At 35.2% G+C, this 144,179-nt stretch overlaps 6 protein-coding genes across 8 annotated transcripts; 5 read left to right on the top strand and 1 right to left on the bottom strand.

Annotated features, from left to right (window-relative positions):
• The first annotated feature begins 22,161 nt into the window (after nucleotides 1-22,161).
• On the top strand, nucleotides 22,162-30,175 carry LOC137387831 (WSCD family member CG9164-like). Its single transcript, XM_068074343.1, has 8 exons — nucleotides 22,162-22,282; nucleotides 22,851-22,955; nucleotides 24,032-24,190; nucleotides 24,574-24,811; nucleotides 25,410-25,510; nucleotides 26,942-27,122; nucleotides 28,014-28,089; nucleotides 29,593-30,175. Exons 1-8 carry the CDS (start codon nucleotides 22,222-22,224, stop codon nucleotides 29,710-29,712), a joined length of 1,041 nt encoding a protein of 346 aa, XP_067930444.1. The 5' UTR covers nucleotides 22,162-22,221; the 3' UTR covers nucleotides 29,713-30,175.
• A 4,051-nt stretch (nucleotides 30,176-34,226) lies between these two features.
• On the bottom strand, nucleotides 34,227-38,573 carry LOC137387746 (transmembrane protein 11, mitochondrial-like). Its single transcript, XM_068074248.1, has 2 exons — nucleotides 38,476-38,573; nucleotides 34,227-34,974 (listed from the first exon to the last, which is right to left on the bottom strand). The coding sequence occupies exons 1-2, from the start codon at nucleotides 38,481-38,483 to the stop codon at nucleotides 34,488-34,490; spliced, it is 495 nt and encodes a 164-aa protein (XP_067930349.1). The 5' UTR covers nucleotides 38,484-38,573; the 3' UTR covers nucleotides 34,227-34,487.
• Nucleotides 38,574-66,324: 27,751 nt separating this feature from the next.
• Nucleotides 66,325-90,997, top strand: LOC137387331 (dehydrogenase/reductase SDR family protein 7-like). Of its 3 annotated transcripts, none has more exons than XM_068073717.1 (8): nucleotides 66,325-66,348; nucleotides 75,396-75,473; nucleotides 77,956-78,118; nucleotides 78,816-78,919; nucleotides 80,941-81,157; nucleotides 84,863-84,955; nucleotides 87,245-87,412; nucleotides 90,565-90,997. In XM_068073717.1, exons 2-8 carry the CDS (start codon nucleotides 75,471-75,473, stop codon nucleotides 90,738-90,740), a joined length of 924 nt encoding a protein of 307 aa, XP_067929818.1. In that variant the 5' UTR covers nucleotides 66,325-66,348; nucleotides 75,396-75,470; the 3' UTR covers nucleotides 90,741-90,997. The 3 variants fall into 3 exon arrangements, with proteins under 3 accessions (XP_067929818.1, XP_067929817.1, XP_067929816.1); XM_068073716.1 differs by lacking the exon at nucleotides 66,325-66,348 and adding an exon at nucleotides 73,609-73,636; XM_068073715.1 differs by lacking the exon at nucleotides 66,325-66,348 and adding an exon at nucleotides 74,914-74,956.
• A 1,871-nt stretch (nucleotides 90,998-92,868) lies between these two features.
• LOC137388467 (chitin synthase chs-2-like) lies at nucleotides 92,869-117,935 on the top strand. The gene is made up of 13 exons (XM_068074952.1): nucleotides 92,869-93,012; nucleotides 95,206-95,300; nucleotides 98,720-98,916; nucleotides 99,516-99,642; nucleotides 100,045-100,189; nucleotides 103,235-103,362; nucleotides 105,516-105,670; nucleotides 108,702-108,883; nucleotides 110,304-110,453; nucleotides 113,026-113,247; nucleotides 114,248-114,417; nucleotides 116,896-116,980; nucleotides 117,720-117,935. The coding sequence occupies exons 1-13, from the start codon at nucleotides 92,869-92,871 to the stop codon at nucleotides 117,933-117,935; spliced, it is 2,016 nt and encodes a 671-aa protein (XP_067931053.1).
• Nucleotides 117,936-119,179: 1,244 nt separating this feature from the next.
• On the top strand, nucleotides 119,180-120,329 carry LOC137388466 (chitin synthase chs-2-like). Its single transcript, XM_068074951.1, has 3 exons — nucleotides 119,180-119,258; nucleotides 119,656-119,764; nucleotides 120,149-120,329. The coding sequence occupies exons 1-3, from the start codon at nucleotides 119,180-119,182 to the stop codon at nucleotides 120,327-120,329; spliced, it is 369 nt and encodes a 122-aa protein (XP_067931052.1).
• Nucleotides 120,330-121,091: 762 nt separating this feature from the next.
• Nucleotides 121,092-140,447, top strand: LOC137388464 (chitin synthase-like). The gene is made up of 15 exons (XM_068074950.1): nucleotides 121,092-121,305; nucleotides 123,395-123,595; nucleotides 124,316-124,511; nucleotides 125,938-126,136; nucleotides 127,687-127,848; nucleotides 128,592-128,820; nucleotides 129,646-129,772; nucleotides 130,151-130,347; nucleotides 130,592-130,761; nucleotides 132,383-132,504; nucleotides 133,788-133,960; nucleotides 135,237-135,395; nucleotides 136,842-137,011; nucleotides 140,062-140,156; nucleotides 140,357-140,447. Exons 1-15 carry the CDS (start codon nucleotides 121,095-121,097, stop codon nucleotides 140,445-140,447), a joined length of 2,502 nt encoding a protein of 833 aa, XP_067931051.1. The 5' UTR covers nucleotides 121,092-121,094.
• The last annotated feature ends 3,732 nt before the right edge of the window (nucleotides 140,448-144,179 follow it).

The following is a 144,179-nucleotide window of genomic DNA, read 5'->3' as shown; positions in this document are numbered from 1 at the left end:
GTTGACTACTGTGGATTATTAAAATGTATATTAACAATTGTCGTGAGAATTTAAAAAACCTTCATAAGAATGACTTCAAACTAAATGTGCTGTATGCTTTTAAAACTTATTAAAAATTTAGTTTGCATTTATTTTAAGTTAAAAGTTTCAAAATAAAAACTTTTAACAATAACTGCTTTGGAATTTTAGCCAATGTGAGTAAGTTTATTGCCTTAAACATTAGCAAAGTATATGAAAGAATTTTTCTTGTCACAACAACACTGCATAAAAATCATTTTAAAATTGTTTTCACACAAGTCAGTTTCTAGTTAAGGCAATTAAACAATTATAAACACATCTATAATTGCTAGCAAATAGTTGTGACCTTAACCTTAGTCTTGGTCTTGATACGGTTCATGGTGAATTTATTCTTAATGATGTTAATTTGCTCTTTGAATTACAGAGAACAAAAATGTTTCAAATGTTTAAAATGTTTACTCAGTATATAGTCTGGTACTACGACCAGCACTGCCCTATTATTCAGTAACCGTCCAACTCTCTAAAATTGCAGAGATCTTAACTTTTACAAGATTATTACTGAATGTTTCAAATTTTCATTTTTATTAACTAATCGTATGCCAGTATCTCAAGCAGTAATCAGGACTCTTTTAACTTTTGATGCAAATTGCTTTTTCAAGAACAATCTATGGCACATTCATGAAGGGCCATTGTTTCTAATGCATGCGATCTGTTTAGATAGATCATGGCATATTTATATTGAAAACAAAAGTTGTAAGGTCACCTATTGAGTCCGCCATTGTTTGGATTTAAACTGTTTTGTCACTTTTAATAAGCTGTAGGTATAGTATCATGCTCTGGCTATCTGCTTTCATAACTCTTTTCTCTAACGAAATTTTTTTAACATTGTTGAGCATCAATCTTATTATAGTACATAATATGTACTATAATAATAATACGTAATATGTACGATAATAATAATATTATTATCTACAAAACTGCAAGGTGGTTGTATTAGCTCAGTTAGTAGAGTGTGGGTGTCAATAGCTGAAGTTTTAGAGTTAGAGCGTTATACATAGCAATCTTTTTTAAGCATTTACATTACTTCTCGTATTAGTTCATCAGTGCGACGGTATCAAGCAATATCACACGACAATCAGTGTTTTGCAAATATATCTATTTTATTCAGAGAAACCAAAAACCCTTAAGCAATATCATCAAAAAAAGTAAAGAAATAAAAAGGTTACTAGCTTTGTTATTCATAGAGGTGTTGAAGAGTAGCTATAGCTATCTTAAGGAAGTTTACTGCATGGGAAGAAGACTCCAATTTTTTGGTTGCGTTTGCTCTATTAGTTATCTTGTCTTGTAACAAAGAGGCCATATAATAAAAAGTATTTTAAGAGAGAGAAAGTTTATTGTGCATAATATCAAGTAGACAAGCGATATAGAAGTTGAATTGCAACATTAGTTAATAATTCTTACTATAATAACAGCTGTGGCCATCTGTTGGTCCAAATTCACTGTTAGAGCTAAAAAAAAGATTGCATTGTACTAGGTTCGAACTCACATCCATTGTCTTTTTATTCCAACATTGACATCTGCTTCACGCAGTTTTTTTAAATATTGGTGAAGAAAGTGATTCTCTGTACTTTCCTGTCACACCTGACAATCTCTTATGGCATATCAGACTACAAAAATAATAGTTGAGATTAGTTTTCTGTTGTGGAAGCAATGGTTATTAATAAAATAGAACACGTGTTCTCCAATTTTCCACAATGGTTGGGCAAAAGACAGAGCCAACCAAATGCGAAGCTAAGAGTTTCAGTTCATGGATACCTATTTGTCAGCAACCGACTCAACTGAATATTCAAGGTCAGTGCAGGTTGAGTGACGCCAAATGCCAGACAAGCACTTTTCTGCCTTTTCTCTGCTAAAAGCATTCTTAAGGTTGGTTCACACTATACCAGCATATGTCGGGGTGTTCCTTCCAGCGTTCATTGTTGAATATGTGAACTGAGGACCAATAGCATCGACGAAGCAACATGGATACGTCAGGAAAGTTTGCAGCTGGCAAACTTTCCCGATATTTTGATGAGCATTAGACCATTTTGACGTGAACCATTTTGGCGACAGCAGTTCGCATTCGCAGATAGCGTGATTTATTGCCGATTATGCTAGTTGCTGCGAGATCAGTATTTGATTTGAGCACCCGAAAACAAAAAGGCTCCTTTGCAAAATATTAAAAAGAAAAAAGATAACACTACGTCACGGAGTATTTGCTGATGCGAACGTGGATTATCATGTGATAGTGTGAACATTGTTATCATCGACAATCAGGAAAGTATTGTGACAACAACATCGAAATACAGCGATACAGTGTGAACTAGCTTATAAATGTATCTGTAGGTTATGTACATGTAACTCCATTTTTTTTAAATTGTTGAAATTTGCCATTCTGAATAGCTGCTCTTCGCTGATTGATTCTCAATGATGCGCCGCAACACAACCACTTATAAAAATTGCTTGTATAATATAAGTTACACGATTTAACACAAAAAATTTTATTATCCCACTGACGGGATACATTTATCGTTCCATTCACTGGTTGTCATAGAGACTTCTCACTATCAAGATAGTAATGAGTAAAATAATGAAAACAGAAAATTTTTCTTGTGATATAATTGTATACTTTGGTATGTAAATTGGTGGAGGTGGGCTCCAGAACCTTCATGTCACAGCAGGCATGTATTCCCTGGTTGCAAGCTGGGGAGGCAAATGTTAGGCAACTAGTTATGAGCAACTAGGATTTGTGGGAGTGTAAGCACCCAACAGATTTCGGGGCAGCACCCCGAAGCTCTGGACCTTTAAAGCATCGGCAACCCTCAAAGTATACATAAATGCAATCAATTGTAAGCATCAAAATCTACATAAATATATTGTTTATGATTCATGGAAAGCAAAACTTTTTCTTTATTTAATGAACAATAAAAAAATAATGATATAAAACTCATGACCCTACAGATTCTGCCAAGGAACATTGACAGAACAAGAGTTATTAATTTTTTATTGCAACAGCTCTTGTTCTGTCAACGTGTCCATGGCAGAAATCTTTTACAACTGATTCTGTATCTATTTCAACATCTTTTTGTATGTGTAATGTTAGAAGATTATTTAGACGAGCCTGTACCATAGTGCTCCTCATTGATGTTTTGATTTGGTTATGTTATGATACGGAAAATGCAAGTTTGCTGAGGTCTTTTTCACACCCCCACTATAAGCAATAAAGTTCAGTTTCCAAGTTTTAACAAAGTCTCAGACAATCACTCATTTGGTGAGATCACCATGAAGCCAGTATAGAACGCTAATTGCTAGGAAATTAATTGTTGGAAATACCAAGTGAATGAACTTAGACTGAAACTCTTAGTACTTAGCCGCCAAAAATTGCTAAAAGGTTGGGGCGGCTCAGCCGGCCAGCCGCCTCAGGAAGTACGGGCCTGTGTCACACTATGGTGGTATGAGGCTTTTCTAATTTTACAGTTGGTTTGTTTTTTGCAGCACTTCTGCTAACTTGGACATAGTTCAAATTCTACCTGAGTTGATAAATGGTGAAGACATTTCTAACATTTCTTCCTTCTTCAGTATGATGTTGTAGTATTCACGGTATCTTGCTATTTTTATCTGGTTACGACTGCTGTATCTACACCAGCATTGGCATGCACACTTCACCTTTTGATAATGTAGGCTTTATTGTGGCTCAAAAGTATCTCTCCAGGCCATAAGTTAGGATTTTTTGAGCTCCTTGAACAATTTGCACACTAATAATCATACATTGGCTAAGAATCATCAAATTTAATTTGAGCACCATCGCCAAAATAGCTTTCTGCATTGCATCAACAAATCCTTTATTTGCTTTAATAGCGTTGCAATAATGTGCTTGAAAATTTGTTATCGATGTGTCTGCAAACATGCCTCTACCAGAAATAGAAGTTTTATTATTTTTGTATTCAGTTTTAAGTTCTTCAAGTGGGTTTTCTGAGGCTTTGCAACATGGTCGATGCGGTTGTCTTTTTTGACACCTACATTCCTATGAACATTCAACTTTTTATTGTAACTCTCTGCACTATCGCCATCACTAATCATATTTCCAGTTTACGATTGAATGCACTAATTTTTACTGAATGAGAAATGACAGAAGTAGGTGTAGATGGTGTCACAACAATATCAACAGTTTTCTACCAAAATTTGTTTCTTGACTGTTTTCATATATGCAGATTTGCTGTATTTGGTTACAGAGGCCGCATATACAAAAAATTGAAAACTTATCAACCATTACATAAAATACTGATTTTTAACAGGTTTATATTTGTAGAAAAAAGAGCAATAGTTTTATCAAAAAATGAAAAAAGAGCCACAGTAATACATAAAACTACATGAAAATGCATGATGGTACTTGAAGTCAATAAAATTAGTGAATTAATAAAATATACAGACATTTTTTAAGTTATTTTATACCATCACCTTGTTCCTTCTGCTTTTTTTACCTCAATCTCAGTTTCCCATTACATGTGAATGCTTTATTCATCAATTGACAGTTTTTTTTTAAATAAAATTACTAATGAGAAAGATGTCAATAATTCTTAATATATTAGAAGTAAGATCAGGCAACTTCCAATACACTGGATTAAGCATTATTTGTTGTACTGTATGTATCTATGTGTGTCTATTTAGCTATAAATATATTTTTAACAGCGGATTGAAGTACTCTATTAGCTTGTTTTGTTTTTCACAGATAGATGGACCTGGTTAAACAATTGAATACACTGGTATTGTAACGAACAATTGTAATTGAAACACTGTTTCATCAACGCATTGCCTAAATTAAATATATTAAAAACTAGCAAATTGAAAACCATAACAACAAGGAAGTCATAAGAAGCAAATCATAGCAACTAGCAAATTTAAAATCATAACATCGAGCAAATTATAACAAGAAAATCATAGCAGCTAGCAGGTTGAAACAAATAGCAAGCAAATTATAACAAACAATTCATAGCAACAAGCAAATTACAACAAGCAATTCATAGCAACAAGCAAATTATAACAAGCAATTCATTGCAACAAGCAAATTATAACAAGCAATTCATAGCAACAAGCATTTTGAATCAAAAATCTAAATAGAAGTCGGCCTAGTAGCAACACAGTAAAAAATGCTCGCTATTGCTCTTTTTGAATGAAAATATTATTTTTTGTCAAATTCTGGTAGTGAGGCAGTTTCTCCCATAATGATCAATTCAGCAACAGCTGCACCCATGTAATCTTTAAAAAATAAATAGCCAAAAAAACCCAAAAAAATAACCCAAAAATAAATAAATAACCCAAAAAATAAATAGCATGATTGTTTGTGTGTTTGTGTGTCATTTTTTCTGTTGCTGACAAAAGGAATGTTGACTACTATTGTTGTGCAATGCAGCAAGGTTACTAGCATGTAATTGATCAATTTGCAAAGTAAATATATTTTATTGGATAATGGTAAAAGTTACAACACACACAGAACAATAACTTCAGCCAACTCAAGACTAATAAATCTAGAGTCCTTCTTTTGAAGGGAATGTAGTTGTGCTTACTTTGGGAAAAACACAACTCCAAACAACTTTTTTATGCAGATGCAGGGCGATTGCTTGGTTGCTTGCTAATACTGTAAGTATTGCCGATTGCCTATTGCAGCAAAAACAGATACTTGCTTAAGTAGAAGCATATCTTGAGCAAAGTAGCTTATCAGCTAATTTTTGTCAGAAACTGAGTCAAATAACACATAAGAAAGGTTGGCGTTGTATAGGTCTATGCTGATGTTGTCATAGCTCTATGGCAGAGTAGACCAAAATCTAGCAGCATGGTGCCAGATTTTGGTTCAGTAATGTGTATTCACATTTAAATAAAGCTATAGGATGGTCTCTTGGCATGATAACCAGCCGAAAATTGCTTTTTGAATAAGACAAAAGGGCCTAAACATAGTAATGCGCGCCCTGCATAGGTGAACTGTGTACTAAATAGGTAGTATTTTACTTCATGGGAAAGTGACCAGCACTAAATATGAGTTCCAATATCACAAACTAGCCAGTGAGACTTCAAGAGAGCAGAAATGTTTATTAACCATCCATACCATGACAATAACTAGCTTTGCTTCTATGAGTAGAGTGGGTCATCTCTTACAATAGATATTTTCTCAAGCTACACCAAGATTGGCAGCTTTGTTATTTTCAAATTCCTGAGAATGCTTTTATTTCCTTCAGTATGTTTTGAAGATACAATACAAGCATATTATAAATTAATAGAGTTTTATATAATATCATGAATTACAACATAGTATAACAAAAAAGGGCTGTAATAAAATATAATTAAATTTAAAATAGAATAATATTCTAAGATATAATATAAGACACTACGCTATAGTACTATAAAGTGTAATATAATAAAATCTGATTTAAAATATTAAAATATACCTTAATATAATGTAAAAAATTACAATGTAAGACAACATAAATTACTATGATACCATGAAGGGAAGCATAATTTAATAAACATTTATAATATAATATACGATTATGCGAATACATATTTGTTATTTTAATTTTATTCAGTATGTCATATGCCTTAATTACTGCCTAGCACCTGTTCCATTTTTTATATAAAGAATTTCACATGGCCCTCTTTGCATAAATAGGTGAAAAGTAACAAAAGAGGTCTTCTAATTGCATAAAAAAGTATTAAATTAAAATTTCACTGTTCGTTCCTGCTTTGCAGGTTGCTCAGCGTAATAGTACACAGTATATAGTATGATTTAACATAGAAAATTACGATTTATTTTTAAAAAAGTGTAAGCTAATATCATTAAATAGTGCATGGCAAGATATAGTATAACATAGCTTAAGCAAAATAAAATAAAGTAATATAAGAATATGTAATACAATATATTATAACTTAACGTAAAGATTTATATAATACAATTAATATAATATAGGTTGCTTTTTATGCTCTTGGTAAATAAATCTCTGCATAATTAAAAGTATTTGATCACTTACGTAAAGCTTCTGCTATTCATAAAAAGTTTTTCAAAGAATCAGCTAAGCTGAAAATTTTTATTTGTTTTTTAAAAGTGAGTGTTTTAGTAGCTGTCACAGTCATGTAATACATATGTACTTTAATGTAGTATAATACAGCACAGTTTGCTATATTCTAGTATAAAATAATAAGATATAAATAACTACGTATCGTATTTTCCGCACAATAAGAAGCACTAAAGTCTAAACCAGCGGCCAAATGGCAGATCTAGATCCAGATAAGGATCTCTGTAGTTGTTTTGTGGATCTTTCACGTTGGCTTTCAAACAATTATTTTGAATTATTTTTTTAAAAATTTGGTTCACAAAAGATTTTTGTAAATATTTTTTAGAATTTTTGTAAATTCATCATTTTTCTCACTGATATCAGACATATTTATTATAGCATATTCATTCACTGACTTTTAGTCAAATTAGGCCTATGTATATTAATAAATTTTCAAAATCTTAATATATACTTTGTTTTAAGATGTACACAAATAATTGGAAGTTTATGTATGGTAAAAAAATGTACATCTTCAGCTCTTGTGGATCTTTAATTTGTCAGATTTGGCTGTAGTGGGTCATGACCAAAATCCTTTGGCCATTCTTGGTTTAAATCCTTCTGAAACCTTACTGTACTCATTTTAATATGTTGTGCCTTGTGTGTAGATTGAGTTCTAAAATCTGTAGTGCGCCTTTGGTAAGTACGCTAAGGTAACCGCTTCACAGAATATTTTTCACTAAAACAATGAAAATTCCTGCTGATGATACAGCAGAGGTCTGCTGCTAGTTGCCATTTGCTAAAATTTCATATGTAAAGCGACATGCTTATGAGGCTCTGTTTAACCTTGAGACACCATATGGTGGCATAACCAAGTTACGCCAGTTGGACAATAAAATAGTTCAATTCTGATATCTGCTAAATAAATTAGAATTCAAACATCAATAACAATAATAAATTTCAATTCTGATATCTGAATTTTAATTCAGATATCTATGACCAAAGCTTTGAGGGTTGTGCTGTGCGAAAGAAGATATTGATTGATTGATATTGATTGATATTGATTGATTATTTTACCCAATGAAGTTGACTAAACTCACTGCTTCTTCTTTATTGTTGCTTTTCATATAAGTTTTAAAATGCATAATTATTATAATATGGTGCACTTTATACTGTATATCGGTTAAGTACAGAAATATACCGTAGAATTGAGACAGTGCACTATGATATGGTACATGTACATCCTCTGGTTCAGAAAATACATACTCATAATAAAGGGCAGTACTATGGACTAAAATGGTGAAATATATCTTAATTTAAACAAATTTATATAGCATGCAAAAATATAGCACAAAATAATACAACATAACATAAAAATTTTAATAAAATACAATAAAACATGATATAATAACATTTAATTTGATCTCATCTAATATCATATAACACAGTTTAGCTCTATATAATAAAATTCAACATGATATAGTTAATGTTAAAGCAATATAGTACTTTATATTAAATGTAACTCAATGTAATTTGCAAATGTAGGAGCTTGATTAATTCTGTTAGTAGTGGTGTGATCTGCAATTACAATGTTGTCTTATGTTTAACAATATTCCATTCTGTTCTTCAAAAACAATTGTGAGGTTCTTCTGAGGGAGTTAGTTGCGAACGTGCATCTCTTTGGCTAACATTTTAGAAAATGGAGCATTCATGTATACCCAAAAGTGCAAAAATAAAACTAGTGTTTCGTCTGATGTGTTTCTCTATTTCTAAATTATTCTCAAGAAAACTTTGCAAATTTGGCCAAAATAACATCACAAACAAGATTTATATGGCAAAATTTTCAGTTTCACAAGATGTAACAGGAACAAAGAAAACAACATCAACAAAGTACCCTAAACTGTTATTGTGTAATTATAACTTACAAACGTCATATAGCTATATCTATTTGTTCCATTTGGTTGAATAGGGGTCCTTAGCATTCCGTGTCAGGACATCATATGAGAGGCATGTTAGTGTAAAATTTTACGATCAGAATAGGGAGTGAGAAACCGTCCCACACAGGATAGTTTTACGGCAAGGATTGCATGAATTATTAGGCCCCTATTATGTAATCAATAGAAAACATGGTTATACTGAGTTGAGTAAAAGCCTATTATTATCCACAACCAGTATTTAACACAGTTGCATTATTAATACTTTACAAAACTTACCAACATCGTATAGTTATATGTATTATAACTTCGTTTGGTTTAATAAGCACTATTAGGTGGTCATGAAGTAGGTCTGCTAGGGTGAGATCTTAAAATCAGAGAGGACAGTGAGAAACCGTCTTACACAGTATCGCTGTACTGCAAGGATTGCATGAACCATTGGGCATGTTATATAATCAATAGAAAATATTGTAAAGACTATACTGAGAGCTAATCTGCCCTGATCTGGCAAAACCCAATAATTGACATCTTTTTCAAAATTGACTTTTCTCTTGATTTGACCTGTTTTCTGGTTGAAAATTCATGTCACAAAATTTTAAATGTCAAATCCTACCAGAAGTGTGATTTTCTGGCATGGCATAACCCAATAATTCAATATCACCAATGGTATTCATCTGGCAAAACCCAACAATTGGGCTTGTTTGGTTATGATTGGATGACAGCATGCTGCCCATTGTAATTGTTGGGCTCTACCACAGTATAAAGCAAAATTCTCGTTTCAAACAGGGATTTCAAACATGTAGTTTATTTTGCCGATAACTGTTCAGCACAGAATAAGAATTGGTTTCTGCTGACAACACTTGTTGATATAGTGAACTCGTCAGATATCAGTGCAGAGACAGTGACATTAAAATTCCTAAAAGCAGGACATACGTTTATGTCTGCTGACAGCATTCACGTGGATGTGGAGAAACGCAAGACAAAGATGGGGCAGATACTAGATTTTGAGGATTTCAAATCGTGCATCGCTGCCAAAAGGGTAAACGTGATTCCGATGGGCTATCAGGACTTCGTATCAGTCAATAACCTTAAATCAACCACCAAAGTGCAGAAAGCTGGAATTTCGCTAGCAGATATTTGAGTTATCCCATTCCGCCACGGCAGCAGAGCAGTCTTTTACAAACTTTATCATAGTGATACTGTGTTCACCGAACTTGACTTTCTTTTGAAAAAAGCTACACTGCCTTTCGACAGACCCAGCCACAAGGCAGACTGCATAATCTCTGCCTCCAAAAAGGACAGCATCATCAAAAACCTGCTGCCAATGATGCCAAAAAGTCGCCGCCAATTCTGGCTGAACATCAGAATTGACGATGAGGCAGTGTGCCTGGCTTGCAACCAGGAGACAGACCTTGAGTAATGAGTTCAATTTGTGCTTTGGTTTTGAGTAATTCACTTTTTGTTTTAATAATATCTTGATATCCATCCGAATTTATTCAGTATTAATATCTTTGGCCGAAAGGTTGTTTGTGTTGTTTTTCATTTTCTAAATTTCAAAACGAAAGGTATCAACCAGTTTAATGTCCAACATATTTTATCATTTCCATTCATGCTAATAAAATATACACAATCCCACAAATTCCATCAGGTTGATTCACTATATATCAAATTCTGACTAATAAGTCACATTTCATGGGATTAGCAAGTTTAATCCCTTCAATTAGCAAAATGGGGGAATCAATTCATTGAATTGTTTGGTTATGCCTGCCTTTCAGGATGCTAACCACAAACAAGATAGTCATGCAAAACATAACAACTTCAATTGTTGGGTTTTGCCAGATCACTCTCACATGAAGCCAGTCGCATCAATGTTCTGTCAAAACCAAATAACTGACCCAAAATTCACTTTACTGAGCAAAAACAACTGTGATTTTTCAGTGGAGGTGAACAATGATATGTTCAAATATTTGTACCAAATATGAAGTGTTAAGTGCAATATTTCCAGGTTGGCACCAATGTAAACTTCGAAAGGCTGTACCGAAAACCTTTTGTTTAGGCAATTATTGGGTTTTGCCAGATCAGGGCAGTAATATTATACTGAGTTGGGTGAAGTATCAGTGACAAGAATGTAACACAGCTGTCGTAATTTTAATAATCAGAAGATAGTTTTGTTTCTCAGCTTGTACGGTTTTTTGCCACTTGAAAACAAATATAATCTATGCAAGGTCAAGTCAAGTGGGGCAGACCCCACCACAAACATGTCAAGTCATGCTTGTGGCATGTTAATCACCACAAGCATGTTGTTGTCTACCTACTAAGTAGATGCTTGTAGTAGTTATATGGTCCAACCCTTCTGTTCAAGAACTCTTCACTGTGCTAAAAGTGTTCATCTGTCTTCTGCTTAGGATAAAGAAAAATAATACATAACATAGAACTCAGACATGCAGCGTAGCGGCTAAGTACGCTAGTCCCTGTACCACTCGACTGTCATACTGCATTGCAGACAGAATATTTGTGCAATGCATGTATAATAATACTTATTATACATGACAATCTCTCACAGAGCACTAGACTGGAGGCATACTAGTGCTTGATTTAATATTTTTGTAAGAATTGTACTCATTGATAATAAACTATGGTTAGCACACTTGTTATCGTACGCCTTATAATAGCCATTATCTACAGTAAAATAATTGATTTGACAGAAGCAGCGGCTAATTGTCTTTAGGTATTAGGAATAGCTGTTTTTTGCTGCATTCGTGGGCTTTCTTGCTGGCAGTTGTTGTGCTGTCTAGGTGTGATTGGACACGGGAGTAGTGTCATCACCTGTTGACCAATAGAGTTCGTGTCCAGCTTTGACCTTTTGGCCGGTCCTGCGTGTTCTGTCAGCCCTAGTTAGTAGGTTTTTTAGAGCCCATAATGGAAGGCTACAATTTATCTGTTTATTTCCACTTTTAGGCAATAATATTACCTACTACATAGGTTACTACATTTTATCCAAAGAAGAAGCAAAGGTAAATTACATAATATTATATACAACAGTTGTTTAATTCTGCTATCACATATTTGCTGTTTATTGTGCTATTTTTTGTACTTGCTGAGTTATTTCTTGTGTCTTTACTCATGCATTATATTATGGCACACTATACCATATTGTATCATTGCGCATTATTATCGCGTTATATGTATGCATTTTAGATTTCACGGTGTTTAGCATTATGCAAATAAACAGCAGTGAACTTATAACTTCAAGTCTCTTTGGAAAATTATAACTTAACATACCAACGGCATAAAGAAATTTGCTACAATTTTTTATCAACTCTTTAAGTTTGACTGTTTTAGTTCTTTAACAGTAATTTTAGAAAGACAGCGTCAGCGCCCATCAAAACAGTCATTTTGGAAGTTTAATGTTTATATTTTTTTCAGAACCTGCTTAATAAACATTTTCGACAAAGATAAACTATTAAATAGTCTAGTATGTAGCTTTAGAAGGTAAATTTTACCTCCTAAAGCTACATACTTGGAGGTAAGGAATTTGAAAATGTTCTGCTACAAGTACGGTGAATTTTTAAAACCGCAATCAGTTGTGTGATACAACATATAATTAAAGTGAACATCATCAAAGTGCTTGCTGTCAGGGGCATAATCTGAATTGATAAGATGCAGCCAGTAAAGCAGTTTGTAGCTAGGTTTTTGTCACTAGTAGAATTGAGTGCTTTGTTGGCATTTAAATTTAGTGAGACTTTTTAGGATGATAGTAGAAGATGCATACAGAAAGTTAGCTATCATAACAAGAATGGCTAGATGTGAATTGGAAATTTTGAGCAGTTTTTCTCAGGGCACCTATTTGAGTACACTACCTATTGCAAACCTTAAGTCACTATTCTGTTGTTCTCGTCCTGAGGTACACCAACTTAACAAGCAATTTACACATAAATCAGCCAGTTTTACCCTGACCAAACTATCTGTATGGTAGGTCATCATCAGTATGACTAGCTGCCTTTGTAAAGCTTATCAATTAAAACTACAGTAGGCTCTTGCTATGAATGTAAAAACATGACTAAAGAAAGGCTTGAATAGGCTTCCAGCTGCATGATTGACCTCCAATACTAAATAATTATGTTTGGTAGTTTATATTTGACTGCAAAAGTTTATTAAACCAAATGGTAAATGTAACAAACAGTGCAAAAAGTTTTAGTAGATGTGAACTTTGCTCAATCTGTTTTTACAATGTCTATAATAGTGCCCACTATTCATAGCTATTAAACACTGTATACAAAGCATCCAACTAATTTTTATACTCAGCATCAGAAGTATTTGGTTTGAACTAAACTTCATTTCGTTAACCATTGCCAACAAAAACACTTCAGGCTATGTGCATATTTTTAAATTATCATTTAAAAATAAGAAATAAACTAACTGAATAAAACAAAGTAATAAAAATGAAATCCCATAGTATTTAAAAGAGAAATTTTCATGATATAAGGATGTTCTAGATATAGGACAGACAAGGTGTTAGTCTGGTGTATTTAGTTGTTTTTTGTTGTGTGTGCAGCTGTGAAGTAGGTGAGCATACAGGATAGTCTGCTATAGTACTTTAGACAGCATAGATTCAGATATACTAAAATGAGTTCTACACAACTGTAATGGCAGTAAACATGCCCTTCTTAATATTTGACCTTCACTGCTGATTACTCGCTTTGAGTTAAATTCTTAATGGTGAACTTGCACAGATTTTAGTAGATTTGGTGAGAAATTATCGGTATTTTTCTATCATTTTAGATTGCTTTTTATGTTTAAGCTGGTTGACTGCCAGGATGTTTCAAAATTAAAATTGACGATACTTCATCGCAATTAAAGCAATCAAAAGAAAAATTCGTGGGAAATGTTGTCACCGGTCTATATTGTTGCTATAGTTGGTCTCCGTAGCAACCATTAGTCAGATTGTTTTCAAGTTGCAGAGTTACGTGTCTCTATTCTGTTGGTCTTTATGAAACTACACATGTCATAATCACACTTTGGCTTGATTCGAGTATTTTAACCGCAATCAAGTTTTATCGATTTTAATCTTAAAACATCCTGACAAAAAGATCACCTCACAACATCAAAAACAACTGCAAAGAATAAAAAAATATGCTTACTTTCTCATGAGATTTACTAAAATTTTATGGAAGTTCACTTTTAGCTTTGGATGACAAAAAATATTGGTACTTTCTCATAAAATTTACTGATCTACATAAATTTACATAAAGGTACAAGCACATCTTTAACCTTGGGATAACTATTTAAACAAAATTCTACTGTTTGGTTCAACGCACTTCCCCGTCAGCTAAATGTAAATAAAATCTTGTCTGTCTCAAAATAAGGCATCATCACTCTAACCAAAAGTTTTGTAATCTTTGTAGTTTGCTATATTTCCATCTGATAATAATGAAAATCTGCAAGAAGCTGCATACAACAAGATATTGATAATACTCTTTACAAAAACCTAGTAACTATTTACTTGTGACTAGGGTCTAGTCTTAGAACTAGTCTTGACCGATTAAGAATGACTAGCTGGCCTAGTCTTACATATTATATTAAAAAAGCAACCCATATGATTAGCAAAAGAGCAGTTAAAATATTTGGCAACATTCATAAACAAATGCGTTGTCGAGTCGCCTGTGGGGCCCCCTAACTCTTGCTTACAACAGTTTTGGATTTAGTCGTTCTTGTTTAAAATATTAGTGTTTCATATTTTCACATTTTCAACCCAAAAGTTATTTACCATAAAAATCTAGAAAATAGAAAAAAAACGTCAACAGTTTTTTAATGAAATTATTACTGTTGAAGCTAATTTTTACAATTAAATTAGCTCACTTCATTGCTATTCTGAGTTAGTTCTAGTTATGGCAGCTCCGAGTTAAAGTATTAAAACACAAACATTTTTGGCCCGTATCTAAAACAGGAAATTTCAACTCAACGTTCTTGTAAATGGATTCACTGGCTAAATCTTTCTAGAGTCTGAACAAGAGCGAGTGTGTATGTATGAAAAGAGAAGGGTTTAAGAGCTCTTAATTTGTACTCTGCCTTTAATGATATGATACATGCCATAAATCACACACTTCATGTTAAGATAATATGATTGATAGCCCTGAGAGGCAGCCATTTATAGACCAGTCGACACTAGTCTGAGCTAGTAACCTTACTACTGTGCTAAATGGGGAGAGTGAAACATTTATGAGCTGCAGTATTTATGTTTGTAACTATATGATCTATTACATGCACGAGTTGTGTGGATCAGTGGAAAGAGACAAGATATATTCACCAAGTTCGGGTATGTGATTTTTATCTTTGCAATGTGTATGTTCAGTTTTGGTTGTTTTTGACATAATAAAATGACAAGTACTTTTGATCAGTACCGGTTGTCTATGAGTTCCGTACAGCAGATATTATTTACATATTAGAACAACTGAGTAAAAACAGGCATTTTAGAAACATTCGACATCTTGAATCAAGTTCAGGTATGCAGCTCCAGGGTTTCAATTACAGATGCTAAATAGATGCAGTTTTGTGTGTTTTTTATTTATGGGTAAAAAAAGGAAAATAACAGTTGACAAGTACTGTTGCTGTCTATGAATTCTGTACAGTAAACATTTGTACAGCCTGGAGTAGCCGCGGAAAAATAGTGATTAATTGTTCCTAAAAATGACCAGACACATCTAGTTTTGGACAAGTTAATTGTTGCACTAAGACTTTTAAATAACATAAAATTCAGTTGAGAGGCTGCTTTATGTGAATACAATTTTTCTTACAATAAGAGCTGTGACTCTCACATGCATCTGTCTCAAGCAATGTTTACAGGTTGAAAAAAAAGATTGTTTTCAATGGGATTTCAACTCGGAACTTTCAGCTTTGTTGATCACCATTCAACCACTGGCAAATATTGACCACTGAGCTATTTTTTAGAATAATTTGCAGTCGGTTATTAAACTGATGATCTCTCAGAGCACCTAGGATTGTCAAGGTGCTCGTGTAACTAAAACCAGAAGCAACCCGTATACATCTTAACCGGATATACACTTGAATGTTGAGAGTCTCTGTTAGCAATGTAGTATTGCAGTTGAATGACCTACATGTATATGTGAGAAGTAAATATGCTCTGATTGCAACTTTTTTCACAATCTATTTTAGATTTCAACAAACTTTTTTTCATATCTTATCATTTACTAAAATATATCGCTAAAGCGATATAGCTAAAAGGATTCAGTGAAATCTATTTTTGCATATAAAATATAACAAGTTTGTTTAAGGCAAACAAACTTATGTCCATGCCATTTACTTGGTACCTTTATTAAGAATTACTCATTATGTTAACTTAAAAAAAGCATGGCGTTGCCTAGTTACTTTTATGAAATGATACTTGGTTACTTTTATGAAATGATACTTTATGTGGTTTACTTTTCAACTTTATTTCTCAATCATATTCAAAAATAATTTACTATATTATATATATTATAACACAATATTTTAAAATAGTTTCACAATTTGCTAAAAATATTACTGGTTAGACATCATCAACAAAATCGATTGCTAAAATAGGCCTATAAAATAAAACAAGTTTTCTATAAAACTTTAAAAAATTTTTTTATATCAGTTACTAAGTCGCATATTTAAAAATTACTTGTTATATAAATATGAGTAAAAATTAAATAGATGTCATCATGTTTCTTAGAATGGTTTAATTACGCTGTACAAAATCATTTTATTAAACAGTTAGACTAACACCACTAAATTCAGATGCCATTGCATAATATAAACACTAAGTGAGGGACATGAATACATAATATAAAAAAGGCAAGTACACAAGTCTATCTATGCATGTCTTTATGAATTGACTAAAAAATTAGCATAAATTTTTACTTGCTATTCGGAAACAATTTATTGCTTGGAATCATGGGAAATGCTTCAATGAGCTACTTAGACAAAAATTTCGGTCATCTGGAATCAATAGCTTAGAATAATATATCCTACAAGCTCTTATTTTCCATCAACTAGTTTGTTTAAAAGATTTCGTGTTTTGCCTATACAACAACTATACCAACTAAGAATGTCTTTTAGTCTTCACACAAATTAAATCTCAAACTAACTTGTCAACACATTACAACACTTGTCATTCCTTATTTTCATTACCTTTTCCACCCTCCTCCTCTACTGGTGGCCATTGATGGGTTGCCTATTGTGTGTCATCAACATGGAACTCCTTGCCAATTTGGTCAAGGAAAATTGATAGTTAGAATGATTTTAGGGCTGCTTTGAAGCCGTACTTGCTGGACTCTCTAGATAGAATAGATTTGTTCTGATTTATTTTGCTTAGACAACTATGTTTTCTTCATTAACAATCTCGCCCGTTAACTTGGGCTCTGCATCTCGAACAGCCATGCTGCTGCGCATATGGGCCCTTGTTGCACTTTAAATTTTCTATCCCCTTGTTTTATGATTTAATGTAAAATAAAGCAAACAAACAGTAAGAGATAGAATAAAGGGTTTTGTAGTGGCAAGTGTTTAAAACTGGTCTTTGCTGATATGTTTCACATTTGGTAAAAAGATTTTGCAGTGTTTTTGTTCTAGTTGTATGGAAACTTGAGCTAGTATTAACATTTTGAGTGTCTGTTTATTTGACTATTTGCTCAGAAAGTAACATCAAAAGGCTACTCTATTTCACGCGCGAACTCTTTCTCATAGTTGTTGTCTGAATGCTATTATTTAGATATCGCGTGCATAAAACTATTAAAAAAGTAAATAAAGATTTTTTGGAACAATAGCTAGTTAATAAAAAGATGTTAACATAGTAGTATCATCTAGTGTAGGCCAAACTTAAAAGTTTTAAAACACATTTAAATACTTTAAAGTGTACTACTCAAACTTTTGCATAAAAATAAAAACTGCAGCGGCTACAGGTCAGCAAAAATGGAGTTATCTTATGCTGAATAATTTCATTCACCCAATAAACAAATCATATTATTCAGGTACTGGAGTAGGACAACTCCCAATCAAATATACTATTTTCTAGGTGAGTCAGCATTAAAAAAGTTTAAACTGACTTACCTAATGTCGGTTACTTAATAACAGGTGTTAGTACCTTATGCTGTCTTCCTTGGTTGGTCTCGTGTATTGTCAACATTGTCCAAATAATGTACATGTACATACTACGTTAGTCAGATCATGCATAGATGAAATTTATACAACCTTTACTATGTTTAAATTTGTACAAGTATTTTATTACCTGGGTAACAGTAAAAATTTAGTAGCCTGCTTTATAATAAACTTAGCTGACAGCTCTGCTAAACAAATTGTGCTGACCAACCAAAGTTGTTTTAAATCTATAAATATAAAGTTGAACTTTGAATAGAAAGTTATGTGCTAATAAATCATTTTTCAGACACAATTTTACTTGGCAATTTCAAATTAGAAAAGTAATTATTCGGGAAATTACTTGTATTATAGTATTATCATTATCACCAAGAAAGTTTATGTTTACCTTGAAATATGTTTATTACTTGAAACAAATAGTCAGAAATACACAAATATACATCTATGTGTAATTGTAGGAGCCGTGAAATAAAACTGTGTATTCTTAACAGCTCTGCATTTAAAAAAAAGAATTTTGAAAAAGCGGAATTTTTTATCAAAAAGTTTCATTAGTTTTGTCGCTTCTTTTATGTTTCACTTTTGAGTGGTTTCTATTTATTTTGCAAGCACTAAAATTATTAATATGCACATTTTTAGTGCTGACTTTTGTATCACAGACCATTTATTTCCTCAGTTAAGCATTTGTCTTTGAAAAGTTTTTTAACAGCTTTGAATATTTCAAATACTAGTACTCTGGCTGTCTCGTTTTCTGTGAGAGATCATCAAGCGAGCCAATGAAGTATAGAGAATACCTATGTGCACAAGTATTCCGTAATGTCTAATGTTGCAGACTGGGAAAAATGCTACTGCATTGGGTTATGAAACTTGAAGTCATGAGTTCAAATCCCAAATGATGCAATATTTTTTTAAAACCTCGGCCAATCATACAGATGGACGTAGCCATTATAGTAAAGATTCTAATCTGTATAGTTAGCGTACTCTGCTTTTGTTTAAATATTTTTCCTATTTCCAATAATGAGCTTGCAACAAGCCATATTCTGACCAAACTCTGTTTAATACAATGCTGCTATACTACGCTTCATATTAAGTATTTACGATTGAATAACAGTTGGTGTTTGTCAATAAATTATATTTGTTCTATAGCGTATGCTGCAGCATTTTTCTTTAACATAACACAGCAAATAAATATCGTTACACAGCGCTGTATCAGCCTGTTTACAAATGAGCCTGACCTAGCCGCCAAAAATCTTGAATGCATAAACTACTATTAGATTACCAATTTTTAAAACACTTTTGTTCAACTCACTCAATAATTCCTGATCTCTGTTTTCTCATAATTCTTGATTAATGTATTGTAATTTATTGTTATTGTTGGCATTTAACGAAGGACATAAATTTTTTGATAATAACTAATTTCAATAAAAATTTATTAATTTGTTATGGAATTATAAATTTATTTACGATATATAATATTTAATATAATATATAATCATAATTTAGTCAAATTTACTACAAATTATAAATTTAAAAAAGTTATGCGTACAAAATTATGAAAGCATTCTGATAGAAAGACTTCAACCTCGCAGGTTGGTGCACCAAACCTTTTCCAAAAACACCATGGGCTGGCCACAATGACATGACAATGGCATAACAATGGAAGGGCTGCGCAATAAAAACTAAGTGTTGCAACTGATAAAACTTTCTAGAAACCTGCCCTTAGCAATACTCTTTCAGCACTGCTGACATATTTATTAGACCACCAATCAAATTGTTGCTTTTGAATCAATATGACTGATAAATATTTTGCCCTTTTTAAAAAACAAGTGAAAATTACTTATAACGAAGATACAGCTAACCATAATGGTAAGAGCCAGCCATACCTGCATCTACCTTTTTAAAATTAATTGTCTTTTTGTTTAAATAATCTAATACAAATAACAACTCAATGAGTTAAATAAATCTTTGTGTAACATTCAAACTGGAAGTTCAGAAATTTATTTAAATAGGGCATAACCTTCGCTTCTTTCACTCTAACGTTAATCTCAAAACTACTTATCTGTTTTGGCTGTATTTATATCCAAACATAAAAATAGCTTTTGGTAACAATTGAAACACAGGATGAGGCAAGTGACAGAAAGAGTATAATTTTGGCCAGAAAAAAACCACTTCAATCATAGCCCAATTTTAACTTGTTTTTACAGCCTATAGGTAATAGCAAGTCTGCTTATAACAATCCCTTTATCAGAAAAACAAAGATATACTGCTGAGTTTAAAAAAGGAACTATAATCGGAGTAAAACATAAGTAAGATCATTTTTTTCTGCATGACAAAATTTATGACAAACTTTTCAAAAAGAATTTTATGTGTGGGTATTTAAAATAAATTCCAAAATAAAAGAAAAATAAAATAATTCCATTTTTGTTTTATTTGCTACTTGGATGAGTAATTTGGCTAATCAGCTATTAAGTAAATCAGATATTGAAGAATACTAAGTGATACTAAGATATCACTTAGTACTACGACCGACTGATGCTATAAAGGAAGTCTACTTAAAAATATTGATCACAAGGGAAGTGTATCAACATTAAGACTCTGGGTGCTCCAACTAATCAAACATTAGCAGCGAAGAGGTTTGCTTTGTATCAACAATATAAGAGCTTTTCGATGAGCTGTATTTAATAAACTAGAAGAGATGAAATATGCACAATTAAGCATGTCTATTATACAAGTATAAAAGTAAACCATCGCTTGTATAATAGTGTAATCAATACAGGTCAGTTCTTAAAAAGCAGTGCTTACAATCGGTAACTTTACACACAGGTCCACTAGTGTTCAGTGATAAACATAAAACTTTATACTATAAGAAAAGAACGCTATTCTAGTCTGTGAAGAAGCGCAACATGGCAAGACATGATTCTGTATCGAATAAATGCTAAGCTCTTAGGGAATAAAGCTGATGGAATACAATACAGTCTTCCAAAGAGGATTTATAATGTTTTTAAGGCAATAGAAGCTACAACGCAGTCTCTATCAAACTCTTCACTTAGTTTTTAACAACTAGAAATACATGTAGTTTGTTTAGCTAAATGCTAGCCACATTTACTCTAAACATATCCAGATCAAGTTTTGAATTAATTTGAATTGCAAGGTTCAGAAATAATGAGTGTTATAAACTATCACCAGATTTCACCAGTATAACGTATCAACTATTATATTGCAGTGTCCACTCGAGTAAACTATTCAAAGCAGTCCCCTTAAGATGCTTAAGTTTATTGACCTTATCTGATGAGTTTACACACACCCGTGTAGTCTTTTGTTGTTAGTAGCTTGTGTAAACTGTACATTTTGAAGCTATTACGCGATGTAACATTAGACGAGTAATTCTCTAAATGCATAGGTCAATATCACAGTAGGCCCTGTGCTTTGATATTAACACCATCTACTGTAGCACGTGTTAGATATACAGCTTTACCTCAGTTCTACTCATTAGTCAGTAAGTGGTACCTTTTGTTAAGCTTGATAATAATAATACATTATGTAACATGAGTAATGATCACTTCGTATACAAACATGCATTTGTTTAGGTCATAATCCTATTTATTTTAATAATTTCTAACATATTGTGTGCATTGAATGAGATATTTTCATTCATTCTTCATATATTTTCAACATGCTTTGTTGGCATCATATAGTATTAAATTTTTTAACTCTAAATTATCTTCATTGCAAGTATGAATGCATTCAGGTAATATCTACCGATATCTCGTTTGTGTCATCATGTACCAAAGATATCACTTACCTATTGCATGTTTATTATACATGTACATTATACAATTGTTGCTTAAAGCACACATAAAGTGTACAGGGTCACTACATAATCACATTTAGCTGAAGTTGGAAGGTGAGAATGTAATACTTTTTTATATTCTCAAGTCTTTCATTGCTACTAACTCCAAAATATTCTTTTTTACAGAAGACGTTTTACAAGAAGGAAAAGCTGGTATATCAAATTTTCCAATTTGTACGGATTGTAAAAAGAAGATATATTTACAAGTAACATGACACGATGTAGATTGGTTATGCTGATTCTATCCATTTGCTTTACTTCACTGTTGCTCTGTAAGTCGTCTGCGTTTGTATTAGCATCTGACCCTAGCTTTCAAGCGTCATTATACTGTGTACATGTAATGGTAAGTATTTTACCAAAAATGCTGAGGATATTTCAAGGTTCTTTCATAAAAAAATGTAAAAGTTTGAACAAATGACACAAAAAATGTGTAACTTTCAGGTTAGTAGTCAGGTAATGGTGAGATGCTTACAGCCATATCTAAACACTGTAGAATGCTTTGTCGATATTTACTTATATTGTCACAAGTGTTGTTTGGCATCAGCTATACTTGTAAGATACGGATATTTTCTTAAAGTATTCTAATAAAGTACAAGCCTAATAATAGATATGACTTATTGCTTCAAAGTCAATACCATTAGAAATGAAAGATACATGTATTCACTTAATTCTAGCGCCAACATGAATCACTGAAAACATCAAATTTAATAGCTGTTATAGTATGGGTCATTTTATGGGATTAGTATGGTCTAATTATGGTCATGGTTTGCAAACTTTTGTGTATGAGCAAACAGTTTTATATATAGGGTTTTTGTCTATGATTGTTTACTGGTTCTACAGATTGGATTACTATAAGCTCCCAGACAACAGAACTTTTGATTAAGAAGAACAGTATTCAGTTTTTTGCTTATACCAATGTATCCGATTCCAGCCAATCCAAAACAGGTAAAAACTCTTATACTTATTTGATAACATTTTCAATATATTATTTACACTTTTAAAAAATTAATTTTTTTAAAGAGATGTTGATTTTAATTTTGAAAAGTTTCAAACTTTAAGTAGTAGTTAGAAAATAAAACCTGTTAAAATTTGAACAAGCTGAAAGCAGTATTAGGTTAACACTTTTAGGTTGAGGGGATCTCAGGCTAACCTTCACTATCAACGAAATCTTCGTTAGATACATGTTCTATATTGTTTTATCATCAGACTGTAAGAGGACAAAATAGCATTAAGGTGTCAACATTTTCTCCAATCTTATTAGCCAAATTTTAAAATGTATTCTGATAATCTTTTTAAGCCTGTGGAAAATAGGCATTCTATTGATGGTGGGAGTTTACCAAAATGGTTTTTTTGTAATTACTAATTCTAGTTTTTGTCATTTCAAGTATTAACTCAATAAATAAAAATTTGCTATCTTAGTATTTTCACCAAAATATTATAGCTTAGTTTTCTAAAGCCTATTCTATAGACCTTATAATAGAGAACTGGTTAAAGCCATATATAATTTTGAAGCATTTAAAAAGTAGTATGAACTTTGTTTTTTTAGTATTTTTTGCATATCTTTGTGGTTGTGATGTTGTTTACTTGTTAAGTATAATTAACACAGCAGTAAATTTTATGTGGTAGTTAGCCAAGTGGATAAAAGCTCTATTACTATTATCTGCTCACTTAACAATCTTCTATTTCAGCTAACTAACTTTAGTTAACAAACACGGAATCCTGTACAATGAAAAAAGTCGATAAACCTTTATTAAGATTTAGAAAGGCAAAATAATTTTGATAACATATACTGACTCTTTTCTTGTTTAATATCTTAACTTTGTAATTATTGAGAGCCAACAGAGGTAAATCTAATAAAGCCTTGCAACTGTCCTCGATTTTATGTGTATTTCATGTGTGACTTTTTGATGCCTTAGTCATTGCATATGGTGCAGCTTGGAGTTGCGCCAAAATATATAATTTGATAAACTTTTTTGGCTATGAAAATGAGTATCACTTATTGATATTTAATGATATGACAGGGTGCCAACCAGTGTGTTGCAATATCTCCATCTCTGAGGCTGTGTGTAAAAGTGTCAAAGTTAACAAAGATAAATCGCCAACAGAATTTCCTCTACAGTTTGTTTCTGGCTCCCCAGGGAGTGGAAACGATTGGATACTCTGGCTTGCATCCTTAAATAGTGAGTATTGTCTGTCTGAATTTCTACCTTGTTAATCATCTGTTTATCAAGAATAATATTTGATAATCAGCTGGGTTCTCCAGTGTTAATAATAATTTAGAAACTTCATTCAAGATTATCTGAGTCATTTGATATAAAAACTCAAATTATTGGCTTTTTGCAATTTTACAAACCCTTGAAAGTATCTTGCACATTAAAAGGCTACACAAAACCCATTTCCTGATAATTGTATGATTATTGATTAATTATTATTGATAATTGTTGATTGTATGTTAATTGCTCATAATTGTATGCTGTCAAAAACATTCATTGATTACACTCAGATTAAGAGGATAAAGTCCAAAAGTTTTAGTTTCAGCAGTGAAAATGTAGCTATATTTTAGGCGACTATACTTGTGAAATCTACGGCAAACTGCAAAGAACCCACCATTTATGGATTGGTGAGAATTCTACGAAATTTAGTAATACTATGAATAAGATGAAAAGAGAAACATCCACGTGCCTGTTCCTTAAAACCCATGAGCCGTGGTACGCAAAGAATCCTTTGGCTTATAATTCTTCTGTAAGGGCAACCTTACTCTTGCGCCATCCATATGATGCTGCAGTTGCTGAATATAAAAGGTAAGTTTTTGAATATAAAAAGTAATTTAATTAATATGAGAGGTAGTTTGCTGAATATAAAAGCAAGCGTGAATGCAAAAATTAAGTCATCGAATAAGAGGTAAGTTTTTTAAGGTCAAATGTCAGCCTGGAATAGTTTAAATTGAATTATTCTCAAAAGTTTTGTTAACTCATTTTTAGTTAACTGTTTCTTTATACAATAAAGTATAACAAACTCTTTCAAATCGGTCAAGGTATGTCAAATTAAGGTCAAAGGTCAAATTATGACTAGGTACATACAGGTACACAAGATTAGCCAAGTTTATACGCTAACTAGTTTAGAATTTATAGCACTCCGATTATTGAGTTTTTGTGCATTTATCTTTATTAATTTAGTTGCTTTACAGTTTGTAAGTAGCACCACCAACATTACAGAAAACTTAAATACTATAGACGTAAATACTAAATTCCTGCCAGCCTTGAGTGCCATTAGAGATAATCAGAGGTGCTGAGAAAGTCTTTTCACATATTGTGATCTTTTGGCATCTATAAAAGCCTTGTGAAAACTACTGATTAATTTGTATTTTTATATCAGACTTAATAATTGTTGTCATTTTAGGCGCCTCGTTTCACAACAGTCAAGCAACAATACAAAGCTATCAATTGAGGGAGTGACAATAGACAAATTCTTTAACCCTCGTACCAATTCTACCAACCCTGGTTAGTAAGAGTTTAACCTCTACACTAGTAAACTAGTTTAAAGTGGCGATCCAAACAATTTAAATGAACTTCCTAATTTAAATAGGTTATTCAACCAGTTTAAACTAGTTATCCAACCGGTTTAAACTAGTTTACTAGTTTAAAATCGGTTGATCCTAAACTAGTTTACTAGCAAAGAATGTACTAATATACTTGTCAAAAGGTAACTCAGTGTTCACAATCTGATTATCAACAAATAGCTGGTAATTACTACTATTTAATGTAATTTTATATGTAATTTTATTTTTATATTATTTTTACATTCATTATATTGACTTGACAGAGGCAGCAGCCTAAAATTCACTTGTTCCGTATTCTGAAATGTAGACAGTAGAATTTACCTTTTTATGTTAATGAAAGATATGTAGCCGCAAGAATATTATATAATCATTTTTGATATCAATTGAAGCCAGACACTCACAAAACAAAGTTGTCTTCAGTAAGAAAAGTCTGGTATTACATAACAAAAATTTGCAGCATATAAATGCACTTTTCATGTTATTTACCAAGTACTTCTTTTAAACATCAATTTGGAAAGGTTTGTTTCAGGTTGAATTGGATAAATTCAGATAGTCAATCTATAGCAATGTTATAAACATGTTGTGTCACCTACATGCATGCGCTTCAAAAAGCACGTCAATAGCAATGCATTTAAATATTAACGGCTCATGATGTAAACAGATCACATTATTTCCACTGTTTGTGTTTACCTCCAAGCGATTTATGAAGTTATACAAATATTTTGTTAACACCTTTCTACATTTATTGGCTGCAAAAACCGTTTTTGGTTTAACTATTCGTGCTAGAACACTGGCAGTCTCATGCTATTGAGAGATCATCAAATTTAATAAACATATGCACAGTTATTCCGTGGTGCTGCGAGGTATTTGAGCTGGGCAGTTGGTAGTGCGCTTGGCTAGTAATCTGCATATCTGTGTTTTATTACCGGACACTCTTAGTGTGGCTTTAGACAAAACGGACAAACACAGCTATTATTATAGTAAAAACTATTTTCTTATTTCAAGCAGCAAAAAGAAAAACAACAAATGTAAACATATAAATATAATACTGTACATTAGTAAAAAGTTTATTCTGACAAAGTCAGATTAATAGAATCTCTTATTGATGGTCAGATCTACAAGCCAGGAAGAAAAATGTAATAAAATGGTTTGAAAGTACTTAAATTATAAGTCATTTTACAGGGATATAAGCGGTAGCATAACTAGAGTAGAGTTGATGTCATTGAAGCTGGTTATGATTTCATGTGCGGCTGGCTAGACATAAAAATTGACTGCCAAATAGTAAACTCCTTTAGTAGGCATCTAACCTTGTGAACCTTGGTAATGATTTTTGTAAACTCAACCATGTCTCAGTGTCACCTATTGTTTCCAGCTTACTTGAAATACCTCACCTCCTATGCCACGTCATGGTCACACCACATGCACTACTGGCTGGAAGCATACAATGGATCACTACATGTGATGATATATAATAACGTCAGAGCTGATACTGGGAGAGAAATTGAGGAGATGCAGAGATTTTTTGGTTACCGCTTCAATGATGCCAGTCTCAGGTGAATGGAAATGTTAAACTGCCAAGTTTCAAGTTTTATATATAGTTTTATGTCAAGTTTTTAATATATATATAAAAACATTTAAATAAATGTATGTAAATAAATAAACATATATACAAGTCTTAAAGAAATTAAGTTAAAAGAGAGAAATGCAAACTCCGCAAGATGAGTATATTAAAACTACACCATCTTTGATTAAAATCATTTTGCGACAACTACCACATTGTTTTGCGCTGGGCTATGACTGATGGTTTTGGAAAGATGGCCTGGTGATGGCAGTGTCTATTAAATTTTGGAGAAGATAACTCTGCGCATGCTTGCTTTTTGATGTCAAGTCGTTCCTTTTGTTTATTGCTGCCAGTTCTGGTTTGAACATTATGTAATATTTTTCTAATAGGGATAAGTTGCAGTGTTTTGTTCTGTTGTAGAATTGGGCATGCGCTTTAGTCTCTAAGTTGTCTCAAAGTTCTTTGTCTTTCAAATTCCATATATGTGTACTAAATTCTGTCTGAATGTGTTTACTTTTCTAATTGAGTGAATTTTTTTGGTTATGTAAACAAAAGTGGAAAATGTAACAAAGAAACAGAAAGTAGATTCTAGTAAAAATAAAAAAATAAGCTAAGATAGTAAAAATACGGCGTTAAGGAGGCGTTGTTATCATACTACATGTATACCAATGATAACCAAGGGAACATATAATATTATAACATTTAAGTTCTAAGTACTAGAGGAACAGTGTAGTCAATAGAATTCTTTGGTACAATTAAAGAAAAATACGAAAAATTTGTGCTTAGTTTTTCTCAAATATCCAGGTTAGCTATTAAGATGAGCCTTTGTCAAAAGTTAAGCATTTAGGTGGCACACCAACATTTATACTGTATTCTTTTCTAGAGATCATTGCTGTAAAATGAGGTACCCTTACAATAAAATTCTAAAAAGAAAACGAAGTGATGTTGACGCTTATAAGGTGAGGTTATGAAATACTTGACATGTGTTGCTTAGATTTACTGGTCTGTACACCTGATGTAGTTCTTCGAGGTGAGGTTATGAAATCGTTGGCATGTGTAACTTTGATTTAATGGTCTGTACACCTGATGCAGTTCTTTCTGTGCTTTTCCAAGTTGCTTCCTATTATATTGTGTAGAAACATGGGATCTGAATGGTCTTTCAAAAATTGTGGCATGTGTTAGAGTTTTGTTATCTATGTTGGGTTTGCAGTTTCACTACAGCTTTGAACTAAGATATTTTATGCCATTACATGGGGTCTTTTACTTATGACGTTGATACATTTAAAAAAGTTGCTGTGTGGCTCAAATTTCAGTGTGAGTTGGAACATTCTGGAAAAAATATGCTGTTCTCTCACTAATATCTAGTTTAACGTCTATGAAGACCTTTATTTTTCATGTATCTTTTTTTTTCTTTTTCATTTTTCCAGTTTTATTTTTCTTTATGCTTGTCTTTGGCTTTGGAGTCATAATAAAGGTTAAAAATAAAAAACCTCTAACCGGCGACAAAGTGAGAACTGTCCGGCACAACCACAACAGGTATCACTGAAACTAAGTTGTACCATTCCTTTCTTTGATTATTTCCATTAGAATAATCAGCTTTGCCCCTTGGAATCGTAATTAAAATCCACTCGAAAAGGCCAAATAATGAAAACCGTCAGGCATAATCAGAATAGTGCATACCTGAAATTAAATGACACACTGATGCTGTCTTCTACCATAAGGTCAATAAAGCGTATTGTTACAGGCAAAAATTGTTTGCGTCGCTTATGTCATAATTGAAGCTAAGACAAAACTACACAAAGTATTATTTTAGATATTTTCATCAGGTGTATTTGTAACTTCGAAACGGTGTAGGTCAAAATTTTTGTAGCCTGAGGACTCTCTGTTTAAAGTTCCATCAACATATATGAAGTTAGTACGATGGTGCTACACTAGCACAGTTAATGGCATTTTAGGCTAATACACCTTTCAAAAAGTGCATTCATATAAGCTAATTTTTGAATGATTGTTGAGAATTGATTTTTAAAAATTATTCGCAATGCACGCATATACATGTACCTTCCTTTTTTGGGTTAAGTGAAAACAGTGTCAGCAGTGTAAACACACTCTTTCACAAAAGCACATTTCAAAATTAAATGATTGAATGTGAACTGCGCCCATTAAGGCATGAATATCTTTTTTCTACTTGAATTTGCATTAATATTTTTGTTTCTTGTAATGCCTATGCTTTTCACTAAACTTTCTAACATTAGAAAATTCAGAAAAGCACACATTCTACTTCACAATTTACACAAAGTTCTGCAATTCTTCTACAAAAAAATTTGAAACAAATTTGCTTAAACTTAGTTCTTGGACAGAAATTGAGAAAGTAGCTTCATCTGTACAACTTACCACTCAGCAAATGTCAAACAGGGTGTTTTCAAGTAATAATAATAACAGTACAAACTTATCTGTTTCAACAGGAAAGAATATTCCAGAGCCTCGGAGGTGTGCGTCAGAAATTAGAAGCTATAGTCAAGAAGACAAATGTCCTGTTATCTGAGCGCTACCCAAACCAAGGTCTGATGTTAGATAGAGGGTAGATAGGCTGATAGAGAATCAGCATTAAGTCTTTTAAATGATAATGTGATATTATAGGCTAAATTATAAAAGTACAAATAGATACCTTGTGTAAATTTATATCAAAACTGTACTAATAACATTTTGTGTATATTCAAGTAACGTACCTAAGAATTAAAACCAAATACTTAATGTAAAATAAAAATCCAAACTTTCTATTTCTTGAATGCTAGCTAGTTGCCTTCTCGCAAATAACGATACTTGAAAAATCAATGCTAGTTATACTTTAGTATTTTATAGCTTGTTTTTAGATAATTCTGTTTTTTCCTCACACCTCGCCCAATGATTTTATATTGTGAACTTTTATACCAAAAACCAATTTTTTACAAAGCCACAATATGTCTTTTGGCTAATTCCAATACAATGACTTATCTTTAGTCAATTGAACACCTCAAGTTCTCAACCCGCATTTGAACAAGATTTGAATTTGACAATAAAGACAAACTACTATGACAAATGGTGTTGTTACTTTTCCGCTAGGAAAAAATTGGAGATTCTTGCTAGCAGTGGCTAGTAGGCTAGTACTTGTTGTTTGTTAGTGCTGTTCAGAGCGTTAATATTAATCGGTATGGTTTCACCTTTCTTGAACTCTGTTCCCTATTTTAACAAGCCAGGACTATTAAAAATATGAAAAGACAAAGCAGTCGCTCATCCCAACTAGTTAACAATGAAAGCAATTAAATATATTCATCAGGATTCTCTATTTATTATTAAAACATTAATAAACCCACGCAGAGTGTTGGACACAAAAAAAACATTTTGTCGTACTAAACTGTCAATTTTGTCATAAAACATTATTTCTGTGAAAAGCTAAACCAGAAATTGGTTGCGGATGCAAAACTTACAAAGAATTTGAGCTCAATGCCAATTTAGGTAAGCCGTGTGCTTTGACTTTAGCTTAAAAAGAGTTATGTTGTCTTAAATAATAAAATTATTGGCATTACTTTGTAGCGGATTTTGTCCTATTTTAAATGGTGTATACTGCAGTAATAAATTTTAGAGCCACTGAAAATGACAGTTACTTTAGCTAAAGTTAATGTTGTGGTCTCTCCATTGAAAATTATATACAAGTAAAAAGTCCTGTTTGTTTGGAAACTGGTGTTTTTGTTTCTGGTTTTGGTCACGAGACTCTCCACTACTTAGCACTGCAGAACCCTGGATAAAGCTAATAAATCCAACCAATACACTAGAAATTGCTAGATTTATTATTCCATAAATTTGTTATTACGTTCAAGTAGTACAATAGTTATAAGGAATGGTCCAAATTATTTTTTCGCTCTCAGTAAGTTACTAGCAGTAATATTGTATTAACGAATAGTAAACGATATTAAAGTGGTATTATAAAAGGCAGATAAACAAGTAATGAGCCTTCACTATAAACCCAAACACTGTCACATTTGTTTAAAATGATAATCAAAGAAGAAATGTCATCAAACAAACTTTCTAATCACTACTACTATCCTGTCAACTTCTCCCCTATGAGGTTGCAGTGTGGTAGCTTTTGAACATTTATGGACAGATACATGACCTGAATTTGAGTAAACCAGTTTGTTTTTTGAGAAATGATACTTTCTTGCAGGTACTTGCAATTTATTATGGTAAAGAAGCCAGTTGAAGCACGATAGTTATTGATTGTTTGACAAAAATCATAAGAGTTATAGAAAAGATACATTTAGACAATGCAGCTATAATTATGTTGATTTATTGCACAATTAACATGGAAAATCACTAGTAAACGCTGGTCTACCAAGAAATTGACAATAATGCGACAGCTACTATCAACACCTCAGTTCTGACTTGCTCAGTTTTTCAGTTACCGATTGTCTCTTTGAACTTCTGTTAAACTAGACGCTTATGTAGCAGATAGCAACACATCAACATTTATTAAAATAACAAGAAAAATAATTTTCTAAGTTCAAAGCACATCTTTCATGAATTGTGTTTCACATACACAACAAAGTAATTGGCCATATTTTTACAGTAGCCAGAAGTAGCTTACACATGTGTTGTTACTGATAGTACCATGATTGCTGATTTTGTATTATTTATTTGTTAATTGACCCTCTTTTTCAACTTCATCAGGAGCAACCTTATTTGATGGTTTCCTGATTCCTATTTTATTTTGTACAAAAGAAGTGAGTCCAACAACGAACGAGCAGTAGCCAGAAATAACCAGTAGTAGCTTTATCCAACCTCCATATGAGGCATAAAAAGGTTTTGTTTTTTCTTTAGGCTGAGTATGTTGTCTTGGAATATGGGTGACATCACAATTGTGTTGCAATTCACTGCTAAAGTTTGCCTTTAACGTTTTTCTAACGCATTCACCATATAAGCACCAGTGTTCACTGTCTCTGCATGGCATTCCGTTCAAAACCGGAGTAGATTTGCTGACTCTACATTTGGATCTTCTGCTACTACCAATGCATGGCACACCCTTACAAACATCAGCTTCATTATGATAGAAACAAGTCTGGTAGCCACTTCCTTCTGTGAATGCGCAAAACTCATCAGGTGTCAACAGTTCACCAAGTTTTTTTTCGTCAGCTAGTGGCAGCAGAGGGTCATTCCCTGTCGCATATGGTTTTAAAACGCATTGAGCAGAAAGAAGATGGTTATATATTTGTGAGAGGCTACAACATGAGAAAACAAATGCTAGCTCAGGATTATCTTTGTTAAAAGTCCAGCCCATAAGCATATTGGTGGTAGATCCACAATCCGCATAAACACCATCATGCTCCGACCCAAAAATATGCCCGAGTTCATGCGCTAATGTAAAGAAGGAGATGTATCCAAAACGTTCTTCGACCAGTCCTATTTTATACTTGGTGCACGCGCTAGCGGGAAAAGCACCACCTATTGTGGTAAGACCATTTTTGCCTTGAATATCATGACCAACAAAAGCAATAGTAGCAGCGAATGTTTGTTCTTTTTGTCCTTGTGCTTTTCTAGACAAGGTCAAAGCAGCAGTAATAGCCTCAGTTAGCTTTAGAACTAAGCCATTTTCTGTATTGTCTGTGTAGTTATGAAAATATGACTTATTTTTTATTTGTGGTATGACTTGCAGATCAACAAGTGAAAGATCTATACGAATCTGTTCGCTGTCTATATCTGCAAATAGCTGTCGTAGAGCATTCACCATATTTAAATAGTAATCTCGAATATTTTGACAAAGGTTCGTGGTTGTTATTGGCTTCTGACAACAGTTTGGATACTGTCTTCGACAAAGTTCTATCACTGTTTCGCTGTCAATCATAACCAGGAGCGATACATAAAAAGTTTGATTGTTATACGTTGATTTTGGAAAATTACTCCCAACTAATTCATCCGCTAGTGACCTTTTAGCAATATAACGTTCCAGTAGAAAGTGATCGAAGAGATCATAAGATGCAGCATAAGTCGGCAATGACCTCTCCATGAGTTGGCAAACATCCTTGTTACAGGAGAACTCTATTATTGTTTTATCAGTTGTAATGCGAAATCCTGTTGTGATAATCAAGTCATCTTCCCTAATGGCCATAAATGTCCTTCGTTCATCATCGTGACAATAAAGAACTCTTTGGCTCTCTCTAGCCGATCTGTTAGATGACCTAGATGATCGAACGACAAAAGCATATTTTATATCCTGTTTGTTCAACTCATAAATCTTAACGTAGAAAAGTAAGCGATGTAGAGCTTTCTCTGGTAAAACAGCCAGTTTTTCTACGTTCACCTTGTATGTGATCCAGGCTTTGATTAGATTCGAACTCAACAAAAGAGAGAGAAATACCAACACCTTAAACATCGTCGACAAGACACAAAACTATTATACAATAATTCCAAAATTGTGCAACAATGGGTGAATAAATCATTGTATACTGGTTGGCATATTTTTAATACAGTGCTGACTGTTGACAGCCATGAAGTATATTAGTTTATACACCTACTAGCTAAATCAAAAAGTTTTCGAACAAAAAACTTGTTTTTAATCGACATATACAACATTTACCTTTCTAACTTTTAAATGAAGGTGTTTATTTTTCTGTACACTATAAGTTTAATTAAGTTTATGCGAGATATACATATGTTTATAGCACAATTTGGGATGGTCTGGGCACTTATTTTTTAGCAGTTCAAGCGTGCAAGCTGAAGGTTGAAGACTGCGTATTTTGATCAATTGCTATGAAGGATTGTTAGGTGTTATAACTATGTAAACAATTATTTCGCACTATGGCAAGGTGACCGCATAGCGTAGGGGTTAGTGTGCCTGTCTGCCACAGTGAAGTTTTGTGCAAAAGTTTGAACAAGGCTGCTAAAGCTTAGCCAATGTATACGGTGAATATATGAAGAAGGCTGCTAAACACAAAACATGTAATGTTATCTCAAGGTTTCTAATTGGTCAGATTTTACTATTGCGAACTTATTATCCACATATACTACCAGTCCACTGTTAGAATGAATCATTCTTTTTCCTCCCATAATTCTTTGAAAAGAACCTGAATCAAATCTGTCATTCATCTTTATTGCACCATGTATCCAGACAAGATAAAGGGCAATAACGAGGGTGACAATAGCCGAGGATGTCCTCAAAAGTCATAAACAAGTTGAAACCCAAATCGCTGTTAACATGTTAACATTATCAACAATATTCATGCAGTATTGAAAAGTAACCAAGCTAAAGCATATTGATTTGAAACCCTCAAACCATAACTGGCTCGCACAACACTTTGGTTAATATCAAAGCCCTAAATCTGCAAAGTACTTATGAATATAAGCTATATACTTTCCAGCAACATATAGCAAAAGACATCAGTGCCAAAGAATTGTGCAAAATCTTTCTACGAGTATCATCTTTCCGTACCAAAACAATCGGAGAGGTTGAGGAAAGTTTATGCAGAGGCAGCCTGTCCATCATAGTGGGATCAGATTCTACTTGATATTTGCAACACGGATCTGGCTGCCAAGAGATCAAATATACACCAGCGCATACGAAGCTTGTGCAACCTAATGGAATAATTATATAGAGTTTGTCTGTACGAGTAGAGACAGCTAGGGTCGAGAGTCCGCACAAAACAGCAGTTTTATGTAGAAAGTTTCCAAGAGAAATCCAGCGCGCTGTTTCTAGTCCTAATTGTAAGGGTTCGATAACAATGGTGTTGGATTCCACCTCCAACGCATGATCAAGCTCCGCTTCAAATTCTTCATCACCTGATTGGTCATAGACCTCCCGGATAATGAGATATTCTGGCCTATATAAACAAAATGAATTTCTATTAATAAATCATTCAGGAGAGTAGGTTTGTTATCCAAAATAATAGTGTTAGAAACCAATGCGATACAACATTTTTACATCTACCCTGGGAGTTTAGCAAGCAGGCCCACAACAAATAACAGTATCACAACACAAATCACTTTCTCACAAAAATACTTTGCAGTATGTTTGTATATTTCATCAAGCTGAAGTGATAAAAGCAAAACTACTGTCATGCTCTCCAAATCAGCAGCCCATATGAAACTGCCTAAGCCGCGAACTACTTTATAGTATAAATTAGTATAGTATATAGCTAAATCGTAGAAAAATGTAGCCCATCGTACTCATGGCGTGTAACCAATAAATAAATAATATATCACTAATAAATAACCTTTACACAAATAAATAATTACGATTAACACAGCAGACTTGCATCTGAGTACCTTTAATTCTAAACAGCTATGAAGAAAGTGACGAACTCGTTTCTTTACATCTGCCAGTATTTAGAAAAATAAGATGACTCCCAAATGCAAATAATAAACCAAGAATTTTGTCAAAAATCAAACGAGCCCTAATTACTGATGAGCCCTAATTAAAATGTGACCAAGTACTAAACATCGTCTACATATAAAAATGTCCTAATTACCGGTCAAAATGCCAAGTATTTGTTATTCAACAAAATGATACGGAAATGGTACGCCAGATACTATGGTCTGTAAATTTCAATTTTTATGACTAATTTTGACAGAATTATTTGTTAATTTTATTCTTACAAGACAATTTCCTCGCATCAAAACACTGTGAATACAAGCATTATCATGAAACATTACATATGTTTTACTATAATATTATTAAATCTATCGATAATTTGGCAAAGAGGTAAACGATAGGATAAGTTCAAGAAGAGGACAAAGCATCTTAGTACTCTCTACATTTGTAGAAGTTTTTTTTTACAAAAGTCTACATATTTTGTAAAAACAATCTTCCTACTGAGTTCCATCTAATCTGCAGGAGTTGGGTTGGTAGGAATAGTAATTTAAGGTCGGATGGCCTTCCTGTCACCACCAGTGGTACTTTTTACAAAATGAATTGCAGCATGTTGTTCACAACTCAGGTGGTCTATATCACCAGCCTCAGCTGCCCACAAAAATGATTATGAGGGTGACAGCAATAATGACCACAGCTCTTGCTTTTCATCGACTTTTGCTACTGCCCATCCGCAAATGAGCCTCATGATTATAAAGTGTTTCAAGATGAAATTACTCTCATTGAATATGAAGTCTTCTGTTTTGGGTATATAAGACAGAAGACTTCGTATTCAACAAGAGTCATTGGCTTGTGAAACAAGTTATAATCGTACGACTCATTTGTGCATAAGATGCAGCAGAAGTCGATGACAACCAAGAGCTATGGTCTTTATAGTCGTAGCCAATTGTCTAATTGACTAACCAAAAGACTGAATACATGAGACAGGATGTTATTGCCACAGTTATTATTTGTTTGAAGCTTTGGTGAAATACTGCTCAAAATAGCTTAATATCCTTCATAAAACCATATCTTGCTATACCAATTTAAGTACGAACACATTGTCATTGTATCTAATTCCTCAAAAAAACTTTGCTAAGTGATGGCAGTCTAGAGGTGAAAAAGATTAGGGAAAATATAGTGACCCAGCTGTTGGATATGTGGGCCTATACCCGGGGCATCTGAGATTGAAAGACAAACCTTGCGGACATATCCAAAGCAGAAGGTCAAAAACTAGCAGTAAATAAAAAGATGAGTAATGACCCACAAAAACTTCAAAGATGTTAGCTCGTGATCCAAAATTATTTCAGTCATAGACAAGTGAAAGACTGTTGAAATTTGATATGTCACCAAGACTTCCCATTATAGTTGCTGCGATTGTACTATTTTATAGGTCATTTTATATGTTGTATGTAATAATATCTATCAATAATAGCGATTCTGGACAGTAAGTTGTAACTAATCGGCATTAGCAAGGCCAGTCTGGTAATTGTCGCCAGCAGTGCAGTAAGTCTGGGTGAAGACTCACTTCTGAGATCGACTTTCACCAGGCTCTCTCTCAGGAGAGCTATGGCCAAGTTGGTCACTCAAAGGCCACATGTATACATAGAACTCAAATTTATACCATTACATTTTGGCAAATATTGAACGGCTACTGTGATGAAATCAGATTGGACTTTAAAATCAAGGGGAATTTTTTACTTGGAAAAAATCCTTAATTGTCTTTTGCTGTCTTATAATTGGCCTCCTGATGCGATATTGTTTACAACACAAATTGTAACCCTTTGATTTAAACTGGAAAGCTACTCAAGTTCGACAAATCCAACATTTGAATAGCTGTAAGCAGAGATGTAATAGCCAGTTTGGGTTTCACTGCCGTTGATGTGACTTATAGCTAACTTCACAATTTGCCCTAAGCTTTTTTATTCCATTCCAGCAGATTTCCAACTTATGACGTTGATCTACGCCGAAAAAATGTAGTGAAACTCGCCCTTCAGTATGAGCAAGAACATCCTGCATACATTACTATGTTGTCATATTAGTATCTAGTTTTACCTCCATAATAATCGTCCTTTTATTCTTTGAGGCATTACCATTAAAAGACAAAACAAGTGCTGCTATGTATTTACTGTATATAAAACCTAAACATAATGATTTAACCGAATGCAGCCTCTTACAAAATAACATCCAGTAAATATGTATCAGTCTCTGTATGGAGTTTAAGCGAATGGTTGCGGCGCAAACCAAGTCTGAAAGTCTTTAGGTCCCTTGTTTATAATATAGTAAAACGGAATGGTAAGATGTGAGCATGCAAAAATCTATGTTGGAAAGATTCTTGATCTTGAACTATTCAACAAAAAGTAGTTTGGTGACTAAAATTATCACTAGTAGAATCAAACAAGCAATGATCAAATCTTTTAGGTTCCATTTATCATAATTGGTCAAACTAAAATCAATCAGTTTCGTTTCATCTTGAACCTGTCAATCAGTCCGAACTGAATAACTTATTCTTGATTAACTGGAATGTAGAGGCGCAGTGAGAAAATATTTGAATCCAAATGTGTAATTCTTTCAAAAAGTTATAACTGAGCGATTAATGGCACAAAACTTAAAGTGATAAATAACTTAAATGAACTATCGAGTCGACCTGAATCAATGTTTAAAACGGTAATTGTGCGAGCAAGATTCTGTGATTACTATTGTCGATTATGCTTATCGATGAGTAAATCGGAAAAAAATTAGAAGCCAAAAGTCTGCAACAACCTTCTGATATTTGAAACTATATAATTATATCAACTTGACAAAGTACAAATATTTATATAATCCTAAATAATAAATGGTTTCAAACTAAGCATTAGCAACTTGATAGCAAACTGATAGCAAATTGCATGCGTTTATTTCTCAAAAATTAACTATTGCCCAATATATCATTTGGACATCGATTGAATGCTCGATAAATAAAGTGAATACATACTTGGCCATGTAAACTATTGAGCATCAAACTAATTAAAACTGCGAGAGTGCAGTTCGATTTGCTAAACGTGTACCCTGCACACTAAAATTAACGGGTCGATTAAACAGCTTTATGATACGATTTTACAATGTAATAATCAGCATTTCGAACCGTGCGAAATCTTCTTTAGCCTTAGTTCTTTGTTGTCGGAGGAATGATTAGAAGAGCGGGTTGTGGTCCCATAATACGTTGTTGCTTCCATTTATGAAAAAATGGGACAACTAGTCCAGGCCATTGTCGGTGTAGCCAAAAGTCTCGCGAGCAAAACCGGAAACAAATGCAATAGTTTCCGAACAAACAGGCCGCTTCATACAATCTTTAATGGAGAGACCACAACATCAACAAACAAAAATCTTGTTGTATCATTGTAAACTTCTTGGTAGACCAGCTGCTCACTAGTGTTTTCCCTATATTAATTGTGTAATGTATCAACATAATTGTGACAGTATTGCCTAATTGTATCTCTTTTATTGCTCCTACGATTTTTACCAAACAGTCAAGAACTATAGTGCTTTCAACTGGCTTCTTTACCCTGATAAACTGCAAGTGTTGTATGGCAAGAAAGTACATCACTCAAAGAACAAACCGGTTTACTCACACTTAGATCATGTATCTGTATATAAATATCAAAAAGCTACCACTTTGCGACCTCATAGGGGAAAAGTTGACAGGATAGTAATAGAGATTAGAAAGTTTGTTTGATGACATTTCTTCTTTGATTATCATTCCAATCTGCTGGGACAAAGTTTGGGTTTATAGTGAAGGCTCATTACTTGCTTGTCTGCCTTTTGTAATACCACTTTAATATCATTTACTATTCGTTACTTCAAAATCACTACTAGTAACTTACTGAGAGTCAAAAAATAGCTTGGAGCTTTCCCTTTGACTCTTGCACTATCCAAACACATTAATAAGTTTATGGCTTAGAAAGTCTAGCAATTCTCAATGTATTCTATTTTGGTTTGAATTTTCAGTTTAATCTAGGGTCCTCGATTTTTCATTCTCCTATCAGCGAAACAGAAATTGAATAGCTTAGCGACCTTTTTTGCTAGAACTCACATGACTATTTTGTCGGGTCTGCCGGCTGCTTCAGTTATTTATTAGCGAGATTACTTATTATTTATTAACCTAGTTTGGGTAGCGCTCAGACAACAGGAAAGTTGTCTTTTTCACTATAGTGTCTATTTCTGACGCACGCCTGCAAGTCTCCAGAATATTTTCTCTTGTTGAAACAGATAAGCAAGTTTGCACTGTTATTATTATTACTTGTAAATACCCTGTTTGACATTTGCTGAGTGGTAAGTTGTACAGATGAAGCTGCTATCTCAGTTTTTGTCCCAAAATTTCAAGTTTACTCTATTTTGTTTCAACAATTCACTAGCGGAACACTTGTAGAAACTTCTGAAAATTTAGTAAAATATTTCCAACTTTGAGGTCACATTAGTTATAGATGCATAATAGGCGTGTATAACATATTGTTATTCATACACATGTACAATACATGTTATTACAAGTTATACATATTATGTATAACTGCTATCCGTAAATACTATGAGCTACATTTTTTCACGATTGCTTGGGCCGTTTCCTATAGGCTGCTGACTCTGGGAGCATGACAGTAGTTAGCTGTTTCAACTTCAGCTTGCTGAAATATACAAACATTCTGCAAACTATTTTTCAAGAGGTGAATTGATGTTTGACACTGTTATTTGTTGTGAATACAGGTGCGCTTGCCAAACTCTAAGTGCTAATGTGAAAGTTTTGTCTCACATTGACTGCTAACATTGGCATTTTGCGATAAAACCTGACATTCCTAAATAATGTGCAATTATTAATAGAATTAATAGAATAATAATGCACGTATTAATAGAAATTCGTTCTACTAGTGTTTATATAGACCAGAATATCTCATTATCCAGGAAGTCTATGACCAATCAGGTGATGAAAAATTTGAAGCAGAGCTTGATCATGCGTTGGAGGTGGAATCCAACACCATTGTTATCGAACCGTTACAATTAGGACTAGAAACAGCGCGTTGGATTTCTCTTGGAAACTTTCTACATAAAACTGCTGTTTTGTGCGGACTCTCGACCCTAGCTGTCTCTACTCGTACAGACAAACTCTATATAATTATTCCATTAGGTTGCGCAAGCTTCGTATGCGCTGGTGTATATTTGATATCTTGGCAGCCAGATCCGTGTTGCAAATATCAAGTAGAATCTGATCCCACTATGATGGACAGGCTGCCTCTGCATAAATTTTCCTCAACCTCTCCGATTGTTTGGTACGGAAAGATGATACTAGTAGAAAGATTTTGCACAATTCTTTGGCACTGATGTCTTTTGCTATATGTTGCTGGAAAGTATATAGCTTATATTCATAAGTGCTTTGCAGATTTAGGGCTTTGATATTAACCAAAGTGTTGTGCGGGCCAGTTATGGTTTGAGAGCCTCAAATCAATATGCTTTAGCTTGGTTACTTTTCAATACTGCATGAATATTGTTGATGATGTTAACATGTTAACAGCGCTGTTGGGGTTTCAACTTGTTTATGACTTTTGAGGACATCCTCGGCTGTTGTCACCCTTGTTATAGCCCTTTATCTTGTCTGAATACATGGTGCAATAAAGATGAATGACAGATTTGATTTAGGTTATTCAGGTTACTTTTTTAATGACATAAAATGATCAAATCCTTGTTTCTTGATATATTTTCTCCAGACACCACAAAATGACATGCATGAATATTGCTATTATTTGCCACTACTCATTCAGGAGGAAAGCTCATCTAAATGTTTGTTGGTCTGTCGTCTGCATGTCCAGTTATAACAATAAAGGTATGGGAATGAAAAAACTGCTTCACACTGAAATTGAACTTCCAAACTTCAGTGTGGCAGACAGGCACACTAGCCCCTACACCATGTGATCACCTTGCCAAACTATGAAGTAGTTGTGTACATACTTATAACACATAACAGTCTTTAATGGAAATTTATCAAAATACAGTTTTCAAGCTTCAGCTTGCACGCTTGAACTGCTCTAAAATACCTGCCCAGACCTTCACGAAGTGCTGTTAACATATGTCCTTCTGGCAAATCAAACTTATAGCGCACAGAAAAATTGACAAACACCTTCATTTAAAAGTTAGAATGGTAAATGTACTATACTTTGATTAAAAAAATTTTCAGTTCAACACATTTTGATTACCCGTGCAATGCTGGCATTTAGCTAGTAGGTGTATAAACTAATATACTTCATGGCTGTCAACAGTCAGCACTGTATTAAGAATATGCCAACCAGTATACAATTATTTATTCACCCATTGTTGCACAATTTTGGAATTATTGTAGAATAGTTTTGGGTCTTGTCGACAATGTTTAAGGTGTAGGTATTTCTCTCTCTTTTGTTGAGTTCGAATCTAATCGAAACCCGATCACATACAAGGTAGATGTTAGGAAATTGGCTGTTTTACCAGAGAAAGCCTTACATCGCTTGCTTTACTGCGTTGAGGTTTATGAGTTGAACAAACAAGATATAAAATACGCTTTTCTAATTCGATCATCTAGGTCATCTAACAGATTGGCTAGAGAAGGCCGAAGAGTTCTTTATTGTCATGATGATGAACGAAGGACATTTATGGCCATTAGGAAAGATGATTTGATTATTACAACAGGATTTCGCATCACACCCGATAAAACAATAATAGAGTTCTCCTGTAACAAGGGGGTTTGCCAACTCACGGAGAGGTCATTGCCAACTTATGCTGCATCTTATGATCTCTTCAATCACTTTCTACTGGAACGTTATATCGTTAAAAGGTCACTAGCAGATGGACTAGTTGGGAGTAATTTTCCAAAATCAACACATAGCAATCAGACTTTTATGTATCACTTCTGGTGATGAGTGACATCGAAACAGTGATAAGACTTTATCGAGATATATATATATATATAACTTAGTTACTTGTATTATATATATATATATATATATATATATATATATATATATTACGAGTAAATAAGTTTACATCACTATGTGGTATAAATGGACTAAATACTGGAGCAATATCCACTGTTCAAAAGTAACTTTAGCTCTCCATCCACTTGCAATGATAGGCGCTGAAAACAATTTTGTTTTTCAAGAGAGCAGAGACTTATTTCACGTTTTCACAACTTGTGTTAGTTGTTCTTTCGCACAGATTGCAGCGACCTTGTTGCAGGAGCTTTATTGGCCAACAAGCAAAGTTTTAATCCCGATTTTCATTACACAGGCCTTTTTGATTTTTGTAACTCATGTTGGGCACGAAGTAGCATCACCTGCTGCAAATGGTCGTTCTTGTTTGGCAGCAGCATTCACATGAATGAGACTGTCAGCAACTTCAGCTTGGAATTATCTTTATTTAATACTTCATTGTTGGTAGCTTGAGAAGGCGACTATCATGCCTGTAGATATTCCAAGCATTGATTACTGCTACCTTCAAAAAATGCCAATACAGGTAGAGATACTTTTACCGACTTTTTATGGCAAAACCATACTTTACTAAAAATGAATCCAACAAATCAATGCTTTCCATATTTTTGTTATTTGTCTGTATCACAGCAAGCTTGTTGTGGAAACGATGCTATTTTGATGGTTCGTTGTATCATTTGGCTTGAGCAAAGGGCTGTACACTACCTTCAATGAAAAGAGAAGGGTGACAGCTTTGTTGTCATACCATCTGACAGCAAGCGCATTGTTGACCTCTTCTACATAGCTTTCATAAGATCCTCTGCCTTCTCATTAGAGGAATTTTCATTCTTTGGCTTGCATTCTAAAACCCTGTTAGTTCAAACAGTAACTGTTTAGAACATCCCTTTTTACTTAGCTCAGAGATGAGGGGAAGATGATAAACAAGTTGTAGTCAAAGATTTTGTACCTCCTGTTCTCTTGCAGAGTAAATGTTAGCTTGAGTACAACATCAGCTTCTTAGCCCAACATCGTCTGCTCACCATCACCAATCTAGTATACTTCAAATTCATGCAACATGCCACTGATTCCCGAATGAACCTAGATCTTGAAGCCGCATGAGTGTGGCTTATTCTTAATGTATTGTCAGCAAAGGCTGGTCTTTCCAGTGTATTGAAACATCATTTCATCTATAGAATGACATCCCTCTTGTTCTATTTGCAGACAATGGTTCCAGATGACATCTATCCATGTTCAAATTTTCCACAGCTTGTCTTTTTTTTCTCATTTGAAGCTTGCAGATTCTTTACCAAGTGTGAATTTGCAACTAGGAGCTAAAATGGTTTTTCTTCATCACAGTAGATACTTGTAAGGAGGCTGTACCACTCTCCCAGTATTGGCTCCCACTCACCCACAAGGCTCATGCAAAAGTACATCCCCATCATCTGCTCAACTTCCTTTACAGTTGTATTTGCTGACTTTTCAGTTTCTTGAGTGCTGAAAAGTTATTGTTATGAACAATGCTATGAATGTTATTTACCATGCTGTCAGTAACAAATGCTCTAAAATGCCGGAGTGGAGACTTCAATGCCATATCTGTAAGGGGGTAATATCTCTCGGCCAAGTTATGTGCTGTACTTTAGAGTGAATTGATTTTTGTCTCCACCTGTAACCTCTTTTTCTACTGCATTGTGATGTTGATGGCTGCGCTATCTCAGTCAGTGGAACATCCTCATCACTGCTTTTACTGCTGTCAGACATCTAGAAATAAATGGGATGTTCAGCAAAAAACCAGACAAAATAATTGTACTAAACAATGCATTGCTCAATTGCATATACACCAGTACCTAAAATATTATAAAATAAAAAGTATGAAAGCATAAACTCTACACACGTGTATTTGAGCTATAGCTTCTGTATTGTTTCAATCATCTCTTTCATTGCCAGTCAAAAAATTTAACAAATTTGTCACATCAACTCTGCTTCTTGTTCAAAGGCGATTACTATTGTCATATGAAATGGATGGATTTGAAACCATATTGTATCTACAAACTGAGACAATCTATCTTGCAATATCATTCATCTAACACTTTACAATTGCCCAACAGGAAGCCTGCTGATCATGCTGATCAAGTGTAGTGATTGCCTGATTTTGTATCATTATACCAATTTGCTTTGGTAGTAAATAATTATAGTTATAGCAGTAGTACTAGTAGTAGCAGTGGAGGTAACCTGGTAATAGTGCTTCTGCTGCTTCAATGGTGGTCAGTGTGCATCTACCACCATCTTCACTGCACTAAATATTATGCATATCAACAAAAACGAAGATCATTAGTCTTAACAATGGTCAATTGAAATGTACTATATTACATGTAATCATTTGGATAGCTGCTTAGCTATGCAGAGCCCAATGTTGCACTCCTCCCAATTTTGCACATATCTTGGGTTTATATAAATAGCAGTAAATATATTGTTTCGCAAAAACCTTTTAGGTGTGTAAAAGTATAGTCAACATACTTTTACACTCATAAAATAACCACAGAAAATGCGGTATTTCAACTTACCTCAAAAAGCTAAAAATCCTTGATTAGAATGTTTTTTTCACATGTGGTCAACTCTCAATGCAATAGTATGTTATAGAGTTCTGTGATGACATCACAAACATGAAAGCTACTCAAATTAGAATTTGGAGTTGCAAGGATATGTAAGAAGTCACTCGAGAATAACACATGTACAAGTATTTGGTTATAAAGCATTTGTAGTTGCTCAATTCAGTTTTGGAATTTATGTTAAAACCGTGCAACATGGGGCCTCAGATAAAAAAAATTCCTAATTTAAATTTTAATGCAAATTTTTTTCAAGCTAATTTAATAACTCATTGCATAATTTAGCTTCTACTGACAGTAGCCTGTCTTGACAAACTGTTGTTTTTGCGGAGTTGCCCCTTTCGAGCGGAGCGAGCAAAACAACAGCTTGTCACAATACGCGCTGCACCTGATGCATCAGCTGCATTGAAAAAGAGTTGTCCACTTCCGTCTATGCAGCTTGGCTGTGATGTTATGTCGGTCGCTCCATTGGTAGTCATAACGGATTCAGCCCAAAGATTTATGTAGAAGCAAAAAGATAAAAACGTTTAACCAGAGACAAGTCTCTGCGGTAAACCTTAGTAGAACTTAAGAATAGAATAAATTAAAAATAAATAAGAACAAATAAAACTGACTGATACAAAAATTCAAATAAAACTGACTGAGCGCACAAATAATAACATGTTTAGTTGCTGTTGTTGCCTAAGTTCTTAAGTTCTACTAAAGTTTACCGCATAGACTGGTCTTTGGTTAAACGATTTTATCATATTTTTTTCTACATACATTTTTGGGCTAAATGCGTTACGATTACCAATGGAGCGACCGACATAACATCGCAGCCAAGCCACATAGACGGAAGAGAACAACTCCCTTTAAGTGCAGCTTATGCATCAGGTGCAGTGCGTATTTTGACGAGCTGTTGTTTTGCTTGCTCCCCTCGCCAGGGTACAACTTCGCAAAAACCAACTGTTTGTCAAGACAGGCTACTACTACAGATGTTTATTCATTAATTTAATTAGTTGGCAGGCAGAGAATGGAGCTATGCAAGGGAAGCTGTTTTTCATATTTACAATTCCAACTCTCATCTGGTTGGATTTCTATTTTTTTGTAATTGAAGTCTATATCATTATGTACTCAAAGTTTTTGAGATGATGCGTCAAGTGCAATTGCTGCTGTGCTTTTGCTTGAGCTGATAAATTCCTTGTGCGCTTGTGAGACGGACAGTTTATAGAAAAGCTTTTGCATACAGTATTCAAATGAATATTGCCATCAGCGGCCATGTTGTTATAACTGTTGACTGTTTAGCAGCAGAAAAGGGAATTTGTTTAAATTCAGAGATTTGGCTCCAACCTTCATGGAAATTAGCCAGCAAGCATAGGCATACCTGCCAACTCTCACGCATTGGGTGTGAGACTCACGCAATCACCCAAAAAAAGGAAATGATACATCAATTGCCCCAAAACCAAATCTCACGCATTGTCCCTGTCACATGAGAAAAAATAAAAATAATATATTTAAGTAATATATTTAAAGTTATTGTTGTATTATGTACTTTAGAGTTATCTTCCCACTACTGTATCAATATTATATTCGCATACCTTGTCTGTCCCACTTTGTGTTTCCTGTCAATAAACAGTTTCCTGTCACCTACCGAATGGATCGCATCACGCTTACTATTACCAAACTCTTACGTTATCAGAAGCACCTACCAACAATACCACATGGTGGCCAGTACTAATATTACATCGTGAGAACATTTATGTTAATTCTTTGCTAGAAAGTTTTGGTCTAATCTTCTTTCAATCGACGCTAAATATGGCAAAGTTTAACCCACCGGCAGAATTTGACTTGGTACTGGAGAAGTGGGCTGAGTGGTCCACCAGGTGTGGTAGATTTTGTAGCCTGTCACAGCTAGATAAGCAAGAAAATCAGCTGCAGATCAATAGTTTGCTATATACAATGGGATCTAAAAGTGAGACAATCTTCAATTGCCTGGGACTGTCTACAGAAGACAAACAAAATTACACAAAGGTGAAAGAGGGTTTCGACAAATACTTTTCCCCAAGGAAATACGTTAAATTTGAGAGAGCAACTTTCTTCAGACGTGACAAGCTTTCCGGTGAGTCTGTTGAAGAATTTATTTGTGCAATAAACCACGTGGCGGATAGATGTGACTTTGGAGTTGTAGATCAGAGCAGATTAGAGATTGGATCATAGTGGGAATTGCGGACAAGGATGTTAGCAGAGAGATGCAAAAAATGGAGCTGGACCAGCTTACTGAGGAGAAGGTAGTTGCCATGGCGAGGCAAGCTGAACAAGTTGAGTGTCAGATGAAATTGTTGAGTCGCGGTGAGGATAACACCTCTGTCGCCGCTATCCATGGCGATAATCATCAGAGACGTGAGCCAAGTCGCAATAGCCATCGCCTGCCTCCGGCCTCTGGCTATCAGCGTCAAAGGCAACATCAACCGTGTAGAAACTGTGGGTACTACCAGCATTCGAGAGGAAGCTGTCCTGCTCTGCGTGCTGTTTGCTGGAAATGTTCGAAAATAGGATATTTTTCGAAAGTATGCTTGTTGTCAGCCGGTAAGCCTAAGCCAGATTCCAACAGACGTACATCAGTCAATGAGGTAGAGGCAGAGATAGAGAGGGTCTTCCTAGGTGAAGTCTAGAATAACCAAAAATACAGTAGCCTATGGATGAAAAGTATTGATGTGTACATGGGTGAGCCAGAGTCCAAACCTGTGTCCGTGAAGTTTAAACTTGACACTGGTGCTGACGTTTCTGTTATACCTTGTAGCTTGTGTTCTGGTCAAAGTTTAAAACCAAATTGACAAGATTTTAGTAGGCCCTGGAAATAGTCGAGTACCTGTGCTAGGTTATTTTTCAGCAAGATTGTGTGTAAATAATGCTGAACACTATGAGCGTCTATATGTAGTCAACCAGACAAAAGCGTTGCTAAGTAGAAATGCATGCATTGAGTTAGGTCTGTTAAAAGTCAGTTGTAATGTCGATCATGTGCATACTATTAACCGTTTTAAATGTGAATTTCCTAAGCTGTTTCAGGGTCTGGGCTGTATGAAGCAGGAGGCTGATATCACGCTGCGAGCAGGTTGTTAACCGTACGCCATAAACACGCCAAGAACTGTGCCTTATCCGTTGCTCGACCACGTCAAGTCAGAACTCGAGACGATGGTTAAGGACAATGTAATCTTCCCAGTCGATATACCCAGTGACTGGTGCTCTCCGATGGTAGTTGTGCCAAAGCCGAACTCCCGTGTCCGTATTTGTGTTGACTACACTAAGTTAAACAGAGATGTCAAAAGGGAGATCTATCCAATGGCCCATGTCAAGTCGAGCCTGGCAAAGCTAGGCACTGGTAAACTGTTTACCAAGCTAGATGCAAATTCAGGATTCTACCAGATTCCGTTGACCCCTAAAGCCAGAATGCTGACTACATTCCTCACTCCATTTGGCCGTTTTGCTTTTAACCGGTTACCATTTAGGTTGTCGTCCAGCCCTGAGATTTACTCAAAGATTATATCAAGCATACTGAATGGCCTTGAGGGAGTAATTTGCCACATGGATGATGTGTGGATATGGGGAAACGACCAACAAGAACACGATAATAAAGTCCGTGCTGTGTTAGATCGAATGGTATGAGCCGGTATGACACTAAATGAATCCAAATGTCAGTTTGCCTGTCAGAGCATCAAATTTTTAGGCCACGTAATAAGCTCCACTGGCGTTAAACCTAACCCCGACGCCATCCAGGGCATCCGAGATTTTGGGATGCCGAAAAATGTGAGTGATGTGCAAAGTTTTCTTGGCATGGCCAACCAACTCAGTAAGTTCACTCTGCGTCTAGGTGATCTCAGTACACAGCTCAGGGACTTGCTCTGCAAAATCTGTCCGTGGTACTGGAGAGACCGGCAAGCTAAAGCCTTCACCAACATCAAAGATGAGCTGTCCCAATCTGTAGAGCTAGCGGTATACAACCCAACTCGCAAAACTATCATCCAGTCAGATGCATGTAGGAATGGCATTGGTGCTGCATTACTACAAGTACAGCCCAATGGTACGCTTTGTTTAGTCTACGCTGCGTCACGGGCACTCACTGACACTGAGCAACGATATGCCACGATTGAACAGGAAACCCTCGCCATTTTATGGGCATGTGAAAAGTTCAGAAATTGCATTATAGGCATGACTGTTAGTATTCAAACCGATCACAAACCGCTCGTCTCTTTATTTGGTGACACAGAACTCAGCAAAATGCCTGCTCGCATTCAACGATTTGGCATGCGCGTGTTACGCTTCCAGTACCGGATGGAACACATTCCTGGGAAGCAAAATATTGTTGCTGATGCACTTTCCCGTTCAAAGGCCATTCCTACTGTAGAGGACATAGCATTCTTGGAGGATGTAGAAAATCATGCTTGCAGTACTCTGCTTTACTCCGCCTCCAATGAGAGACTCAGCAAAGTCATAGAGTCACAGTAAAATGATGAGGTATTGGCGAAAATTCACCACTTTGTTAATACGTCGTGGCCTGCGTATATGACCTCCAATGGCTCATTAGTACGTCCTTTCTTTGAGAATCGCTCTAGGATAACCATAATTCATAGAGTACTCGTCTTCGACAATCGAATAATCATTCCGCTCGCTGACTGTCTCGAAGTGCTACAGCAAGTTCATCAAGGCCACCTAGGCATTACTAAGTGCAGAGATCGAGCAAGGAAGTCAATTTGGTGGCTCGGTATGTCACAACAAATTGCGGAAATGGTACGCTCATGTGAATTGTGTCAAAAAGTAGCTCGAGTTCCTCCAGAGCCACTGATGAAATCAGAGTTCCCTTGTTGCCCATGGGAGCCTGTTGGTAGTGATCTATTTTATTTTAAAGACTGTTGGTATCTATTGCTAGTTGATTATTATTCTCGTTATGTCGAGGTCGCTATGCTGAAAGAGCTCAACAGCCTGGAGACCATTGGTCACATGAAAAGCATTTTTGCACGCCACGGAATTCCTGAGCTACTGGTTTCAAATAATGGGCCGCAGTACTCTTCAATAGAGTTTTAAAAATTTGTCACCGGCTATGGTTTTAAACACATCACTAGTTCGCCACAGCACTCGCAATCGAACGGCGCAGCCGAGAGAGCCGTTCAAACCATAAAGTCCATGCTGAAAAAGAGATCGACCCTTATCTTGCATTGTTGGCGTATCGTTCATCACCCATTGAGAATGGATTATCTCCTGCAGAGTTGCTTATGGGCCGACAACTCCGAACAACTGTACCAGCACTTCCCGTCACGCTGGAGGCCTCTAAGCCTAACCTCCAAAGCATTCGTGCTCAGGAGGACCAGAGAAAAAAAAGCAAGATCTCCTATGCAGAGCTGTGCTCAAGTACTTTTTTTCAGTTCAAGTAGAGTAAGCGAGTACTCAAAACAAAATCGAGTACAAGTACAAGTATACACATGTTTCTGCCTTTCGAGTACAAGTAGAGTATCACAACTTGATTCCGAGTACAAGTAGAGTATCACAACTTGGTTCCGAGTACAAGTAGAGTTATCTCTCAAATTTCAAGTTCAAGTAGAGTTTTCCTTTTGAATTTCAAGTACAAGTATAGAGTACATTAATCAAATATCAAGTACTTGTTATTAAATTAAAGTAAAATGAACAAACAAGTAAAACAGCCAAATTAACCAGTACAGGTAGGCCTACATATATAATATGATAATGATTAGGGTATGATAATAATATGATAAAATAATATGATAATATAAAAGTATTATATCCAACTATCCCCGGGTTCTAGTTTTCTTTATTTATACTAGGCCCTGCAGCCTGTTGCATTTGCAGAAAATGAGGTTCTCCAGAACGGCATCGCTCATTGAGGCGTGATGTGGCCTCACCAAGATGTCACCACTGCCTCTGCCATTGTTAAAATAAATCTCTCCTCACATTTTATTTTTCTGAATTCTCACAGACACTTAACTATCATACCATGTTACTTACACAACATTTCAGTAGTCTATGTGACCTTGGATTGACATTTCAATAAGAAAAAGCCCTTGTTCCAACATACATTACACATGTACAGAGTACAAACAGAGAAATTGTGGTGCTGAACAAAGCAGGTAGTACACAATACAAATTGGATCACAGTCTAGGTAAAGTAAAGAGAAATATTATGTGTCAACAGGGAGTTGACAACTCCCTGGTGCAAGTAAGAGTAGAGTATATTTGATGTAGAGTAAAGTAGAGTAGAGTATTTTGATGTAGAGTAAAGTAGAGTATATTTGATGTAGAGTAGAGTATTTAAGTTTGCAAGTAGATTCCGAGTACTTTCTTCTCAAGGGAGTACAAGTTGAGTATATTTATTCCATATTATGGCCCCTTCGAGTAGAGTAGAGAGTAGTTGAAATCAGTACTCGAGTAGTACTTTTACTCGAATTTGTACTCGAGTAGAACAGCACAGCTCCTATGACAAACGACACCACGCCAGAGAACTACCACCGCTTGACCCTGGACAACAGGTCTTTGTTCCAGATTTAAACCGTGAAGCTGTAGTAGCAGCAGCTGCCCCAAATGCTCCTCGGTCCTGTCTTCTCCAAAAATCAGGTGGAACTTCAATTTGTCGTAACCGAATCGACATACGACTGATCAAAAATATAGCTGACGATGTTAACTCCCCACCGAACAGTCCAAAGGGGCACTATATATCGAGGTCTGGTCGTACGGTTAGGCAGCCTGTGAAGCTCGACTTATGAATCCAACAGCATGGTGTCAGCCCCCTGGTTCAGACTCTAGCACTCAAGGTTCTGTAACTTTTGTAGGTCGTTGCACTTTTGTTAATATTAATGTGACAATCATTTCCCAATCAATATGTCTTCATGTAAATGTCACGCTTTCAATGTTCATCGGAGAAAGAGAGATGTTGTATTATGTACTTTAGAGTTATCTTCCCATTATTGTATCAATATTATATTCGCATACCTTGTCTGTCCCACTTTGTGTTTCCTGTCAATAAACAGTTTCCTGTCACCTACCACATGGATCACGTCACGCTTACTATTACCAAACTCTTACGTTATCAGAAGCACCTACAAACAATACCACATTTATTATAAATATTTTTTTGATATAATGTATTTCTAAATTACTCGTAGCGCAGTGCAAAGCTCCAGCTTTGTCACTGGAGAAAATTTAATAATATTTTATAAATATGTATATAATTATTTAAACTAAATGAAAGTTTCAAAATTTAATAAAATGTAACTTATAAATGCAATCGTGTTTTTGTGTGGTTCTATATAATGTTGTGTAAGGTAGCACTCCTGACTGATTTTCTCACGTAACAAATAAATTTTTCAACCTGGCAAAGTGGCTCTTCCTGCCAGGCAAAGAAATTTTCTCTATATCAATCAACTTTCAAATCAATCCTGCGAATTTGTGTATGATCTGTTACCGTATTTGCATTTCTGACACAAGTTGTCTTCTCCTGAATATTTTATACTTATCTGCCAGCTCAGTAGTTGTCTTGCCTCGCTTGGGCACCAATGTATGTTCCTCTGTAGAATGAGTGTTAGCCACTGTTGTTTTATCAGTATATAGCCTCTCTCGAGCGTCAATTTCAAATGCTGGTTGCAAACTTAAATATCGTTGTCGTATCAATATTCGATTGGCCTATCTCAGGCTTTGATATGAAGTATATTTATCAATAACAAGTTTTACTCGGGCATAAATCGAATGAAGAAAATCGTTCAAATAGTTCGTAATATAATAAATGTATATCTCATCAAAATGAGCAAAAAAAAGTGTCCTCAGAAATGTACAAGTATTATCATAGTATTCAGCCAAATGACTTTATCTCAAGGTAAAACAGTAGTAAAAGGGGTATACAATTTCACCCACTTGGCCTCCCTGGCTCGCTCTCTCTGGCCTGTCCTATCTTCTCTCTCTCCCCTCTAGCTAATCACTTTCAAAGGCTCCTTATATACATGCTGTCTGAGAATAACAACTTTTAATTGGCTTCTAGTCAGCATTTTGCAAACTTTGTGCAATTGCTAACTGTGCATATCGCAACAGATCAGCTGTGGTGGAGCGTCTGAGCTCATCTTTCTGGGAAGCCCATGATGTTTGAAAAACTTAGCCAATTTTCTGAGTGTGGAATTTATAAAAGTGTCTCCATCTTTTTTGTTTTTAGCTTTAAAAATCTAAAAAAGTTCTGGAGTATGTATTTTGCTCCATTCTTTTCATTACTATAAATGTCATATTTTAAAAAAAAATTATTTTGGCTGTGAAAATTATTAAAGCTTATTTTTAGAGGCTCTGCTTGCTGCTAGAAGCCAGCTCCTTGGGAAATTCCATGATTAAATGGAATCCCATGGAGACAGTTGACAGGACTATTTTTTATGAGTTTGATAGTTTCTGAGGACTGCTTTGACATTTACAGTGTATAATAAAACAAAAATTAGCATAACACTTAAAACTAACATAGAGTAAAAGCATAAAATACAAAGATTAAAGTGTAAGCTCAGATCATGCAGCTATTGTATACCGTATGTAACATACTCAATCTTTTTGTTGTAGCTCGGAGAATAGCCTGTCTTAACAAACTGTTGTTTTTGCGGAGTTGTCCCCGTCGTGCGGGCGAGCAACACAATACCTGTAACCTCAACACCCCATTGGTAATCATTACGGATTTCGCGCAAAATTTATGTAGAAAAAAATAAGATTACAACGTTTAACCAAAGACTGTTGGTTGTTTACAACTCTGTTGTAAACTTTAGTAGAACTTATGAATAAAATAAATTGAAAATAAAATCAATAAGAACAAATAAAACTGACTGATAAAAAAATAGAAAATAAACTGACTGAGCGCACAAATAGCGACATGTTTAGTCGCTGTTGTTGCCTAAGTTCTCAAGTTCTACTAAAGTTTACCGCAGAGACTAGTCGCTGATTAAACGTTGTAATCTTATTTTGTGCTACATAAATTTTTGCGCGCAGTCCGTTATGATTACCAATGGAGCGACCGACATAATATCGCAACCAAGCCACATAGACAGAATAAAACAACTCCCTATAAGTGCAGCTGATGCATCAGGTGCAGTACGTCTTGTGACAAGCTGTTGCGTTGCTCGCCCGCTCGACGGGAGACAACTCCGCAAAAACAACAGTTTGTCAAGACAGGCTACTCGGAGATGTACGCATGGAGGCTTTCTTCTACTCTGTATTGGCCCTTAATAGGATTGGATGGCTGCTCAGCTCTCACGTCTCTCCTTCCGATGTTTATGCAATATTTTGATGAGTTGTGTTGAATCTGAATAAGTATATAAATAAATGTATATATTACGGTGCGATACAGTGATTTGTGGTTTTTCTGTCAAGTTAGCATCTGACATCCTTTGGGGTGGTCTGTGTGTTGTGTTAAGATGAATAGGTCATGAAATTTCCTTGCTGCGTGTATTGTTGTCATCATAGGTCATTGTAGTTTCTGGTTTCCTTGGCAAAATAGATTCTCCTGTTTTCTTCCAGAACTGATATCTGACACCTCACTCTTGGGTTGGCAGGCCTGAGCGTAGGCAGTGTTTTGTATAGAAGCGAGATAATATTTGTATTATGAATAACACAATTGCAGTAATGATAATAACATTGTTATATAGGTACGACCGTAGTAATGCAATAAGAATATGATATGTGTTAGTTGTGCTATATTCGTGTTATGTTACAGTGCATTGTATAATACTAGGAGTTGTGTACCTCCGGTTTTTGTGTTAACGGACGTCAATTAAATATAGACAGCTGCGCTCGTTACAACGGCAATGGCTACTTCTTTATTATCAGTGTTCATGTGCAGAATAAATAATCTCCTACCATCTAACTAGTAACAACTACACAGTAGTGTGGCATTCATATATATCGTATATATTCCTGTGTGATCTATGAGTGACTTTTGCAAAAGTGTTGGCCACTGGAAAGTAGCATGCCGTAAAGCTAATCGTAACGTGACAGAGGTAACCACAATTGACAATTCAACCGACTTCCTGGGAGAGGTGAAGAACCTTAGTCAATCAAGTAAACCATGGACTTCAACACTAGACATTACACTAGACAATGGTCAGGTATTAAAACGAACTTTTAAACTTGATACTGTCGCTGATGTTTCAGTTTGCAGTAAAATGGGGTGGCATAATAATCAGCTAACCCAGTCAGATCGTCGTCTCATAGCCCCTGGTACCGTTGCATTACCTGTTGTTGGAAAGGTAGAAGCAAAGTTGAGCGTTGGTAATAGACACGCTAACAAGGTCATTTATATAGTTGAGAATCAAACTACTGACCTTTTAAGTAGATCTGCATGCATTTCCTTAGGTTTAGTGCATTATGATGCTGATTATGTAATGAATGTTTCGTGTGATAGATCAATTTCTGATTCTAAATGCAGAGTTTTTGATGAATATCTCGAAGTTTTCAAAGGCCTAGGTAAGCTAACTGAGCCTTATACGATAGAGGTCAGAGGCGACGCCAAACCGGTCGCATTACACGTCCCATATGAGGTTTCACAACCGAGGTTACCCATAGTTAAGAGACAGCTAGAGGATCTAGAGTCGAAAGGCATAATTTCTAGGGTTACGACACCGACTGACTGGTGCGCAGAGATGGTCCTGGTGCCAAAGGATGACCCGATTCAAATCCGCATATGCGGCGATCTAACTAACCTGAACCATGCTGTAAGACGAGATACGCACCCGAGTAGCTCAGTCAACAGTACATTAGCTAAAGTATCCGGCGCAGTTTTTAACCAAACTAGACGCAAACTCGGGTTACCATCAAATACCATTAGCTGAGAATTCACGACTACTCACAACATTGATCACCCCCTTCGGAAGATACTGCTATAACAGAGTGCCCTTCGGTCTAGTCAGTGCGGGTGACATATTTCAGCGTTGTATGAGAGACATATTCGAGGGAATTGATGGTGTTGTTTGCCATATGGACGATTTTTTAGTGTACAGCACCGTTAGCAGAACCGAACACGATGCTCGTGTACGTCGCGTATTAGAATGATAAAGATCTGTAGGTATGACTTTAAACCACAAAAAGTGCAAATTCAGACAAACTTCGTTAAAGTTCTTTGGTCATTATGTAGGAGCCGAAGGCGTTAGCGCCAATCCCGACCATATACAGGGCATCCTCGCAATACCCGACCCGACTAACAAAACACAACTACAGTCATTTCTGGGATCTGTCAATCAACTCGGAAAGTTCTCACCCAGAATAACTGAATTGACTCTTCTTTTAAGAGCATTGCTTAGAAAGGATTCGCCTTGGACCTGTGACATTACACAAAAACAAGCCGTGATAGACATTAAAACAGAGCTCAATGCTACACCATGCTTAGCTTGGTACAGCCCAACAAGGCGCACAGTCATCATGTGTGACGCATCTAACGAAGGTTTAGGAGCTGTGCTGTTCCAAATACAAAATGATGGCACTCGACGCTTGGTAGCAGCTAAATATACATCCTTGACCGACACAGAAAAGACATGGTTGCCTATCGAAAAAGAAGCTCTCGGCATTGCATGGGCTTGCATGAAATTCGAGATGTACATCCTTGGTCATCCAAAGGTGACAATTGAGACCGACCACAAGCCGTTGGTATCGATATTTAATTCAAAAGCCGTCAATGACCTGACACTGCGAATTCAGAGACAAAGACTCAGAACTATGAAGTATGCAATTACAGTAGAGCATATTTCAGGCAAAACCAACTACATAGCTGATTTATTGGCGCGACAACCTTCCGGAAGACCGAGCCAAGACGATGGTGAGCTAGCAAAAGATGTTGACGTGAGCGCAATTACTGACATAGCGAATCTACCAGCAACTGAACAACGACTAGTTGAGCTTAGGAACAAGCAACAGGAGGACACAATTCTCCAATCTGTGATTGAGTACACCCAACGAGGTTGGCCAGCATATTTATCTGACGTTGACACACATCTCAAGCCATACTGGCATGCTCAGTCTCAACTCACACTCATCGATGGTTTATTGCTGTATGCTAAACGTATCGAGATACCTCCGTCGGAACGCCTGAGTATTCTTCGACGTTTACATGGTGGACATTTAGGCATACAGAAGTGTAGGGAGCGGGCCTGCCAAGCTGTTCGGTGGCCTGGTATATCCGCCAAAATGGCAGAGATGGTCAAATCATGTCACACATGTCAAGTAAACGAAGACGAACATCGAGAACCCTTGAAACCTAGCAGTTTGCCGGACAGACCGTGGCAACGAGTTGGAACCGACTTGTTCTATTGGAATCAATTGAATTACGTCATTGTAACAGACTATTTTTTCAAGGTATGTTGAAATCAGCAAGCTGTCGAACCTAGACAGCAAATCGACTATAACATCACTCAAATCGATCTTCGCCCGTCATGGCATTCCAGAAATCGTTGTTTCCGATAATGGACTACAGTACGCAAGTCAAGAATTCTGTCAATTTGCCAAATATTACTCGTTTCAGAGTGTCACAAGCTCACCACATTATCCTCAAGAAAATGGAGCTGCCAAACGCGCTGTTAGAACAGTCAAAAATCTTCTCAAGAAATCTACAGATCCATACAAAGCTTTACTTGCATACCGAAATACACCTATTCGAAATGGATATTCCCTGGCTGAACTACTCATGTGTAGACGACTCCGTTGTGCTTTACCCGTAGATCCTTCTTCATTAAACCCGATGATACCAAACTATGACTTAGTTAAAGACCGTGAACACACTTATAAACAACAAATGAGATACAACTACGATCGCCGACACAATACACTACCACCCATAGAACCTGACGACAATGTTTACATCCAAGACTTAGGTAGGACAGGTACCGTAAGACAGAGACTTCCCAACAATTCATTTGCGATTCAGACTAGTTCACACGAGGTACGACGTAACTGACATTCACTCACCCCGTTACCTGACAACCATACTTTTGATAACCAACCAGCTAGACCTACAACTCCCACGCTTAGCAGTCCACAGCCGATCAAGCAAACTGTTCTGAGATCTCAGATTGCTCCATCTCTACGCCGTAGCAACCGGGCGCGTAGACCTCCAAACCGCCTCGACCTCTAGGCTTGGTTAGTTTGCGTAGGTCTGCATTATATTGTATTTCATGCTTATACTTGCTTACAGTTATCCCTTTATTATACTCATACATATTGTCCGCTTACTCAGTTGGCCTTTTGGATAAAAAGGGAGATGTGGCATTCATATATATATATATCGTATATATTCGTACATATACAATGCGGAATTATCATTATATGCATGCATTGATATTGGCAATAAAACACTTATCTCCTCGCCTCCTACACGCGGCAGTTGTACAATTTATCTTCTACATTCGCAATCTTAAACAATCAATCATGTGAAGCTAAGTAACACTACAAGTAGTTGTGATAACATCGGTGTAAGCTGGCGATAAAAATCTAAAGTTACTCAAAAATGGCGCTTTTCTGTATATCCGGTCTTGAGCTCTTCAGGCCGGGTGTATAAATGTAGGTAGATTAAATACGAGTGGATATAATGCGCTAAATACGAGAGTAATGCGTTGAGAAATTGCCATCGCCAGATTAAAAATAATTACAGTGCACCCTCGAGATACAATTACCCTGATATACGATTTTTTCATCTTACGAAGTCAAACATTGTGATATCTTCACCTCGCTATACGAATTTTATTTCACCATACGAATTTGAGAAAAGTTTCGCCCGAGTTAAAATTTGGCCGTCGGTGTGCTCATAGCACATGGCGAAATAAAAAAGACACCGAAATATAGTTTGCCGATAACATTCTTAGAATGTTTAGAAGAGACACGATGATCGACTTCTCTCATGTCCGCGTGGAAAATTTCGTGTAAAATACACAAGCGAGAGCATATATTCATTTGTAGCATTATTATAGCTTTTGCTATAAACTTTCAAGTCAGCATACATATATAACTACAACTATCTACATTTAATTCGTTATCTATGGAACCTGAGACCGTTACAAAACGAAGAAAAAATGATTTCTAAGTCAACAAAGTTGGATGCCATAAATAAGAAGGGACCCGTATTATTAACATTGTCAAGGAATATGATCGCAACCAATCAGCATTTGCAATTATTATTAAAACAAGAACTCCATTAAAGCAAGCACAAGAAAGAGCTTCCGACTGAAGATTTGAAAGAGTTTTTTGAGCTAGGTCATGCACGCGATCAGCATCCAAAAGGAGCAACCATTTAGTAAAGGCGAAGATATGGAAGATACAGAAAGTCCCACATTCGCAGAAATATTTCAAGTGTTCAATTTACTGATGTGGACTGGTACATTAAAACAATGCATGTATAATATATATTATTTATCTCTTGTGTGGCATGTTTTTCATATTTTATTCATTTTGTTTCCTTTTGATTTTATGTTATATTTTCTTGTTTAACCATGTCTTTGCATGTGGGCTTGTTATCTTCTACGTGAATACAATTCATTATATGTATGTATGTAACTCATATAACTAGCTACTCAAGATAGTTGATGCATCCACATTACTTTCTGAAACTTGCTAAAGGCCTGTCCCCCCCCATAAGGTATAAATACATACAAACTTTGTATGTATGGTTACATTGATTCTTGTGCACATTTCATACAAGACAAACTACTGTACCACATTCTCTGGATCCTTTTACAAGCGCTAGCTAGCAATTTTCTGCATTGCACCATCAATTTTTTCGTAGAAAAAGTGGGCAAGAATGGACAATATCTTTTAGCCTGCTAAAAAATTCCAAGTCATTACGTTTCAAATTTATTTTCAAGTGTACAGCACCACAATTAGCATTGATACGTTTTTGCCTCCTCTCTGCTTTACCGGCTACATGTACCAGCTAAAGCCACGTTACTCCAAAGGTATGTACGCCCAGTATAAAAAATATAATATTATTTTTCATTTCGGTAGCCATTAAATGGTCAAGTGTGCAAGATGTGGTAGTCCCGGAAGTGTGACGCAGCGGGGGACGATTCAAGAGGTTCCAGCTCGCTCTCTCTGATCTGCTAGCGATCGAGAAGGACGTGCCTTGACCGACGCTACGGCTACAATCAGCTATACTGCAACGCACTACCAGGTATAGTACATGGTATTAGATAGCGGACTTCAATTATACTTACGCGTGTAAAGAAAGACGAGGCAGCCGAGGTTTGGTTGAACCTGTGTTTTCGAACAATAGTATTAGCATTTAGGTTAAGGATTAAACAATAATATACACTAGCTAGTGTGGTCCTTTCTCAATTCAGAGAGTGCATTGTTTATTTACGCAGCACTGGGTTGAGTAACTGGCAAAAAAATACATTGTTGTAATTGCAACAAGTTTGATTGTTCTAATACTTATAATCCATTGTTGATCTGCATTTTCTCTGTGGTACGTCAGTGTCCATCTGTTAGGTTGAGTTTGGTTGAACTCCCTGGTCACTGGTGAGCGTTGAACATCCACAATAATGGCCGAAGACAATCACTCTAAGGATGACCAGTTTGTGCAGAGATTGAGATGGGCTGATGGACATTTAGCAGCAAGTTAGAAGGTTTTCAAGGGACAACTGTCAATTTACATGATTGCAAAGAAATTCAGTACAATGGATGAAGATGAGAAAATTGCCAATGTATTGTTGTTGATGGGTCCGGAGAGCGTTCCTATTTATGATCAGTTTGTGTTTAATGAGGAACAAGAGGCACAGAAGAGGACCTTGACGAATGTGTTACGTTACTTTGATGCGCATTTCGAACCTGTAAAAAGCATTATATATGAACGGGTCAAGTTTAACAGTCTGGTTCAAGGAGACTTATCAATACACAAATTTATTACTACGATTCAATCTCAAGCTGATGTATGTGAATACGGCACCATGCGGGAAGAATTAATTCGTGACCGCATCATAGTGGGTGTCAGTGACAACCGTTTGAGAGAATACTTGATCGACTTTGAAAATAATGACCTGCAAAAATGTATCAGTAAAGCTAAACAATATGTCAGTCATCATGAGCAATCAGCTAAGATGAGTAGACAGACTGAGGTCAACCTAGACATGATAGCCAAAAGGAAGTCTGAATATCAGCCTAGGGGTCAACAACAACAGCAAAGAAAGCATCAAAAAGAAACTGCAAAATGTTTTTACTGTCCGAGAGGAAACCACAAGGCAGAGTTCTGCCCTGCTCGTAAATCAGTTTGTAGAGTATGACAGAAGGGACATTTGGCCAATTCACAGGCATGAAGAGGTAAGCAGGGAAAGCAAAGAGCAGCTCGTGAAGTTGAAGACATTGATGTAGATGGCTTATATCTCGGATCAGAATCAGATTGACTAGAGGTGATAAACGCGAGCCCCATGACAGAAACTAATAAGGCATGGTTCATTGAGATATTAGTCAACAAACAGCCGATTAGATTTAAGGTAGATACTGGAGCAGCAGTGACCGCAGTCCCAAGTTCATTGTCTAGTATGTTCCCAGAAATGGAGGAGTTGTCCAAAACTTTGAGGGGAGCAGGCAACTACAAGTTAAGCATAGCCGGAAAAACAACTGCCGAGCTTCACCTACGAGATAAGCAGGTGATGGAGACAATCTATATAGTTGAGGGGTTGGTTACACCGTTGTTGGGGAAACCAGCTATCTCTAAACTAGGGCTGATAAAGTTTCTGCATGAAATACAGGAAGACAGGTCCTGGGTTGAGAAATTTCCGGAAGTCTTCACAAGACTAGGCGCAATGCAAAATGAAGTTGTGGTCACACTTTAAGATGATGTCAAGCCCTTTGCCCAAACAGTTCCCCGAAGAGTGGCAGCTGCAAGGAGAAAACCTCTCAAGCAAGAGTTGCTGCGAATGGAGAAACTCGGGGTAATCCAGCGTATAGAGGAGCCGACAGATTGGTGTGCATCGTGTATTGTTGTGCCAAAAAAGAATGGAAAGATCAGGGTATGCATCGATTTCACCCGATTGAATGAGGCAGTAAAAAGGGAGCTTCACCCATTACCCAAAACAGAGGAGACGCTGAGTGAGCTTGGGTCAGCAGTAAAATTTTCAAAGTTGGATGCAAACTGTGGATACTGGCAAATGAAGCTCAGCCCAGAGAGTCAAAAGCTTACCACCTTTATAACGCCATTCGGCAGATACAAATGCAAACGCTTACCGTTTGGGATTAGTTCTGCACCAGAGATCTTCCAGCGGGAAATGCAGAAAGCATTAGTGGACAGCGAAGGCATAATCTGTCAAATGGATGATATTCTGGTTTATGGTGCTAGCCAACAAGAGCATGACAAAAGAGTAGAAGCCGTCCTGCAGAAGCTGAAATTAGCTGGAATTACCTTAAACAGTGACAAATGCCAATTTAACACACCAGAGGTGGTCTTTCTGGACCATGTTGTTTCTAAAGAGGGTATTAAAGCAGACCCGGAGAAAACTGAAGCAGTGCGAAGTTTTAAGGCACCTACCAACAAGAAAGAGTTAAGGCGGTTTTTCGGAGTCCTGAATTACCTCGGAAAATTTTTTTCTACATTGTCTCGAGGAACGCACAATCTACGGCAATTGCTACAGAAAGACAAGGAATGGGTCTGGGAAAGTGCGCAAGCTAATGAGTTCGATCAGTTGAGACAGACGATCTCCAAGACACCCACGTTAACACCTTTCTGTTTGGAGGCACCAACAAGACTGAGTACAGATGCTTCTTCATATGGGCTTGGAGCCGCTGTCCTACAGCTGGTCAATGGGGAGTAGCGACCGGTGGCATATGCATCGCGCAGTCTCACTGCAGCAGAGCAAAGATATGCTCAAATAGAGAAGGAAGCACTCGCAATCTGTTGGGGATGTGAGAAGTTCCATTACTATTTTGCGGGTCGTGAGTTTGAGATAGAAACAGATCACAAGCCACTCATATCAATCCTCGGAGACAAGGAACTATCCAAGCTGCCATTACGTGTTCAGAGGTTTAGACTCCGAATGATGGCTTACAGCTACAAAATTATGTATACACCAGGGGCAAAGCTAGTTTTGGCAGATGCGCTGTCTAGGTCTCCATTGAGTGTAGCTGAAGTTGAGGGGGACGCAGATTTGGTTGAATCTCTTGTTGTGTGTGAGTTGGTTGACTCACTGGCTATATCTCCTAATCGACTTGAAAGGATCAAGGCATCTCTTCTGGAGGATGCTGCGGGGATGAGATTGTTGAAATACTTTGCAGAAGGCTGGCCGCAATACAAGGATGTAGACCCGACTATGCGCAGCTTTTACACTTTCAAGGATTTCCTCTCAGTAGTACAGGGGATTGTGTTTTACAACAGCAGGGTGTTCATCCCGGAGCTGAAAAGACAGTCAGTACTGGCCTCAGTGCACAAGGGCCATCAGGGGGAAACGAAGTGTATACGCCGGGCTGTGGAACTAGTCTGGTGGCCAGGAATGACCACTGAGATCCGGGAACTGGTTAAAACGTGTCTTGAGTGTGCAGAGTTCCGTAGACGGCCCAGAGAACCGCTGATGTGCGCAGAACTGCCTGAGAGACCATGGTGGAGGTTGGCTGTGGACATAATGGAGAAAGAGTCTTGGTCATACTTGGTAGTAGTGGACTACTTCAGCAGATTTATCACAGTGCATGAGTTGGTTGACTCAACCTCGTCAGAAGTCATCGTTAAAATTCTCCAAAAGTTGTTCTGTCTGATTGGAGTACCAAATTCGGTTATGAGTGACAACGGTCCACAGTTTAGTTCTGAGAGTTTCAAAAAGTTCATGAGAAAGTGGGACATACAGCATATCACAAGTTCACCTAGATACCCTTAAAGTAACGGTGAGGCTGAGCGGGCGGTACAAACTGTAAAAGCTCTGATGAACAAGAATTCAGTTTTGATGCGGCACTCTGTTCATACCGAGACACACCATTAGCCAGTGGCTACTCCCCTGCACAACTGTTGTTCGGAAGAGGGCTAAATTCGATGGGATTTTTGAATGGCCGCAAGATCGACTATGTGAGGCTACTGGAGACAGAGAAGTTGAAACGAAACTACCAAATGTATCAGTATAATCGAAGGTACAGGACTAAGGCACAAGAATCAGTCCCGATTGGACAAGATGTAGCCATACAAGACCCAGGTAAAAAGCCAGTGAGGGCAAAAGTTATGGCGGCACAGGGGCGTGAGGTTGTAGCCATAGGAAAATCAGAAAGGCTGTGGAGGCGAAATCGGCATTTAACCAAACCTTGTAGGGATTCAGAAGCATCGGTTCCAGGTGTGGTAGCACCTCGTGGTGAAAACTCAAGTCCACAGTCAGAGTCAGGTGTGGTTGCACCCGCGGTTCAAGCTGAGTTCAACACAGGGGTGGATGTAGAGGTACCAGCGGTACCCGACTCTAGACAGGTACCGACAATTGCTGAACCGGAGCCATTGACGGGTCATGACAGTGGTACAACGCAGAGATGGTCAGAAGAGAGTCAACGAAGATTTGAGGTTCAACCCTGTGACCGTCGTGCCTCACCAACAGTGACCAGGAGGGTGACAACCAGAAGTGGCCGGGTAAGTAGGGCACCTGAGAGACTGAATATATAACTTTGGTGTGTGGGTTTTTTTAGCATGAGAAATAGAGGTTATTATCGCTTTCGGCTTAGATTTTTGAAGGATGGCCTTCACCCAACCCGAGAAATTGTGAGGCAGTGGGTGAGGGAGCTTAGGGAAGTCGTGATGCTGAATAATGCTAAATGGAGTGGTCTCCATTAGATTTTAATTATATCGCTGATAGGACAGCTAATTAGTTAAGTGTACCAGGAAAGACCTTTCGTTTTTCCTTCAGTTTCCTGAGACTGACAGTTCATAAATGATGAAAAAAAAATACTAATAATGTAACTCCATGCACTACTCAACTCGTGATACTGCACCCGTGTTTGGATTGTCGGTTTTAGGTGTGGTTGCACCTTCACTAACACTGGATTGGAAAAGAGCTTAAGAGGGAGGTGTGGTAGTCCCGGAAGTGTGACGCAGCGGGTGACGATTCAAGACGCTCCAGCTCGCGCTCTCTGATCTGCTAGCGACCGAGAAGGACGTGCCTTGACCTACAATCAGCTATACTGCAACGCACTACCAGGTATAGTACACGAGAGGCCGCTTTCTATAACTGCATCGCTCGGCCTTATTGATTTGGGTTGAAAAAGGTTTCAACCGGATAGGCTAAAGTTTATAGTGAAAGTGAAGATAGGTACTGCTGAAGGACAAAATTTCGTGATAAAAAGTTGACATTCAGTAAAATAGTTAAAAATACATACTAAAACTTAGTTTTATGTGTAGGCTTAGCAAGCTAAAGTTACTTGAAGTGAATTCAAAGTTTATGTTATGCGTACCTTTTGAAGGCAAGAACTCCTTACCGTACGTACTACATTTGGTACACACATTATAATTTTGCGTTTTATTGCAGATCATTACCATTAAAATACACTAAATACAATACAGTTATTGTAGGTAACTATAATTACTAAAGTTAACATACCATTTTGTTGCTAATTCTCAATATGTAAACAATTTTATAAAAAAAATTGACGATTTTCACCAAGGGGTGTTTGCATTGTATAATTACAATGGTCTCTATACCCTGATATACGCTTTTTTCACCATACAATGCCAAACATGGAACAAATTAACATCGTATCTCGAGGGTGCACTGTATAAAAGTACTTACGGCTATACCAATTAAAATAATCAGCTGATAGCTGATACTATCTGATAGTCTAGGTCGAACAGTACCATCTAGCAGCCCAACCATATCGTTACTACTACATAATTGTTCGTTAAAGGACGATTTCCGGTAGATAGTCGCACGGTCTTCATCTATTTGACTTACGGTGTCTTCTGTTGCTCTCAAGGCAGCTCCTCTATCGAGAGTTGTCCTATCTCTTACCACTTCAGCAGCACCTAGGGTTTTTAAAGAGACATCGAAAAATAACACTTTTCCAGAAATGTAAGCAAAAAATCGGTTGCAGAGGCAATATTTTTTCAGAATTTGACATGAGCTTTAAAGCTCACGTCAAATTCTGAAAAAATATTGACGTAGAAGCAAAGTTGAGCGTTGGTAATAGACACGCTAACAAGGTCATTTATATAGTTGAGAATCAAACTACTGACCTTTTAAGTAGATCTGCATGCATTTCCTTAGGTTTAGTGCATTATGATGGCGAAGTAAAGGCGAAGATGTGGAAATGACGATGGAGTCATCTTATCTTAGATTATAAAGTTGTTGGCATCATCTGGTAAGGAGTTTTGTTCTCTTTCAAAAGCCGTATAACGCAACAATCAATTTTGGAGCAACCGCAAATGGAGTTGCAGTTGCTCCACTGATGTGATGTTGAATCACTTCAACATCTCTCTATTAGATGTTGAAGTGAAATTATATAGATGAAGACCGTTCGACCTAGACTGTCATATACTGTTCGGTACTGTTTGACCTAGACTATCAAATAATATCAGTTGCTTATTTTTATTGTAATAGTATAGCCGTAAGTACCTTTAATAATTGTTTTTAATCTGGCGATGGCAATTTCTTTACGCATTGCTCTCGTATTTAACGCATGATATCCTCTCGTATTTAATCTACATTTTATCCACCCGGACTGAAGAGCTCAAAACCGGATATAAGAAAAAGCGCGTTTTCTTGAGTAACTTTAGATTTTGATCACGCAGCTTACACCGACATTATCAACTACGAATCATATTCTTACTGCATCACCACGGTTATACCCATAATATTGTTATTATCGTTACTACAATTTTTACTCATACAAACATTATCGCTTCTATACAAGACACTGTCTACGCTTGCTGGCTAATTTCTGTGAAGGTTGGAGCAATTTCGCTGAATTTAAACAAATTCCCTTTATTGGTGGCAGCCTCGTGGGATAACGCTATCACGAACACACACCGAAAATGGCAGGAGAGGAGAATAAGGAAATACTAAAGTACTTGAAACAACAAGCGGAGAAAAATGCCCAACCAAAAGGGCAACAAATACAAGCACCAACCTACGATGGAGCAACAGATGTAGGGGAGTTCGTAGAAAATTTCAAGGAGATAGCTCAACACACCAAATGGAGCGAAGAAGAAACTAACTTACGTTATAAACTAGCATTGAAAGGAGACGCCGCAAAAGGCCTACCAGCCACAAACTACGAGGAAAAAAAAGCAAACTTTTGGTAAAATATGGAATAAAAGAAAAACAGGCTCATCAACTACTAAAAAGGATAAAGTATAGGCCAGGGGAAGACATATACACCTTCACCAGCCAGCTCCAGAAGGTCATAAGGATAGCACACCCCACGCTAAGCGACAAAGATAGGGAAGATATAGCTATCAAGGAAATTTTGGGAGTACTACCAACTAACCACCCGGCCACATGGGCCATAACCTTGGACCCACCCAAAAACTTAAAAGAAATCTAAAACAAGCTCAAGGCATTCGACAATAGTAGCCCCGGAGTGCTACACATAGATATAGCAACTGAAGAAGTGAAGAAAGAGGAGTCAGCCATACCAAAGGCCATGTATGAAAGCCTACTTAAAACACAACTACAAACACAAGAAGCACTACAAAAAGTGACGGCGTTAGTCAATCAAGTGACACAACTACCAGAGAGACGAAAGGAACCTCACAAAGAAACAAGGAGATGCTGGAGGTGCCACAAAGAGGGGCACTTGGCAAGACAGTGTAGTCTGCCTCCCCTAGCAACTCAAGGGAAGAGAGAGTACTCGGCGGGAAAAGATTATGTTCAGGGTTAAAACACCCAGAGGATCCTGGACAGAAATCGATACACCTGGGCATTCAACAAGCCACGCATACCGATAACACGGCCGCCTACTACATCACCGGTTGGGCGGGAACAGCAGAAGCCACCTTCGTACTAGATAGCGGCTGCTCTAAGTCGATACTGCCAACTAGCCTATTTAATCGCATACGGCAAAAACACGATAAGCCTATCAAACCTGTACACTGTCAAGGAATACTAGCGGATGGCAGTACGCTACCCCTAGAGGGGCTAACAACGATTACAATACAGCTTGGGCAACAAAAATTTGAACACAAATTTCTAATTGCTAACCTACAGGAAAACGTGTTGCTTGGCTTAGACTTTTTCACAGAAAAAGGGTGCCGCATAGATTTCAGAAAAGCGCAACTAGATCTATACGACGAGGTTATCAAATGCTGTGACCAATATGGCGGGCCACTACAAGTGGGAGTGCAAACAGTAGAAGCTACAGAGATCCCTTCATTTTCGGAAATACTCATCCCAGGCCGACTTAACCAGAATTGGAATGGACAGTTAGCCCTAATCGAAGGAAAAACACCAGACACTGATATACGAGTGGCCTCGTCAGTGCACCACCCACAGCAGGGAAAACTATGGATTAGAGTGTGCAATATTTCGGCGAATACCATCGAGTTACCGCCAGGAAAAAATATCGCGACTTGTAGCCAGGCGAGGCAAGCCTTAAAGCCAACAGCACCAATGCCACCTTCCACACAGCTACCCGAGATGTTAGAAACGTTACTCGACCAGAGCGGGTTACAAGGAAAAGACCATGCCAAAGCGAAACAAATGCTGACGCAAAACCAGGATGTGTTTAGCGTAGGAAAGTTTGATTTGGGGAGGACAGGTCTCACACGCCACCGGATTCCGTTAGCGAAAGGAGCTCAGCCAGTAAAACAGCGACCTTATAGGCATGGACCAGCACAGGAGGCCGAGATTGAAAAGCAAGTGGCCGAACTGCAACAACAGGGGCTAATCTCAGAGGAGAAAAGGGGCGTGGAGTTCCCCTGTAGTCCTAGTCCAGAAGAAGGATGGCAGCTGGCGCTTCTGCGTCGATTACCGGAAGCTGCATGCCGTGACGTCAAAGGACGCGTATCCACTACCGAGGATTGATGATAGCCTCGACACGCTGAGGAATAGCCGGGTATTCAGCACCTTAGATCTGACCAGTGGATACTGGCAGGTCGAGCTGGATGTGGATGCCAAGGAGAAGGCAGCTTTTGTGACGAGATCTGGCCTATACGAATGGGAGGTCATACCATTTGGCCTCACCTCGGCTCCCTCGACGTTTGAACGTCTCATGGAGACAGTACTACGAGGACTACATTGGCAGACTGTCTTGATCTATCTCGATGACATCATCGTGTTTGCACCGGATGTGGATACTCATATCCAACGACTAGAAGAAGTTTTCTCCAGACTGCGGGCCGCGAATCTGAAACTTAAGCCAAGTAAATGTGCCTTATTTGCAGATAGAGTCAAATATCTAGGCCACATTGTTAGTCAGGCTGGTGTAGAAACGGACGAAGACAAGGTAGAGGCTATTAAGAACTGGCCCCCACCCCAACACAAACGAGACCTAAGATCGTTCCTTGGGACGTGTAATTACTACCGTCGCTTCATACACGAATATTCTGAGATCGCCAGACCACTCAACCAGATGAGCTCGAAGAATGCGATATTCAAATGGACAGGCGCTTGCCAGGAGGCGTTCAGCACACTACGGCAACGTCTGGTCTCTGCACCGATTCTAGCTTATCCAGACTTGAACCTACCTTTCATCCTAGACACCGACGCCAGCACTGTGGGACTAGGCGGCATACTGTCACAAGTACAAAACGGGCAAGAGCGTGTCATTGCTTATTATTCCAAGATGATGTCGGCGAAAGAACGTAATTATTGCGTAACCCGCCAGGAGTTACTTGCTATAGTCAAGGCAATAGGACACTTCAAGCTCCAACTGTATGGACAGCGATTCGTTGTGCGCACCGATCATGCCTCACTAACGTGGCTACTGCGTACCACCCATCCTCATGGGCAACTCACGCGATGGATGGAGACACTGGCACCATACAACTTCACGATAGAACATCGTAAAGGCAGGAAGCATAATAACGTGGGTGGGCTGAGTCGCCAGGTGTGCAAAGATTGCAGGCAATGCCACCGCATGACCCAACACGATATACCTAACAAGCACCTCCAGGACCACGAGCAATTGTCGGAGATCGCACCCCGAGTGAATCGTACGGACTTGCCACCGGTGAGCCACGCAGGACCGCCCCAGGTTCCTCTGCTTCCGGAAGGCATGGTACGCCGGACCAAGGATCTTTGGTTCCCAACTCACTCCGCGGTATATACACTGCCCTTGCTCCCTTCGAACGTATCTCTGGAGACTCGTGCCGGACCTTCGCGGGTTCTTCGGCCACCAGAGGATACAAACCTCGCACCCACCAACCGGTGGCCTCTACCCCCTTCGACAAAACAGAGACCACCGTATCACAGTACGAACTTGCACCCAAGTCGGGTGGCAGACCCCAGGGTCGTGTCACAAACCCGGGGTAGCATGGTACCCCAGCTCAACAACCGTTGGACCCCTACACCGCAAGAGAGCAATGTCGAAGTATCACGACCTCCACGGTTCTTTGCCCCTGTTCCTATGGAACGCTGCCAAGTGATAGCCAGCGATCAAGAAACTCGGAAGAATCCAGAAGAGCTGAACACGACGTCGCCTCTACCACGTCGATGGAGCGATGTAGTGCGCACCACTCCGAAAAACATAGCTCTCCCTCGAGCCCGGGAAGTGCAAACCTCAAAGATTTCACACTTGAGTCAGCAACAGAAAGATGACCCCAACTTACGGCCCATCATCCAGGCCATATTGGGACAGACCAGCATCGACTCTCGAGTGGTGAGCGCTGAAACAGCACAGCTGTAGAAAATCCGGAGCCACCTGTTTCTGACAGAACAAGAGGAGCTTCAGATCACGGGACTTGAAGGAAAACGATGGGCAATCTGCCCCCGTGCGCAAAGGAGGTCTTTGATCGAAAAGACTCATCAGGAGGCTCACTTTGGGGCAAACAAAGTCATAGCTGCGCTGAGACAAAATTGGTTTTGGCCTGGCCTGACGAGTCATGTAAAGAGACTGGTCAGAACGTGTATGGCTTGTCAGCAAACCAAGGGCACCGATCACCGCCGCAGCCGAGCTGAGAATCATCTGTACGCCGGTCGACCTTGGCAGATCGTGGTAATTGATCTGTGCAGTCCACTTCCCCCTACCACGGCTGGAAATAATCTTATACTCGTACTCACAGACCATTTCACCCGTTGGAGTGACGCCATACCGATACCAGACGGGAAGGCAACCACCATCGCAAGGATTTTGGATGAGCGAGTATTCGCATATTTTGGCATTCTAGAAGTCATCCATTCCGACCAGGGAGCTCAGTTCCAGTCGGAGCTCTTCCAAGCATGCTACGAAATCTGGGGATGCGACAAGACGCAAACATCTCTGTACCGATCACAAGGCAACTCTGTGGTTGAACGTCTCAACAGAACGGTGGGCAACTCGCTGCGAGCCCTACTAGCAGGACAAGAGGTGGATAAGTGGGACAGACTGTTACCGCAGATAATGAGGACTATTCGGGCCACCCCCCACCGCGTAACCGGCGAATCCGCCAGTTACCTGATGATGGGAAGGGAAACTCGGTTAATCCGGATATTCACCATCCAGTAGAGGCACCAGAATTTACAGAGCAGGAATATGCTGTCAAATTACAGGAGCGATTGCAACAAGCCGGACAACTCCTGAGAGACCAACAGTATCGACCCCGGGGAAAAGTGGATGTCCCACCTCTATTTACAGTTGGAGACCAAGTATGGCTGAAATCTTTCTACAAGGGAAAAGGAAAGGGGGCTTAACTCCAGCCGAAGTATATCGGGCCATACAAAATTACAAAGAGTCTTCCGTATCAGGTATACGAGATGGAACGACACGGCAAACGTACAGTCCAACACGAAGGACGGATCAAATTGTATCTCGAAACTACATCCATCGCTACCGAGACAACCACAACAACACCACCAGATCCAACTCTAGCTGAGTACGAGGAGATAACCATGGATGAAATTTTTTCGATTTCTGCCACAGGCCCAGACGAGACAGAAGTACCCGACGCAGCGGTCCAGTAAGACCAGGAGATCATAGACCCACCGTCAAAAACTCCCCTGCCGGTCCAAGACAAAGAAATCCCATCGTTAGAAACGGGGTCCGAAGAAGGGACATATCAGTCTGCTAGTGATGAGGAGGGTGAGCCGGAAGTAGCGGTTCCTCCTTGCCCAAGGCGCTCAGAGCGAGAGCGACGGGTACCCGAGAGATGGAGAGACTACGTGACCCATGCGATAAGTTATCTCCCCGGAGTCCGAGGACAGACTCCACTTTAAGGAGGGGGCGATGAAGTGAAATTATATAGATGAAGACCGTTCGACCTAAACTGTCATATACTGTTCGGTACTGCTTGACCTAGACTATCAATTAATATCAGTTGCTTATTTTTATTGTAATAGTATAGCCGTAAGTACCTTTAATAATTGTTTTTAATCTGGCGATGGCAATTTCTTTACGCATTACTATCGTATTTAACGCATGATATCCTCTCGTATTTAATCTACATTTTATCCACCCGGACTGAAGAGCTCAAGACCGGATATAAGAAAAAGCGCGTTTTATTGAGTAACTTTAGATTTTGATCACGCAGCTTACACCGACATTATCAACTACGAATCATATTCTTACTGCATCACTACGGTTATACCCATATAATATTGTTATTATCGTTACTACAATTTTTACTCATAATACAAACATTATCGCTTCTATACAAGACACTGTCTACGCTTGCTGGCTAATTTCTGTGAAGGTTGGGGCTATTTCGCTGAATTTAAACAAATTCCCTTTAATGTTACATGTAAATGTAACCCCTACCATGCTTCCATTGGTCGCGCAACTTGATCCGGGTCGGTGTCCTGATCTGTTTTCTATTGGAACCACAGACCAATGCAACCTTGATAATAGAGGTCAGTGGTTGGCAACCGTAAATCTTGCGAAAGCTGCAAGAAAAACCCACGCTAGGTTTGCCGGAAGTTGGCTTTAGATTTGTGAGTGCTAGAAAGTGTTTAGCGTTTTTTAGGGACCTGCTTTTAATTTTGTGTGCTGCAAATTTGTTTTAATAATTCAATAGCTTGTTTAATTGAGATTAAATAAATCAAATTTACTGCTGATTGTTATTTACCGTACATGGCTAAATAAGTGGTATGTTTAGGTGCATTAGAAGTTTTTACGTAAATAATGCCTATATGTAACATGAAGTGTAGGAGTGCAATAAATGTAGCAAGGTTATGCTTATAAATTTGTAGCATATCTATACATTTGTAGCATATCTATACATATTTATTTTACCATTTAATATAAATTTTGATCAACAGACTTGGAAAAATGTACACACAGCAAATAGGTAATCATTCAGCCGGCCTCCCTCATGCTAAATTGTCCACCGCTGTAGTGATTCGAACGGTGTAGGCATAATATGGTGTGTTTGCGTATTGATCTGAACTAGAGTCTGTTTGCAGAATAAGCTGTTTATTCTACTATAGGCCTACCACTTTTCACGCCATGTAAGATCTTGACTTCTCTGAGGTTGGTAGAAGGTGGACGAGCTCACTCATGCGAATTGTTATAAATGGTAAACCCACGAACTGGAGATGCTTTCTGTTTTCATTTGGCTGTTCCTTATCAACTCTTTCCAGTCAATAACTCACTTTACTTTTATATTAGGTTTTTTTCATTAAGGCCTTCCAAGTCTTTTTCTGTGGAACTCCTTCAGTTTTCACATGTGCGCCTTCATATGCGCATTAGTCTTTTTCTTAATTTTTAATGTGCAATAAGTCTTGCTTTCAAGAATGCAGCTGATATCCATTAGTGAAGTATGCACCCAATTGAACTATGCACTGTTTTATTCAAGTTTATTGCATCATTACACAGACATCTCCTGCCTTTCATTCTTCATCTTTTTCTATTACATTCTGCACGTGGTTTCTATCATTCAGCTAGCTGTTTGCTGGCATTTTTTTTCTCTTTTTTCATTTTTGTTCAAGCATTAAACTAACATCCTGGCTTCCCGGTTTGCCTATTTATGAGTCTTATAAGCTCCTTTGGCTTTTAACCTTTGAAACAGTTATCATTGCTGAATATAAACCGAAAACGTTTTATGATAACTCATGTTAGAGACACGCACCATGTTTATTAATGGCCCTTTTTGGCTGAGTCCTTTTCACAAAATGCTTTTTATTCTAACTCCTTCCCATATAGACTTGAAGTTCTGTCACGACTAATTGCTGTACCTTCCAGGAAATCTCTGCAAACATTTTTTGTAGAAAATCAACGATTATTCTTTCTACTCTGTTAATTTTTGCTCAACAAAATTTTCCTACTGGACTAAAATAGAGCATGCACAGTTTGTTGTTAAACTGGCTCTGCAGATCACATAAAGTGCTTTAATTTTATCGAAATTTTAAGTCTGTAATTTTTGTCATGTTTTTAAAGTTGGCGTATAAAACATTTTTACATGCCTTTTAGGCTCGTGCTGCATAAATTTTACTCATGCAAAATATTGAAAAAAACTGATGAATACTTACAGTTGAAAAAAGAGTGAATTTTTTGTAATAAGGTAAACTATTTATATATGGCTTATTGCCACAATGTTATCGTTAAGAGCAGAGTTATTGCATTGTTTGCAAGCTTTACGTGTTTATTGCATTAAAACTACTTCAGGTGTTTGACTACAATTTATTTCATTACATTGAAAAGGACTTTGGCCTAATTCAAATGAAATTATGATGTTAGTTTTTCAGCCATAATATTTCAAAGCAATATTTTGCTTTTTGGCTTTTATAGTAGTTAAGTCACAAAACTGTCATCAGCCATCCATTGATAGTAAGCTTAGTTGAATTTTCTCCTTAAGTTTTTCACCAAAAAATGGATTCGGAAATATATTCATATTAAGGTTTGTTATAATATAATTTATATAGAGACATGCACGTCTTCCCATATTTGTACGGAATTCACTTGACCTATTGACCTACTTGACCTATTGTTTTAAACATAATAATCTAATCAGAGATTAAAACTGATTAGATTAAAATGTTTTTATAATGATATTAATGTTTCTAACACTTTGTGTGACAGCTACTGGAACTACAGCAATTACTAACCTGAGTAAAAAAAACTATTTTTTAAACCTGATTGCACTGTGATTAAACAATTTATGCTATTTGCTATGAGATTGTGGTGTTACTACTTGTACGCGATATTTATTTAGTGTGATACTGCAAGAATGAACATTATACACAAGTAACATGCTTCATTTGTAAAATTAGCTAATTGTATTGCTGGTCAAACAAAAAATTGCAATTAGACTATCAATAGTTTGTCTCTGATTGCAGGTACGTCCTAACATAAAAACTGGTTATTCAGCATCTGAAGCTCAAAGGTGCTGAAACCTAGAGTGGGAGGCAAACATGGTAAGACAACTCATCTATATTTTCATTAGTCACCAGTTCATCTGTTCACTAAAGGCTGGTTCACACTATATCGCTGTCAGTGTGAGTCACACAACATTTCGGTGATCGTCTGCGGTAACATTGTTCACACCATCACAAATCCATTCTTGATTTACTGTACTATAAAGGAATTTCCGCGGCACAGCATTTTCATTATAAAATGAGGTCTCGGAAACAACGAAATATTAGCCCCGCAGCAACCGTCATTAAAGAAATTATAGATCAACTAGATCCGCGACAGCTAATCATCAATACTGAAGTGGTGCACTTGCAGAAAAACCATGTTTTCAAACGAATTCCATCAAATCAGCAATTCTAGTAATACAACAAGTCTCCCGTGCACCAATGCCAATGTAACTCAAAAAAATTGCGGAAATCTGCAAAGAGGAGAGAGCCAAGACTACCTAAGAATAGAGAGACGAGAACTCATGAGAAAGCCAGAATGTCTGTTTGAAGCTAAAAAAAATAGCATTTTAAAAACACTGTATTTTGCAATGAAGTTAGGCTTTTTCAATTTTTCCTTCATCCGAGAATACATCATATTTAGTCTATTTCTTTTTACAGTTCAAAAATTTAATGGTGGCTGCTCCCGGTAATCAAATACAGGGTAAGAAACTCAATAAATTAAATTCTGACGAATAAAAGTATTTTCCCACGACCAAACAAGAGTGAAACGATTGATTGGGAGAATTATGATAAATGCACATGTGCACACAACTCCCGAAAAATTATCCGTTAACGGCCGTCACCAAACCCTTGAAATGAAATCCTATCAACAAATTTAACTATTTTTCAGTAAAGTCGTTTAAGTATAATAATGATACAAAACGCATATAAACCTATTTAAATATGTTACCAAGCCTTTGAAAGGTTACCGAAAATTCCTAAAACTAACCCATCTGATCGGATTATACATAAATAGACAGATTTATTAGGACGAAAATCGTCACAAAACGCTTGAAAAGCTTCGTTTAATAAAAGTTAAGACCGGAAATTGAAACGCCGAGCGACAGAGAATAGAACGATAAAGTCTTGCCACAAATCGCCACAAAACGCTTGAACGGCTTGGTTTATTAATAGTTTAGACCGACCTACGAAACGCCAATAAAGCCGTGCGACAGGTAGTAGAACTGTTTACTGTGTACTGTTTGTGTACTGTTTGAGGCGTAGACCGATTTACAGGTACGAAAATGTGGTACACAGTTTATCAGCCTACGTTTTTGTCCAATTACCGAAGGTTTTTCAAATTATCTAGGACATCAGCCAGATTTCTTTACATCTTATCTACAAGGTATGGCGTTACTACAACGCCCTTTTATGACAAGAATATTTCTTTATTTCACTCCAGTTTGCATAAAACTTCCAGACGCGTAAATGCCAACGCTTGCTCTCTGTTACATATCGCTGTCAAAACCATTCTACATTCATCACAACACAACCAACTTTCAAACTGTATATTACGCATCAGTTTGCCGTTTAACTTTATTTATTTCTGTTACATATCGTTGTCAAAACTGTTCTGCATTTAACACAACCAACTTTCAAACTGTATATTACAATATATTTTACTTGTAATATTGCATTTCAGAGCTATAATAAACATATTTCATTATTGCTGTTGTTAGTTAAATTACGTACAGTAGTTTAGGTCTACAGCTTGAATTAATATTTATTTTATTATTGTAAAACATAAGTTTGAGATAGTTGATTAATTATTTTATTAATATTTATTTCTGTTACATTTCTGTTATTTCTGTTGTGCCTTTTTAGAGTCGTGCTCTCTCAAATTTATTTTATACCATCTCAAACAAGTCTCATTTACATTATACTCTGTCAATTCCTGCTGAGAACTACTTTTTCAACAACCAACAGTACCCTTTCTTTTTTCCATTATTACTTTGGTCGTGGGCTGTATGACAGTGGAATTTGTAGTTATATTATATTGTTGGCAAAAACAGGGGAATTGAGGTGTAGCCTTATCGATACAGGAGAAGAGATGCCTATGTGAAGGGGGTGATGAGAATAAAGAGCACAGGTTGTGTGAACGTTAAATTATTATGTTTTTTTTACATAACTTACGTTTTTATAGTTTATTTTTAAATTTTAATTGATCACTTCCACTCTCCCTAGTGTCACTTTTTATTCCTATTTCACAGTTTCTTCCCATTTCACAGTTTCTACCCATTTCACAGTTTCTTCCCATTTCACAGTTTCTTCCCATATCACACATTCATATTTGCATGCTCACATTTTACATCAGCTATCTCAAGTTGAACATGGAGGTCATTGATTATATGTCGAGGTTCAACTGAATCGTATTCTAGGAGGATGTTGGCAGCCTTCACTTTTATCATATGACCTTGAACTTGCATAGGTGAACAACTTTTCCCCGACATTCTGCTCGATTTTCCATGATCATAGAATGTTTTTTCTACTTTCACAGGAGTACATTGAGCCATATATACCAAAGACTTACAGCCAACTCGGACTGTCTGCTGTCGGTGCTGCTGTCGCTGTCTGGGTCCTTCGAGCTCTCTTGAAAAAGAAAAAGGAGTTAGCTGGAAAGGTCGTTGTTATCACCGGAGCTAGTTCTGGTATCGGTGAAGGTATGATTAGGGTGTGGTTCAAGAGCAGGGGATATATCTGATGAAGGGATGGCTAGGGTATGGTTCAAGAGCAGGGATACACATGGTGAAGGGATGGCTAGGGTTTCAATGAAAATCTGAAGATACGAGATTGGGCAAGAATAGTAAATAGTGAACATGATTTCTTGGGGGAAAAGTTTAAATCTCTACAAGTCGAGAAAGCTAGAACTTGTGTATCTTAACTTGTTAAAATGTTAACATGTTAACTTGTGTATGTTAACACAACTATTTGTACTATTTTGTGGCCAACCAAAATTGTGGTGTTTCTGATGTGATTATGAATAAACATGGCACTCAGATGTCAACGAGACTGCCTTACAAACTAAAGAGCAGCATGCGTACCGACTTTCGTTTGTCACATTACACTGCAATTTGACGGTGCACTGCTCAGAGTCAAGCCATTCTAACAACACTTAGTTGGAAAAAAATTTTGTTGCATTTTAGTGGTTCATAACAATCTGGTTTCCGAAATAGGAATAGATTTTTAAAATGATATTTGTCTCATTCTGGATAATTGCTTTGCTGCAAGCAGGCAGCGCAGGCATTTTTATTTCTTGTATTATATTTAATAAGAATTATATATTGTAAGGCATTTTAGCTTTACTAGTTAAACTATTCAGTAGGAAAGCTCATATGTACAAAAGTGATATTTTTGTAGCCTTAGCTCACGAGTTTGTAAAAAACAACTGCAAGGTTGTGCTGGCTGCAAGGAGCATAGACAAGCTGGAAAGGCTGAAAGGAGAGCTAGTTGAGATATACAAGGTAAGTAAGTGACCCTGTGACCTTTGCTTCTCCACGATGGCAGTCTGCTCTATTCGCTTTCTGCTTGGTTTATAAAAGATTCATCACTGCTGTGAGTGAGCTCTCAAAATTCTGGAGATTCGTGGTAAAGAATCAGAGCTCATAGGTGATGAGGCCAGGTCTTTGGAAATAGCCTGTGTCCAATTGCCTGCTTTATTTAAAGCCTTGGCTACACAATATGTATTGCTTATGCGTTGTGTACATATTTTTTGTTGCTACACACACACCGACACTGCTAAATGATGTTTCATGTTGGTAAATAGATTGACCAATCAGAAATGGCCTCAGTCATGTGAAGGTCATGACATCCTTGCTGGATTTCACTGTTTTTGAAGTATTTTCTGAATAATTGTATTGTAACATGAATCAGCGGAGATTTGTGATTTCACTCGCGTTTGTGCGACTCTGTATTTTGCCCCGAGAAAGAACGCTATTCACTAACAATGAAAACTGTAAAGTACAAGCTTACAGGCTACTTCAAGCTCACGAAATGAATTAAACGACTGAAGAAAAAGGATTTTAGCGTATTTAATCACTAAAAATTATCTGACATGTTTCATAAACATTTCCAATTTATATTGGTAGCTTTCATATCTTTCATTTGTCCACGTGTTTGTATTCGACAATTCATAGCTACTTTGCAGTTCAGCTTCCGCAGCTTCAGTTCATCGCCGGGTGAAAAAAGTTAATTCAAATATTAAAAATTAAAGAAAATGAATAACAAATAAAAAAACTGAAATATATGTCTCTCTCATACTCTGGCTCAGTGAGATCCCTCCGTGAGCATCACTGTGATAGTGGATGCTGCAGCTCGCTGTTTTCCGGTTACGTTTTGTAAAAGTGTAAAGTGCTTGTGACACCGTTCACCAAGCCTCTTAAATGCCATCAACCATCTAAATTGTCTGAGCCTGAAAAAAGGGGAGCATGCATACAATTAATAGAAAGTAACTTTATTAGAAATCTATTGGATCTTCCTTTTGTTGGGAATTAATTGGGACCAGCAAGGGCGCCGGTCCCAATTAATCCCTGCAAAATGAGGGACTACTGTAGTTGTTTGTGGGACTAGCCGCTGCAAATAGAGGTCAATGATCAACTAAGTCGAAGGTCAAATTTGGAAGCAACTAGCTAGCTTTCATTAGAAACTAATTGAATTGTATCAAGGTCATTATGATCGACTATTTCAGCCTATCACAGGTGTGTCAGTTTTCATTTTTATCGATGTAGAGCTACAGGTGCATAGTCGGTGCGTTGACTATGCGAGATACAGGTTTCGTTGCTCTGTGTAGCCATACCTTGAGGGTGGTTACACTACCTGTTGTTACATGTCACTCGTGATTGTCAAGTGCCTTTGTGGCAGCAATGGCCAAACAAGCGTGGTGATATTTTTTACTATATATGAAATATGTGTTATTTAACATCCGCGATGTTTTTAGTAGAAGTTTTTGTTTTCATTGTCATTTTCTAGATGTCCTTCTTGTTTTTATCAAGGATATCAAAATTTTTGTGGATTTTATCAGAAATTATCAAAAAGGTATTTTTTCTAAAAATTTCAGATTGTTTTTTATGCTTAAGGTGATCTGACTGCCAGGATGTTTTAAGATTAGAATCAACAAAAATTGATCTCAGTTAAAATGCGCAGAAGAAAAATCCATGCTGAAATGACATCACTAGTTGCTAAAGTTGATATTGGCCATTTCATTCAGCTCAAACACAATTGGTTGTATATGTTTTAACTTTTGTAACATAAGCAATTTTTAAACACTGCTGGCTCTCTTGTAACAAAGTAAAACTCGACTTTTCTACCGGTCAAGTTTTATGGCATTTTGCCATAAATCGTACATATTCATGGCCTTGTTGTGTGTTTCCCAAATTTAGTTGCTTTGTATCAATTCACATTTCCGCCCACGATCGGCAAGCGATTTTGCAGACTTCCCCTTTATGTCTGATAATGATTGTAAATCCACATGTGCAAAAATCTTTAGGTACCGGTTGACAGTGTGACACCCTTCTTCCTTGACCTCGAGGACCACTCTTCCATCCCTAGCCGTTGTGATTCGATGATATCCATATATGGCAAAGTAGATATTCTCATTAACAACGCAGGCATAGGATGCCGGGCTAAGATAGCTGATGCCGAGCTGGACACCTTCAAGAAGGTTATGAATATCAACTACTTTGGACAGATAGCAGTCACTAAGGGTGAGTTGTACAGATAGTTATTACTAAGTTAGAGCTGTACAGATAGCAGTCACTAATAGTCTGGTGGCCACAGGGCATTTTTGTGTCGGTTTTTTGCCAAGGTGGCACGACAATGGGGTATAACGAATCTTAGATTTAATGGATAGAATAAATCATTTGCTAACTTTTTTATTATACCTACCGGAATTATTCTTGTCAAGCAGTGATTATTTGCCATTAAAAGATGGGTAGAAATACATAAATGAGATTTCCCTTGCGCCATGCGCAATTAGCCAAATCAGCCAATCAGCTAGGTAAACATAAATCTATGCATTTGTTTAATACGGGGCGTATTTGCTTTCACCGATAACATTTGTGCCCTTAGTCTGTTTCCGCTGTTCCGTGTTAGAAACTGCCGTATACGTCGGTTAGTAGTAGCGCAAATTTAGTATCCTCTATTTAAATTGATTACCACAGCTAGCTATTATCGGTTACATAATTCATTATAATCAAGTTTAACATGCTAAGAAGTCAACAAAGTTTTACTAACGGAAAAAAAGCGATAATCCAAAGTTTTTATGAGATGTAGAGCACCATCTACAAACAGTCAGATCGCAGCTCGCAGTGTTAGTCGTATGTAAATGCTACACTGAATGCTTGAGGAAGATTGCTAGTGAGTCGAAATAACAAAGAGCTTCTCAAGTTGCAAAGAATCTCAAACCCCTGAAAAAGAAAAAGGTGAGATGATAGCAAACTCATTTACTTAATATTTATGAATAATTAATCAAAGATTAAATGCATTGCTTTATTGAAAATCTTGCGTTTCCTTCACTGTGTACTGCAGTCAGTTGGATCAATAAGTGATAGGTGTTGATTATAATGAATCAAACTCTCAAGTCAAACTTCTCAGTCCAGATTTTACATATTGGTTACAAACTATACAATAAACTACTCTCTGTCGTAGGTATTGTTGCTGTGTCTTTAGACACTCACTGTTTCATACACTAAATAGCTTAACTCAATTTGTTTAATTTTTAGGCTAAAACGGTAGCACTACATAACATTATAAGCTACTTATATTGTTGGGCTTCATAAATAGAATACCTAGATTGGGTATTTTTTTAATAAACCAGTAATACTGGACTATTTGTAATATAGAATGCCTCTGCTGATTTTTATTAAGACTTAGCTCGTCTATTTACAAAATTGGAGACTGTATTGCTCTTTGAAACGTCAAACCAATATCAACACAAAGTGTAGTACTTTTATGCAAATGTATGATGGTTATTTAACTGATGGTTTGGTTAGTTTTAAGTTACTATATTGTGTCATGCAGAACTTATCAGTACTGTATTATTGTGTTATTACACTATATTCTATTGTACTGTATTATAATAGCTGTATTATGTTGTATTGAACTGATTTGAATTGTGTTATAGGATTGATATGTTGCATTATGTTGTGTCATATAATATATATTAATACATATTTTGTTGTATTTTAATCAATTGTATTATATTGTATTGTTATAGCGCTTACGTATCAATTATTACCTTACAGAAGTATGCGATGTATGAGTTAACTAATTATTGTTGTGGTTAAAGCTAAAGGGGGTACATCTATTACTTTTATGTAGGGCTATGCACATTGCGTACACGTTCAAATCAGTATTGTTGCTCTTCCTATTTTCAAGTTTTAAATTTATTGCTACATGCTTTGATAGATCGTTTTTCGGGTAGGTTATGATCGATAAATATTGCACCATAAATGTATGTCAGCTCTTATATGTCTATATGATCATTTTGTATTTTGAACTCATTGTCTCTAATGGATGCGATTCTTTACATTGTAGTCGGCCGCCAGGGACTTGATATGACAAACATTTCTCGCCATCACCTTAACCACTGATCTGCCAGAAACCCTCTTCATACTCGTTACATTGATACCTGTACAACTATTGATTGACAGGCTGTACTGTATACCTCATTGGGTACACTGGTTGTGACGCAGACTAACTAACAAATCTAATGTAAACTTAATCTTTTAAATGAAATTATTATTATTAAAATTATTTCTTTTTTATTTAACTGACATCAATATGCGAAATTTCTGGCTTAGCTTTAGATTTATTGTACTGGTACCATGTTAAAACCATGCAGTATTTTGAAGCCATGTATGGTTGAAATGTTGAATGTAACCAGTATGACGAAATGTGTGGTGCAGTATGTTCGATGACAACCAACTTTCTGGATGATTAATTAATATCATGTCTTTGTATGGGTATCTTAGTACTTATGATGACTAGTATGAAGACTATGAAGACTTATGAAGACTAGTATGATTATTATATAGCATGTTTACCAAAGTACATAGTCTGTTTATCATGATACATCAAAAACTGTTAATTGATTCTAGAAAGCATATTGCAAAGTATTTAATAAAACTATTACATAATTATAATCTTAAAGCTCATCATCACCGTCTAATTGATTACCATCCTCAATCTCATCAGTCATTTCATTACTGCACTCTACACAGCCGCATAGACTTGTGCAAACTCTTTTTGCATGAGCAGCTGGTCCATTGGACAAGCTGCCTAGGAATAGCTCTTTGCTCACCAGGAAAGCATTGCCCAGAAATCTCATCATCATCTTTACTCCAGACATGGTTTGTGGGATCTGGGGGCACCATTAATGGTTGAATTTTCCACTGCTGTATTGCTGCTTAGTAATTGACCATCATTAAATGCCGACGGAGAGAACCCTCTCGGTGGAAGGTTTTTTTTTCATAAGATGTCCTTGATGAGAACAACCTGTATCTGGCGTCGGCTTCACTTGTAGAATCAGACTTGCCATAAAGATGCAGTGTTGAACGTGTTAGATCGTTGAACAACCTTTTATCTATTAGAATGTGGTAGTTGATTATATTGAATTATTTAATCCATGACAGCTAGCTTTGGAAATCGGGATAATTAGTAAATTAAAGTTTTCGATCATTACTCCAAAGGCGGGCGGTCGCTCGATGAGACAGGAAACTGTCAACAAACCTAATTGATATCGGGGTAATTTAATACCCCCGTACTACAACATGACGTAAATGTTGGTCTACGGCTCTGATTGGCTGGTCCGACTGACTGCACACGGCGTAAGAAAAAATTTATTTTTGTATAACTACTCACCATTTAATGGCAAATTACTCTTAGCTTATCAACTAAAATAGCGGTAGGAAACTAAATTAGTAATGAATAAATTAGAAACATGTTAAAAGTGTCAAGCTACTATAGACCCCATCTTCTGCCACCTGTTGACACGATAATGCCCTGTGGCCACCAGACTATAAGGGAGAGCTGTACAGATAGCTATTACTAAGTTAGAGCTGTACAGGTAGCTGTTACTAAGGGAGAGTTGCACAGATAGCAGTCACTAAGGGAGAGCTGTACAGATAGCTTCATCAAGTGTTAGTTTTACAGATAGCTACAATTATGGTTTTTTCCGGTAGCTACAATTATGGTTTTTTCCGATGGCTTCAATTATGGTTTTTCCGATAGCTAATATCAAGTGTTTGGCTTTTACATAATGTTGCCCCAAGGCTAGGTTTTATAATCGTGTTCATTTGTAACCTTTACCTTCTTACATTTGATGTCGGCCATTACACTAAGTGAGATTGCAACCCTATTTCTACTGATACTAAATTCTGTTATTATTTAGTTCTATTAACCTTTTCCAGGCATACTGCCACATATGATAGAAAAGGGAGGTGGGACAATCGTGGCTGTTAGCTCAATACAGGGGAGGATAGCTCTTCCAGGAGGATCAGCGTGTGAGTATTGTTATACATATTAAGCTGTTACAGTCACTGGAATGTACAGTATACCGTACTTTTCGGGCTGTTAGCCGCTACTTTTTTTATGTTTTGAGCCATGCGGCTTATATAAGGGTGCGGCTATTCTGTGGTTTTTTCTTTCACCGCTAGGGCGCATTAACCGGAATCTTCGGTTAGTGCGCTTTTAGCGGTGAAAGAAAAAACGAAATAATGCCTAACAGTACTGTTCCGTTAGGCACTGGGTGAAAAATCATCGGTTATTACGGAACAGTGCCTAATGGCACTGTTCTGTTTCAACCAGCCAAGTTGCTGCCGTGTTAAAAGCGCCATCATGAGTTCTGCGGCCTATACAAAAAGTGCGGCCTATTGATGGTTTTATTATCGGTTTTTTGAAAATAAAGCAGATGCGACTTATATAGGGCTGCGGCTAATAGTCCGAAAAGTATGGTACGCTTCTGCAACGTACAACGTTCATTCTGGAAATGTTTACGTTATATGGATTTTACGTTATACGAACAGTAAATTAAACTTCCTAATCCTTTTTAAGATTTTCCCAAACCCATCTCGTTGGTCCTTCAAAAAGGAAAAAGATTTGATTTCACTTTATAATTTAATAATCGTACCGTAACTGTAGTATTATTGACTTGCATCAACAACGTCTCTCCTTTTTCTCATCATTTTCACTCGGTTCATGACTGGGGTAATTTTACAATGAGTTAAGGAGAACGCGTGCCTTCTTAGTCAATTTTTTTTCAAGTTTTTTTATTCTAGACAGTGAGGACATATTTCAAAATGAAAACAATAATAACATTCTATATGTGTAAAATAAAGTAAAACAAAATCCAACTTCACTATAAGAAGATTGGTGTATATCTATTTGTTGAAAAGGTTCGAAATAATAAAAAACCGCTTTCGACGTGACTCCAACTCGTGATATTTAGATCGGTAGACCAACACACTATCGCCTACACCGAATAATTTCTCAGCTACTTTGTATTTGTACTTTATTGACCCGCTTGACGATTTACATATGGACGATTGACCCGCTTGACGAACTAGACAGCTAGGGTACTAGTATATATAATAGAGATACCCCTGCAAGTCGCTTTCTCGCCCAATTGTGGCAGGAGAGAAAGCGATCTTTTTAAGGCTAACCACGAGCTGCACGATATTCAAATAGAATTTTAAAAGCTCTACCGACTTCACACTTTGCGTCATATGGAATTTTTTACGTAGTACGAAGCAACAACTTTGCATAAATTATTTATGTTATGTGACATTTATGTAATAGGTCTTCGTTATAGGAGGGTCGACTGTAGTTTGTTTCTAGACTTCATCTGTACATTACAAGCGCCCTATATGAGTCAGGTGTTCCCATAAGAATTCACTGTGATGGATTATTTTGCTCGACAGCTCAAAACGAATGCCTTATAGAGAGATGTAAGAGAGCAAATTAAACAGTAAATAAAAATAAAATAAAAATAAAGCAGCTTGTATTATCACTTTACTTTTATCAGCTAGTATGTGCAGGGCAGCGGTGTTAGCAGAGATGTACCTCATTGCTTAACATAACTATAGGTGAACTGAACTTGTATGTTTTTATATTTTCTACATTTTCCTTTCAATGTTTCGAGAATCTTTGATTGTCAACGTTCACTTTAGGTTTGAAGTCTATATTCGAGTCGAAGTTTACATTCCTCACACACAGTGGTGTGCGAATTAAACAGCACCTCTTCATTTGACAACTAAAATTCTCAGTTGAAACATTGTTATTCATTGAGAACTTAGTCAATAGACATAAATTATATATTAAATTAATCCTCATTTTGTCCTGATTTCAAACATGTAAATCAAACAGCCGTAAAATTATGTTTCTGAATGATTATGTAGTCTAAATTCGGAACATTTCATTTTGTTAATGGTTGAAGATCATAACCTGTACAGATCTGATCACACCACATACATTTATATTTGTGTCATACACATATATTACATGAATTAAGCAAATAAAAATGTTTGCGATGTGATAAAATCTGTACAGACTATTGTCTTCAGCTATTAAAAACATCAGATGTTTAGAATTCTTGGTCAGTTACTCATCTACGGCCTATTTCTTCGTTGGTGCCAAGCTTATCAGTAAACTCATCAGTCATCGTCCGTCCGTAGGAACTAATTTTGGCAGCCCGAGTGCTTACAAGTATCACTATTGGCAGTGCATTTGGTAGTCTTCATGTGGCAGCATCAATTATATTTGTCATGGTGTTCTTGACTGTCATTGTTGGATAGACGGTGCAACCAAGCATGCTCTCCAAGCGTTCTCCGATAGCCTCAGGAGTGAGAACAAGCGACACAATATTGATGTTCTCGTTGTAAGCCCAAGTTATGTCTCAACTGCCATCGCCCACTCAACACTGTCAGGCAAAGGAAAACGTATTAGTGGAGATCTTCTTATATGTGAGTTATATGTGTCACTGTCATTTGCTTCTCATTGGTTAATTCTATTATTAATCTGTTCAATTTTTATGTTTCTTAAAATTACCAAAAGGTGGTTTACGCTGGAATTATATTATTACTAACTAGCATTAAGCCATTCATTCTCAATTAGATAACCTGCAGAATACATGTAGAATTTCAACACAAAATTGCAACACATTCAACAACGCTTTCACAATGCCAATCCATGAACATGTTCATTGAGGGAAATTCTCCTTAATACTTGCGACGGCCCATGTTTCAGTTTCTAATCAGGTCGGTGTTCAAGAGGCTGGCTTCTCAGGAACCAGATGGTGTTTTGAAACCAACTATTTTTGCAATCTGGCGGAAGGTACAGAGCATATGCATGTGAAGTTTGAATGAAATCAACCGAAAAAGTGTGGAAATGCATAGTATTCACATGGACTAACAGACAGACACAGTGGGATATTATTAATATAGATGAAAATAGAAAGAGATCAATGAATCAAAATGCGTTAAATGAGTCATTTCATTACTCATCAAACGCACAAACTGATCTATACAGTCTCACTATGTAGGGATGTTGGCCTTTGTGACATTGACTTTGTCACAAGCATATTGCCATTTGTGTAGCCAACCTCTTGGCTACACAAAGTGGGAATATTGTGGTAGGAAGGATGTGGGAAATATTGAGATTTGTCTGCAATTAGGTTATAGTCATTATTAATAAGGAGCAGACAACTCATTATATGATGTTTCACAGCATTGCACCCAATTCTGTTAAAAGTTTGACTGCAACATTATTTCAGTAATTGTTAAGGTGGTAAATTTTTGACTAATTATAGCTATATATTTTCATTTTAAGATACAATTACAGGCAAATATTTTAATAATATTTTGCCGTTAAGCAAACATCTAATAAATGTATGTTAATACAATATCAAAACATTAATTTTCACTGAATGTCAGTTTTTGTTTGAGCAAAGATTCCCTGTCAATAGAAGAATCACTTATTTGTGAGCTGTTTAAAATTGAAACTATAATCAAATTTCTACCATAGAATTTTAAATTTGATAAATTTATTGTACAGGAATATAGTTATCATAATGAGTTTCTACAAGCTGTGCAGTATGGTTCAGGCTGTGTGCTCCTTTTTAACAAAAAAGAACTCCTGCATGTAATTTATGTTGTTGGTCAAAGGCGTCACTTGCATTTCAAATCAGCTGAATCTAATAGCTGATGATCAGTCATTGCTCACACAGCTTCAAATACATTCTGCTTCGAACAGAATTGCTTACACTCTAACTACTCATGTTGTTTATTTTGACCTACGATTGCTAACAATTTTTGAAGTTGTTGTCGGAGTTATATTCTCATGGTCTCATGGTAAGATAAGTCTTATCTGTGAGTGAGTTGAGACATGTACAATGTACACTGTATATAATTATGTTAAGTCACATGAACTCGTGACGAGGATATGTTATTATATTCTCGGTGCTGTGCCAGTTAAGCTGGCAAGGCATGTGTGTGACAGCTATTTATGGCAGCTTTTAAATGTACTAGTAGTAGTGCAAGAAAATTATGCAGTAAAAATCAGGCACATTTTGATAATTTGAATAATGACTACAACATCAATTGAGAATTATTTGGTAACAGTATGAAGGTAGCGTTTAGCTATGACGCAGTTGCTTTGGACAACTAGCAGTTGGTCAGTTTGTTTCCATCATCTTGCATCCACCGCCGTTAGCGAATTTTCAAGTTTTTTGTTTTAGACTTGAAAAATAATTTGTTTGTGATTAGAGTAAGTATGGTTATAGTTATACACAGTCAAAACTTTAATGACAAGGAGTGTAGCAGCATCTAAACTCTATTACATTAATGGAGTTGGGTGGATAAAAGATTGACAAATAGTGAAACTTTCCAGCATTCTTATTGAAGATTAGGACACTAATGAATCAGCAAAGCTTGTTCAACTTTGGAGTTATCATCTCATACATTAATTTTTACTATAATAACAGTCTATCCATCCTTCCGAAGTTACTCTAAGGAGTTAGCAAAAGTAATACATTGACCAGGAGTTGAACTCTGATATTCAGCGTAGTAGTCAGCGTACTATCCAGTCACACTACTGACTGAGCTACTTGACCACCTTGCTGTGTTGCAGAATAATTTAGGGAATAGCTATTACACATGACGATCTCTTGCAGTGGCAACTGCCAGAATACTGGGTTTAAATTCAGCACTTTGTTGAGCCTTCTTTGACATTACTAAATAGCTTCAACTGTTGACAATGATTGAATTGAAGGAGCTGTTTCGATCGTGTACTACCGAGCAACGCTAGTTTTCTGTACTTTGTCACACACCATTGTTTGAACTTGTTGCAACCTTTAAATTAAAGCTACAACACTTAAAAAGTCAACATCAACTATCTCTGATATTTTATGTTCCTATATTTGAGTAAGCGCGGTCAAACATTCTATAAACGGAATGCTTTCCAGTTAGCTTAAATGAAAATACAGCAACCTATACAATAGAAGCAATCAACAAATTCCATAGGGAATTGCTACCACGTCCTCCCAACAGTTCTTATTTTGCACCATCTGACTTCTACCTGTTTGTGTCTGTTAAATAGCTTCCAAGGGGAACCCACTTCAATAGTGATGACGTGGTTACGATTACAGCGAGCGAATTTTTAAAACGTCAATGCAAAGATTTCTAAGCTGATTGCCTGGAAATTAATGGAAATTTTAGAAATGGAAAAACTTAATGGAAATTTATTTTTTTAATAAGTCCATATGTCTTATATATAGACTAATTAGAATATATCTATATATGTTTTATAGAAAAATAAATTCATAAATTTTTAATATTTTTAAAATTTTTTTTCATAAATTCATAATTTCTATTGCCTGAAAAGCCAAGTAGAGATATTCTTGCACAACATAATTTCCTCATCGGTGCTTATGCGTTTACTTCTGTGGAATTCCTTTAAGACTCCTCCTAGGCTACGTTGTAGTCGTTGGGTAAAGCATGTTCTCGAAAACATCTACGACAGTAAGAATGCAGCTTTGTTTGTCTTCATGATTGTTAGTTTTAGTTGTTGGCATTCTAATGGAATTTCTTGTGAATTGCTTGTCTGTTTCTTGTTGCAGCTCAACAGAACAAGGCCAGGGTTGGCATGTCTCCTGAAACCTGCGCTGTTGGCATAGTTCATGCTATTAAAACTTATGAAACGGATTATCTGATTGGTCCATTCCACCATCGGATGATTGTGTATATCAGAGCTCTGTGCCCCTGGCTTTATAATTTTATTATGGCTCGTCTCTGATCTTAGACGGTCTACTATTGGCTAGTCTGATGTTAGACGGTCTACTATTGGCTAGTCACTGCTTTTCTATTTGGTCTTTATATTTGAAATGCATGCCTTATTTATTTTAATCCTATATTTGCTTATTATCAATCATCTTTTTGTAATTAACAAGTCTGAAATGAGGTTTTTTGAAATTATTATAAAAATTTGCTTTCATTTTTGCTGAAACGAAAATATTTCAGTTGAGGAAATATAACAATGATTTGGTCAAGAAATGCTCTTTGATTGGTGTCATTGATTGCTTTAGCAACTATGTTGATATTTACAAATAACTGGTTAAATGATCATCGGTGATCGTCTGTGATAACATTGTTCACACCATCATAAACCCTTCTGAGTTCATACCATCGAATCGTCTGTGATATCGTCTTCCTGTCATATGTCGCAGTTGCTAAAGCTTCTGCTACCTGATGGAAAACTAGTCCCGCAGCAACTATCATGAAGAGAAATCTGTGACAGCCGATGAAAATTGCTGAAGTAATACACATTGCACAGACATTGGTCATCGTGGACACAGTACAAATATTGGAAAGTTTGACTGCTGCATTGTTTAATGACATATTTGCTTGCCTCGGTGATCTCATCATTAATGTGCCCATATGATTTGTGAATAATCACCGACAGAGCAAGCCCTGACACGCTGCGGTACAGGAAACACCAGTCTTTATTAGCTTGGTTTTACTATGGCCAATGAAATGTATATACATTGAATCTTAGGCTGAATATCGTAATAATTGTTATTATTGTTAGTTGGTTGCAGTTACTTCTATTGAACCTAATGTAGCCTAGGGTCACCATACTGACTCTAGTTTCGTCTAGTCTGTTTCTAAAGATCAGCTCTCGGTCTGTTATGTGATGACCAGCAGGCCTTTTATAATGAACCTTTTGTGTCTCTATCACTTTACTCACAGACAAACTGCAATAACCATGCTTAGCTAAATAGTAGCAGTAAACACTTCAGCGTAGCCGAGTTCATTCAATTACTTTACAATAACTTACTGATCGCCCACTCCTTGCTAGAGTCAACATTGCAGACACTGTTTATGAGTTGCTAGGATACCACATCTGTATTCACAAGGGAAAAATAGTTTGGTGTGGTTGCATTAGTTGGCATTTCAGGTGTTCAAGCAACCAATTATGTATATCACATCATGAAATAGGGGTGTTTATGCAGCCTAGATTTCGATAAAAGAATTTAAATTTCTACTCGAAGGCTTGAAAAAGTATGTCAAATAGTACTATAGCGAAAGAGAGGATGTTGGTAGTCTGTGCCCTAACTGTCTGTCACTAATTTTATACCTTTTTATATGTTTAGGTGTTGAACCGAGGAACTCTTTTCTCTATTCTTTAAATGTTTCATCATTATTAACAATCTTGTTTCTGTCAAAGCGTAAAGTTCAATTAATTGCCAAAAGGTTTGAGTATCAAAGTTGGTCATTACTGCTGCCAAAATGTGACAATAAAAACAATCTTTCAATCATTAAAACAATTATTGATTCAATTTAAAACAATACTTGTCTAAAATATGCTGATTGTCCAATCTTTAATTTACAACAACCAAAGAAACAACAGTTGGAAGTCATCAAAATTCTTTTGTTTGTTGGCAATAATAGATTTTTTATTAATAATTACCCAAAATTTATTCCACCAACAATACACTAAATGGCATGACTAAATAGAAGTGACAAGCATGTTGAATTAGCAAGTACAAACTCCTTGACTGGTAGCTCTTTTTTAGCCTGATAAGCGAACCTTCGCCCAACTTACCCAAGATTAGTGGATATAAAGCATAAATGCTAATAATAAAATTCTACGTTACTTTGTAATAAAAACGACAGACCAAGACGCAATAGGCCAGAGTTGAAATTTCAAAAACCGCTGGTGTGTATGTGTAATTTTTTGTTGGCATTCATATTATCATCAAAATAATGTTTCTCGATACATGTCTGAATAACGAGAAGACAGAAATTATTGAGTGAGTTAAACAAAAGTGTTTTAAAAGTTGCTAATATAATAATATTGCGGATAGCGTAACCAGTGAAGATAAAGAATACATATAAAATCAAATTATTCTCAGCATCTGGGCATGTCTCCTGACAAATTCAGACATCTTAGCCGAGAGCACAACGTTATTGTTAGTGTGGCAGTGTTCTTAGCTTCACTCAGTATCTCCTTGCAGGAAACAAATCAGCCATCACATTCAACCTGCAAAGGATTGCGAACAGCGGCAGTACGGTTCAACTTGAACTGTTAACCCTAAAAGCTGTTCTACCAGCGGCTTCAATGCGGTTACATACATCTTCACTGATACAGCTACAAGAGAAACATCCAGAATAAGAGGAACAAATGATAGAGCAAAGGTTTTCATACTAAAATAATTGTACTTGAAACTGTGCTAGTTTAGAATGGGAAACAAAACCCACTTAGCTTTTGTGCAATACCGCTAGAGTTGCGTAAGCACGAGCTAGATAAGACAGTTACGCAGAGAGTATAGGTTTTCAAATCGTAGAGATAACTGAGTGGGTCTCTGGAGCATGTACAGTGGATTCAAGTGGTAGTAAATTGCCCTCGTGCTGATATATGGTTCATGATAGCATAGCTATGCCCCTGCGAGTTTCCTAAGCTACATTCTCCATTGTTTTATCAGCAAGCGATGAAGAAACATGGTGAGTCGGCATTCATTCCGTACCTGCGTATTCCGTACCTGCACTTTTGCATGTACCTCTACCTCTACATCTTATTTTGACAAAACCTTTTATATAATATAGGAAATAGTGTTATAACAAATGTTCAGGTAGATCTGTAATAACTTATTTACTTTCTGCAGTAGTATCAGGGTAATTCTAGACACCTTCATGCACCTTTCGGGTTCGTCAAAGATTTTCTGATAATTTAAAAAAGTTAGTTTTTTTCTATAAATTTATTACTTTATTGGCAATAATTTCATTTCAAACAGAAACGTTTGTCAAATTATCTATACAGTAATTATAAAACTAAGCAAAAAAGGGTAACAGCTAGCCTCTAAAATCAAATAAAATGTTTGACATATAGTGTTTAAAATTTTGTTTTTTGAGAATTGATAAATTACAAAAAAAAATTGTTTTTCTAATTTTGAACATTTGCTCTTTGTCAATGCTAAAATAGAACTTTTTGGAGAGGAACAAAATATTTAATAGCAGTCTTAAACCGATAAAAGGACCTCTTGTCACTCTGTTTTTATGGTGGATACAGACTTGTTACAGAATTAAGCCAGCTCGATTTGTATAAAACCTTGAACTTAGAAGCTTTGCGAAAAATGATGTACAAATCTAAAGGCCTTTTATACAGTTTTTCTCTAATTAAACATTTATCGTTCAGACTTGCCACTGGAGCTCTCATACATTGACAATGTGTGCCTTTTTAAGCTCTAATCTGTTGCTTTGGTCAACTCTATGGCTGGTCAGTGCATGAGACAGCAACTCTTGCTTTGGTACACTCTATGGCTGGTCAGTGCATGAAACAGCAATACCTCGTGTGTGGTGAAATCTGTGCGTTGTACCAAACAAATATGACATATCACCAACCTTAACCAGCTTCCAACTAAAACTCCATATATATGTTATGCTACATTTATGTACTTACCGACATAACTTTGTTATGAGTTGAACTTATTTGATGGGTCACTATTTAAATGGGCTAGGACTTTTTTTTCAAAGCAGCACTGTATAGTCTAGTCTAGCTATAGCCAAATGGTAGATCTAGATCCAAATCCAGATCTTTGTGTTTTTTCTGTGGATCTTTCAAGTAGACTGTCCAAAAATATTTTGAAGTATTTTTTAAGATTTGGTTTAAAAAGATTTTTGTAAACTTTCCTTTAAATTTTTGTAAAGTTATTGGTCTCATCAACGAATTTTGTGAAAACCAGTCATAGAACGCGGCCCAGGAATACTCATCTTTATGAACTTTAAGAGTTGCTTTAAGTAGCATAATACCACTCTTTGATAGTATTGTAAAGTCAAAGCCCATTCATCAATTTTCTCTCTGATATCAGACATATTTATTACTGCACATTAATTCACTGAATTTTAGTCAAATTATGTATATAAACTAAGCATTTTAAAATCATATTTGATGCCTTGTTATAAGATGTACACAAATAATTGCATGTATATGTCTGGTAAAAAGTGTACATCTTCAGCTCGTTGTGGATCCTTAATTTGTCAGATTTGGCTGTAGCGGATCATAACCAAAATCATTTAGCCGTCCCTGGTCTAATCCATGATATTTCAATGCTGCCTAATATTTGTCGACCTTTGTGAATTTAAGACAACAAAATGGCAGAAGCCATATGGTAATGAAGATTTTAATTTAAGCCATTGGTTTGTTTCTTCTTCAGATCTTTCTGAAATAAGTATTATAATAAGAATAATGGCTGTAATTGTAGGCGGACCTTGAAGAAGCCACGTATGTTAATTTAGCATTCCAGCCTGATGAATTGACTTTAGTTCATGGCAATGGCTTGGAGAACTGTACTACACAGTAAGTATATAAGCTATCTCTGACTTACATGTAAATACAATGCAGCAAAATTTAGTAAACATCTGAATCTTTTTATTATATAACTTTTTGAAATAAAACTATTACAAAATAAATTTTATTGAAAGTCCTGTAACACAAAAAATATTATTTGAATTTTTTTGCAATTTATTGATATTTTGCATATTAATAAATTTATACCAAGCTAGCAAGGAGGTCTGATAGGAAACCATTATCAAGATGAGTTTCTTTGTAAAAAACTAAATCTTATTTAGTCACTTTGCAAAGTGTAAAAATTTAGAGTTTTTTTAATATTTAGGCTCATAGTATATGCCATGGATCTTTTAATTAGCCGAGAGTAGAAAACTCCTGGCTCAGTTCTAGCTCTATTTAGTTTTATTAAAAAGAAGCAGGTTTATCACATCCATCAATAAGAAGTAAATGCGGCTGCTTACAGTTTGAAGCCAATAAGTTAATTCTGCTAAAATATTTTTAATTTTTTTTGGTTTTTTAAAAAAATGTTACCATTTTCTAAAAAAAATAGTAACACGGTAAAAGGTGAATTAAAAATTAGCTAAAACTATTGTGATTTACTTATCAATGTTTTATCTACTCAAAGTTTTGACCAAAATGTAAACTTTTGACTGCAATCAGTGGTTGCCTCCAAATTTGGCATGTGTTGTTGCAAATAACTTTATTTGATAATGGCGGATTCACTTTATTAAAATATTTTTAATCAAGTTAAAAGAACGCTGAAGATAGTATTCAGTTGCCATGCAAATATTTAAAACAAAGTTCATTAGACTTTTTTGATAAATAACTCATTTCATTTGCAATTAATCGCTTCCAAATTTCACTTAAAGACAACAAATGTTATTTTTCTGTAGTCACTGTGACTTATAGTCGGCAAACCACTAAGAAATTGGAAAAAGAAGCTTGGTAGCAGCATCGAACTCACTCATTGTTTAACATATTAAGTACTGTATATTGCATACCATAATATATTGTTACTTGTCAACAGGCTCTAGAGATCAATGTTTATAGTCCTCCTTTTTAGGTTTGTATCAAGGTGTGTTGAGTAGAATGATTTTTAAGAGCGAAAGGTCAGAATCTTTCTAATTCGGTGTGTTTTTTACTTCTGTCATTGCCAGTTAAACTTGGTCAAATTCACCTTTTGCAGTTACATATGCATACAATTTTTCTTATTCGCAGCCAAAAGGATTGTGTCAGATAATATTTTTAAAACAAAACATAAAATTATAACTATATGAGTTTTCTCATGAATTTATTGTGTTGGTATTTATTAACTTATGTTTAATCAGATAATATGTTATGATTTCAATAGCTAAGGTAGATATAATATTGTTATTATGTTGAATGATGTTTTATTTGTAACTAGCCAAATGCTACGTTGTACGGGTATTAAAAACAGCTTATAAACAGTGCCGGGTAATGTAGTTGCTTGTTACTTGCCATTAGCCTGGCACATCGCCAATTGCTAATTTAAGTAAGCTAGCATCTTTATTTCTAAACTTACTAAAAAAAGCCGTGGTAGAAAGCTTTAGTGACGTTGCGCGTACCGCAGAGCGCTAGGTGCATTCTAACCAAGAGAAGGACCCATATTGTCTAATGAGTCTATTGCATCTAGCCGTAGCTTAATTGGTTAGGTCATCGCCTGGTGAAAGGTATGTTCCGAGATCAAATCTTTAAATTTTTCATAGTGATATACTAGTCGCAATAGCTTGACAGACTGAACGACAGCAAAATCGACAGATGGCAAACTTTTAGATATATGTACTGTATAATTATCTCCCCAGCCAAAGAATCTTGACCTTGCTTGTGACTTGATAGTTAAGATTTTCTAGTACCAGCCACCTTGAAAAAAAATTATCATTTTGGCTGATCTTAAATATAAATACTAGTGCAGTTGGGTCAGCTCTATTCTTAGCTGTTTAATCTGTAATAAGCTAAAGGTGGAAATTAAGCTTCATATCTGCGCATATCTAGACCAGCAAAAACTAATTTATTAATGAACGGCACTACGAATTCAAACAAAACTAAAAAAATTAAAAGTCTTTTCAGCGATTTATTATCAGTCATTACGAAATCTCATCTTTTGTGTTCTGAAACAGGGTTGAGTGTACTGTTTGTGAAAATAAATAAAGTAAATATTGGATTCACTATTAGCAAAATGTCCAATCAAAGCTTCAAACCAATCGCCAAATCTAGCTAAACATCAACAAAGTCATTTGGTTGCAAGCTTTCAAGCATCTTTCAGCTAAAGCTTCTTACTTTGGAATTCATACTATGAATAGATATCATATAAATAGATGTATAGATTGAAATACCATAAATAGAATGATAGATGTATGCTACGTCCTCTGAAAGTAACTTGAAACCAAATTTTCAGACGAAACCACTTTACTATTCAATAGAGGATAAGTTGGGCTTTTGTCAATAGACTAAACACGATACATTTATTGCACTATCAGATTCCATATGTATATAAAGTGATTCTGTGGCATTCACAGCCCAGTTGGTATTCGCGCATCTATATTATTGAACTATAAATTTCTGGTGAGCTCTGAGTAAAGTAATGATTTGGGAGCACTCAATTTTAGAGGCTCAACAGACACTGTGTATTCGTACTCCTCTAGCACACAACATTAAAGAGCATTGTCTTAAGTTTTCATTTTCTTAGATTTCTGCTTGATGACTTGATGTTTAAAAGAATTTTGAAAATAATGTAAATGGACTCGTTAGTAGATCTTCTTCTACCAGCGAACAGTAATGACTGCCTATTACATCGTGTTGACTGCACCGCATAGAAAATGAGAATCTCATGTTTCTTTTATACATTCCCAGACAATGACAAATGTTTAACATTTACTCAGGTGAGATAAGTAACAAAATTCTTGTAGTACCATCAATAACTATAAGTACATAACGCTTAGGATTTATTTAAATTAAGTTACAAATACGCTGTCATAGAAAAAGTTGGTGTAAAACATGGTGCCTGTTCATTATTCTAAAGCCATGCTTGAAAGTTAGAAAAGAATTTCGCTTTCAAATAGATTAGAGCTCGCAACCTTTGGCTTGGTTGATCCACACTCTAGCAACTGCATCGATCAACAGCCTTCTCACATTCTGGAAGAATTTTGCAGTTAGTAATGAAAAAACTCAGTAAGAGTACTTGCTATGACATCATGTATTGGCTAATCAGCAGCTACCAATGGTGTCATTCAGATGGATTGCTAGTGATTATGGGAAATATAATCAATAATTATGGTTGATAACTTTTTTGTGCATATAAACTTTTTACAACTAGTTTGCAGAATTGAATAGTGGTAACACTTTTTATGTGAAATGTTTTAATGAAGCAGCAGGTATGTCAGTATATTCTTTTAAATTTTATATTGTAGGGAAACGTCAGAAGTACAAGAGAATGAAAACAATACCATGAGGGAGGCAGATTTACAGCCTCCAAAACCACACTGGGACCTGTTTGGAATCAAGCCTGCTACAGAACGCTCTAATGATTCTGAAATGTGGATAACTGTGAGCCGAGTTGTGAAGGTCATCACTATTGGATTTTGTTTTCTCATCATACTGTTCACAGGTAAGTAGGAAACAAAATGAACAATACTTAGAGTAGACCTAAGTTTGGGGCTTCATGCTTCATGTCATCTAACCTAAAGTGAAAATTATCGCCAATCTTGATGGATTAATTCTTGATCATAATTCTTCTTCATAATAATTGTTTTATTAATTTTTCTCACATATTTTTATTCCTTTCTCTTTCCTTATTTACCCCCTTCTTTCTTGTTTCTTTCTATACCTCTCCACCTATTTCCATTTATTTTATCATTGCAAGGAAACTACCCATAGCAGATGATTGAGTGCGAGAGAGAGAGAGAGAGAGAGAGAGAGAGAGAGAGAGAGAGAGAGAGAGAGAGAGAGAGAGAGAGAGAGAGAGAGAGAGTAGAGAGGGAAGAGGGAAAGAGAGTAGAGAAGGGAGAGGGAGAGAAGGGGGGAGAGAGGCAGAGAAATAGAGAGGGAAAGAGGGAGAGAAAGAGAGGGAGAGAGCAAGATAAAATGGGAAAGTAGATAAAATGAGATACAAAAAAATTTCTGAAAAATTTTACTGAAAAACTTCCATATTTATTAAACTCTGGAGCTGTGTGGGTTGAAATCTGAGAGCCCTTCACAATTTTGTAGGAGTCTTGAGTAAACTGACGTTCTGTCTAATAGCCACAAACCTCAACACATCAGTTGTGTGTGACTGCACGGACACCTGTGAGAACTGTCAAGCTGTACCTATGCATTCTACCATTTTCGTGACTGAGTAAGTGCCTAAAATTGCAATAGTTTTAAAGATTGCCGTAATTTCATTCATGTATATAAGTATTAATTTACATATATTTATTAGGTTTTGAGTTTCTTTTCTAAAGGCAAATTATATATATCTTATTATATATCATTTTTATACATCAGTTTTTGTTTAACAAAAATTTTTTGTTGATTAACTGTTTTTGATAGTATTGCTGCTTTCTTTAATTCAAGTAGTTGTGTTAAAGTAGATTTCATATCTTCTTATTTCCTTTTGCTGCCTCCATACACCTTCATTATTAGAAATAGTTTGTCTTGCTGGCCTTTGTTTCTGTTTTATGAAGTGAAAGTAGCACAACATTACTAGCCACTTTGTTTCTTTAATTAAATATATCATGTTATTCCTCGTATATTACAGATATTCCGAGGTAAAAACTATAATCTGGTCATGGAGCCTTATTCTGGTCATCTGTTTCCCATACACGGTGACACTCTTGCGCAACCTATGGAAGACAATCAGCTTCACGAAGCCTAAGTGGCATGGCTTCAAGGTTCTTTTTACGGTAAGTAGTACTCATTTGTTAACAAAGTGCAGGTAGAGTTATTAGGATATGCATACCTTATCATGTGGAGAGCCATTGAATGATAGGGATTGTTTTAGAACATACTGGAAAAATGCATGATAATAGCGGTAAATTACCTAATGACCATGTGACTTGATATGACATTGGTTACGTAACTGCAATAAAATGAGTAAATTCTTCTCAGTAATTCATCAGCGACATCTTTACAATGTTTGAACGAGTTTAATGTCATCGTTCCAATTTCCCTTAAAGGTTGACTTGCAATAAAATTCACATTACAGTTATTTGGTATCAAAAGATTCACCATGTCTTACTTTGTTGTGTTGTAGGTGCCACATGTGTGGAAATGTGATTACAAACTCTTAAAAGCTCAAAAACGAAAAGCCGTTGTAGATTGGAATCTTTTTATTTCTTTGACGTAGCCATAAAATTTGGTTATCGTCTTGTCACGTGATGTTCTCCCGTGAATTGAAAGGGCAATAAAAAGCTCAATATAAAACTTATCGAAGCACTAGTTTATGACAAGCACTTCGGGTTTTACCGAAGACCCCGTATCAAATATAGATGCTTCCTGCTTTACAGTTTTGTTTCGGTTTGGTCTGATTGGCAAGTCATAATCTAATCATGTGACCCAATACTTTGCAAATGATTTCTGCAGCACTTTTCGATTATCACAATTGACCAACAGGCTCATCATGTTTATCAGACAATGATATGTACTCCTTTAAGCTAAGGCTAAAAAAGTAAACGAGTTTTTATGGTAAGTTATAAGATATTAGTGCTAAAAGTGACAGCATTACGATGACGATAAAACAAACGCGTAAGAACAATAGACATGGTTTTATTGAATGTGTGAAGTATATTTGTGAAAATATTTCGACGAATAAGGTTGCATGAAAGTGTAAACAGAAACAATTTCTCACAACTAAATCACATTTGAGCCGTTTTGGAAAGAGAATCCAAACTACGGCGGTCTCGTGTGGCTGCGATTTTCTGTTGGTTTTTGAGCTTTTAAGAGCTTTTAATCACATTTCCACATATTTTGCATCTACAACACAACAGAGTAAGATATGGTGAATCTTTTCATATCAAATAACTGTAATGTGAATTTTGTTGCAAGTCAACCTTTGACAAGAATTCATTTGTTCATTGAGAGTATGGCGCGGGTTGGTTCACGGAAATTCTTGTGTCATTTGTTTGAAATGTGTTTACACAGGACCTATGATTGTATTTTGTTTCCTGAAGAAAGGCAGATAAATTTGTTTCCGTATTTTTGTCATCTTCTAGTTTTGTTCAGTCTGCGTAAAGACACTTTTATGTTAGCATTCCTATTTTGTTGATAGCGCAAAATGACATAATAGCCGCCAATATTTAAACAGTGAGCCCTTTGTAAAGACCTCAAATTAAAAAGCATGCTAGGTAAAACAACAGTAGTATCGGTACATTATGGAAAACTCATATACCGGGCTAAGAAATGGGATTAAAATGCTCAAATTATAAAAAATTTTAATGGTTGAGCAGTTTTATTAAAAACTAAAATTTAAATTAGCTTTATAACTAATGACCTACCAGATGGCATAGCATCATCTAAATGCAATAAAAAATTTCTGCGTCTGTTTCATGTAGGACAAAGTAAAGGGTGTTTTCAACTGCTAATTTTTTTATCTACATTTTTTATTCAATGAGGTCATAACTCAATGGTTTCAAGTATTGATTGTTAGTTAAGATTTGAGCAATTTGAATATTAGTGTGTACTCTTAGGTGATAGATGTAGGTAAGATCAGATATTACAATATATCTATCTACCTATTTATAATCAGAGTGTTGTAATAGGTTAACTGTACTTCTTCTTTTTGGCTTGATGTTCTTCTATGGGGTTGCTAAAGGTCTGTTTTGTGTTTCTGCACTCTTCAGGTGGCTAGTGGTGATTTACCACCAGCCACCTGCAGAGTGCAGAAACACGTAACAGAATTGTAGTGGCTCCAGAAAAACAATTTGCCAAAAAATTAGTAAACTTAATGCTTATCGGCTCTACAGTTAAAAATCTTGCTGTAGTGTCGATTGTGTTTAATTAAAGGTTGACTTGCAACAAAATTCACATTACAGTTATTTGGTATCAAAAGATTCACCATGTCTTACTCTGTTGTGTTGTAGGTGCAAAATATGTAGAAAGGTGATTACAAGTTCTTAAAAGCTCAAAAACGAACAGAAAATCGCAGCCACACGAGACCGCCGTAGTTTGGTTCCCTTTCCAAAACGGCCCAAATATGATGTAGTTGTGAGAGATGGTTTCTGTTTACACTTTCTTGCAACCTTATTCGTTGAAATATTTTCACAAATATACTTCACGCATTTAATAAAACTATGTCTATTGTTCTTACGCGTCTGTTTTATCATCATTGTAATTCTGTCACTTTTAGCACTGATATCTTATAACTTACCGTAAAAAATCGTTAAACTTTTTAACCTTAGCTCGAAGGAGTACATATCATTGTCTGATAACCATGACGAGCCTGTTGGTCACCTGCGATAATCGAAAAGTGCTGCAAAAATTATTTGCGAAGTATCGGGTCACATGATCAGATTACGACTTGATGATTGAATAATGCCGAAACAAAACTGTAAAGTAGCGAGCATCTATAATTAATACGGGGTCTTTGGTAAAACCCGAAGTGTTTGTCATAAACTAGTGCTACGATAAGTTTTATATTGAGCTTTTTATTGCCCTTTCAATTCACATAAGAACATACATGACAAGACGATAACCAAATTTCGTGGTTACGTCATCGAGATAAAGAGATTCCTATCTACGGCGGCTTTTCGTTTTTGAGCTTTTAAGAGCTTGTAATCAAATTTCCACATATTTGGCACTTACAACACAACAGAGTAAGACATGGTGAATCTTTTGATACCAAATAACTGTAATGTGAATTTTGTTGCAAGTCAACCTTTAAGTCTTTGCTGCAAATTTGACTTATGCTTGATTTAAAAAAGTTTAGCTTGACTCGCTGAATGCACTTTTAGGCTTTATTCACTGAAATCTGCCACTCTGTCGGAGTTATCATACTAACGACTGTTGTCCTGCCCAAGTTAGATTTGTTCCATTCGGTGCTCATTTTCCTTGGATTAGGAATCATTCCCTCTCTTCTCAGGTATATTAAGCTACAATTAACAAAGGTCTTTTGTGACTCTGTGGTGCTTATGGTTATAATCCACAATAGGCATGTCTAACTATAGACTGATGCAACCAAATATTAAAGTTACTAAACATGGGATTGTATAAAAGCTTGAGGCTATCATTCCTGTTCAATTCAGCTTAGTTGACAGACTCGGAGTCAATATTTAAAATTTGGAGAATTTTTGTTAATCTGGAAGACTTATTAAAGTTGATTTGATTGTCATGGTTACTGCTGATGCTCGCTTGCTATAGGTTGCATTAGAACAAAAATTTTCCGTCACTTATCTGTGACTATGACCAAAATTTCCATGACCAAAAACTTTCCAGTCACTGAGTAGATAAAAAGTCACTTATCAACATCGTGTATCAAATGGTGCAATAAAAGAATTGTTGCATCATTGTAAAAAAAACATCATGTGGCACTCAAGGTTATGGTGTAGATAACTTCCAAATGATTGCCTCTCATCAATTGAGTGGAGCGTAAAATGTTTGTGCTAGCTTGCAGTAGATTTTATGGTTTGCATAGTAGTTAATTGCTAACTGCTTAGTATCCTACACAAAGTTTATTTACTTTTTTTTTAAATTAAACAATTATTTTACATTTTTTTCATTTGTCCAATTTAAAATTTTTTGATTTCTAGCATTTAGTAACTGAATTTATGAAGCTTACGAAAACTGGTTATCTGTAATAATCAACCGCTATGTACCACAAAAACGTCCAAAATAATTTTCTTATTGCAGTTTTATGTTCAAAGTTTGGTTTAGACATGAGGCAAAAGGCTTTCTTTTGCTATGCATTTACATGAGCATCTCGTTTTTCATGATGAGGTTTCACTAATTTATAGTCTATGTAATACAATATATTAAAAAGTAAATGAAATGTATTATGTGTAATACCTATGTTATTTTATATTGCGTAATGCTATAGTAGATTATGTGGTATTATATGGTATCACAAATTTAGTACACAGTACTATAATATATTGTTTTATATTATAATATATTACATATATTACACAAAACCTTCAAAATTCCTGTCGGTTTTAGCCCTAGTAACTAGTTTTACATAGTTGATACTACCAAAGTGATTAATCGATCCAACGCTTTTGTTGTTCAACATAAGGATTAATTAATAAAAAAAATTTTTTTCACATATTTACCTTAGTTTCCATTAGAAAATCTTCAGATTGCTGATAGCAAGTGTAGGAATTATGATTAGCAGTGGATGAGGTAAGGGCCCAATAATGCTAACTAATTGTGTCATGTACACTCCTTGCTAGTTAACTTCTCTGATTGGTTCTTAGTAAAGCAGCTTTTTTTCTATTTGAAACAAGATGTTGAATTTGCAGCAGTTGTACATTATGAACTTCAATTTTATTTCTTTTTCAACTTCATCCTAAAAATAAAAATTCAGCTATTGTGTTTACGACGTTGAATCTATCTTTATTGGCTATATTAATACTACCCTACTACTACAACTACTATTATTACTACTACCACTACTATTACTGCTACTACTACTATTACTACAACTACTACTACTACTACCACTATGACTACTACTATTACTACTGCTATTATTATTACTGCTACTATTACTACTACTACTATTACTACTATTATTACTACTATTACCACTACTAGTATTACTACTACTGTTACTACTACTATTAATACTACAACTAATACTACTACTACTATTTCTACTACTACTACTGCTACTACTATTACTACTACTACTATTACTACAACTACTATTACTACTACTATTACTAATACTACTACTATTACAACTACTACTATTACTATTACTAATACTATTACTACTACTACTACTACTACTACTACTATTACTACTATTGCTACAACTACTATTACTACTACTATTACAACTACTACTATTACTATTACTAATACTATTACTACTAATACTATCACTACTACTACTATTACTACTACTACTATTACTACTACTACTACTACTACTATTACAACTACTACTATTACTACTACTACTACTATTATTGCTACTACTACCACTAATAGGACTGTCTATTACTACTAATATTACTGCATCACTAAGTTCACTACTAATTGTGAATAGTTTTTCAGTCTGTGTGTTTCTAGAATGCTGAACAAGCAAGCGAATAAGAAGTGCTACCGAGTGTTCACAGCGTTCAACATTCTTTCGCTGTTCGCCCAACTCACAGCTCTCTTTGCCTACCCAATCGCTTTTCATATATTTAAGGAACGAAACTTTGAATTTGATGGTCAGCTTGTTGGTGAGATATCCGCTTTATCTTGTTCAAATAAACCATGCATTAGAGTGGTGTTAACATATACCTGGCATTTAGGTATTAAAAGCTAGAAACATCTTTAAGAACAGTTTATAAAAAATAGTTTTGTAGTTTCAGTGATTATGCAAAATCTGTTTGTGCAACATGAAAACAATGTAATGCTTGATTGGTATTTTTTGAAAAAAAATTTAAAGTAATAGATCTTGAATACATAATAATAACAATAATAATGATAATCATAACAACAATAATTATAATAATAATAACAATGATATGGAGCATATGCAAAAAACATGAGTTGCCCCACACAGGAAAATGGTACTACCACCGTGCAGAAGCTGTATTGGAGAATGAGAAAGTGAATCTGCTATGGGACTTCAATGTGCAGACAGACAAGGTTATTAAAGCTAGAAGACCAGACCTGATACTAATAAACAAAGAAACTAAACAGTGTCAGGTCATAGACATAGCAATACCTGGAGACACAAGGGTAGTACAGAAGGAAGATGAGAAGATTGATAAATACAAAGAGCTTGGGTTCGAGATAAACAGGCTGTGAAAGGTGAAAACAGAAGTGATACCAATAGTAATTGATGCACTCGGCACAATATCAACAAGGCATATAGCATACCTGGCCGAGGTAGGAGTAAACATGTCTTTTGAGACTATACAGAAGACAGCCATTTTAGGAATAGCTCACATATTGAGGAAGGTCCTCTCTTAGTGGAATTGAGGAAGATGTTCGATCATTTGGCCTTTTGTTAAGACCCGGACTCAACACGGACTAAAACCAGCCACCTACCACCACACGACTGTGAAGATAAACTTTAAAAATAATAATGATAATAATAATGATCATGATAATTCGCTAAATTTTCTTTGTAAACAATTCAGAAAACAGCGCTACTAGAAACTGTCCAGGTTGTAAGGAAGACTTTTCAGCAAAAATAATCATCAAAATGATAACCCTTTGGCTATAAGCTAAGGCCAGTGCTCAATTACTATCAGCCATTTGGTTGTGAAGACAGTTTTTAGAACAATGATAAAATAATAATAATACAACTACAATACAATATATTAGTTTAGAATATTAATATAGCAATGCTATTTCAATGATTGTTCATGCAGCACCAATAAAACGCCAAATTCCTGATTGAAACGTTTTTCCAAGTAAACAATATGTGGGTTTAATGTTTCAATATTTTTCAGTTGTTTTGTTCTTTTTAGCATTCTGCACACACAGCTGCAGCAAAGCAGCTTCATTGCAATCTACTCTAAAATATAAAAACAGCCCATTTTACAGTAATGACTATATAGGCGAGACAGCAAAGAATAAAATTCGGAAAATATGAACAAAATATATGGTGATGTGGCTCCAACTCTAGCTCTCATGGCTTGGCATATGTGGTACCTAGCAACACCTAGAAATCCTTTGTCACCTAGAAGGCTGTGTTTATATTAGTATTATCTTCTACTATGTTTATGCTAGTTTTGTCAAAAAAATTCATCATGAATATTTCTAAAAAATTTGGTCATGTGAAGCTACTCATGTCTTGCCTAACAGCTGCTTAATAGGGAGCAGCCATGGCTTAGTGGGCTAGCGTGCTCAGGGCTAGGTCAGGGTTCAAATCCCAAAAAAACCGAACTGACCTGCAACCTTAAACTTTTCTCTGCAACAGGACATGTCTTCAGCTGTTGAGGCTCGTTTGCCACAGGACCCACGCAGAGTTATTGCTTGTGTAATAATGATATTAAAACAAGCATAACCTTTGTTTGCTGTAAGCTAAGCGGACTTCATGCTCATACAGAGATTGCCAGCAAACAATGAATATCAAAAGCTCTTTCAGTATAAAGGTAATATAGTAATTTAAAACATACTAATAAATATTTTACATAATATTAGATATTATTAGTAATGCTAACATAGTAACCCGCGCTAACCGGTGCCAACAAGCGCCAACAAGTGCAAAAAATAGAAACAAATATAAACAATATAAACAAATATAAACAAATATAAACAAATATTAACAAATATTAACAAATATAAACAAATATAAACAAATATAAACAATATAAACAATATAAACAAATATAAACAAATATAAACAAATATAAACAATATAAACAAATATAAACAAATATAAACAAATATAAACAAATATAAACAAATATTAACAAATCTTAACAAATATAAACAAATATAAACAATATAAACAATATAAACAAATATAAACAAATATAAACAAATATAAACAAATATAAACAAATATTAACAAATCTTAACAAATATAAACAAATATAAACAATATAAACAAATATAAACAAATATAAACAAATATAAACAAATATAAACAAATATAAACAAATATTAACAAATATTAACAAATCTTAACAAATATAAACAAATATAAACAATATAAACAATATAAACAAATATAAACAAATATTAACAAATCTTAACAAATATAAACAAATATAAACAATATAAACAATATAAACAAATATAAACAAATATAAACAAATATAAACAAATATAAACAATATAAACAATATAAACAAATATAAACAAACATAAACAATATAAACAATATTAACAAATATAAACAAATATAAACAAATATTAACAAATATAAACAAATATAAACAAATATAAACAAATATAAACAAATATAAACAAATATTAACAAATATAAACAAATATAAACAATATAAACAATATTAACAAATATAAACAAATATAAACAAATATTAACAAATATAAACAAATATAAACAATATAAACAAATATAAACAAATATTAACAAATATAAACAAATATAAACAAATATAAACAAATATAAACAATATAAACAAATATTAACAATATAACTTTTTGGTTTAAAGTTGATGTACTTACGCTTTATATCTGGTATAAAAAATTGTTGTGCCCTGAGGAGTAGGAGATGGTATCAAAAATGCAACAGAGTTTTTAAAGCAGTGAGACAGCTGCTAGTGTTTGTCATTTTTATCATGACAGGGTGCCTGTTCGGCCTGCTACTCATGTCAGTGCACTGGTGGCCCAATTACTTTGACAGCGATACCCTGGCATGCAGCAGTCTCTCTAAGCTCATTTTGACCGGCTCAGTGGAAAATTCTGATAAAAGGATGAAGCCTAGGCCTTATCGCAGATTAATCGGCTCCTCGAGTTCTATTGTGCAGGTAAATATATTTATTTGAAATTAAATATCTTGAGCTAGAATTAGCAAAAAACATACATTATATATCACATATTTTCATCTCAGTTGGAATTATGAATTGTTGGTTTATGAAAGTTGAACAGAATGGTGACTACCCCTCCGGGTGCATTAATAACTAGAGATATTTGTTTCTATCTATATGCATTTATAGACTGTTTTGTTTACATTCACATTTTTTTAAGTACATGTTTATTTATAACTATATACACTGCTTTTAATATTTTCATTTATATATATGTTTATTTATATTTATACAAGTTTATGTTTCTTTTATTTTTTATTCATATCTATGGATATTTGTACGCATTTTTTCTTTATGTTTGTGTTTACTTATATACATTTATATTTTTCTTATTTTTATATTTACACATATATATTTGTTTATATTCATATATATGTGTACGTATATAGGATTGATATTAGGATAAATTGCATTAAACAAAAACATTTTACTGGTATATGCCCATAAAAAGTTGAAAGGAGAAAATCATACTTATAATTACTGCATATTTAAAGTAGAAAATAAAAAGCTGGTGCCAAAAGTGACAATCGTGGATCCACAATTGTTTTACATTCATGTAAAACCAAACTATCAAATGTACTGTAAAGTAAGTAGTATTTCAAATAAATTGGCATTTGGGGTGTGCAGTTTGTGATTGCCTTTAAGAGAAATATACTAGCTTGTAGAGTTGAATGACTCTGTACTGAAGTTGGGATACAGCTTGTGATTAATCTTGCACGCAATGACAGAAAAAAATTATTTGTTCAAAAAGAAAAAGTAAGTTAAAAGAGGCAAAAAGTTAGTTCTTTAAAATAAAATAAATTGGGGATACCTTAAATTTCGAATTACTGCATGTTACAGTGCTAAACTATTTTGTTTATTTGACCGAATCTAAACTAAGCATTCTAATTTACTCTTCAGTTTTGAGAACTTTTTTATTCACCATCATTGACTAAATAAAATTTTCTAGTTTTGGTGAAACTTTTGACAGCTTATCAGGGTTTCGTTTAAATTCATAAATCGTTTTTGTATTGCATTTTGTATATATTATATTATATAGTGTAGTTTACATTGTTTATAGTTCATATATATTAGCAAAAATTCAAGAAACTTGGTTTTAAGACATTTTTGGTAGTATTTTTTAAAATCAAAGTATAATTTCCCTATATGGTTGTACAAAAACTAGGCATGAAAATTCCAAAGCTATAGAATTTTCCATCTATAAAACTTGAATAATTTTGTTTTGTTGCATGATGTGAAAAGTATAAAAATTTTAATTTTTTCTTCTGCCAACCTTTGTAAAATCTTTAAATTAAAATTATTTTATTATTTATAGATAAACTGTAATACTTATATACAGTAGCACCATATTCTGTTTTAGGTTGTTGTAAACCTTGCTAAGATATGCATCACCATCATTGGCTCAGTCACCTCTACCTCCATATCTACTGGAATACCAACTAATAACTTTTTCCATCTTCCGAGAGCTAATTTGAGTTGCTCAAACAGTTCAGAGGGTTGTGAACAAAAAGTGAGTCTCACTCTATGTATTTCTTGTAACTATAATAATTTAGTAAGCCTAATGGTAATATCGCACACATAGTGTATAAAGTAATAAAATGGAACAATACAATATAGATAATGTTATTATTAAACCAACTTATCTATATGCCGTAAAACCTCTAATTTAATTTATATAATCTCTTCTAGGGACAGTCAATTAGAAGTGGCGTTAAATTGAAGGCTGGTACCACATTTTTTAAATAGCTCGTCAGAATTTTGGGAATATAATTTTGTACACGTAACTCTTTTATGGGCAAAGTGAATGTCGCCTATATTTGCCCTCTTCCTCCAGTGAAACAATATTAAACTTATCGGATGCAATAAATCTGCTAACTTACCTGCAACTTGTTAAAGATCTCTTAATAAATATGCATTGAGAAACAAAAAATCTCTACCAGTTGATATCTATTGCTTGCAATAGACATGCGATGATATTATAGAGTGTGTCCTACTTTGCAATTTGTTGAAGCTTTCAATTATATCTCATTCTAAGTTTGAAGACATATTTTTATTTTATATGTTCATCTACTGGTGTTGCACAAAATATTTTTGCATTCATTATTATATTTGCTACAGTTTGCAGTCAAAACTAACTTTAATGTGCAATAGAAGAGGAGTTACTAGCGTCGATCAATTGAAAAATCAAATTACCAAATATAATACTTAATAAATATGCATTGAGAAACCGAGAAATATCTTTACCAGCTGACATCTATTGCTTGCAGTTAACCTGTTATAATATTATAGCCTGTGTCCTGCTTGGCAGTTTGTTGGAGCTGTCAATTTTTTACTTCATCCTAAATTTGAAGGCATGTTTTTGCTTTATATGCATATTAGCCAATGTTGCATAAAAGCTTGTTGCATTCTTTGATATGTTTGCTACAGTTTGCAGCCAAAACTAGCTTTTCATGTGCAACAGAAGAAAAGTTACGAGCGTTGATCAATTGTAAGATTAGACTACTGCAATGATGCTATCAAATAATATGCTATAAATCTGTAAATTTATAAGTTATATAATGATTATGTATTAAATGCCATAAATATATTTTCATGAACAAGTGACATGAATGAACCAAACTTATAATACATGCAGAAACAAAAATTATTGTTTTTAAAACAAAAATATTCGCATCGTTTGCTCGGATATCTGCTTTCCTGTAGCTTGCTTTTAATGAAATGAACATCGTCTGGTTGTCCAATACCTTTCAAAATGTTTTTTTACCTCAACTATTTTTCTGCACTGCTTAGCCAGACAATCGTAGCGTCCAAGCAATTTTGTGGCAGAGCAAAACTTTTACGAATTGCATTCACCACAAATGCAACGAGTAAAGGTTTAGCCTAAAACTAGCCGTTCATCTACCATCATAAATGTAAACCGTTTTTATTTACATGTACATCTACTTTGAAGTATCAAGACAGCATTAAACAAGAAACTACTATTAGCTTCAGACCATTGGTAATTATTTCAATGGTGTTGCTTTCAAATTTTTAACAAAAAAAACGAAAAGCTTTGGAGTCGGACAAAGAGAGAATTCATTTTTATTAATGTAAGCGATTCTTCATTAATACGCCTTTATGGACACTTTTCTACTGATCACTTTATATAATGGGTTCATAATGATCAAAGATTGTCAAATTGGCGGTCAAATGGAGGTGGCGTTTAAATAGAGGGTGGCGCTCTATTTTGCAACTCTTCTTTCATAGTGGTGGTCAAATAGAGGCGGAGTTCAATTAGAAGTTTTGCAGCATATAAATCTCAAAGTTTGTCATCTGTCACTCAGTCTGTCTAGCTATAGCAAGTAGTATCTAGCAATGAAAAATCTGTATCACAGAGGATTTGATCTTTAAATCTCCTGATCACCAGGCATTTATCTAACCAATTAATCTGCGTTAGATGCAGATAGGGTGATGTGAGTTGTTATCAGGGTTGAAATACGTGTAGCACAATGCGTTTACACGACGTCATTAAAGCTTGCTCTCACAGCTCTTAGTAGTAAGATTAGAAATATGGATAGTAACTTACTCAAATTAGTCATTGGCAATGTGCCAGGCTAATGGCAAGTGACAGGCAACTACATTACCTGCCACTGTTTATAAGCTGTTTTTATACCTGTGCAACGCCGGGCATACTGCTAGTTTATCTATAGTTTAATACTTAAAGTATAAAATATTGTAACTCTCTTTGATCCTGGAATAGATATTTTTAATGTGTAGATTAAATACCAAGTTTAATCTATATTTGGTTCATATGCTGTACTGGATTTTTCATGAACTGGCTATAAGTTGTGGACCGTATATAAATTGGGGATCACCCATATGTTGGGGACCACCCAAAGAGAACTTCTGTATGGTAAAATTAAAAGTCCCAAAGCTTTTGCACTATATTTATTTATTACTCTATATTTTCTATAAGCTATATGTTTCGTTTAATTAACCTTGACAGAAAGGTTTTAGGTAAAAAATGCATGCAAACATACAGTAGTTGTCTTCTCATGCAAACATAATCCCAAAATAAGCTTCTATTATTATTTTCATTTTAGATTGAATTTCCATCTGCAAATTATGATGACCTTGCCCCTATTTACATCGCACTCGTCTGCATAAGCTCGGCACTCGTCTGCTACTACTTTGTGCTCCACGCTATCAAAAGCAAGTTTCACCCCGCCTGCTTCGCCGCACCTCTCGTACTTTTGACTCCTGTCAGTCTTGCCATCATATTTTTTGCCAAGAAATTTCCTGACAGCTTCCAGCTTGAAAACTATGTAAGTCAAAAGCTGTGTGAGTTTCAATTGTTAGACATATTGTGACACGGGGCTGCGAAAAAATCTTAACTGTACATACAACATGATACGGGTTGCAAAAAGCTAATTTATTTTTATATCAAGAGCTTGCAAAGCATCAAAGAGAACTGATTGTTGATAGGCGAATGTATGATTAGATGTTATTTATATAAAATACTCGACCTCTATGCAGGCAGCTGGTGTGCTTATAGTAAGTCCATAATACATTATGACTGTAATATAAGGTGGTATTAGGGAAAGACCTTAGACATCACAAACTTCGCATCCCAGTATTCCATAATGCACAGGCTGTAAACAGTGCACTCGGCATAATGCCATAGAAATGTTTCAGCCCAAAAAAAGTGCTTAACATATCATTACAGTTGCATAAATGTATATCAGAATTTGGGCTTAGTCTCCCTTGTTACTTTTTAAATTAGGCTTGTCATGTAATTATGTTAGATAGAAAATTTTATTTGCATTTGGCGTCTTTGTTTAATTATTTACTAATACTTTATTGTAGTATCAGGCGACTAGAGTAAGACATCTAGTTTCATGCCAGGTTTCACATTGCATTAGGCTTGTAATTATAGTTTTAAAAAATTTATTAAAGTAATCAGAACAAACAGGTTTCGCAATTGTTAGCCATGGTCACCTGCAGTGACTTGCAACATTTTTAACATTTTATCATTTTTTTCAGATAACACCCTTTCAGAATAGCATCATAGTCATTTCTACTTGCATCTACATCTGTTTTGTTTTATCAGAGGGTTCAAACAGCTAAAATTTAGCTGTTTTGGCTTTAAATTTTCTAATTCTTTCAATATTTGCTTTGTCACTGTTATCACTGCTAAATCTGTCCACCTAACTGCTACAGCTGCTGTTATTGTCCATACGTTATCAATAGCCTCAAAATATTCTAACCTATATTTCCTTAGCTCTTACTAACTTACATTCTTTTAAATTTTGTTTCTGTTGCAAGCCAATGATAATTTTCAATACTATGGAGCCGAAGCTATTTGGAGAATCTTTAAATGCATGGCCTCATTTCGTTGGGGTATCCGTTATGTTTGCCCTCTGGTTTCTAAGTCAACTTGTCAGTACTCTCCATGCTTGGCAAAAACCTCATAAAACGATCCCCAAGACAGAAAGGTTGGTTCTCAACATAAATTATGGTCATACAAATTCTACTCCATTTTGAGTAGGTAATCTTAATTTGTTTTGTTTATCTTCAAACTTTTAATTTATTTTTAAACATACATATTTTTTATCATATTTTTCTATTACTCTTTCTCTCAGAGCCTAAACAAAACAGCTAATCTTTAGATAACTTTTACATATAACTGATGAAATTATTAGTATGGTTTATTGCTGTTCCACATATTTTTATTTGGACGTTTTCATATTTGATGACACGATTACTATTTAATAATGCAGTTTTTCATTAATCAATATTTGCACTAAACAGATAACTTATACATCTGCTAGTGTATCTATTGATGCAGCTGTTAATGCATTTTTAGCACACATATTAATACATTTATTATTACATTTATTAGAGCATTTATTATTGCGTTTATTAGTGCATTTATTAGTGCATTTATTAGTTAATTATTATTGTATTTATTAGTGCATTTATTATTGTATTTATTATTGCATTTATTAGTGTATTTATTATTGTATTTATTAGTGTATTTATTATTGTATTTATTAGTGAATTTATTATTGCATTTATTAGTGTATTTATTATTGCATTTATTAGTGTATTTATTATTGCATTTATTAGTGTATTTATTATTGTATTTATTAGTGTATTTATTATTGTATTTATTAGTGTATTTATTATTGCATTTATTAGTGTATTTATTATTATATTTATTAGTGCATTTCTTAGTGCATTTATTATTGCATTTATTAGTGCATTTGTTTGTGCATAAGTTAGCCAAACATTAGTGCATCCATTAGTACAAGTTTTAGTGCATATCTGCTAGTGCCTATCTCAAGTCAAATATTAGTGCATCTAGTATCGCATTAGTTGGTGCATTACTTTGTGTACATATTGATACAGTCAGTGCATATATTAGTGTAATAGTTTAGTGCATTTGATAGTACATATCTTCGTGTACATATTAGTGCATATGTTAGTGTATCCACTAGTGTATCTTAGTGTGCATGTAGGTGCACATGTCACTGCATGTATTACCGCAATCATTAGTGCATCTGTTAGTGCTTTTATTAAACAATATTTAGTTTTTTTGTTAAGCTAACTGTTAGTATACTTAATATCTCCTATTTCTTTTTTTTCGCATTTTTTTTACTTGCATCATTTTTTGACAATCTTACTCCTTTAATTTTATCAATTACAATGTACCTGATTAAACACACAATAGTGTTTAGCAAAAACTTAAAATATTTTGCTAGTATAATCTATAAAAAAAAGACTTTTTAATTAAATACCTAATCGATTACTTATGGTAACTGTAAGTAAAGACCAGAATATACTAAATAGTATACTCTGGGTGTTGGTATACTTTAATTGGGTTTGAGCCCATCCAAATAAACTTCATTTTATATTATTATTATTATTACTATTACCTTAATAGTTTGGTGTGTTGTGAGAGATCATCAGGCATGCCAATAAATCAAACAAAATGAGTATCTGCCAAACTATTCTGAAACACAGAAGAGCAGTGAATTGGTGCAGGTCCTAAGGTGTCTGTCGGTACACTTAGCTAAAAGTCAGCAGTTTGAATCCCGTTGTAGGCAATGTTTTATCGCGTCTGCTAACCACGGTTTCTGACCAACAGATCAACAGACATGGTTTTTGTTATAGTTCAGATTTATTTTCTGATTTTTTGGAAAGTAAGAATGTCAAGGTTCCGACCTTCTTTTACCCATCTATGTCTGCTTCTCTGTTTTTGTTCCCTATGACTTTCTTTAGTATTTTTTCAAATTTTTAAGCATTTGTAGCCTGAGAATTGAAAGAACGTTTACTGAAAGTGTCTAGACAACATTCTACAAAAGAATTAGAATGGTTTAAATTTATAAAGCACAGGTGTAGCAAAGTGCAGTACAGGTATAAAAGTTATAAACGTGCAAGTCTTTATGCAAATAGACTGATTAGTTGTAAAGTTATCATGTTAAATGCGCATAGTCAATTCTAACATGAAGAAATTGCTTAAAAGTCAGGAAAAAATGGATTGCACTTTTGGACTCAATTTCTCTAGTATGTGAGGCACTTTTATCATTAGGCTCTTCATTGTTAACTTGTATCTAAATTCATTTTTTTGATTATTTAATTAATTTCTTAGTTGTATTTTTTATAAAAAAAAAATTTTCAATCATTTCATCCTAATCTTGACTAGTACCCTGGCAGTTTAGTGTATCATGAGAAATCGTCAGGTGTAACAACTATATGAACCATTACTCTGATATGCTTTTGTCAGTCTACCATAGTAAAAGTTGCAAGTTTGATTCCCATGCTATGTAATCATTTTTTAAACTTCTAACTGTGCCAAACCTTTACTATAATAAGATTAATAGTAGCACACTATAGTAAAGTTTTGCTATACAGCTCACTTAGAGAAAATGTCACGTCATTTGTGTATATCTGGCTTTCTGATTGAACAGGCTCTATCTGCTGCCGATGTTTGATGCTGAGTGTATTGAACAGTCACTTCTTTACAACAGAAAACCTAAAAGAGAAAGAAAGAAAGTGAGTTACACAAATATACTATGAACAAACAGAAAACAGCTAGGAGTATATGACATCACAGCTCGGTATATAGGAATAATTTTATAATGCTACGTTGTTGCATAAAATAATTTGTTTTTTTTAAAGTTACATTTGTGTTAGTTTTATTTGAGAACAGTTTGTGTTGCTTTATCAAATTATAGGTCTATTATGTTGTATAACTTGTATATTTAATTTATTACTTGGCATCATAGAATGCCATATTATAATAGAGCATAATTCATTGACATGTTATGTTATGTTTTGGTATAATGTTTAAATTTCTAGCTTGAATTTATGTTACATACTATATTATTGTGTTATATCCTGTATGATAACTATATAATTTATTTATAATATGGTATAATATACTACGATGTACTGTAATAGAGTATGTTATACTTGATGGTCCTGTCGTTTATGTACTACAGTGTATGTGAATATATGTAATGTGTTACTATGTATGTAATGGATGTACGTATATGTAAGTAACGCATACATACATATGCATGTATGTACATGTATGTGTACATTACATACATACATGTACATGGATGTGTATGGATGTAACGTATACGTGCATGTATACGTATGTATCGTATGTTATAATTCAAGGATAGATTCTCTTTCTGACTGTAACAGTGGCAGAAGCTAAGTAAAGATATAACAGTAATAATACAGTAATACAGCGATAATAATAATAATGTTACTTGTAATTCAGCCCAGTCCCAGCTCAGCAGGTCGGGTTAGATCTAATACAGAAGACAGCGAATGCAATTTCAATTCTCGTCCAACGGAAAGGGACCCGCTAGCATTCGAAGGGTTAGGAGAGGCTTACAAACGAGACCCAAGTATTACTCAGATATACTTCTGCGCCACCATGTGGCATGAGACAGAAAAAGAGATGTTGCTAATGCTCAAGTCAGTACTTAGGTAAGACCATACGCTAAAATATTAAAATATGCCTCTCAGCTATATTGTATATTCTGATCTTTTACAAATAACAGCTTGCTTGTGGAGATTTTGTAGGAAAATTCAATTGAGATTGCTAAATGGCTTTGTAAGTGTTATTTATGGATCATATCATCATATGTTAGTGTCCTCTGCAATACTAATGCACAAGTGACAAGTGACATGTGAAGTGAAGTGGCAAATGACAAGTGTGTCGTATAGCATTGTAACCCAGGATTTTCTGCAATACTAAAATGGAAGTGACAAGTGTGCTATATAGCATTTTAGCTTAGGGTTCTGATTGTGCAATGTGTTCTGGTGCAATCAATTCAATCTTGAAGTTCATTTTCAGAATTATGCTCCGCATACAATTCAAGTTCTGACGGCACTTCAATTACATGTATAATATTTTTATTGCAAAATTAGATTACAGTTATGTAATATTTCTTATTTTTTGCGCTACTCTACATGACGCTATAATTCATGGTTTGCTGCATTGCATTTAAATATGGTATAATATTTGGCAACATATTTGAAGTATAAAATTGCATCACAATAATAATACTATAACTTCATGATATTGTACAATATATAATGTAACCTGTCATAACATTACATTATATAGTGCCACATTATTATATATTGCTGCATTATATTGTGGCTCTACATTATCAACTATACCTATACTATTTTATATTGACTTATACTGTTGTATATTATATTGGCAATGTTATATTTTTGTACGTTTTATTACACTTGTTATATTATTCATGCTATATTATATTATTTTCGTTATAATATTTTTGTATTATAATATGTCGTATTGTATTTTATTCCATTGTTTTATATTATAGTAAATTGGGTTACTTAATATTATATTATGATATGTACAATAATATAATATTTAATTTTATTAAACTTCATTGCACCAAATTTTATTACATTTGCATTGTTTTTGTCACATCATAATATATGATTTTATAATATATTAGATTACATCATAAAACATTATTATGTTAAAAGGCTATATTATAAGGCATGTTATGTTATACTACATCAAATCATATCAAGCTAATAATCTCATATGTCATTTTGTTTCCAAATCATGTGAGCCTAAAATTTTTTTTTATCTTTTTCGTTATCACACAAATGGTTTAAATATGATTTCAGACCATTTATTTACGCAAGCCATCATCATAATTTGACTTTGAACACAATACCTTTTTTAGGATGGACTTTGATCACTTTATTCGCCGCTCTGCCAGAGAGCTCTCACATAAAGTCGACCCAGACTTCTACAACTTTGAAAGTATGTCATAATTATTTATGCTTTTGCCCATATTCTTGATCTATATTCAGCTCCACTCGTTCATACACCGAGTGTCCACTGATCACAATAATTTTCAAGTTACTTAAGCAATTTGCTTTATGTTTCTGTATGTGTAGTTACCATAAAACTTTTATTTGAGTGCCTTGCCACTGTATTTTTTAACTCTTACCCTGTAGTAGAATTACAATAGAGGCTTTGTTTAAATAAAGGTGGTGTTTACATAAAAGTTTTATGGTAATAACGCCTTAAAAAAGATGTAGTTATACTTACTAACAGATTCTAGTTTTTGAGCTGATTTTTTATGTTGTGGGTTGTTTGTGCATCTACTAGTTCGCCTGATGTAATTCTACTAAGTATTAGTAATGTTTCACTTCAGCTCACATATTCTTTGATGATGCCTTCACTGCTCACAACAACACAGGAGAAGACTTTAATGTGAATGGCTATGTAAAGAGCCTAATTAAAGTGGTTCCAGAGGCAGTCAGGTAACTATTTACCACTCCTTAAGCCAACTGAAATCAATAAAATGTTGAAAAGTATAAAAGTCTGTTTGTATGTACTCCTTTGTCCGACTCTTACGACTTTTGCAATGATTATATTTTTATGACCCATACAATTCTTTTATTTCTGACAGTTTTGCAACCCTTAAAAACTTTTAGGTTAAGTGTTATTTATAAACTTTATTCTGCTAAAACTTCTTCAGTTGATACCTAACTTCAAAAGAACACACATAAGGTTTATAAATGATGAGTTTTACGTTGTAAAACTTTTCAAACTGTTACTTTATTTATAAATCTTCTCTTTTTATCTTTTACCATCAAGAAGTTAGAACTTGAATTTTTAATTGAAGAAGTTTTATTTCATTACAGAAAGCATTACAGTAGAGAACTGGGCATAGTAATCAAGGATCCAGTAAAAGTTCCGACTCCCTACGGAGGGCGTCTCGAGTGGGAGCTCCCAAGTAAAACAAAGCTCATCGCTCATCTCAAGGACAAGGTCAAAATTCGACACAAGAAAAGATGGAGTCAGGTGAAGACCTTTAGTAACTAAAATGCTTGAGTACATTCTATAGGTTTAGCGTCTAAAACCTTTCTACAAGTTGCATATTTTATGCGCAAATTAGGTTTTAGAAAAGTAAAGATTGTTATAAAAGAATGCTTCACACACCATTTAAACTTCCAACATTCAGCTTGATATAATGGCTCTCTGAAAACTGCATCAATCAACTGCGCTGTTAGTTTTTACACTTGGCAATATCTCTCAGCAAAAAAGACAATTAGGTGCTACATGTAGTATCATATACCATAAACTCTCGTGTATAAGCCACACCTAAGAACTTAAGCTTTTGTTTTAAAAGTTTGGGGAGCGGCTTATAGAGTTAGTCTAAAAATTATATTGGTAAACTTCTAACAACAATATCTTTCAGTTAGAATTTGCAAATGCTAAAAATGCTTTAGTCAACAATGAGACGCTAGAAGACATCCAGTATTTGTACTCATGTAATGAGGTCATTAGTCATGGCCGCTGTCATGTGACATATCCAGCACTGGATTCCTTTCATCTAGTTGCTTTCTATTGATGGCAAAACTGCAGCAAAATTTTCCTTGATAGTTTCCAAATCTATATTTGCAACTTTCAATATAAACTCTTATATACTTTCAAAAACAGCCTTCAAAGTCTGGGTTGCACCCTACTCGTGGTGGCAGTGTAAACATGAAGTTATACATTAGTTTTGGTTTTTGTACAATTTCAGTTTTACATATGTTCATGTTTGTGGTGCTCCCAAATGATCTCTCAGTTTTTCGTTTGTAGGTGATGTACATGTACTACTTTCTTGGAGAACTTCTAATGAACAACCCCAACTTCTCTGATAACGAAAAGATAAAAGCAGCCAAAAACACCTACCTTCTTGCTCTAGATGGAGATGTAGATTTTAAACCTAAAGCAGTTCTTTTATTAGTGGATATGATGAAGAAAAATGAAAAAGTGGGTGCAGCTTGCGGTAGAATACATCCTATCGGAACAGGTAAGTGCAAAGATTACGAAAGAGTTCACTTGGTTTGTCTCACAATTATTTTTCTGACATATTTCGTGTAGCCCTAGATTCTGTATTGAGAAAAATACATTGGACTATTTTATTTTCTTGCATTGGTTTAACTTTGTATTTCAAGTACATTTTTTCTTAAACTGAACAGAATTTGGAACTTATTTTGAAAAGCTATTACCTATATGTTAACCATTTCAGGTTGCGGGAATAGAACTTGTTTGCATCGTTACGTTCAACAACAATTCCCTTTCTAAATTATGCAATGATCCACTCATATTTACATTAATATCGGCTGTCACGAGATTTTTGTTGAGAATGATATATGCTGGCTACATTTTTTTCTTTTTACTTCTAGATCTTAAATGTTTTTGATAAAAAGTGCTCTGTAGTTACCTGCGCAGATTTCTGCAAGGTCTACTAGAGAATTGCTACTTTATATGTACTATCTTAAACTAGAACTCTTGGCAGCCCCATGCACCGGGAGAGGTCTTAATGAGTAATCAGCATTTGCATAGTTAATTCATGAAATGATAAAGTGATTGGGTAGTCTAGTTGTTAGAGCGCCTGATTGCATATCGGAGTACCTGAGTTCAATCCTCTGTGTGAAGCAATCTTTTTTCCTAACTCTTATAGCTGTGGATTTGAACAGACAGGCAAACCTAAACTGTTCTTATTGTAGTGTAGACTAGGTGAATGCTTGGCATTTAATTGATGATAAAATAACTACCCAATGAGTTTGTGTAACTTACCTGATAAGCTAAAGATAAGTCTAAACTTTTACCAAAACGGTAGCAGTGTTTGGAGCCAGCTTAGTAATTATTACGGTATCGATTAACTGTGCTAGTTAATGACCCTAAACACTTTAAGCGTGAGTATTTTAATTGATGTAATGAGTATCATGATAATCATTCATCGCTAGGATCGGTTGGGCATTGTAATGTAGTGGCTTAATCGCTGGTCTGCCAACCTAAAGGTCCTGGAATCAAGCCATCTGCAAAACAGATTCTCATTCGCACAAATTTGTTGTATAACTGGACACATAGACAATAGACCATCAAACACAACACAAATACTGAGAAGATTTGTATATAGATTACAACATTGTAAAAGAAACTGTCTGTTCAAGCAAAACATAAACATACCGAAGGTTTAGTCATCAAAGGATAAACATGCATATTTCAGTACAACTATATATACGTTTGTATATACAGATATATATATATCTATATTTACCATATATATATATTTACAATATGTATTCACTATATATATATTTATTTACTATATATATTCACAACATATATATTTATTTACTATATATATTCACAATATAATTATATATATATTTCTTTACTATATATATATTTACAATATATATATTTATTTACTATACATATATTTACAGTATACATATACATGTATATATTTACTATATATATATATTTACAATATGTACATGTATATATTTATTTACTCTATATATATTTACAGTATACATATACCTGTATATATTTACTATATATATATATTTACAATATATATATATATTTATTTACTCTATATATATTTACAATATATATATATATTTATATTGTAAATAGATGAACTCAAATGTGTGTGCAACAGTTGACAATCATGCAATAAGTCTGCACTTGCTCTGCTAGAATGATGGTGTTTCCCTTCTTTTATTTACTTGCTTTTCATTAGGCTTCGTCCACTTTGTTATTTATCTATCTTTTGAACTTATGATTATTCACTCGGTTGTTCGAGTCTGCTTATTAGTGAATGAGTGTTCTCCGTTGCCAAAAAGGCTTGAATCAGTGACCATGGTGACCAGAGAGTTGGTTTGTATGGTTCTGATCACGACGCACTGCCGCAACACTATATCATGTTATATTGTATTATACGGTATTATATCAACAGAAACATATTCCTATACTTTCAATTATACTAATAAGAGCATTTGTTTTTACAAGATGCAGTTACTCTAGTCATTATCATAATTATTATCATTATTACTAAAATTTCAGGACCTGAAGGCACATTCATTTTTAATACTCTGTTTTAGGGCCGTTGATCTGGTATCAGAAGTTTGAGTATGCTATCGCGCATTGGCTGCAGAAAGCTACAGAGCATGTGTTAGGGTGTGTTCTCTGCTCCCCTGGATGTTTTAGTCTTTTCAGGGCCGAGGCTCTCATGAGTGACAATGTTATGGCCAAGTATGCTACTGTGTCAACAAAAGCTCGTCACTACCTCCAGTATGACCAAGGTAAGTGGAAGTCGTGTTACTAACTCTGGTCTAGTCATCATCTCATATTTTTAAAAGAGCCTTTCTTATCGGCTTTAATCAAAATTGAAAAGGTACTTTGCAAATTCTTTCAAAACATTTGCACTTTGAATGAACTTTATAGTTGTTACTACTGTAAGGGGTTTTCTGTGAACCTATACCTTTTCACACTTGAAAGTGCCAGCCACTCAGATTTGAGAATAGGAAAATAGGACTAATGAGATACAAACATAGAGTATTGCAGTAAAAAGACCAATACCATTCAAGCATTCCTAATCTGGTAGCGCTCCTACACATTTTTGTATGCTGCTAGACCAGTCCTTACAGCTTGAAGACTGGCTTGCCATTTATCTTCTGGTCGGCTCAGGTTTTTCTCTCAGTTTGCCTAGGCCAATTCATAGGTCAGCAACATCTCTGGTGTCAGAATAAGTTGAGGGTGAACTGGTTTAAGTATAATACTTAGTTGAAATCTATTTATTGCATCTTGATATATGTACACTTAGCGTAAGTCTAGTTAGTTTAAGTTTATTTAGTGTAAGTCTATTTGGTGTAAGTCTTATGTTTAATTAGTGTACGTGTACTAAAAAAGATACAAAATTGATAACAGAGTTTGTTGCTTTTTATAGATTACTAGTTGACGTAAAACATTCTAGCAAACATTTACATGTATAATGCAAATATTCCGCATGTAATGGTTGACAGGAGAAGACAGGTGGCTGTGCACACTGATGTTGCAAGCTGGTTACAAAGTGGAATACAATGCAGCTGCTGACGCCTTCACCTTTGCCCCCGAAGGCTATGATGAGTTTTTCAATCAACGGCGACGCTGGGGTCCTTCTACAATGGCCAACATCCTTGATCTGATTATGGATGTTCTAAATGTCATACGTACCAATAGGTAAATGTCATACGCACTAATAGGTAAGTGTCATGCGTACCAATAGGTAAACTTCATATGTACTAATAGGTAAGTGTCATGCGTGCCAATACGTGTCATGCGTGGGTTTCTTAGATGAATAAAAAATTGTCTTGAAATTGTGAAGAAGTACAATTTTGGAGTCTACATGTGTTTTGAGAAATGCTATGTAAATTATCTAAGCTATAGCAAAGCTCTTTAGCTTTCATTACAAGTATTCAAATCCTAGTATGATAATCTGTTGTTACTGATAATTATGTCGAGCATTAGAGCAATAACATGACACTCGGCCTATTTGTATGATTATTGATAAATGTACTGGTGGATGAATAACTGTATGAATACTCTACCTATTATTACTAGTATGTATATCATCTAAGGTACAACATGATACTCTACCTATGATTACTAGTATGTATATCATCTAAGGTACAACATGATACTCTACCTATGATTACTAGTATGTATACCATCTAAGGTATAACATGATACTCTACCTATGATTACTAGTATGTATATCATCTAAGTTATAACATGATATTCTACCTATAATTACTAGTATGTATATCATCTAAGGTATAACATGATACTCTACTTATGATAACTAGTATGTATATCATCTAAGGTATAACGTGGTACTCTACCTATGATTATTAGTATATATATTAACTGAGTTATAACATAATACTCTACCTATGATTACTAGTATGTATATCATCTAAGTTATAATATGATATTCTACCTATAATTACTAGTATGTATATCATCTAAATTATAGCATGAAACTCTACCTATAATTACTAGTATGTATACCATCTAAGGTATAACATGATACTCTACCTATGATAACTAGTATGTATATCATCTAAGCTATAACATGATATTCTACCTATAATTACTAGTATGTATATCACCTAAATTATAGCATGATACTCTACCTATGATTATGAGTATGTACATCTAAGGTATAACATGATACTCTACCTATGACTAATAGTATGTATATCATTTAAGTATAACGTGGTACTCTGCCTATGATTATTAGTATATATATCAACTGAGTTATAACATAATACTCTATCTATGATTACTAGAGTTTATATTATCTAAACTGCAGATATATCATTTTGTAACATATTTTATAGGCTATGTTTTGATGTTATACTTAATTATATCAGATTATAATATGATATTATCTTTCATTATGTTGTTTCATTTATATTATATTATATCACATTGTGTATTCTGTTGTTGTATTATGTTATAGCTTACTACATTTTTACAATGCAACTGATAAAGCTGCATTTAATTTGTGATTAGAATGTTCATTATGTTTACTGTTAAATGCATTTCCACTAATACATATTTGATACACTCATCTACAAAATCGCTTTTCTTCTGATTTCAGTGATATGTCTCTTCTCTACATAATTTATCAAGCCGTACAGTTCTTTGCTTCCATTGTTGGTCCTGGTACTATATTTCTAATGGTCACTGGAGCAATCAGCGTGACACTCAATCTAGATATGGACACCGTCTTTGTCGTCAACCTGATTCCTAATGTTCTCTTTATAGTCATCAGCTTCTTTATAGACTCTAGTCTTCAGGTATCTCTTACGCATACTATATGTGTATATATATATATGTATATATATACGTACATACGTTTGTACATACAGACGTACGTATATTGACACGTATATTGACACTCCTATACATTGACACGTATGTATATTGACACTCCTATACATATATATATATATATATATATATATATATATATATATATATATATATATATATAGTGTGTGTGTGTATAGTGTGAATATACAGTGAAACATGGATAACTCGCCCTCGGATATAGCGAACACATGGTTAACTCGAATGGATTTGCTTGGTCTGTTCCCACGCAATGATAAATGGCTCTATATAACTCGAACTCAACACTGTTATAACGAACTGTTTTTTGCCCAACGGCTACCGAAACGGTTGCTATCGCTTTAGAAAATCACTTTATTCCAAGCCATAGAGGTAAACCTCAACTTTTCGTAATTCATAAGCGTCGTTATTACCTCCATCGGCAAAATATTTTTGTCAACGACTTTTCTAAAGGTTTGGTGAAATTTGATTTATCCTGCTATACGATGAATAGCACGGGCTAGCCAGGTCACGCGCGCAAGGATTTTCGCCACACACATACAAAACAAAAACAGCATGTTGTTTTTGTTTTGTATTTGCGTGGCGAAAATCTTTGAGTGCGTGACCCGGCTAGCCCGTGATGAATAGTTTTCCGACGTTGAATCCGTGTTGAATCAACGTCGGAATGTTGAATGTTTAAAACGTCTTAAAAATTGTTGTAAGTAATTAAACGTATACGTTGTCTTAGCTAAAACAACTATTCATCGTTTGACCTAAACACAAAATACGTGCGTACATTCAATAAGTATCCATTCAAAAAGCGTGAGTGGTATACAATGTACCGCAAAACCTCGTAAAACTTTTAATTGAACTGCCTCGAAGTGTTGCTCTTAACGAATCCCAGGTAAAGTAAGGTAATCTTTGCATAAACTTCAAGAAAAATCGGCAAAATTGATCGCGGGTAAAACGCTCAAAAGAAAAAGATGTCTTTTCTTTTGAGCATTTAAGCAACGATCAAGTTTTGCCAATGTCAATCTAAAAAACGTCCTGGCAATAACATCACCTCAAACAACAAACCAATCTCAAGTGATAGAAAAATCTCTATACTTTTTGATAAAAACGTTTTAAGCTTTACATTAGAAGCATTAAATTTGAAACAAGTCATTTGTGCTTTTGATTTATATTATAGTTTGTATATGTACCTGTATCTACTAATAAATAAGTAAATACATGGACTTGTGACAGTGCTCTGATAACTTGAACGCTCTGATAATTCGAACACTTTTGCTCGGTCCCTTGAAGTTTGAGTTATCCGAGTTTCACTGTATATATATAGGAGTGTCAATGCATTTTAATGGATTGTTCAAAACTTAGGTTCTATCTTCAGTTTAGCATGAACAGTTTATATCTAGCCTGCAGACACATGACGAAATAAGGGAATAGTTTTTCAAATTAAATAGCGATGTTTAGCTTCACTCTACATAAAAATAGAACTTTAGGTGATGATGTCTACTTTCAGCTAAAGATCGCAAAGGTGATGACCATTGTCTATGCTCTAGTGATGTGCCTCGTTCTCATCTCTATTATGATTGACATCAACAGCAACCCTTGCTCTCCAACTTCTGTCTTCTTCTTCACTGTGGCTGGTGTGTTTCTTCTGTCTGGAATTCTTCATCCACAGGTTTGTAAAAATGAGACAATAAAACCACACGCAATAAGAGAGCAGGAAACATGCAGTGACTCTTTAATAAAAAGCTATCAACAGACTAGGCTAGGCTGGGAATATACTGTACTGTCGTATTTGTAGCAATTCGTATTCCAGTCTTGTTTACTCTGAGTCTTGTATACATTTACAATAAATAAAAAAGTGTAGAAATACATGTTGACCGTTTTTTTTACTTTGATAAAATATATATCAACTAAGTGCGGGGAACAAAACATAAACAATGTGTACATTTTATTTTCACAGCTTTCAATGTAATCATTAAAATAGTAAAGGTTAGCTTGCACTAAAGGGCCTCAATTTATTAATACTAGTACTCCCGTTGTAAGAATAGGCACTCAATTAAAAAGGTTTATCCATTATAGTTTTACATTTAAAGTCTTGGAAAATTACATGATTAAAAATTTTTTATGGATATTCTCAACATACGCCGTGCTTGAAGCATGTTTTTACTGACTTATTTTGCACAGGTCACTTCATGATTGAGCTGTAAAGAGATTTGGTTGTCTCTAACTGACTCAAAAATAAGTTTGTCTATGAAATATGGCAATAAAGATCCCTGATAGGCTAACTTATAGAATCAAAATCAGAAATTCACATTTAGATTATAGATTATAGATTATCTAAATTATCATTTAGATTCACATTGAGATTATACATAAAAATTATGAAACAAATAAAACTATTATTCTCTTTGACAGGAATTTTCATGTGTTCTACATGGCGTCACCTACTACATTCTCATTCCATGTATGTATATGCTGCTCATCTTCTATTCCTTCATCAACATCAACAACGTTTCGTGGGGCACTCGAGAAACAGTTCTTACGGCAGCGGAGCAACAGAAAGCTGCTGAAAAAGCAGCAATGGCCAAAGTAAAAGAAAGCAAGAAAAAAAGTATTATGAATGTTCTGTCTTCTTTCTGGAAAGGTAAATTTGAGTTGTGATTTTTTTTCTCTGGCAGCTTTTGTTTAACATATGTAACATTGATAATAGATTCTTGTGTTATGAAATAAATCATATACATTCGACATTCTAGTAACTATCAGTTACGTATCAAGTTATACCCTAGATGATATACATACCAATAATCATAGCTGGAGTATCATGGTATAGCTTAAATTATATACGTACTAGTTATCATAGGTAGACTATCATGTTATACCTTAGACGATATACACACTAGCAATCATAGGTAGAGTATCATGTTATAACTTAGATGATATACATACTAGTAATCATAGGTAGAGTATCATGTTATATCTTAGATGTTATACCTACTGGCAATTATAAGTAGAGTATAATGTTATAACTTAGATGATATACATACCAGTTATCATAGGTAGAGTATCATGTTATACCTTAGATGATATACACACTAGCAATCATAGGTAGAGTATCATACTATAGCTTAGATGATATACATACTAGTAATTATAAGTAGAGTACCATGTTATACCTTAGATGTTATACCTACTAGTAATCATAGGTAGACTATCATGTTATATCTTAGACGATATACACACTAGTAATCATAGGTAGACTATCATGTTATATCTTAGATGATATACACACTAGTAATCATAGGTAGACTATCATGTTATATCTTAGATGATATGCGTTTAAATATTCAGGTAAAACATACTTTTATAAGTTAAATGATACACTCTCCAGCAATCTTCAAAAAATACAGAACATGCAGTGTAATAGTTTAGACAATGCATATATCATTACCTCACTGGTTCGTTTTATCAGGAGGTGGTAATGACATTGGAGAGACAGATGGACACAAGATGGCTTGTGGAAATATTTGCCACGTAGTCTGCTGTCCTAAGTCTTCTAAGGAGAAGAGAAATGATGGGTACTGGCAGATTAATGAAAAGTAGGTACTGCTGCTAAGAACATAGTTTAATTCACAAAATGCATCACTTAAATGTTATTTTATGGTAGATTTAGGACAGCTAAATTTAACCCGCAAGCTTTCTAATGGTACATTTAAGATGGAATGCCACACAAAGTTGATTTTCTTTATACTTTTTATTTATATACTTTATTCTTATGATGTAGTAAAACTGTAATATGCTTGCTTCATTTTTCTTTGTCGTTGTTGTCAAAGATATTCAATAAAGCGAAGAAATTGAGAGGCTTTTTCATTTTAGTAGAGGAAATTTAAGTTTCTCCTTAACAAAATAGAATTGTGCGTGATTTTGAAAATAAGTCAAAGCCTGCGTGCTGAAAATTCTATTTTGTATTATCACAGGTTAGACAGACTCCTTGAGCTTGAATATGACAAACGGAACAGGACTCAGGAAGAGCCGTTAAGCGTAACATCTGACGATGATGATGATGATGAATTATATGACAACTTTGATGAGGAGCTAGTGGCACCTCGTAAGACATCTGGCGGCATCCTTAGAAGGACTAGCACAAGACGAAAAAAATCATCAAGAAGCAGAGGTGCGAACACCAGCACCTTTAGCAAAACATGGTTCATTTCTACTGCTAAGTTTATGTACAGTCAATAGTGTTGGGTATCGCATCTAATCTGGGTAGTCAAGTCTTTGAGTAATTACTAGTTATTAAGCAAATGTGTGCACTAAATATCACAGTTCTAGATCCTGTGCTTAGTAAATAAACATGAATCAAGTCTCAGAAATGGGTAGCTTAAAGAATTATCAGCCATTTGTTATATATTTGGCAGTGACCACGAGAACTCCAAGAAATGACCTTGAAAACCCATTTTGGGCTGAAGACGCTGAAATAGGAAACGGAGAGCTGCAACTCATCAATGAAGCAGAGGCAGACTTTTGGAGAAAATTTGTTTTGAAGTATCTGACACCTCTTGACAAAAGTGAAGAGCATCAAGATATGGTAGGCTGATATCAATGTTTAGCTTTGAAATTAATTTGATTGCTACCTCACTTTTTGTATTTGGTAAATACTTATAGGTAGAACTTTACAGGTTAGTGTCTGTGTAATGTCATTGGTCATAAAACTATTATCATAATCAGAAAATATCTGCAGCAAAAAGATCTTATTAAATATATACAAAGTAACATAAGTCTCTCTTTACCTCACAAATATTTAAGCATAAAAATATTCTTAGTAGCCAAAGCTTCTCTCAAACAGCAGCAATCTGGTTTCATGCTGTCTGATAACTTCAAAAATTACACTATACTAGCAGTCAGTTAACATGATAATGTAATGGTTGAGACACGCCCCTTTACTGGACCTAACATACCAGAGGAACATATTGTCCTAATATTACTTTACATGTCTTATCTCTTTCTTTTTCTTTGTTTCTCTTGCTCTTTCTCTCTCTTGCCCTTCATGTCACTTCTGTTCTCTCACTCAATTTCTTTTTCACTCATCGTTTTTACTCTCTCCGCTTATCTCATCATTCTATTTACATAATACTTTTTTTCTACATCTCTCTCTCTCCCTCCCTCTCCCTCTCTCTCCTTCTCTCTCCCTCTCTTTCCCTCTCTCTCCCTCTCTCTCCCTCTCTCTCCCTCTCTCTCCCTCTCTCTCCCTCTCTCTCCCTCTCTCTCCCTCTCTCTCCCTCTCTCTCCCTCTCTCTCCCTCTCTCTCCTTCTTTAATCTTTCTCTTCCCTTTCTCTCATTTTCTCCTCTCTGTCCCCCCTTCTTTTTAATTTTTATTCATTTTAGCTGTTTTGTTAAACTTTACAAAGCCCAGTTTTTGGCAGCTTTTTGCCATCTACTTGTATCTACTTCTATGTACTAGTATATGCATTTTGCTACATTTCTGTATCACCATTTGGTGGTCAGACCTTTTCTTATCTATCTATGCTGTGTCAATCATTATGTAAAATCTATTAAAGTAAAGCACCTCAGGGTTAAATTTTTGCTATAATACCAAACAAAAACTGAAATTTTAGCACACCTGCTGTAAAAATCAAACTAATTAGCAGAGAATGTAGTACAAGCCTATTGAGGTGGACTATTCTGTGTATTTTGAGATTTAATTGTAAAAGTAATGATTTGACAAACAACTTCAAAAACAAAAATATACCCATGTAACATGCTAGAAACTGTATATTTCAAAATAAAATTTTAACATTAAAAATAAATTTTCAACTGTCTAAACATGCGTATCACTCTAAGCGCAAAACATTTAAGCAAGTATTACTTCAATTTCTTCCTAGTCTTTCTATTGGTTATTGATTATTGATTATTTTTCAGCTGAATCATAAAAATTTTCTTTAATTAGCTTTTTTGCTTATAAAGTTTTTAATCTAACAAACATAACCAAAACTGCATTGAGAAAAGATAGAGACTGGAACAATTCTGTCAGACTCATCTAAAATTGCGCAGTTTTACGCCACTAACTTATTGCCTTTATAGCAAGTTTAATGTGACGCTTCAACAGGTGTTTGACATAAACACATGGCAGATATCTTATGGTAACTGCTTTTTATGCAGAAACCCTTGAGAGTTACAAAGTTTACGTATTAATTCGTTGTTTTTACAGGTGACAGCTCAGCTAAAAAGTCTGAGAATGAATGTCAACTTTGGCTTCTTCCTCACGAATGCCATCTTCATCACCATTGTATTCACACTGCAAAAACACTCTAACGAGCTCAGCTTTAGATGGTAAATACATGTTAAGTTTATGTTAGTGAAAACACATGTATTGTTTTAAAGGTTTGAAGTTGCTGTTCTAAGTTATTGTAGGTCTGAAATTCAAGAAGTTTGTAAATCACAAATAGCTGCAATAAAACTGTGGGCTACTGTGAGCCGAAGATTTCATTTCAATTCAAAGTAAATTTTTTGGAAAATATAATCATAGTTAACCTATGCTGTTTTTCTATATCTGATGGCATCATACAATTTTAATTATTGAAGAATTGTTAGACAAAAACTTTTGTCACAGAATAAATTTCAGACAATTTCTGCCGTGCTCAAATTTAATAATTAGTATATGGAAAAGAAAGGTATGAAGTGAAGCTTCCCTGTGATAAGCATTGCATACCTTGAATATAGTAGCACCTGTATATAGCAGCACCTGCTTATTGTAGTTAAATGTCTATTGCAGTACCTGTCTATTGTCGTACCTGTCTGTTGTAGTACCTGTCTATTGCAGTACCTGTCTATTGTCGTACCTGTCTACTGTAGCACCTGTCTATCGTAGCACTTGTTTATCATAGTACCTGTCTATTGCAAGGCTTTTTCTTACAGCACGTATTACCTTATATGTCAATAGTCTTTGACTTCTCTCGAGTTCTGTATCTGTTAACTCAGCTGCCATCTTGATGTCACTTCTCTCACCAACAGAAAATACTGTGTTATTCTAATACAAGTGTTTAAAAAAGCCAAGTGTGTTTGTCCAAAGTGGCTTTGAGATGTTATATATTACAATAACTATAATCTCTGCTAGGATTCGATCACCATGTGCATCTGCCAACCATACATTTATTAACACTAAAGTTTAGAAAGTTGGCAGTCTGAATGTGGCTTACAAACTTCTACTTAGCCATCATATGATATTTAGGTGCATTAGAACTTCTATGCTTCTAGAATGTTCCTTGCTGAGCAGCCATGGTGTAGCAAATTGGACTGCTTAGTAGAAAGTTGGTGGTATGATTTTTGCTACGAGATCTCAGAATGAGTGTTCAGTCTCAAATCACGTTGTCGGCGGCCAGCACCACCCTGCAATAATTTCTGCTAGTCAGTTTTTATATGAAAATTTTGTCAGACCTCCAACATATGTGAGAAAGGCATGCAGAGTGTAAATTTGGTAAATAATCTATTTTATATGTATCAGCAACCTTTTGCACTAACCAGTTTCCCAAACTCGAGATGGTTTTTTATTACATTCCATTTAAGTTCTGTTTATCATATATTCATTTGTCAAACAAGGTTGGTTTACACTGTAGGCCTTGTCAACAAGAAGGCCAGCCAACTGTGCAAAAAGTAGAACCTCTCTCTCTATTCTTCTTGGTGTTTTTCATTTTGGTGCTCGGCATTCAAACTCTCGGAATGATTACGCATCGTCTTGCCACCTTCTGGCATATTATGGCCACCACTGCAATCAAAGCACCAGAAAAAGGTAATACGGTCCACCAGTCTTTACGTTCAGGGTAGCCATATTTGGTAAACAAATCTTTAGTGTTTCAGGTATGCTGTTCTTTTAATCAATTGTCCTGGTGGTCAGCTTGTCTTGTGTTCTGCTAATGAACTGTTCTTTTAGTCAACTTGTCTCATGTTTAGCATGTCAGCTACTTACTGAGTCAACTTGTCTCATGCTGTTTAGACCAGTATTTTCATTCGTCAACTTACCTCATGCTGTTTAGACCAGTATTTTCATTCGTCAACTTGTCTCATGCTGTTTAGACCAGTATTTTCATTCGTCAACTTATCTCATGCTGTGTAGACCAGAATTTTTATTGGTAAACTTATCTCATGCTGTTTAGACCAGTATTTTCATTCGTCAACTTTTCTCATGCTGTTTAGACCAGTATTTTCATTCGTCAACTTATCTCATGCTGTGTAGACCAGAATTTTCATTCATCAACTTATCTCATGCTGTGTAGACCTGTATTTTCATTCGTCAACTTGTCTCATGCGGTTTAGACCAGTATTTTCATTCGTCAACTTGTCTCATGCTGTGTAGACCAGTATTTTCATTCGTCAACTTATCTTATGCTGTTTAGACCAGTATTTTCATTCGTCAACTTATCTCATGCTGTGTAGACCAGAATTTCCTTTGGGAAACTTATCTTATGCTGTTTAGACCAGTATTTTCATTGGTAAACTTATCTTATGCTGTTTAGACCAGTATTTTCATTGATCAACTTTTTTCGTGTTTAGCATATCAGCTACTTCCTGAGTCAACTTGTCTCAGGCTGTTTAAACCAGGAACTCTGCTGGTCAACTTATCTCATACCTGTTACACCAGTATTCCTATTGGACAACTTATCTCATGTTGCTTAGACCAGAATTCTTATAAGCTTATCTCATGTCCTTCAAAAACGCTGAATGGGCCAATTTTAATGGAGTACAGATTGACTGCTTCTTTATCAATTTGGTTCATGTTTTACAGATCATCTTTCTTTTAGCCTAACTTAACTCTGTCTTTCAGAATTCGCTGTTTTGTGTTTTGGACATTACATATCTTAAAAATCAGTTTTTATCTTGATCATTTGTTCCCATGCACTTCAGACCAGCTAGCTAGCTGTGGTCAACTTGACTCATGTATGGTAGACCAGCTGGAGATTTGGTCAACTTGTTGTTATCCTTGTAGACCAACTAATTTATTGGCCCACCCATCTCATGTCTTTAAAGATTAGCTAGCTCATTGGTCAACTTGCCTCATGTCCTTTCAGATCAGCTAAGTCATTGGACAAATATAATTAGGAATGAGGTGCAGGAAAATACGAGTGATTCTTCTGAAGATGATGAAGAAGATTCTGGGTCTTCTATGGGAGACTTTGACAGAGAAGAGGAAGAACAACAGCCTAGAAATACATTTAACAGAAGCACCAGTAAGTAAAAATATCTTTTGCTAATTTTTTGAAACGGCTGTGCTTAGAAAAGTTATTTTTTGTTTTACATATTTCCAAATTCTTCATCCACTCGCTTGTGTGCTTATGAAAGGGGTTCCCGACCAGGGAGAAATTCTCCCCTATGGGCGAATTTTGAATATACAAGAGGAAAACAGAGAGGTGTCTGATTTGTTAATTTTTTAATTTATGTCCTGCAGTTCCGTATGAGTTGTTAGGGTTTCATCATTTAACATTTTGGTTTTATCTATAACACTAGTTGCTAATAATGAGCTACTAGTCAGAAACCAGATATATGTGAACACATTCATCCAGATTTTGATTGGATAGTAAGTAAACTAGTCATAAACCAATTCACTGCCATACTTAAGGTCATGTATTGTTGTGTATTGCCTGTGTGCTGTATAAAAATTAATAATATGTTGTTATATGTTCGGATATGTACAATAAAATGGAATTATAGTTTGTATTAGTTGTTTTAGTCATGTGAGTTAAAAGTGTGTGAGGAATTAAATTTATGAAAAGGCGTAAGGGGGAACTGAATGAAAAAGGTTGGGAACCCCTGACTTATGAGATTGGTGCATTCTATATTTTTGTTGTACCTTTGAACACAACCACGTTTAGATGCCACATACATTGAAAATGAATGCACATTTTAAAGTTTTTGGTTTACTGAATATAGTTTCTAGTTGAGTGTTTCTGTTTATAAGCTTTCAGTCTGAGATATATAAATAATTATGCAATATTTAAGTAATAATTATGTAATAATTATTACATTTAATAATTATGTAAAGTCTAATAAAAATTTAAAGAGTTGGTGATTCTGAAAATCATACAGAAAAAAGATCTATCAAGAAATGTATGTGATATTAAGTTGTTTACCTTACATTGATTTTGAGCTAAAAACATGTCAACCCAGACTTTCTATAAAACCTGTTATCACACACCAACTTTCAGAAGGCTTTCTATTCATAGACATATTTTGTTTTTGTTAAGTAAATTAATCTTCACTGTCATCTCTACTTACTCGTTATTCATTTTTCCTCTCATTTTGTAGCAATTTTCAGGTTAATGTGCATGCTAAATCATCTGCCTTCGCTATTTGTTAACTTCTATTTTTTCATGTTTTATGTGGCTTACACATTGATATTGCTTTCAGTTTCTGAGTTTTATTTGATTTCGTTTTAGTCATCGATTTGCTTTTGATTTTTCTTCATTAGTGATCATTCATTAGTGACCATTCATTAGTGACCATTCATTAGTGACCATTCATTAGTGACCATTATATTATTATTATTTCCTTCCAATACATTCAGTAAGACGTGTTTTTATCAACACTTACTCTGCTACTGCGATAAAAAAGCTGTATATTGCAATAAAAAATAAAATACGTTACTGTCATTTAATACGGCATATGGTCTTTCACAGGCAATCTCTTGAGAAGAAGCAGGCGTGAACCGACACGGAGGATAATAGAGAACAGTGCAAATCCAGCCAGTGTCAAAACCAATTTGGACGACGTTTTTAAACCAAAGTGGAGAGAGCTTGCTGATGAAACAGAGGAAAATCTTGAGGAACGTTTTTGCAAGTTGCCAGGAGTAAGTACGGCCATACAAGTTGCCAGGAGTAAGTACGCTCATACAGGCTGTCAGGCATAAGTACTTTTCTACAAGTTTTTTGGAATAAGTGCTTTTGCACAAGTTGTCAGGAGTAAGTAATCCTTACAAGTTGTCAGAAGTAAGTACTTTTTACAAATGTTCAAAAGTAGCTAGTCTTATCAAGTCTTAAAGAGTAAGTACTTGCTAATAATTTGGGAAGAGTAAGTACTTGCTAACAACTTGTAAGGAGTAAGTACTTGCTAAAAATTTGTGAAGAGTAATTACTTGTTAAAAATTTGGGAAAAATAAGGACTCCTATGGTCAGTGTCTAGCCAAGAAAGCCAGCATTTACTTGCATATTTGCTGTAAGAATCAGGGCACTTAATAAGAAGATACAAACTGCCCAATGATGCACAAAAAAGTTGGTTTAGAACTATTAAAAATAAGCATAGATGAAGTTTGCTGTTTCTATTTCTTCATGCCTGTTCATGCTATTTCTTCTTGCGTATTTTAATCCAGATAATGACTCATACCGCCCCATAAATCTAGTGACGGCCAAATGATTTTGGTCATGACTCGTTACAGCCGAATCTGACAAATTAAAGATCCACAATGAGCTGAAGATGCACATTTTTTCTTTTTTACCATACATAAAATGCAATTATTTGTGTACATCTTATAACAAAGCATCGAATAAGATTTTTAAATACTTTGTTTATATACATAATTTGGCTAAAAATCACTGAATGAATGTGGTGTAATAAATATGTCTGATATCAGTGTGAAAAATGATGAGCGGGCTTTGTCTTCACAATACTATCAAAATGCGGTTTCCTGCTACTTACAGTGACTCTTAAAGTTTAGGAAGAAGAGTACTATGATAGTTTTTCAAGCAAGCTATATATACATATACATATATACATGTATATATACATATATATATACATGTATATATGTATAGTATGTATGTATGCAGCCTAGTATTTATTGCAGTTATGCACATGCTGTCAAAAGATTTGACATCAGTATCTAAATTCTATCTAGCGGTGTTCTTGTCAAAAAATTAGATTTATTTTCTCATGAGGGATCAGTTTTATTATTTAGTCCGTATTAGCAGTAAGTCCAACAATATCTATAATTCTTTTCATTCCTAATCAGCTATCTCACAAGATGGGTGTTCAAGAAGCTGGTTCTCATGAACTACATAGAGTTTTGAAATCAAATATTTTTAGTGACCTGACAAAAAGTTTAGAGCATATGCGTATGCAGTTTAATGAAATCAACCTAAACATGTGAACTAACAGACTGACACATACACGCAAGCGCATACACACCATGACAAAGTAGTTTTAATAGAGATTTCGTTTGAATGCTAACAGAAGAGCAGAACTCAATCAAAAATGTCTGCATGGTTGCTTAACTTAATTAAAAGTAGATTTTCACGACTTCATTGTTTAGTGGCAATTTTTAAAGTAGACAATTTGAAAATATGAGATATCGTCAATCTTATAATCGCATAATAGCAATTTATCTCACACCTGATGATTTTCAGAGTGAGCAATGTTGGAACTAAAATTCACACGCTTTGTAATCTTATACTAAGCTCATTCTATGGTCATTTATTTCATGGAATAATGTTTCTAAAGATCAGAAACACAAAACAGTTTTTGTAAATTGAAATATACAAAAAAATCTCAACAAAAATTTATACAACTTTTTGGCATAATAGTATGGCAATACGTTGCGAATAATTTATTTGCAAAATCAAATATTCTGGTGATGTTTGGACATTGAGAAAGTGGGATTAAAAGTGAAAGAGACTTTGATGCAAGTTATCACTATAGACACATCATCGAAACTCAAAAATTGTGCCACTTTTATTTTTTATAGAATCGCAAGTTACGTCAAACTCTTTTACTGCACTGTAAAGAAACGCCTATTGGCATTTTCACCACCTTTAAAAACCTGCTATAGGTTAATGCTGCCAAAATTTGAACTCCTTTATTCAAGTAAAATAAGAGAGCATGTAACGGTAAGATACCTAAGGTCAGCGCTGCCAGGTCTAATACATTTTTAGCAGCACTCGGTATGTACTAGTCAGTCTCAGTCAAAGATTAAATGCTGTCGGCGACAAAGATTTATGCGGCATTTTCATAAACATGACAGGTAAAAATATTTTTGTAAACCATTTCCACTTTTACTCCTCCCTACTACGTAGTGAGATAATAAAAATTAGCTATGCAAATGTCGTTAGTATGCCATCGTTATTATATATATCAGCTCATCTTTGCATCGCTATTCTAATGAAACGTCATGTGCTTAAGTGAGTTGAAAGTTGAACATCACTTGAGATCAAAAGAGTTATTGGTTTTAAATGGGCATCTAGTAACATTTTAGATGTGATATCGCTAATTTAAGTTAAGGCGGCATTTCAGTAAATTACATTAAACAAAATGCTTTGAAGTTTTATTAAGATATTTTAACTTTTTGCAGCTTTTCCACCATTTCTAAATAATTTTTTATTTTTCCGTACCAACTTACAATGGATAACAGTATGAAACAAAGTGTAAGTCTGGGCAGTGTTTTAAGTAGTGACCCTGCAGCTATAATTGTGTAATATTGCAACTATTACTACATACGAGAGCTGCTGTGACGGACTGGTTTGGAGCACTTCCCTTGATAGCAACCATTTAGAGTTCAATTTCCAAAAAAAATCTTCTGGTGCTGACAGGATTGATATCAAACCTTAAAATGCTTTCTGCAGCTGGTCATGTCTCCAGAAGTCGAGGTTTCCTTGCCAGTAGACTCAGACATGTCCAGCCTACATCACAGAGCTACAGTTTGTGTAATAATACTCTTAAAAATCATAGACACAGCTAAGCACACAGCAAACTCGATCTTCAAGGGATTGTTTACAAAAATCTAATAGATATCCTTGTCGGGAATACAGATTCAATATGATGGAAGCATTTCTATATTTGCAGGCTTGGCAAACATCTGGCTTGTGTTTTCTATGATCAAAAGTTTTAATCTCATTCTGATAATTGCAGAAGGAGCGGAGAGCGACCGTGAGGTTTATCAAAGATAATCGACGTAACAGAGCTCTTAGCGAGAACAATCACAGTTCCAGTCAGGAAAACAACAGGTATTTTACTGACTTTAAAAACTGACAGATGAAGCAAATCAGATGTATAGTCAGTCTTGTCTTAATCTAACGGCAACAAAATATTGAAGGTGCAAAGTCTGAGCAAAACCTTTGACAAAATCATTGATATCAATTGTGACATCAGCTGTAAGTGTTCCAGAATACAAATTGTACTAATTTGTTTTTTTAACCATCTCAAGGGCCGACAGAGTCAGATCACCAAGCGAAGGCGGAGTGTTTTTAAGGAATGGTATATCAGCGAATGGCCTTGAACGGTCAACCAACAGGTAAATTAATGACCTTGAATACTAAAGGTTGAAGCAAACCATAAGTATGATAATACACTAGTGTTAGTCTTGTTTCTTCTGCACAGAACATTGAAGGTATACTGTATCGAAGCATGGGAAAATGCTCCTGCTACACATTTCCAAAAAGAAGTAGTCATCTAAAAACTCGTGTTCAAAACAGTTAAAACTCTTCCTGTCTCTAACCTACATTACCATCGTATCTGTATACCAGTTGTTCTCCCCTAAAACCACCCATCTTTACTCTACTTATAAATCCCTTCTTGATCTATTATTTCTACATTGTCAGCTTTCATGCCAAGCTACAGAAGCATAAATTAGCTGCCTGCTGACATCTGAAGAATAAAAAACGCTAGTCCATTTCGGAGGGTTTTGAAACGGCACCCACCGCAGATGCTATAGTGGTCTGCTTAGCTGTTTGGTTTCTTTTAAATTGCAGTGATTTTTCATTCATGTGAGCCTCATCATGCTCTCTTCTTGCACCTCAACTAGCCAAGTTTCTGTGCAAATATATAGCCTTGATTAAGCCGCATATTTCTTAGTAACATTTTACTTGATAAAAAAATAAAATGCATTGAAGTATGCTGAGCAAAACTTTTGACAACTCCATTTAGATCATTTTTGACGTCAGCTGTAGGTGTTTTACTATATACTGTACAGTGCACCCTGCAATGTCACTACACATTACAATGTCCATGTTATATGGTTTGTTTTTCACCTTACGATGTTTTTTGTCCCCAGTCACAATTTGTTTTACCACACATCAACAAAAATGTCTCAAAATGTCAAATTGGGCGGTGGTGTGTTGAATGCATTTGAATAACAAAAATTGCAATATGTTATTATTTGAAATTCCTGCTACAATGCCTGAAAGAGATATGTGATGTTCGTTTTTTTTTTCAGCTCAGCATTATTTGTTATAAGATCCAGTAAAAATGAAAACCTGACACAAGCAGGTGATAAAAATTTTAGGTGATGACAAAGTTAAACTTAAAGTTTTAGTATGTAGTAAAATACATACTAAAACTTAGCTTCTAATGTGTGTTTAGTAAGCTAAATTCAAAGTTTTTGCTATATGCTTGTCTTGAAGGAAAGAACTCCCTAAGGTACATAATGTATTAGTAAATTGTAATGTTACATTTTGTTGCAGATTACATCCACTAAATACAACAAAGTTACTGTAGATAGCCATAGTTACTAAGGTTACAGTTCTATTTTGTTACTAATTTTAATATGTACACTATGTATAAAAAATTTTGATGTTTTTCACCAAGGGGTGTTTACATTAGATAACTATTACGGTAATTAGTACAAAACATCGGACATGATTTGGGCATCAGCGCAACATTTGTTTGCAAATTTGTCAGCAAATTTGTTAGCAAATCTGCTCAATTTTTTTGGTGTTATTTTCAAGTTTTTGGTTACATTCAATCCATTTTCTATCTTTCTGTGTGGCACACAGATACATCACAGTAGCAACGTATAACATTAATACGTTACTATTTGCCTTTATTGCATGAATCAACTCTTTAAAAAAAGACAACAAGTGTCACCACTCTGCAAAGCTAATATTTTATAGTGCAGTTTCAAAAATGTTCTTTGGCTTATTCATGAAAATTTCAAGCTGAATGCCTAATACTGTTTAAGGTTTACAAAAATATAATTTTAAAAACTCCCATGAGGTGTAGCCATAAGCTTTCATATATTTTACAAAAAAGTAAACTCTGTAGACCTCGTGATGTCACACTCTGACCTGTGACCTATAACCTATAGTAATGCTGCTTGTGCAGCATCTCATGTTATAGGTGAATGCTTACAGGAAATGCTTGTTAGCCAGACAATATTTTACTTTATCTTACACAGCTGTATTTTTAAGATGTTCTGAAAGTTACCTCTATTTGATTAAATTAATAAAATAAAACTAAATTAAATTAAACTAAGCAACTTGAAAAACAGGTTAAGGTTCTTTGTGTTTTTCCAGAGGTGTACTCTTGGTAAAATATTAAAAAATATTTGCCATAGAACGTGGTACATGAAATGATGATCATTACTTTTAGCCTATGTAACTCATTAATGGAGTTGTCCTCTCAATACCATGTTAGGTATTGTCACCAGCGAGGGTGATAACTTTATCAATGAATCTCACATGAATCTAATAAAATGTTTCAGCAAAAAGTTTGTTATAAGACAAGCCTTTGTTTATCATAGCCTAAAGACATTTGGAGAGAGCTCAGGCTATGTTTTTAATGATGCATTGCTCATGCACCCGCTTACCAATTTTTCACTGACGTTATCTAGTTTCGTTAAAAAAAGTACTGTAACTGTAATTTGGTGGAGCAAAAGGACAGACAGACACCAACTTTATGGTAAAGATTTGGAAGATTACGTGATAGAAGTTTGAACACCTCACCTGAGCATTACAGCACACTTGACTACAATAAAGCTTGTTGCTGCTCTTTTACAATGCTTTGGCTCTCCCCTCCTGTCAGTAATTCTTTTCAGAGCAGTGAATTTTATGCACCATGCTCCTACAATAAAGGTAGCTGAAAATTAGTGATGATATTAGTGAGCACTACATCATACTCTACAGCGCGTAGACTTTGACTTCTGTTGTACGTTTTAGACATTCAAGTGCGCTGGGCCCATAGACATTGATAAGGCACTAGATGCACAGTCACAAGAAAGCAGCAACAAACATTGGGTTCCTGTGATAGTGTTTAGCATGTTATTATTTATCTGTCTGTCTATTTAGAGGTTTATATAACCAGGTTTGAAATGAAGAGAATCTATTACAATATATCAGTGATTACTTCTATGTTACACTATTGTTTATTTTTATAATATACACTTTCAAATTTACATGTATGCGTCTAATGAAAAAGTTGGTCTTATTGCATGTATGCATAAATTGAGTTGTCTTCTCTGTGTATGCATAAATTGAGTTGTCTTCTCTGTGTATGCATAAATTGAGTTGTCTTCTCTGTGTATGCATAAATTTGTGTTGGCATTAGTTATCATCAACAAAATGATGTTTTTCGTTACATACTAAAATGAAAATGAGAAGATTGAAATCAGGAATTATTGAGCGAGCTGAACAAACGTGTTTTAAAAGTTGGTAATCTAATAGTATTGTGGAGCCAGGATAGTGAATTGAAGGTTATAGTAACAGAAAGTTCATAAACTGGAATATATAATGGCGGATTTAGTATGTTAGTGTGACAAAATGAAAAAACCATGTTTGTCACATTTGAAAGGATAAATACAAATGTTCTGTGCTTAATTTAGCAGGATTTTGAAACATGTAGCACAAATGCAGAATCAGGCAAGTTTGGGTTAAAACAATATGTTGAAATATCTTGTGATTATGTGATGCGAAACTGTAGTAAGGGCTGCAAGGGTAGAAATTGAAATTAAAAATGATTTCATACAAGATTGGAAATCACGACGTTTAGATTGACAGCCTTACAATCTAACACCTGTGCTAATAATTTACTTTTTTAGCATTGCCGAATAACTGTGTAAATACTAGATAGTAATTATTTATGCTTAACAGGCACGCCTGACAATTTCTCATGACATACTAGCCGGTCAGAGAACTACCGTCAATAATTCTTGTAACTAAACATTTGCTGATGGTTTGGAAAAGCGCTTCAACTAAACACTGAACGCTTTATAGTAGTTGAGGTTACGGTAGATGTGAAGAAACTATCTGAAAATG

This window comes from Watersipora subatra, chromosome 2 (assembly GCF_963576615.1).
Source record: "Watersipora subatra chromosome 2, tzWatSuba1.1, whole genome shotgun sequence".
Taxonomy (NCBI): Eukaryota; Metazoa; Bryozoa; class Gymnolaemata; order Cheilostomatida; family Watersiporidae; genus Watersipora; species Watersipora subatra.
Note: the sequence above shows the minus strand (reverse complement) of the source record. Positions and strands in the feature narration are given on the sequence as shown.

Excerpts from the sequence above, each read along its gene's own strand:
- LOC137387831 (XM_068074343.1), top strand. The coding sequence starts at position 22,222 with ATGACACGATGTAGATTGGTTATGCTGATTCTATCCATTTGCTTTACT. Across the intron at positions 24,191-24,573 it reads CTGGCTTGCATCCTTAAATA|GCGACTATACTTGTGAAATC; the intron begins GTGAGTATTGTC and ends GCTATATTTTAG. Across the intron at positions 28,090-29,592 it reads GTGATGTTGACGCTTATAAG|GAAAGAATATTCCAGAGCCT; the intron begins GTGAGGTTATGA and ends CTGTTTCAACAG.
- LOC137387331 (XM_068073717.1), top strand. Across the intron at positions 78,119-78,815 it reads TAGTTCTGGTATCGGTGAAG|CCTTAGCTCACGAGTTTGTA; the intron begins GTATGATTAGGG and ends ATATTTTTGTAG. Across the intron at positions 84,956-87,244 it reads TCTTCCAGGAGGATCAGCGT|ACGGTGCAACCAAGCATGCT; the intron begins GTGAGTATTGTT and ends ATTGTTGGATAG.
- LOC137388467 (XM_068074952.1), top strand. The coding sequence starts at position 92,869 with ATGTCTCCTGACAAATTCAGACATCTTAGCCGAGAGCACAACGTTATT. Across the intron at positions 93,013-95,205 it reads AAGGATTGCGAACAGCGGCA|GCGGACCTTGAAGAAGCCAC; the intron begins GTACGGTTCAAC and ends CTGTAATTGTAG. Across the intron at positions 116,981-117,719 it reads CTAAAAGAGAAAGAAAGAAA|CCCAGTCCCAGCTCAGCAGG; the intron begins GTGAGTTACACA and ends CTTGTAATTCAG.
- LOC137388466 (XM_068074951.1), top strand. The coding sequence starts at position 119,180 with ATGGACTTTGATCACTTTATTCGCCGCTCTGCCAGAGAGCTCTCACAT. Across the intron at positions 119,259-119,655 it reads AGACTTCTACAACTTTGAAA|CTCACATATTCTTTGATGAT; the intron begins GTATGTCATAAT and ends GTTTCACTTCAG. Across the intron at positions 119,765-120,148 it reads GTGGTTCCAGAGGCAGTCAG|AAAGCATTACAGTAGAGAAC; the intron begins GTAACTATTTAC and ends ATTTCATTACAG.
- LOC137388464 (XM_068074950.1), top strand. The coding sequence starts at position 121,095 with ATGTACATGTACTACTTTCTTGGAGAACTTCTAATGAACAACCCCAAC. Across the intron at positions 121,306-123,394 it reads AATACATCCTATCGGAACAG|GGCCGTTGATCTGGTATCAG; the intron begins GTAAGTGCAAAG and ends ACTCTGTTTTAG. Across the intron at positions 135,396-136,841 it reads TACATTTAACAGAAGCACCA|GCAATCTCTTGAGAAGAAGC; the intron begins GTAAGTAAAAAT and ends GGTCTTTCACAG.